This window comes from Apium graveolens, chromosome 8, assembly GCF_009905375.1.
Source record: "Apium graveolens cultivar Ventura chromosome 8, ASM990537v1, whole genome shotgun sequence".
Taxonomy (NCBI): Eukaryota; Viridiplantae; Streptophyta; class Magnoliopsida; order Apiales; family Apiaceae; genus Apium; species Apium graveolens.
The window spans coordinates 17,206,101-17,350,279 of record NC_133654.1 but is presented as its reverse complement, the minus strand read 5'-3'; the positions used below and the strand labels follow the sequence as shown (position 1 = coordinate 17,350,279).

The 144,179-nt window shown below is 34.2% G+C and overlaps 8 protein-coding genes and 1 pseudogene across 8 annotated transcripts; 5 read left to right on the top strand and 4 right to left on the bottom strand.

The window, feature by feature from the left end:
• Positions 1–26,063: 26,063 nt before the first annotated feature.
• Positions 26,064–27,548, top strand: LOC141679341 (uncharacterized). Its single transcript, XM_074485843.1, has 2 exons — positions 26,064–26,633; positions 26,844–27,548. Exons 1-2 carry the CDS (start codon positions 26,064–26,066, stop codon positions 27,546–27,548), a joined length of 1,275 nt encoding a protein of 424 aa, XP_074341944.1.
• Positions 27,549–38,581: 11,033 nt separating this feature from the next.
• LOC141679340 (F-box protein CPR1-like) lies at positions 38,582–39,703 on the top strand. Its single transcript, XM_074485842.1, has one exon. The coding sequence runs from the start codon at positions 38,582–38,584 to the stop codon at positions 39,701–39,703; it is 1,122 nt and encodes a 373-aa protein (XP_074341943.1).
• Positions 39,704–48,722: 9,019 nt separating this feature from the next.
• LOC141678002 (wound-induced protein 1-like) lies at positions 48,723–49,634 on the bottom strand. Its single transcript, XM_074484175.1, has one exon. The coding sequence runs from the start codon at positions 49,353–49,355 to the stop codon at positions 49,017–49,019; it is 339 nt and encodes a 112-aa protein (XP_074340276.1). The 5' UTR covers positions 49,356–49,634; the 3' UTR covers positions 48,723–49,016.
• An 8,558-nt stretch (positions 49,635–58,192) lies between these two features.
• LOC141678482 (putative LRR receptor-like serine/threonine-protein kinase At1g53440) lies at positions 58,193–60,215 on the top strand. Its single transcript, XM_074484816.1, has 7 exons — positions 58,193–58,233; positions 58,305–58,376; positions 58,679–58,750; positions 58,827–58,898; positions 59,413–59,478; positions 59,606–59,665; positions 59,854–60,215. Exons 2-7 carry the CDS (start codon positions 58,366–58,368, stop codon positions 59,936–59,938), a joined length of 366 nt encoding a protein of 121 aa, XP_074340917.1. The 5' UTR covers positions 58,193–58,233; positions 58,305–58,365; the 3' UTR covers positions 59,939–60,215.
• Positions 60,216–75,425: 15,210 nt separating this feature from the next.
• On the bottom strand, positions 75,426–78,271 carry LOC141678232 (uncharacterized). The gene is made up of 2 exons (XM_074484494.1): positions 77,968–78,271; positions 75,426–77,624 (listed from the first exon to the last, which is right to left on the bottom strand). Exon 2 carries the CDS (start codon positions 77,501–77,503, stop codon positions 75,806–75,808), a length of 1,698 nt encoding a protein of 565 aa, XP_074340595.1. The 5' UTR covers positions 77,504–77,624; positions 77,968–78,271; the 3' UTR covers positions 75,426–75,805.
• An 8,413-nt stretch (positions 78,272–86,684) lies between these two features.
• On the bottom strand, positions 86,685–89,600 carry LOC141678138 (alpha-soluble NSF attachment protein-like; annotated as a pseudogene).
• A 1,861-nt stretch (positions 89,601–91,461) lies between these two features.
• Positions 91,462–94,272, top strand: LOC141676649 (amino acid transporter AVT6C-like). The gene is made up of 5 exons (XM_074482341.1): positions 91,462–91,971; positions 92,719–92,871; positions 93,220–93,423; positions 93,501–93,966; positions 94,073–94,272. Exons 1-5 carry the CDS (start codon positions 91,572–91,574, stop codon positions 94,188–94,190), a joined length of 1,341 nt encoding a protein of 446 aa, XP_074338442.1. The 5' UTR covers positions 91,462–91,571; the 3' UTR covers positions 94,191–94,272.
• Positions 94,273–94,646: 374 nt separating this feature from the next.
• On the bottom strand, positions 94,647–96,980 carry LOC141678342 (uncharacterized). The gene is made up of 3 exons (XM_074484632.1): positions 96,906–96,980; positions 95,181–95,687; positions 94,647–95,064 (listed from the first exon to the last, which is right to left on the bottom strand). The coding sequence occupies exons 2-3, from the start codon at positions 95,685–95,687 to the stop codon at positions 95,023–95,025; spliced, it is 549 nt and encodes a 182-aa protein (XP_074340733.1). The 5' UTR covers positions 96,906–96,980; the 3' UTR covers positions 94,647–95,022.
• A 34,278-nt stretch (positions 96,981–131,258) lies between these two features.
• On the top strand, positions 131,259–131,654 carry LOC141679339 (disease resistance protein RPP13-like). Its single transcript, XM_074485841.1, has one exon. The coding sequence runs from the start codon at positions 131,259–131,261 to the stop codon at positions 131,652–131,654; it is 396 nt and encodes a 131-aa protein (XP_074341942.1).
• Positions 131,655–144,179: the final 12,525 nt, after the last annotated feature.

The following is a 144,179-nucleotide window of genomic DNA, read 5'->3' as shown; positions in this document are numbered from 1 at the left end:
TTTGATGGACTCCCACTGAGCCACTTACACTATCATGGACGCCCACTGAGCCCATGTTGCTTATGCCGACTCAATAGATGGACTTACTTCCCGAACGTTGGGTAAGTAATCAATTCATTTACCAAAACTGCAACCGTGTTGCGAATATAAAATACACCACAGAGCCGGATCTCTCAGGTTTTGAGCGAGTATTTATATCCCCTTAAAAAGGAAGATCTTAAATATAAAAATGAGTTTTGGGATCCGCTCTAACTTTTAAAAATCATTTTGAAGACTCGAAAACACTTTAAAGAGTGTTTGGAGTAAAGCTGATTTAATGAAGTAAATCAGTCCCCAGAATATTTAGAAAATGACTGGATATTATTATTTAAATAATATTCCCATAAAGAATAATCTTTATAAAAATAATTGAAGTAGAATTATTAAAACTTATACTTGAAACGAGTATTAAATACCCAAAGATATACTTATATGAAAGTACTATCTTTATTTGAATAATCGAAAATAAGTTTGATTATTGACACCTTATTCTTTAATAAAATAAAGAATATATCTCAGCAAATAATCGGAGTCATAGATCCTCAAATGAATATTCAAATAATATTCATTAAATAATATAAACTGAGTCATAAGCCCTCGAATGAATATTCAAATAATATTCAATAAATAATATAAAAGAGTCATAAGCCCTCGAATGAATATTCATATAATATTCAGATAATAAAATAAAAGGAGTCATAAGTCCTCGAATGAATATTCAAAATAATATTCATTTAATATAAAGGAGTCATACGCCTTCGAATAATATTCGAAATAATATTCAATAATAAAATAGGGTTAAAGTTATCGAATAAACCTTATTCGATTAATAGTTTTGAAAACTATGACCATATATATATATAAGTATATATATATATATTTATATCCATATATACAAAATCTACTCGGGATCCTCGACTCCCGGTTTTAGAAAATATTTTCACCTTTGGGTCCCTATACTAAGGGTATATGCAAATTACCGCTATCCTCTAGCATAGGTATTATCAACTGAATCAACAGATATATATGGAAAGAATACGAAACAGGTATGCATATATATATACCATAGCAGCATGCTTCAAAATATTGCAACATTTGTTAATTAACCAACATGCATCTATCGCAAGATAATGCAAATACATATATTCATCACAACAACAGTTATAACGGGTAGAAAACTTGCCTGAGCGACTTGGGGTGATAAAAGGCTCGGGACGAGTTTGGTAACCTATAAACAACAAGTAAGTTGGAATTAAACCAAAGTCACTTGTAAATCTATACTTTAACTAACTTAGACTCTAACGCTTATTTTGCGCTTACTGATTCACTTAAGTCACTCGAGTACCCTCGGCTCCACCATTTTTAATAATTTAACCTTTACGAATTTTAAGGCGATTCCTTCGCGAGTGTCTTACCAACTGCCTAACACACTTACCATAAATGTTTCATACTTCAATTAGTCCTTTTTGGTCTTTAACCTATGTTTCAAAGTAAGGCGAGGGGAAAAGTTTCGTTCGCGAAACGCCGTTACTTGAAACGGTCGTTTCTCCTAAACCATGCATCGGAATCGAACGAACTACATATCAAAACGAAGCTCGTAACATGAGCTATCTAAACATGGAAATGGTCATTATCTAGCAGGGGGTTCTCGGGTCCTAATGTTATGCACAAAAACAGTCTAAAGAAAATCGGACGTTACGACGGCTATGTTTACGCGATTTCCCAATTTTAAACCATTCAAAACCAACCCAATTCAACCTCAAATCCAACATACAACCAACATCCATCCTTATCACATCATAACAACCCCAACCAATTCAATTTTACCATTCATACTTATGCCTAAGCTTAACTTTAACCATGCTTAAGTTCTTTTAATCAAAACAACAACATTTACCATTCCATTTCAATACCATTTCAAATCCCAAACTCTAAATCACAAACATCAAGCTACAATATCACTCTACTAATCAAAATCATCTTATAATACATAGGAATCTAGGGTTTGGAGATGATATACCTTCCTTGAAGTGGTGGGAGGAGCTAGGAAGCCTTAAGAAGCTTTGAGAAGTCTTAGGAATGCTTGGATCTTCAAGGAAAACAAGAAAAATTTCAAGTTAAAAACTTGAAAACACTATTCATTGTCTTCTTCTTTGATTAAATGAAGAATCTTGAGAAGGAATTGATGGATTAAACTCATGATATAGCCCTAACTAAGCATAAAGATGATTAGGGAATTATCTTACCAATTTAGGAGGCTTGGATCTTGAGTTTTGAATTTTTTGCCCTTTAAAATGATAAAAAACCGAGAGCAAAGATGAACCATGCCTTGGTTTCTTTTTGATTTTGATGAAGAATGAATTTGCTTGGCTTGGTTGACTTGTTTTTGTGTTTGATTTAGTCAATTACCTATTTGCCCTTGATTTTGTGTGGTTAAAAAGCCACCACAAATCCTTCCTTCCCATGTCATGCCTATGTCATGTTGTGATGTCATCCTTCCCTCTTTGTCCTCCTCTCATTGGTTGGGTGACATCACTCACTCTAATCCCTTTGATTAACTTCCTAATTGTTTACCTAATGACCGCTGATCTGTTATACAGTTCGCTTAACTTTCGTTCTCGTTTATCGTTTGAAGGATCATACCCGGGATCTTATTACTTAGGTTCCCTTAACCTTCCTCAATACATTATATTCCCATTTATGATCCTCTATTATAATCCTTTAATTTAAATCCTTTTTATTCTGTTACCTTATTCTCAATTCTTTCTGTATCTGGTGGATTTCCGGAAAAATCAAAGTGTTCGGAAATTGGATTCTGATGATCTTTACATACACTTATATACCACATAGAGTACTAATAATATCCCAGAAGATCAATAACAGAACCCCTACATAGTGTGGCATGAAAATTTTCTCATTCAGCAAAAACACTATTCATAAGGGTTTCAAAAATTTTCCAAAAATTGGGGTTATTACAGTCTCCCCTCCTTAAAAGGATTCCGTCCCGGAATCAGATAGAAAATGAATAGGGATACTTTCTTAGTATTGCACTTTCTAACTCTCAAGTCAATTTTCCCACATTGTGGTTCTACCATCAAACTCTTACTAGTTTGATAACCCTTCTCCTAAGCACTCGTTCCTTCTTAATCTATACCCTTCCTGGTTTCTCCATATAGGTTACGTCTGGTTGCATGTCTATGCGCTCCTATGCCCCTATTTATCAGGCATCCGAATTACACTTCCTTAACATTGATACGTGAAACACGTTATGACTTGCTACATGTTCTGGGGTAAGGCTAGCTCATATGCTAACTTCCCAATACTTCTTAATATATCCAAGGGTCCAACAATTGGTGGACTTAGCTTTCCTTTCTTTCCGAATCTCATTAATTCTTTTCAAAGGAATACTTTTAACAATACAAGGTTGCCTCCTTCCTATTCTTTGTCCTTTCGTGTCAAATCGACATACTTCTTATGTCCTTCCTGGGTTACTACCAGTTGTCCTCTGATTAGATCTATCATATCCTTGGTCCTTTGGGCCACTGCTGGTCCGAGCATCTTGCGCTCTACAACTTCATCCTAACCTAAGGGAAATCGACATTGTCTTCCCTCAAGGATCTCATAAGGCGATATCTCAATACTGACATATGATCTATTGTCATAAGAAAACTCAATCCGTGTTAGGTGATCATTCCAAATTCTTTCAAGTCTATTGCACAGACTCTCATTATAGCTTTTAGCATTAGAGCTTTTGCTTCTCACTACCCATCCTTTTCCAGTTCGTAGTCGCTACTACCTTCCGTTCCTAATATTGTACTAGTTATACTTTTGCTCGTTAGCGTTCTATAACCTTTTAATAACCACGTCAACCTTAGTATCACGAATGTGTTTCCATTCCGCATACTACCACAACTTTATTACTCCTTTTTCAGCTGTTTCTATTTCCCAAAGTTTGATCAATCATATAGAAGTAAAGGAATTTGTTGAGAGATCACTATGATCATGAACACTTGTTATATCGCATAGTTAGTATAGAAGGTGGCCAGCCTTTAGTACTTGAAAAGCAATTAAACAATAGATGGTATCCTACTAGGCTTCTATCACACAGATAGATAGTCATTCGGCAATACCTCCCCTTCTGGAAGGGTTGTTCTTCTCAGCTTACATTAAATGAAAAGAAGAGAAAAGAACGAATTGAAGAGAATTGTATATATGAAAAAAAAATATACTACCACAAAATATCTGGCTTGGAACCTACCTCTGAACTATAGAGGTTTGTCATAGGAGAACAAAACATATGTATTTATATCAACATCAAGTATTATCGCATCGCATTTTGCATGCTTAAACATTTTTTGCTATTCTGTCCATCATTCTATGGACCCATGCTCTTCCTCGAGCTTAAACACAATCACCTTTGAAACTCCCTCGACATCGAAAATCGAATCTGGGTTTTCATTCCAGACATCACCGTTACTAAAATTCTATGCTTGCACTGCAACCTTCCTCGTATCGTAATACGACTCTCTATTGATAAGTAGAATAAATATACAATAGGTAGATACTCTACTTAATTAGTCTATCAATGATAACTTATACACTACCACGACCCGATTAGTGGTACTCAATCTCAACACCCATTCCAATACAACTCTCATGGTTGTAATCAGCTCACTACTCGCAGAATCATTGCTGCCTTACTATGGTCCACCACTGACCTACTGTCATCATTCACTTTTCCATAAAATCTTAATATCTAACCATACGGAGTCCATACATGTCGTATCAAATCATTCTAAGGAGGTAACATAATCACCATTCCTGATTCATGAAGAACACTCTTGATCCTGACATACATACATGACATGAAGCAGATAAAATTACAGAAGAGTTTCAATCAAAGCAACGATAGCAGGTTAATACCATTCTAAATCATTTGCCTTAAATAGAAGACTTACTCAAAGGTTCATCTAGTCCTTTTTGAAACATGGTCCTGGCTTATCTCAAGATAGTATCTTCTGATATAGATAGCCCGCTCATGGCGATTACACGAATTAAACCTTTACCAACTACTATTACGGTTGGGTATTGCACAGTCATCAGAAGAAATGTCAATCTTCCAAACCATAATACAACCTTTACGGCTTCAACCATCATCACTGTATTCCTTTGGCACAAGCGCCTATAATTATCCTCTTACCTTTAAAGTGTCGGCCACCTCTTTGGCCTTTCCTGATAGTAAAATTTCCTTACGGTCAATGTCATTTTAACCACCTTCAAATAAATTTTCTACCTCATTTCAATCACAGCTTATGTGAAGATGTTTTCCTTAAAATCTGATGAGTAAAAAAAATCACCATTTTTTTCATAAGTTATTGCCTCAGTCTTTAGAGGTTAATCACTGTCACGACTGACTCTCAATTATACTTAGAACATCTTTTATCTTAAGTCCTAATTGCCCTGAACAATTTCGACCATTACTGGTTCGATCCATACTTTCTCATGGTTTAACACGTGCCCACCTGGCATTATTATAATTATGCCATATTTCCTTTATCAATATTTCTATTCTCGAGAACTTTGAATATTACCTTTCTCCTTGTAAAACCTCTAAGGTTATCCTTGAATCGTTCCTCCTGTATTCCCTAGATACAGGGCATATCAAAATACCATTTACTAATACTAGAACCATTGTCTATATACTTCTGAAAAATTTCTCCACTGATTCTTAAAGGTTGTTATTACCTTAATCCTTTCCAATTCATACTGTCAAAACTCATACTATCCCTATTAAGGGTGAAATGCCAACCTTTATGCATTCCCCTAGGATTCGTTTTAAGTTACTGATGTTTTATCCTTAATTCCACCTTTAAAAAGGTACTTGCATCCTTCCATGGATAAATCAAGTCTTATATCCTTGATAGATTATCTTAATCAATCATTCCCACCTCGATAGTTTATACCAATTTCACGATAGCATCCTTATTCAAACTGAGGTCAACCCATATGGCCTTCAAAAGATAAAAATGGTTACCCGCTTTTCTTGCCTAATTTGGTAACGATAACAAGGATGTTCTGGAAGATATTGGTCGTATTCAACGTGAACTTCTTCTTAATAATTCCTTATTTACTTTTGTTGTTTATCTCAACAGTCATCTCAATGTTGGGATATCTCTCATACCTGGCGTCTCCCTTTCTGGGTATCGAGCCACCGGTCTTACATTTCACATTATTGAAGGTCACTTCCTTCATCCAATTTTTCCTAATTTCTTACTTCCTTGTCTCCTCAATCTATCCGCGTCTCATTATTTATCCTTCAAATTATCTCAAGGTTTCCTCGAATCCTCCCAACTTACAGGGGATAAAATATATGTATCTCTTATGCCCTCAACCATCAATTTTAACTCATGGTGAATCACCCTCATCTTGACGAATGTATACTTTTCTATTTCTATTGCTACGAGTCTTTAGGGTTTCCTCATACCCAATTCCTTTATCATTCCTCAAACTCTATTGCCTTTATATTCCTTTCCACTTCAGTTTCTTTTTATTTTCCTTTCTCTTATCGTTATTTCATGAACCAACACAATATAAGCATTGATTTCAAACATCCCGTCATTCTGGATTCGTGTCCTCAGAACGAATCTTGACAACTTTTATAACTTAGATTCATAATTTATCATACTTGTCTGCCTTTGTTCTGACTCTAAAGCTTTTACACTATCTCCATAACCTTGGGAATTACTTTCCTGAAAACAATAGACTGAACTTAAATCAGTTTATTATAATCTCTTGCTTCGTGCCTTCCTTGGCCTTTCACCAGCGGGTGGTCTCTCTCTTAGGAGGGTAAGTGACAAAAACACTCTTTTGTGATTCGTCAATCATTTAGAATCTCAAATGATTCCTATATTTCCTTTAGCCAGGCTCTTGTCTCGGCTGGGTCAGCTTGTTCCTTGGAACTCTGAGAGCTTAGCGACTTAAAGGTCCTGAAAGAATTTCCTACCGCATTGTTTCCTCAAGGTGGTGGTTGGGGATAATAGTCTAAGTTCTTTTTAGACAGGTCCATGAATTGCCGTATAGGAGTACCGTCTCGGGTCTCCTTTCCTTACTCGACTTTCTGTTTCCTTAGTATGAAATGTTTCATCCTTCTCCCATACTTGGGGTTATCTTATACGTTAAAATTCTCATTTTCCACTTCATTATGTTATGGGTTCCTTCTATCTTGATGGCGTCCTCCCTGACTATCACATTCAGGGTTTGCCCTTAATCTTATTCCTTGAACTATGACTTTCATCTAAGATCTCATCTTTAAGCTCTTGAACATTTGGAACCCAAATTCTATAGGAATACCTCATTATTCCCTTATCATCTTTCTCGGTATTAATCTCATATCTATTTGTTGGCTCTCTGCCTTCATTCATCACTTTTTCTGGCACAATATGTTCTTTTCCGATAATTCGGTCTGTATTGCAATCTCAAACAGCTTTTCGGTACCGGCTCCGGTTACCTTCACTACTATTTCCATTTTCTCAAAATCTCTTATCAACTCTCCCAAAGACATTATCATCTTGAGTCTCTCCTTTTTACTAAGGGCATCAGCCACCACATTGGCTTTCCCCGAATGATAAAGAATCTCCCAATCATAATTCTTGATTAGCTCTAACCGCCTCCTCTGGCATATGTTGAGCTCTTTCTACGTAAAAATGTACTAGAGCTCCTATGGTTTATGAATCTCACACTTCTCTCCATACAAGTAGTGCCTCAAATCTTTAGGGCAAAACTATTGCCACGATCCCAAGCTCATGGGTGGGGATATCGAATTTTATATTCCCTTAATTGTCTTGATGCGTACGCGATTACCTTGTTGTGCTATATAAGAAGCATCCTAATTCCTTATTCGACGCGTCACTACACATCACAAAATCTCCTTTTCCATCCGGCAACGCCATCATAGGGGCCATCACCAATCTTTGCTCCAGTTCTTGAAAGTTGTTCTCGTATTTCTCTGTCCATTCAAACTTCTCAGTCTTATGTGTAAGCCGCGTTAAAGGGGCTACTATCTTTACAAACTTGAACGAACCTCTGGTAGTGACCGGCCAATCCTACCTCTAGTAGTTGCCCTAACCATGGTCACCAATTTCTCAGTGGTCCTTTATTCATTCTTGTCAGGATCCTTCACAGGATCCTTCTCAGCGATAATCCCTTCTAGGACAACATCCTCAACCGCTACATCCTCAATATGAACATCATCCGGTCCCGCATTAGGACGCTCTATCGGATCCACAATCTGATCTCCAATAACTAATAAAACATCATCGCGTTATTGCTCCTCAACCTCAGGGTTCGGAGTTCCGCTACCATATACGATAACGAACTACGCTCCTATCACGATATTTATAAGGGTTCCCATAAGGGTTTTAACTGTCAGTACTACGTTAGGTAGCCCGACTATGAACTTGGCAAGAGTTCTTATTATCTTGGTTAACTTATTATCTTAACGTCACATCATCTCTGAGGTTTATAACGCTTAGCTCTGATACCACTTCTGTAATACCCCCAGATCCGGGGTCGGGGATCCGGGTCGTCACGGTCTTTCTTTCCACAATATCACTTCACTTAATTAATAATAATAACCTTATGCTGTGACCCCACACTAACACACACCACAACCCGTTATAGTCTCAGAGATGAAATTTAAATAAGTACAAGTCTTTGAATCCACAATTTAAAAGTTATTACAACCCAAAATGATTACTTGATAAATTTACAGTTAATTGCCATTATCTGCCACAAGTTATAATTATACATAATTTGATTCTCAAAAATAGAATGCCTGGTCTACCAATAGATCTACCTCTGCAGCTATAGCAGCCACAACATCATCGGGAAGACGCGGGACGCTTCCCACGCGCTTGCGCTGGGTCTGCTGGAGTATGGCCATCTCTCCTAACTGTTGTTGTGTGATGAAGAAATAAAGCAAGAGTGAGCCTTACAGCTCGCAAGATAATATATAGTGATAAAAATAATATAAGTATCTAAATGGATACTTACTAGAATCTTTTATCATGAGTAAGATAATTACTTACTAGATATAAGTAAAAACAAGGGATGAAGTTACCAAATACTTCACTATACTTATATCATTTATAAAGTTACTTGAACTACCACTGTTCAAAGTATAATGAGCTTTCAACAGTTCATCACATAGATGAGACTACAAGACAAGATTTGAATAGATTAAATCTTTGAAATATTATTAAAGGAAATGAAGTTATGATATACTTCATTTAGTTCTGATATATATATATATATCCACATATACATCTTCTTTATACATTTCCTGAAAACCTCTGTCATGTAAAGTATGAACAGAATTGCAATATCCAATAAATTTGGAAAGGAAAAGAATTTGGCATAAACCAGATATCTTGCTGATCAGGCAAAGATATCCATAAGTAACCTTTTCTACTAGTAGATGGACGAATTCCCCACTGGTCATCACCCTGGTCTCAATAGGACCTTATGCTGGACTGCCACTCAGCCACTTATGCATTTGATGGACTCCCGCTGAGCCACTTACACTATCATGGATGCCCACTGAGCCCATGTTGCTTATGCCGACTCAATAGATGGACTTACTTCCCGAACGTTGGGTAAGTAATCAATTCATTTACCAAAACTGCAACCGTGTTGCGAATATAAAATACACCACAGAGCCGGATCCCTCAGGTTTTGAGCGAGTATTTAAATCCCCTTAAAAAGGAAGATCTTAAATATAAAAATGAGTTTTAGGATCCGCTCTAAATTTTAAAAATCATTTTGAAGACTCGAAAACACTTTAAAGAGTGTTTGGAGTAAAGCTGATTTAATGAAGTAAATCAGTCCCCAAAATATTTAGAAAATGACTGAATATTATTATTTAAATAATATTCCCATAAAGAATAATCTTTATAAAAATAATTGAAGTAGAAGTATTAAAACTTATACTTGAAACGAGTATTAAATACCCAAAGATATACTTATACGAAAGTACTATCTTTATTTGAATAATCGAAAATAAGTTTGATTATTGACACCTTATTCTTTAATAAAATAAAGAATATATCTCAGCAAATAATCGGAGTCATAGATCCTCAAATGAATATTCAAATAATATTCATTAAATAATATAAACTGAGTCATAAGCCCTCGAATGAATATTCAAATAATATTCAATAAATAATATAAAAGAGTCATAAGCCCTCGAATGAATATTCAAATAATATTCAGATAATAAAATAAAAGGAGTCATAAGTCCTCGAATGAATATTCAAAATAATATTCATTTAATATAAAGGAGTCATACGCCTTCGAATAATATTCGAAATAATATTCAATAATAAAATAGGGTTAAAGTTATCGAATAAACCTTATTCGATTAATAGTTTTGAAAACTATGACCATATATATATATATATAAGTATATATATATATATATTTATATCCATATATACAAAATCTACTCGGGATCCTCGACTCCCGGTTTTAGAAAATATTTTCACCTTTGGGTCCCTATACTAAGGGTATATGCAAATTACCGCTATCCTCTAGCATAGGTATTATCAACTGAATCAACATATATATATGGAAAGAATACGAAACAGGCATGCATATATATATACCATAGCAGCATGCTTCAAAATATTGCAACATTTGCTAATTAACCAACATGCATCTATCGCAAGATAATGCAAATACATATATTCATCACAACAACAGTTATAACGGGTAGAAAACTTGCCTGAGCGACTTGGGGTGATAAAAGGCTCAGGACGAGTTTGGTAACCTATAAACAACAAGTAAGTTGGAATTAAACCAAAGTCACTTGTAAATCTATACTTTAACTAACTTAGACTCTAACGCTTATTTTGCGCTTACTGATTCACTTAAGTCACTCGAGTACCCTCGGCTCCACCATTTTTAATAATTTAACCTTTATGAATTTTAAGGCGATTCCTTCGCGAGTGTCTTACCAACTGCCTAACACACTTAACATAAATGTTTCATACTTCAATTAGTCCTTTTTGGTCTTTAACCTATGTTTCAAAGTAAGGCGAGGGGAAAAGTTTCGTTCGCGAAACGCCGTTACTTGAAATGGTCGTTTCTCCTAAACCGTGCATCGGAATCGAACGAACTACATATCAAAACGAAGCTCGTAACATGAGCTATCTAAATATGGCAATGGTCATAATCTAGCAGGGGGTTCTCGGGTCCTAATGTTATGCACAAAAACAGTCTAAAGAAAATCGGACGTTACGACGGCTATGTTTACGCGATTTCCCAATTTTAAACCATTCAAAACCAACCTAATTCAACCTCAAATCCAACATACAACCAACATCCATACTTATCACATCATAACAACCCCAACCAATTCAATTTTACCATTCATACTTATGCCTAAGCTTAACTTTAACCATGCTTAAGTTCTTTTAATCAAAACAACAACATTTACCATTCCATTTCAATACCATTTCAAATCCCAAACTCTAAATCACAAACATCAAGCTACAATATCACCCTACTAATCAAAATCATCTTATAATACATAGGAATCTAGGGTTTGGAGATGATATACCTTCCTTGAAGTGGTGGGAGGAGCTAGGAAGCCTTAAGAAGCTTTGAGAAGTCTTAGGAATGCTTGGATCTTCAAGGAAAACAAGAAAAATTTCAAGTTAAAAACTTGAAAACACTATTCATTGTCTTCTTCTTTGATTAAATGAAGAAGCTTGAGAAGGAATTGATGGCTTAAACTCATGATATAGCCCTAACTAAGCATAAAGATAATTAGGGAATTATCTTACCAATTTAGGAGGCTTGGATCTTGAGTTTTGAATTTTTTGCCCTTTAAAATGATAAAAAGCCGAGAGCAAAGATGAACCATGCCTTGGTTTCTTTTTGATTTTGATGAAGAATGAATTTGCTTGGCTTGGTTGACTTGTTTTTGTGTTTGATTTAGTCAATTACCTATTTGCCCTTGATTTTGTGTGGTTAAAAAGCCACCACACCTCCTTCCTTCCCATGTCATGCCTATGTCATGTTGTGATGTCATCCTTCCCTCTTTGTCCTCCTCTCATTGGTTGGGTGACATCACTCACTCTAATCCCTTTGATTAACTTCCTAATTGTTTGCCTAATGACCGCTGATCTGTTATACGGTTCGCTTAACTTTCGTTCTCGTTTATCGTTTGAAGGATCATACGCGGGATCTTATTACTTAGGTTCCCTTAACCTTCCTCAATACATTATATTCCTTTTTATGATCCTCTATTATAATCCTTTAATTTAAATCCTTTTTATTCTGTTACCTTATACTCAATTCTTTCTGTATCTGGTGGATTTCCGGGGAAAAATCAAAGTGTTCGGAAATTGGATTCTGACGATCTTTACATACACTTATATACCACATAGAGTACTAATAATATCCCAGAAGATCAATAACAGAACCCCTACATAGTGTGGCATGAAAATTTTCTCATTCAGCAAAAATACTATTCATAAGGGTTTCAAAAAATTTCCAAAAATTGGGGTTATTACAGGCTCCCTTTGGCTTCCCACCCTCACCTTCACCTACTAAGGTGGGACTCCACTCACTCACCTTTTTCCAAGCTGAAAGAAATTGCTTGCAGATTTTCACTATTTTCCTCTCCTTTTGCCAGAGAGCAAATCAGCCTCTCACTTAATTCATTCCCTTCCCTTAGTCCCAAGAGTGATTGTACAACTACTAGATCATCTGTACTTGTAACATTTGTTGAAGTTTGAAATGGTGCAGTGATATTCAACTACATCCGTCGAAATAGTAGTTGAGACTTTTAACGGATGACTACTGTTAAGCACATCCGTCGAGATACAATCACTTGTCAACGGATGAACAATATCCGTTGAAATAGTGGAAATGAAAGAGTTTGAAGTAGAGACTACTGTAGAATATGTGGTGATTGATTTGAGATTTTGCACAGATGTTTCAGTAGACTCAGAAAGAAATGGCAAGTGAGCCAACAAATCATCTAAAAGATGATGCTCACTTGCTTGGATTTTTGGATCCTCCGTGAGAGTTAGAGATGGAGAATCAGTAATTGATGTATGAATCATATCTACATCCAGTGAATGTGTGGGTGAGTTTGGTGTTTTTGGTGCTTCTATAGTTAAAGATTTTGGTTGTGACTCCATATTTATTGGAGCCACATCAACATGACTTTGAGAAGGTGCATGTACTGAGTCTTTGACTGCAGTAGGCACAATGTGTGCACCTTGTGTATCCCCAATAGTTTTAGATTTCTTCTTTCTGGCATAATTTTGGGGTGAGCTTTTGTCCCTTACCCTTTTGGCCTGTGCTCTTGGCTGAGAGCTTTGTTTAATAGTTACATCCTTTTGGGAGGATGCAACTAGCAATGAGCTAATGTCCTTATTAAGCACTACAGTTTATTGGGAAACTACAGTGTGGCTAGGCTGGGATTTACTCATCTCTCCAACCTTATTCTTGGGGCTTTTTGATGTTCACCTTGTCCCTCACCAGCCTCACTTCCCTTCACACTCCCCTCTTGGCTTTGTGTGGATTTTACAACTAGTTTCTGTTAAGAGAAACTAGAGCGGGGTTTCTTTGATTTGGATTTTAATCCTTTGGTTTTGTGGCTTGGGTAGGCATCTATTTGGTCACATTCACAGGTGTCATTGCCACAATTGAGGACAAATAAGCAAGTGGTTGAGAAGTAGTAGTAGAGACAGAAATATTTACCTCACTTACCTGAGCCAATTCCATGAGTGGCATGTAAACCAGGGGAACCTCACTGTGATGGTTTGCCATGTTCAAGTCAGCAATAACCCTTCTTTATTGAACCCAACAATCAAGCTTGTTGGTTGAATTCTCAATGATAAGATCTTCAGAAATAAATTTAGCCAGTAACATAAAGAATCTAGCATAATATATGTTCTTAAATCTTTTCTTAATGTCACCTAGCTTAAAACCTAATTCAAACAGAACATACTCACTAAAGTTATGATACTTATCACTAAGCAGCATATATAACATGTTTACAAGTGAATAAGTTACTGCATCAAAATTACTAATTTTCCCAGAAAATACTTTAATAAAAGAGTCACATAGAAAGCTCCACTCCTTTCTGAGGCCTTTTCTTCTGATATCACCTAGCTTAGGTGGGGTCAAAATCATAGCCCATAGAACTGAGCATGGAACATACATCTGTGTCTGTGTGTGGGCTAAGTGTATTATTCTCAGGCAATTGAAAACAAGCACGAATTATATCACTGTTTATGCAGTAGTTTGTACCTTTGAGAGAAAAGGTAATGGTTTTGTCACTTGAGTTATATACAGCAGTGGTCCATATCTCTTCAACCACTTCACAGTAGATAACAGGAGACTCTACCATAGCATACTTCAGTTTGCAACTTCGAATGAAGTCCATCACTTTGTGGTAATCATTGGAAGCAACAATCTCCTTGTTTACTAATGCAACAAAGTTGTTCTTTTCATACACAAATCCAGATTGGGACATGATCTTGACTACTTGTGCCATTGCTGAGAATGAGAATGGTTTGCAGAGAGAAAAAGATTTTTCTTTGGAGAAGAAATATTTAGGGAAATTACTTGAGAGCGATAAAAGTAAAGAATAGAAATGAAATTAGCTTTTGTACTATCTCAGAAATTAACTGTCAAAAGTAAAAAGTAAAATAAAGTGACCAGTCAAATTAACCCAAATAGTCGTTTTAAAATAATAAAGAAAACTGTCAAAATTCTAAGATTATCCGTTGAATTATACATATAGACTGTAAGTAAATTCGACGGATGATGCTTAAAATTAACGGGGCTAAGATTGAGTACAATTTGACGGATGATGAAAAAATTACCCAGAGTAATAATTGATATTTCCACGGATAATAAAATTCAACGGATGTTCATTTTCAACGGATAATGAACATCCGTCGAGATATAAATTTTGACTTAGCCAAAATTTACATTGCTGATAAGAAATATCAGATATTATTATGGCTGCAATTCAATTTGCTTAGACAACAAAATAGATTATGAGTAGTTAAGCATACCTAGCTCAGTTACCAACCTAGTGAAGGTGGATTCATCAAGTGGCTTGCTAAAGATGTCTGCAAGTTGTTTCTCACTTGGAACAAAATGAAGTTCCACAGTACCATTCATAACATGCTCTCTAATGAAGTGGTATTTGATGTCAATGTGCTTGGTTCTTTACTGTTGAACTGGATTTTCAGTGATGGCAATAGCACTTGTGTTATCATAGAAAATAGGAATCTTATTCAACTGAAGACCATAGTCTAACAGTTGATTTTTTATCCATAAAATTTGTGCATAACAACTACCAGCAGCAATATATTCAGCTTCAGTTGTAGAAGTAGAGACTAAATTTTGCTTTTTACTGAACCAGGATACTAGCTTGTTTCCTAGAAATTGACAGGTTCATGTTGTACTTTTTCTATCAATTTCACAACCTGCATAATCTGCATCTGAATAACCAGTTAGATCAAAACCAAAATCTCTAGGATACTAAATGCCAAGTTTTGGTGTTCCTTTGAGATATCTGAAAATTCTCTTAATAGCTACTAAATGAGATTCTCTAGGATCAGCTTGAAATCTAGCACAAAGACATGTAGCAAACATTATATCTGGCCTAATATCTGTTAAATATAAAAGTGAGCCAACCATGCCTCTATAGCTTTAAATATCCACAGACTTTTCAGTTGTGTTTAACTCAAGTTTAGTTGCAGTGGCCATGGGAGTTTTTGCAGATGTGCAATCCATTAGATCAAACTTCTTCAAAAGATCATAAATATATATGGTTTGACTAATAAATATTCCATCACTAACTTGATTAACTTGTACACCAAGAAAGTAAGTTAGTTCTCCCATCATGCTCATTTCATATTTACTTTGCATCAATTTGGCAAACTTTTTGCAAAGTTTTTTATCTGTAGAGCCAAATATAATATCATCTACATAAATTTGAACAAGTATACTAGAGCCATTAACATTTCTAAAGAATAAGGTTTTTTTAATAGTACCTCTAGTGAAGTGATTTTCTAAGAGAAACTTTGATAAAGTATCATACTAGGATCTAGGTGCTTGCTTCAATCCATAAAGTGCTTTCAAAAGATAGTAGACATATTCTGGAAAATTTGGATCTTCAAAACCAGGAGGCTGACTAATATAGACTTCCTCTTCCAAATCTCCATTTAGAAAGGCACTTTTAACATCCATTTGATAGGCTTTAAAATTGGCATGGGTTGCATAGGCTACGAAAATTTTGATGGCTTCAAGTCATGCAACAGGAGCAAAGGTTTCATCAAAATCAATTCCTTATTGTTGACATAAGCCTTTAGCAACCAATCTAGCTTTGTTCCTGACAATTATGTCATTTTCATCCATCTTGTTTCTGAATACCCACTTAGTATCAATAGGATTCTTTCCTTTAGGTTTGGCTACCAGCTTCCATACCTTATTCCTTTCAAATTAGTTTAGCTCCTCCTGCATAGCTAAAACCCAATCAGGATCTAACAGAGCTTCCTCTACCTTTTTAGGCTCTTCCTGAGATAGAAAGCTGTTATCTAGATATTCTTCTTGAGTTGCTTTTCTTGTTTGCACTCTTGAAGATGCATCACCAATGATCAGTTCAAAAGGGTGATCTCTAGTCCATTTTCTCTGTTGAGGTAGGTTAGCTCTAGATGAAGAGGCCTTATTGTTGTCTTAATATGTGACAGAGTTTTGATTAGAAGAAATTCCCCCTGAGTTTGTGGATCTTTGACTTGAAGTTGGGGTCCTTTCTGATTATGATATGTATTGTCCCTCAATTTCTATTGAAGGTTCAACGGATGTTGAGTTTTTCCTTTCAACGGATAATGTAGATTATCTTTCAACGGATGATGCACTTTGTCCCTCGACGGATGTTGAATTATGTGCTTCATTGGTTGTAGACTTTTCTGCATTGTCCTTAGGTTTTTCTTCCTGATCACTATCATCATCACTATCATCACAAATCATCTCAACATTATCAAATTTGAGGCTTTCATGGAAATCTCCATCTTGCAGTCCTTCATTTTTTATCATCAAACACAACATGTACAGATTCCATAACAATGTTGGTTCTAAGATTGTAGACTCTATAAGTTTTTCCAACTACATATCCAACAAAAATGTCTTCATCTGCTTTGGCATCAAACTTCCCATGTTAATCAATTTGATTCCTTAAGATATAGCATTTACAGCCAAAGACATGAAGAAAGTTTAGTGTTGGCTTCCTGTTCTTGAATAATTGGTAGGGTGTCATGCATTTTGCTTGATTAACCAAAGAAATATTTGATTATAGCATGCAGTATTTACACCTTCAGCCCCAAAATATGTAGGTAACTTTGATTCTTCTAGCATTGTCCTTGCAGCTTCAATAACAGATCTGTTCTTCCTTTCCACCACGCCATTTTATTGTGGGGTTCTTGCTCCTGAGAATTCATGCATGATCCCATTCTCTTCACAAAATGATCTCATCATAGAATTCTTGAACACGGTTCCATTATCACTCCTGATTCTTCTTACTTTGAAATCAGGATGATTGTTGACTTGCCTTATGTGATTGATGATGATTTCACTAGCTTCATCTTTGGATTTTAGAAAATATGTCCAAGAGAACTTTGAAAAATCATCCACAATTACTAGGAATTATCTTTTCCTTGAGATAGATAATACATTGACTGGTCCAAATAGATCCATGTGTAGTAGCTATAGAGGTTCTTCAATTGAATCAAGCTTCTTTCTGAATGATGCCTTGATTTGATTTCCTTTCTGACATGCATCATACAGTCCATCCTTTGAGAATTCCATTTAAGGAATACCTCTTATCAAATCTTTCCTGACCAATTCATTCATGGTCTTGAAGTTAAGGTGGGATAGTTTCTTGTGCCACAGCCAACTTTCATCTTGACTTTCCTTGCTAAATAGACAAGTGACAGATTCTGCATTAGATGAGTTGAAGTCAGCTAGGTATGCATTCCCTTTTTTCACTCCAGTGAGAACCATTTTGTTGCTTTTTTGTTAGTCACAACACAGGCTGCAGAATTAAATGTTACTGAGTTGCCCTTGTCACAAAGCTGGATGATACTCAACAAATTATGCTTGAGTCCATCCACTAGGGCAACTTCTTCAATGATGACATTATCCTTTGAAATCAAGCCATATCCCACAGTATAACCCTTGCTATCATCTCCAAAAGTGATACTTGGGCCATCTCTTTTCTTGAACTCAATGAGCAGGGTAGAATCTCCAGTCATGTGCCTTAAGCACCCACTATCCAAATACCAAATATTCTTTATGTTTCCCTGCATACAGCAAAATCAAATCAAGTTGATTTTGGTACCCAAGTTTCCTTGGGTCCTGTTTTGTTAGCCTTTTTCTTGGGTTTCTTAGGTATGTCTTCATTTGACTTGGGTACTTGAAGATCATCCTTAGTCAATTGAGTAGAACTCTTAAAAGCATTTATCATTGCAGAATTATCATGCACGGGCTGATTAACATGGAAAGGCATATTTTGAGAAAATATGGCATTCCAGTATGGCATGCTAAATGGCATTTGTGGAATACTAAATGCAACATAGTAAGGATTTTGTCCAAATGGCATATTAGCAAATTGTGCATTCGAATTATGTGCAGGCATAACATTAACAGGCTTTGTGGGCATGCTGGGAAATGAAAGAGGTGCAGATATGGGAGCAGGCATAGCAAGTTTGCAATTAACAAACAAATGATTAACACTACCACACTTAACACAGACCTTTCTTGGTGCATATTTATCAGATGTGTAGTTGTTATGTTTATTAATTCCTACTTTCCCATTTATATTACTTTTCCTTTTTGACTCTTTTCTCACTTCAATTTTCTCCAATATGTCATTTAATTGCTTAATAGACAGATGCCCTACATTGACTCTTTTATTTTATTTCACTTGACTTGTTTCTCCTGGAACAAAGTTCTTAGAAACTGATCCATATTTATCATTCAATATAGCTAGCTTAGCTTTGCTAACTGGTTTACTTGCACTCAAAGGATCTGGATCATTGTCTTTCGACGGATAATCTTTTTTATTATTTGACGGATAATTTTCATCATCTGTCGAATCCATATTCGTTGAAAGTCCTTCAACCAGATTGGAATCAAGCTTCTCCTTGTTCTTTTTCCAGGCTGCATCATAAAAAACTATTCTATACCTTGAACTTTAGTAATTTGAGCATGGACATCTTTATAGATTTCCATACCTTAATTACTTCATGTTCTCGTTCAAGCTACTTTTTTAAATCTCCTATTTCTTTAGGGATTCAGTCAATTCATCTTTAGCAATCTTGCATTCTATTTTCAATTTTTCAAACTCAACAAATTGAGTTTCTAACACAGTGTTTCTTTAACTTAAAAACAAATTGTTCTCTTTAAGATTAGTGTTTTCTTTAGTGAGAGACTTGAGTGTAACTCGCAGATGATATAATTCAGTAGACATGTCATTTATGGCATCATTACACTCATGTTTAGACAAATGTGATAGATTAGTGGTGATTACCTGATTACTTGATGAACTGACCTCTGTTTCATCTGCTTTGGCCATAACTGCTAGATTGACATAGCTTGTATCTTCATCATCTTCTAATCCATCTGCAGCCCAGTCATTTTCCTGTGTGATGAAAGCCCTTTCTTTTTGTTTGAGTAACTAGAAATATTTTTGTTTGTAATCAACATCCTCAAACTTCTTTTTACCAGAATCAGACTTTCTGCATTCACTAGCATAATGACCAGCCAAGCCACACTTGAAACAATTGAATTTAGACATATCAACCATGTTTCTGTTGGACTTGGTTGCTCCAAAATTCTTTTTGAATTTGAACTTGGAAAACCTCCTAGATAGAAAAGCAAGATGTTCATGTATGTCATCCATGTCATCTTGACTAAGCTAGTCTTCATGTTTAGCTACTAGCCCTTTTCCCTTGCCTTCACAGACTTTAGGGTTTGGTTCAGATTTAACAGCTTCAACCTTTGTCTCCTTCTCATTTTCTTGCTCAGCAACTAATGCAATGGATCCTTCCTTCTTTCTCCCTTTCTCCAGTTTCTCATCTTACTCTATTTCAAGCTCATAGGTTTTTAGAATTCCATACAGTCTATCCAAGGTGAATTCCTTGTAATCTTGAGAGTTTCTTAAAGAGACTGTCATGGGTTTCCAATCCTTTGGTAGAGACCTAAGAAATTTGAGGTTTGAGTCCTTTGTTTGATAGACTCTTCCATGCAATTTCAGAGCATTTAGTAGTTTTTGAAATCTACTAAATATATCAGTGAGTGACTCACTTTCTTCACTGTAAAAATGCTCATATTGCTGAATCAAGAGTTGCATTTTGTTTTCCCTTACCTGCTCAGTTCCATCACATATGACTTGAATAGTTTCCCAAACATCCTTAGCAGTTTTGCAGTTTATGATGTTGTCAAACATGTCACCATCAACACCATTAAACAAAATGTTCATGGTCTTTTTATCTTTTCGAACTTGTTCAATGTCTGGATCAGACCATTCTGCTCTAGGCTTTGGGACAGATGCTTCATTTCCTGTAGCAGCTCTCATAGGGACATGTGGATTTTTCTCCATACAGTCCACATATGCTTCATCTTGAGATAGGAGATGCAGGTGCATCTTCACCTTCCAATGGTGATAGTTGTCTTTGTCCAGAAATAGAATCTTTACTCCAACGTCCTTTTTGCTCATCTTGTTAGTTGTTGTGATCTTTAAACTCTTTGTTCTTCAAGAGCATGCTCTGATACCAATTTTTATTCCCAAACAATCTAAACAATAATTACAAAAGGGATGTGAATGTAATTCTGGTTTTTTTTAATTTCAAGAACTGTTTTTCTATAAATATATAATTGTGTCTGATTTGGCAGAGGTGCAGGAATGAGAGTAATATTGAAATCAAAGCACAAAGTAAATAAATACAAGTATTTAAAAACTTTCTGGTGGATTGAACTTTTTCACTAGAGATATATATTAAGTTGAGAACTCTGTGTAACAAAATTATTCACAGCTGCTTACAAGTTGAAAAACAAGAACAGAGAAATTCTTAACAGATTTTGCCTTATCTATTTCTCTAGTGAAAATGCTTACTAACTTGGATACTATTCAACTTGCTACCCTTGGTTTATATATCACCAAGTAACATGATAAAAAGACAAGATAATAAGACAAAGTGTATCTAGTCTAACTTCATGCTACTACACTTCTCTTTCCATCATCTTTGAATATCATCTGTTTAGCATGGATATGGAAATGCTTATTTGTTCTCTAAAACCTTCAAATAGGCTACCACATTCCATTTGCATACAACCAATGCATGTGACTGTCGAGTCACTATCAACTGCTCTTTTGAATTTGAACATTCGTTGGAACTTAAATTGATCATCTGTTGGAACTTTGTCTGATATTCCGTCGAGACTTATGTTGATCATCCGTTGAAGCTTTGTAAATCATCCGTTGAGACTGTCTTCTTGATAGTTAACTCTACTTCATTTATATAAGATAACAAGGCATCTAATAATTACAATTAACCATCCTATCTTGCATATCAATCTAGTAGTTAACATGACTTGAACAATCTAAAACATCTAGTTCACTAAGCTATCCAAGTATGCAGAAATGTGCTACTAGTCTTATTGTAACATAAGCTACTCTTTCAACGGATGTTGAAAATGATCATCCGTTGAAAGCTACATATTCACTTAAATAAAATTTACTAAGTGTTTTGTTCAAGTTATCATCAAGTACACAATATATTCCTAACACTTACCTACAAGGCCAATTACTATTCTCACACCGGAGGTGTTCCTGAGAAACCGGAAAATGGTATAAATATAAGACAACAACCTCATTTGAGGGGGTTGGCAAATTAAAGTAAATAGATCATCTCCTAAAATTATAGTCTTAATAATATAGTAATATTGTAGGCTTATCATTTGGCGCTAGAAGGAGCTTTGCTTTACAGATCCAACCGGAAAATGATCCTGGAAAAGCTTGATCCGGGAACAGCCGGACCAACTCAAGTGAAGGAGTTGACGGCAGAAATTACCGCCGACCCCTCGACCTTCGATGGCCGTGAGCTTCCCAAGCAATCGGCGTTAAAGCCAAAATGTTTGTTTCCTCCACCTGAAGGCCCTCCTGAGGATCATCCGGAGAGCTTGAAAGATAAATGTCAAAGAGACAAAAAGAGAAAATATGTCTCAGATCAGCGTTTTAGAATACAAACCTCCAGAGGTAAGAAGGTTCTCTCAAGCGACATGCGACTACATTTAGAAAAGAAAGAAAAGCTAAAGGCTCAAAACCAAGAAAATCCGGAAGAACCAGAAGAACCATTTGATTCAGATGAAGAGCTAGAACTTCTAGAACGTGAGACTCGGAGGCTGCAGGCCAAACTCGAGCGAAAGCATGAAATTCACCGTCTCCGTCGAGAGCTCCAACAAACAACAATACAAAACAAAGAGAAAGATGATGAATTTTATGATGAAGACGATGATGCAGAATATGAATATGAGCCATCGGCAGAGTCGACCTATTCACAGCCACGTGAATGTTGACAGCGGACAGTGTCATCCGCCGAGGTTTCGCTGCCAAACTGAGTCCACAGAGTCCATATCATATGAAGAATTTGCCCAAATGCAAGAAGAAACCGCCCAAATGCGTAACATCATGAGGAATCAATCGGCTTTCGAAACTATCTCTGAAAGTACTTTATCCCTCGTCCTCGAGAAAGCGCGCATCGACGGGACATTAAAAACCCCATCCCTCGATCACTTCAACGGATCTTCAGACCCGTTGGCATTTCTCAACACATTCGACGGACGAATGGCTTTCTTCGGCCACTCTGAAATCGCCCGTTGTCAGTTTTTCTCTACATGCGTTCAAGACACAGCACTTCGATGGTATAGCAATTTGCCTCCTTGATCCATCGACTCATGGGCAACCTTAAAAAGCAAATTCCAAGCCCGGTTCTCCAGTAACTACAAAGGCATCAAGGTCACAGCGTCTTTGATGACAATGCATCAACGCTCAGGTGAGAGCCTTCGCAGCTTTTTAACCCGATTTAGGGAAGAGATCGTCGAGATTCCAGATTTAATTGAACAAATGGCCGTCAACTTCTTAACGGCAGGCATCGATAAGTCACGACATGGATTACTCCTAGAAGAAATTTTCAAAAAAAGGCCAAAGACTCTCCAAGCAGCATTCCAAATTATCGAACATCGTATGATGCAACAAGAAGCAGTGAGCTGCATTCAGTCACCCCGACGCTCTTCAAGGCATGAACGCCGTCGTAGCTATAGCCCGCGATCTCTCGCGCGAGAAAGACGCCATGAGCATCGTCGATCACCTCCGCCACGTGTGGATGATCGCTTTTCGAGAGACAGAAGGGAAAGGGACTAGCAGCCCCGCACTCGACCTGAAAAAAGTTCACTAAATTGAACACAGAGAAGACAACAATTCTGGCAGTTCTAAAAATAAAGCCAGACTACAGACCACCAAGGCCCATGAAGGCTGGAAGACCCCCCCAGTTCCAGATATTGCGAGTATCATGAGGATACTGTTCACACTACAGAGCAGTGCTTTCAACTTAGCAACCTTATAGAGGGAAAGATTCGTCGGGGACAGTTAGTACATTACGTACAACAAGAAGACAATCCTAGACGTCACCATCGAGATCAAGAGGATCGGGTCATTGACGTCATATTCGGGGGAGCAGCTTCCGGAGGATTCTCTCACAACTCCAGGAAAACATACGCTCGAGAAATCTTCAACGTCAATCCCTCGACAGTTAAACGCCCTCGTGCGAATCCGACCCCGGTCATTTCCTTCCCAGATGATGATTATCACCTGGGGCTCATCGAGGGTCATCAAGATGCTCTTGTCATCACAACCCGAGTAGGAAATAATATTGTGAAAAAGATGTTGGTCGACAACGGAAGTTCCGTCGATGTCCTCTACCATCACGCCTTTTCGCGAATGGACATCGGAGATCGACGGCTCGAGAACTTTCGAACACCGTTGTACGGATTTACCGGAAATAAAGTCCATGTGGTAGGAACCATTGATATGCCAGTTCTCTTTGGCTCACCACCTTGCCAGGTTTGGAAAGTCGCTAAATTTCATGTGATCAGTGCTTCCTCCAGCTTTAATGCCATCCTAGGCCGCACTACAATCACTGCCCTAAAAGCAATAACTTCAATCTCCCATTTGAAGATGAAATTTCCCATCGACTTCGACGTCGGAGAAATGATTGGAGGTCAGGCGACTGCGAGACAGTGCTACCTGACAACAGTTTCCCTAAAAAAAGAGGGGATGATGATCTAGGAGTCAACCAGATACTCGAGATCGACCCCCGCGACTCAATTGAATCTACAAATCAGAATTCATGTTTCCCTGCAGAAGAGACGGAGGAGATCGAAGTGGTCACCGGCAACCCAACAAAGACAAGCAAGGTGGGAAAAGGACTCCCTGAACATTTGAAGCAAGAGATCATTAACCTTATTAGAGAATTTGTCGATATCTTCGCCTGGGACCCGAAAGACATGCCAGGAATTCCTGAGATCATCACACTCCATTCCCTCCACATCAACAAAAACATTGCTCCAATATGGCAAAAACAGTCGAATATTCTCCGACGAAAAGAGGGCATCTATCGATCAAGAAATTGACCGACTTCTCGAAGCTAAATTCATCGAACCCGTCCAGTTCCCCACATGGATCTCCAATGTCGTTTTGGTCAAGAAACACAACGGAAAATGGCGAATGTGTGTCGACTATTCTGATGTTAACAGAGCATGCCCCAAAGATTTCTACCCACTCCCAAACATCGATTAGATGATCGACTCTACAGCAGGGAATGAACTCCTTTCCTTTATGGATGCATTTTCAGGTTACAATCAGATAAAAATGGATTCTCATGACTGGGAGCAAACGGCATTCATTACTCATAGAGGAGTGTTCGGATATCGGGTCATGCCCTTCGGGTTGATTAATGCTGGCGTAACTTTTCAACAGATGATGGACACAATCTTTGGCTCGCAAATAGGGAAAAACATGTTAATCTATGTCGACGACATGATAACCAAGTCCAAACTCACCGTTAACCACTCACTTGATCTTCGTGAGACCTTTGAAAATGCCCGGAAGCATAACTTGCGCCTCAACCCTAACAAATGCTCATTCGGGCTTACATCCGGCAAGTTTCTGGGATTTCTGGTCACACAGCGAGGCATCGAGGCTGACCCCGCATAGACAAAATCCATCCTTGAAATGGATGATCCAAAATCCATCAAAGACTTGCAAAAGCTAACAGGATGCATAGCAGCCCTGCGAAGATTCATCCCGCAATCGTCCAAAAGGTGCTTCCCGTTCTTCGCCACCATAAAAAAGGCTTCAAGATCAACACCATTCAAATGGAATGATGAGTGCAAATTCAGCTTCACGGAACTCAAAGCGTTTTTAACAAATCCTCCTATCCTTACTAGGCCAATCCCAGGAGAAGCTCTACGCATTTATCTATCGGCGTCCGACAAAACAATTGCAAGTCGTCCTTGTCTGACTCAACGAAGGAACAGAGGTTCCCGTGTACTAAATTAATCACTCACTGCGTGATGCTGAAACTCGGTACCCTCAGGTCAAAAAGCTCGTGTACGCCTTAGTCATTGCAAACAGAAAACTCCGACACTATTTCCAAGCAAGGGAAATTCACGTGTTAACAAATGCGTTGCTTAAAAGAATCTTGCATAAACCCGATATGACAGGAAGGCTCGCCGCATGGACCATCGAATTAAGTTAGTTCTACATCGAGTATAAACCACGAACAACCATAAAGGCTCAGGTCCTCTCAGATTTTGTAGCAGAATGCCAATTCAGGGCCAAAGCGTCGGATCCCGAGGAAGCCCAGCTAAGGCCGTGGATGTTGTTTGTTGATGGATCATCGAACTCGAATTCTGGTGGTGCAGGGATAATTTTTATCAGCCCAGAAGGGTTTGAAGTCCAGCAAGCCCTTAAGTTCGAATTCCAAGCGACAAATAACGTGGCCGAGTACGAGGCATTAATTGCGGGATTAAAATTGGCAACGGACCTCGAGGTAGATATTATCGACATATTTGGCGATTCCCAGTTGGTAGTTAAGCAAATAATCGGAGAGTTTAAGACTCACAATGAAAACATGGCTAAATACCTTGCAATGACACAAGAGCTGCTCAAGAAATTCTCCTCCCGGAAACTCTCAAATGTTGATAGAACAGAAAATCAGTGGGCTGATTCCCTCGCCAAGTTAGCCTCGTCCAATCTAAAAATGAACCTCGACCCAGTATATGTTGACAGCCTGAAATCCCCCGCTATCGACACATTGATGGTCCACAACATTCAGAGTAACCCTGACTGGCGAAGCCCTATCCTCGAGTACATCCTAGGAAACAAACTTCCCATGGAGAAAAGTGAAGCCCGCGCTATCATGTTTAAGGCAAAGAACTATTGCACGGTCAGCTCAGTGTTATATCGACGTGCTTTAACTGAACCACTTCTCTGATGTTTAAGCCCAGAAGAGGCCGATCAAGCAATCCTCGAGGTTCACACGGGAATATGTGGCGAACATCTCGGGGGAAAGAACCTAGCTCTTAAAATCATGAGACAGGGGATGTATTGGCCCACACTCCGAAAAGATTGAGAAAGTTACGTCCGCAAATGCCAGGCATGCCAACGACATGGGAGCGTGAGTCATCGACCCACAACAGAGCTCAACTCGATCCTCACCCCTTGCCCTTTCTATCAATGGGGAATCGATATTGCGGGGCCCTTCCCAAAGTCTAATAGTCATTGCCAATACATCGTGGTTTCCGTCGACTATGCGACAAAGTGGGTCGAGGCAAAACCTCTCTCCAAGATCAGAGAAAAAGAGATGATTGAATTTTTTATGGAATATGTGGTGTTTCGATTTGAAATTCCAAGGATTTTAGTCTCGGATAACGGGACACAATTTATAGGCGCACAATTCGAAAAAGCTTTAAGCGATTTGAAAATCCAACACATCAAAGCATCGGTTGCATACCCACAGGCCAATGGCCTTGCAGAAGTAACGAACAGAACCATCTTCCAAGGATTAAAGAAAAGAATAGAAGAAATTCCCCGATGTTGGGCTGATGAGCTCCCTAATGTGCTGTGGTCCTACAGAATAACTCCTCGAAGTACAACAGGAGAAACTCCTTTCCGTCTCGCGTACGGCGTCGACGCTGTCTTGCCTGTCGAGATTAGTCTGATTTCCCCAAGGATCGAGGTCTTCGATCCTTCTCTCACTGCCGAAGGATTACGCTTTCACAATGACTTACTTGAAGAAACAAGAGAGGAATCTAGACTTTGCATGATCGCACTAGCAGGAGAAGACGGCAAGGTACTTTAACAAGAAAGTCAAAAATAAGCAATTCGAAGTGGGAGACCTCGTCCTTCGAGACTCCGCCGCATCACAGCCAACAATCTCAGGAAAATTTAAACCAAAATGGGAAGGCCCATACAAGGTATCGAAGGTCGTCAGCACAGGAACCTACGAGCTCTCGTACCTCGATGGTCAACCAATTAAGAATGCCTGGAATGGTATCCGCCTCAAGAAATTTTACAAGTGATTAACTCTTTGTGTAATGATTAAAACTTCGAGGCCGCAGGGCCCTACCAAAAACCAACCATCGATGCAATGAGGGTCGTTATGAGATCCCCATTGAGGGAATTTAAGTTATGAAAGCTTTCAAAATTACTTTACGAAAACGTCATAATTCATTCTCTGCTTCCTCAAAAAAAACAACAACATAAGTTGGATGTATCCCATTAGACTCCAAGTACAAATAACATATGTACTCCCGAACGACGAGCAATAATCGATCCCTTCACATGCAAAATATTCTTACACAACAATTAAGCACTACGCAAACAGACTCAAAAATAAACCAAAGACAATACATCCCAGTAAAATCCAAGTTGTACGAAAATCTTACACTTGAAATTCCTAACACGGAAAACATTAGTAGACTAACATTAAAATTACCAAATAGATAATCGAATATCATAAAAACGTCTAAGGCCACCAAAGCCTCATTCAAAGTACGGTAAACAATGCAGCATCAATCAAGCAACATCGTCTTACAACAGCAGAAACTTAAAATTCAAATTCATACATCATCTACGGGGCATTCCCCGCCTTCAATTTTTATCGGTCGAATCATCGGGCTGCGAAGCAGCGAGGTCAGCAATGTAATCCTCAAACGAGTGCCCCATGATGTCCACCCCCGCCCCCTGCATCCTAGAAATACAACGCCCATAACCATCTCCAAGGGCGTTAGCAATGTCCTCGATCCCTTTTTGGACTTCTGCCTTCAAAATAGCATTCTCATCGACAATCAGTTTGTACGATGCATTGATTCCGTCAACATGGCGCTCCTAGCCTTCACACTTACTTCTTAGGTCATCGCGCTCTTTCTCAGCTTCTTAAAGCTTCCGCTCGAGCTCCGACACCTTCGTATCCCTCGACTGCCCCGAAACCTCCATTTCTCCCACCTTCGTGGTCAACACGGTATCCGCAGTAACCAACTCCGTAGATCTCTTCTCCAACTCTGAATAACTCGTCATAAGCTTTTTCCTCTCAACCCTAAGAGCACTCACCTCCGCTTCCAGTCTCTTGCAAGCCTCATCATTACCATCGGCACGAAATTCTTCCACGATATGTATAAAATCTGCGAGGAACTGTCGCAACCCACAAATACAAAGTAAAAAATAAATAAAAAAGAGAGAAGAAGAAAAAATAAGAATAACTCAATGAAAAACAATACATGAAAACAAAATTCACATACCCTCCCGGCTCGACTCTTACACCTGTCAGCAAGGTCATCCCGACGCCGACCATCGAAGGCAATCGCGTCTTAGGGAAGATGAAAAAGATTAAAAGCCCTCAATGACACTGTTGTCCCTCTGGTCCAGCGCTCGGTGGGTTGAATCTCGACCCTCGCAGGCTCCTTCTTGGATCGAGGCTCGCTAGTGTTGGACATAAGAACCCTACTGTTGACCAAGGTGATGGTCTTATTCACGCCGCTACCTGACACAGCTGGCTCAAAAAACTCTCCTCCTCCCAGATTAACATCATCAACCTCACGACGCCCTCTCTTCCGAGGATTCAACTCCCCCAGATCAGCATCAGGCACAGTCTTCTCAGGAGCCTCCACAACTTTGTTTCCCTGATCATCTAACAACTCGATGGACACAGAGTGCCCAGCCCCAGAAGCCCCAACCCTAGAAGGGCCAGCACACGCTCCATCGGCATTCTTCCTCGATGCACGCTGAATGAGCAACATCATAGCCTTATCCATCTCCTTCCTAACTCCGTTGTCCAAAATCTTCTGCAAAGAAGCTCCAGCCACTAAAATAAAACAAAAGAAGGGAAAGAATCAATGCGTAATACAAAAAAGGGGGGAGACAAGCAGTAAATAAAAAAATATGAATGAAAAAGTAATTAATCGATTGGAAATCCCCTCTTACAATCATGCATTTCCAAAAAATCGGGCTCATTTAACTGAAGATGTGTATACATCAACCTCAACCCATGAAACTCATTCAGATACCTCGCGTCGTACTTCTCGAGGTTATTTAAATAATCGATAGTAAGCTGGCTCACTTTACCACATGGTTTCACAAACTCTAAATCAGGCCCCCCAAAATACAACCACCTAGCATGGTACCTAGAATTGGAAGATCGAACACTGACAATTTTAACCCTCTTATAAGGACAGTCAAAATAAACCTGTCTGTCGTGATACCTAACTGCATATATCGAAAAGAAAAGTTTAAAAGAAGGAGTTCTATTCCTATCACAGCAAAGAGCGACGAACCCACTAAGCTGGGCAATGGAGTTGGGCGTCAACTGACTAACCCCACATCCAATAGCCTCGAACATCGCCAAGAAAAATGGATGCATAGGCAACCGAAGTCCGAAGTGGAAAAATATCATCGGTATCTCGTGCATCCCAAATTCCGGCATCATCCACACTCATTCATCAGCTGTTGGCACTCGGTATTGATACCCATTCGACAAATCCACATACGACTTTATCTTGTTCACTGGAGGATCATTTGTAATATAATGACTCAGATAGTTTAAACTTGTTCTTCTCTCGAACTCTTCCCTACCCAACCGAAGACCATCTTCAACAACCTGTCGTCTCCTTTCTAAGGTCCCAGGACTCGAGGGAGGCGAGGGAAGAGGCCCAATAGGTGTAATATTCGGGATATATCGTGTAATTATTTTTGCTTAATATATGTGTTCAGTATCCATTCTGTGAACTAATTGTTAAGTGTTAAATATGTTTGGATGTTTAAAAATATTATTAATTGAGTATTTTAATTTTCATTTGTCCAAAATAAAATATAGATAATTGTCATATCTTCCTAATTATTTTTATGTTGATTTATGGATTTATAAGGATCATAAGAAATTTATAAAATCTTTTTTCGAGTATTTAAAATCTATTTTATAAAAACGGGAACCAACCGACGTCATCCGTTGTTACGTTTTTGGAACCCGAAACTCTTCCGAGAACTTCCTTCCTAACCTAATTGTAATATTCCGAGCATATTCCATGTTTCGACTTTTTCGATCTGGCGTACGGTTTGTCCTACGCGGGTCCCGGCGCAACATTTTCGATACAATATTCGTTTCGGTAAATCAATAAAACTCGTATTTTCGATAAACGGGAGTTTTTATTAAACTATCCCAATTATCACCTCGTAATACGTGTAACCAGGCTGCTGAGACCTAGACCGCAGTACAAATTGTGCTGATCTGGATAACTGTCCCGAAAACCGATACCGTTTGGATCAGTTTTTACAAATAAACATACTGTTTTATATCCGGAATGATCCAACGGGATACTAATTTTCCGTAATTATATATAGCCTTTCCCCGTATTTTATTTCGTATCAAAATCATTTGCAGACAGTTAATTATATAATTTTCCAGAGAAAAACCTCATATTCATATAATCTTCCAAGAATCAAACAGCAAAACGAAGGTGTTATTGATCTCTGTTTTCAAAGCTCGAGTACTCAATCCAAAGGTCTTGAGATGTTCTATCAGATTCTGTGTTCCAAATCACTGCAGAAATCAAGGTTTATTTTCTGAAAAATTAATTATTTTCGAATTAATTTTATTAATAATATGAATTTGTGTTCGGATGATTGTTTGTATGATTTGATGCTTGCATGTTATAGAGCTTGTTTTCCTGATGATTTTCATATGTCATACGTCTAATTTGGAGTTCAATAACATGTTCAAAATTGAGTTTGATTTTCGAATTTTGAAATTAGGGTTTATAACCCATATGAATGTTTTCAATTGAAATTTGGGGGTTTTTGATTTAGGGGTTATTAGCTGTTGATTTATAGTGGATTATGTTCCTTATGAAATTTGCAATCGATTGGTATATAGCTCGTTAACAGAGGATGTCTGAATCGAAGGGAGTTGTGTTTTGAAAATTCCCGATATTCGCCGGAAACCGGCGATGTTCTTGGCCATTTTCCGGCCAGAATAGGGATGATTGTTATGTTTTGATTGCATGAATCAATTCCTGGTTTCCTGAAGATCATATCTGGAGCTTGTGGTGGGGTGAGGATGCCGGGAATGTATTCTCCGGCCATCCCCGAAGTTTTTCCGGCGACCCCTATAAAATTACAGTTTATTGGGGAAGAAACAGTTAGGTCCCTGAACTTTCCAGAATTTGCAAAAATAGGATTCCTGTTTTAAAATTATTCAAAAATCATATTTCCTATTTATTTTAATTATAAAAATTCGATTTTAATTTCTGAAAATTCCAAAAATTATTATTTTAATTCCAAAAATTATATTTAATTCAAAAATAAATCTGAATTAATTAGTTAATTAATTTCAGTTAATTTTTAATTGATTAATTAGTCAATTAATTCGAAAATTAATTGATTAATTGATTTAATTATTTATTAATTGATTTTAATTAATTATTTAATTAGATTTAATTATTTAAAAATGATTTATAAATTCCCAAAAATAGTTTCAACCTTTAAAATATTATTTTAAATTGTTTCCATGGCTCGATAATTATTATAAAATTATTTCAAAGCCAGAATTGGCCAACCGAACCCTGTTTATTATTCCGAAATTGATCCAACGACCCGTTTTAGTTCCGAAAAATGTTTTAAAAATTATTTTAAATACCAGAAAGCTTATTTATGACCCTGAGACTCATTTATAAATGATATATTATTGATTATGTGACGTGCTATATGTTATATGTGACTTGTTGATTGACTGTCGGTCTGTGTATTCGATATTTACTTGTTTGTTGCGTATCTTTCAATCCGTTAAACGGATTTGGGTGAAACGAAGGGTAGATAAAAGTATGTGTCGAATAGAATCGTATGAGTTAAATATTGATAGATGCTTATGATATATGAGCAGAAGACAAGGCGTAGGAAAGGGAAACAGATAGTCAAGGAGTAAGACGGTTGTGATTGGAAGCGAGTGCAGTGTAGTAAGCTAGTACCAGGCAAATGTTCTGAACTTTCTCGAGATATTGTATTGATTGATATTGTTGTTTTACATTGAGAGTGCTTTGAAGCACTGAACCCTAAGTCTTGATTCTAGTTATTGATCTTGAGCCGTAAACCTGATTCTTTCTAGACCATTGATTGTTGTATACCCAAATACGAACCTCAAATTTACGATACTACTCCACAAATACATACAAACAAAATATTAAACATTGAACCAGATTGCTTACACATTCAAACCATTGTATCTTATGCTTTGAAAGACCAAATCCTTGAAACCTGAAATGTTGATTCCTTTGTTACCCAATTTTTTCATTACCTAACAGCCAAGCTTTGGAAATGCCATATGGATCTTTATACAGATTGAAACCATTTTCATTATTGAACGTCCAATGTTGTTAATGATCCTGTTTATTGTTTATTACTGCTTATTCTGTTATTATGGTAGAATTGGATTGTTTTTATAAAATTGTGGACCAGATTCGTGGTCAGACCATATAATGGTCAAGTTAGGCCAATGTGTGCCTTGGATCCAGTAGTTAGAGCAGTGTTGTGTGCTCTGCTCGGGGTTAGTGCGTGACTGATCAGCAGCCTAACCTTGGTTTTTAAAATGAAAATATAATATCCAATTCTAAATCATAATCCATTGTTCACTTGATATCGTATCCATATTTCCCTGATGATCATTATTCTCAGTTTTGTCATTATGACTTGCTGAGCTAGTTAGCTCATTTGTGCGATGTTGTTTATGTTCTTTTCCAGTTAAGAAGGAACCGGTTGGTACCGAGGATCCCCAGTCCAGCGCGAGAGCTAGGGGTTCTGGTTGATCGAGTTGAGCTAGTAGGCTTCTTTTGGAATAATTTTAAGTTTGTAAAAAAAAGTTTGTAATAATGTTTAATACTCAGTTCTGAGTTTGGAATAGTTGGGATTTGAACGTTTGTAATATAAGTAGGTGTGTTTGGCTTGTGTGCATACTTTAACTTGTTGCGGTCCGTGGTAGTTGGTAAGTAGGGTCACTGCATATTATTATTATATTTATCATTGGTATAAGCAGGTTATTAATAAGGTGTGTGTGTGTGGACCCCAAACTTCTAACCCGGGTTTGGAGGGCGCCACAATAGGGACATTCCCCAAGAACTCGTCCTCGTTCATAAAATCGAAGGACCCACACTGCTCTAAGTCAGGAATCTCCAAACTATTCAAATTTAGGAAGGACTCTTGATCACCCTCCTCGAGGGGTCGCTTACCGGGATCTCAATCAGAAACGGTACGGATAGATGACGAACTAGATTGATCCATTAAACGATTGAAATCGAATAAACTTAATTGAGAGAAGCAAGATGTAAAAGAAAAAACAGCAAAAGGTAATATAGTAGGGTGGAAGATGACTTACAGGCGATTACTGCAATAGTCAAGAGTTTGAGGTGGAATAAGAATAATCCGGGCAGCCGCTGCGTTTTTGTTAAGTGAAACGAAAGCCGAACAGTCCAATTCTCCAATGTCCAATCAATAGTCCCCAGAAAATAAAAACCAAAATACTTATACGTTTAAAAAAAGAAGGAAAAAGAAGAAGAAGAAAGGAAGTAAAGTTAAAGTGCAACAATATGCACAACAATTCACTCCTATCACAATACCCTTGTCTTCTTTATTTTTATTTTCTTTTACTAACATTTAATCTTCTCATTATTTTATTCTTTTTACCACGCTTTGCTCATTTTCTCAACTCTCAAGTCCCGAAATAAAAAGCGCAAATCTAAAGATAGTTGCTTGAACTGGGAGGGGGACAAATGTTGAACCAAGACATTACAGTCAAAAGAAGTTATAATTAGGATAATTGTAAAGCATAATGTAAAACCCAAGAAGGCCCATTTTGTAAAAAAAAACCATTTGGGACATGATATAAATATAAGACAACAATCTCATTTGAGGGGTTGACAAATTAAAGTAAAGAGATCATCTTCTAAAATTATAATCTAAATAATATAGTAATATCGTAGGCTTATCAAGTAAATATAGAACTTATTACCTGCAAAGACTGCCAATCGATTGTGAAGATGTCGGTTTTAAGACCACTGGCTGTGATTAACGCTCGGGAAAGGTATTACACATTGTGACAAGGCTATTACCGGTAGGACATATCTCAGGATTATTATCTTAAAAATATTTATCCAATTTTTAAAATCAAAATATTATAATTTATCATATTTCTGATCAAATTAGTTTCGTGAAAAAAATTATGTCAATATATATAAACCCCGGGGCTACTAGGCTCGTTTTATAACCGACTTGTAATAAGCCGCCAAAACACAGACAAATGACAAATCCTGTATTTATAATATATATCATCATCATACTATAATAACCGGAATGTAGTATAATTTGTAATTTGGTTAACCCTCATTTTGTTTATTCTTTCTATCACGACCGTCGAATATTTTTCATCAAATAATCAAAGCCGTTAGATAGAAATATTAAAAAAATACAATTCACAAATTCTCAGGTTCGAATCCCGTCAGCAACAAACATTTATATTATTTTTTAAAAAGATACATATAAATTATCAGGTTCAAATTGTACCAACAATAAATATTTACATTATTATTTATGAATAAGATCTAATCAATCATATATTCCCTCAGTCTCTTCCAATTGTTTCACAATTCTGAAGAAGTGTTCGGCACGCATTTTAAGGTGCATAAAAAGTATAGTGATGTAACTTATTTTTATAATTTTCTTTCTCTGAATAAAAGTTGAATATTTTAATTTTTATTCAGAAAAACAAATTTATAAAAAAAATTATAAAACTATACTTTATATACACCTTAAAATGCGTGTCGGACACTCTCTAAAAAATGTAAACAATTGAAAGTGACGGAGGGAGTACTATTTATACTATTTAAACCTAACTTAAAATTATGCACAATGAAATTATAATTATATAATCATTATTTAGTATTTAATTATTTATATAGAATTTTAATAAAATTATAAAAAATAGAAATGAAAATATATAAATATTAATCAAGGTCCGTGCTGATATATTATAATAACCGGAATGGGGTATAATTTGATTCAGCGGTTATTCTCTAATTTTGGTTATTAAAAATTAAACAAATCTATACTATTATATTAAAAATGAAACAATGAAAGTTTGGTTGGTAGTCGGTCTGGGCATCGTAATCGATATCTACATCTATCTATAATATATTATATTATAATAACCACAATGGGGTATAATTTGATTCAACAGTTATTCTTAATTTTGGTTATTAAGGAAAATAAATAAATAGTGTTATATATCCGCTAAACTACTAAATTGTTAAACTACTGGATATAGTCTACTTATTCTACTAAACTACGACCAAAACATATTCTATTATTAAAAAATAAATAAATAGTGTTATATATCCGCTAAACTATTAAATTGTTAAACCTGAGTTTACTTATTCTAATAAAGTTATCCTATTATTTTTAATATAAATTTATAATTATTTTATATTTACAAAAATATTTTTAAAATTAGAATATAATTGGATAAATAAAATTTTTAAATATTAACGAGAACCTGTGCATTACACGAGATTTAGGCTAGTCTATTACTATTATATAAAAGACAAAATATTAAAAGTTTTGATACGGTACTTGTTTTTTGGTACACATTGATTTTGCTGAATTACCCTTATTGTACTTGAAAGTTTTATTAGCCTTAGTAATCGAATTATAATATAAAAGGAAATAAAAATCGTTTTCAACTATAACACGTTACCTTTTTATTTCTCTCAATTAAAACAACTTCTCTGAATATAACGGACAAGTTTATTTAATAAAGTAAAATAATAATATTATAACCACTAATAACTAATAAATTACCTTTTTCAGCTACTTTATTATTTATTTTATTTATCATTTTACTCAAAGACTTTGTCAAGCTCCTTGATTTTAGCAATTCACAAATTCTAAACTGTTTTACAAGAACAATTTAGCATTATCATCCTTATTCCTCGACAACAACCACAACAATATCATTTCATCGTTTATCACAATACAAAAACCCTCTATTCTTAAAACAATACAAATGTCAAAATCATGTGTAACTCTAACCAGTAACTATCACAGATATGTTTTGTATGGGTCCACAATAAAAAATATTTATTTTATATAATTTTTACTATGTAACGACAAATATATTTAAAATAAGCATTATCTTACCATTCAATTACATAAACAAAATAAAAAAATTATTTGATTTTTGAAGTCGAATTATTTATCTATTAATATTATTATATTAAATACGAAATTTTACGCTCCTTCTTTCAATAACATATTTGTCCTTTCTTAAAAAAAATTAATATTTTACTCAATTGGTCTTACTTAATTAATATCTAACCAATTACCTTTATAAGTAAAATATGTTGCCCTTTTTTATTTTAACCGACTAAAACAACTCTTTCTCTACAAATATTTTAGACAATTCTTTTTAATCTATACCTTTTTAAGTAAAACATGTTATTTTTTTTATTTTCTCCAAATAAAAAAAAACTTTCTCTAAAAAAATTATGGACAATTTTTTAATATATGTTGATTATCTATCTATCTATTATCTCTCTTCTATAATATCTATCTTTCTATCTATACTATTATATTAAAGACGAAACAATGAAAGTTTGGTTGGTAATCGGTATGGTCACCGTAATTATAGTAATATTTAAAATAAAACACTCTCACAGATAGATAAATATTCATAAAAGAATTATAAAATATCTAATGATTTCCGTTAAAACAAAATAATAAATAAAATTCACTCGGCCGGGCTAAACAAAGTTATATTATTGATCCAATTTTAAATAAAGAAATTAAAAAAGCTACATATAGTTAATTGGATTTGAATAATTGGCTTAAAATAAAATAGTAAATATTATTGATCCCGCTAAAAATATTATATTATTGGACCAGACTATAACAAAATAAAAATTTGAAAGAAAATTCGTGGGGTCGATTTAATGTCATCAAACTAAAACAAAATAATACATATTATCCATTCAGTCTAAAATAAAATAATAATCATCCTACGTTAAAATAAAATTAAATAAAATAGTAGGTATAATTAATTGGATTTGGTTTATATAACATGACTCAAGCTAACATATTTTTTTCCGATTGACACATAAAATTTTATTATTGATTCGGGTTTAAATATATTAAACTAACATAAACCTGAATATAGTCCGCTGAATTTGGTCGGTTCACATACTAATGGCAATTCATATACTATTGATTTCAGCTAAAATTACATTTTAATTAAATATAATAATATTTCGTAAACACACCTATAAATATCAATAAAATATAAATTTCAATCATTACATTATTTTTTAAAACTGTAGTATAACTAACTTATACATGTATGTGTATATTAATAAATATTATCAAATCATATTATTAAAATTTTAAATAAATAAGTTTCATAATTTAAAAATTTTACTTCTAATTAAATTCAAAAAAATTATGTAATATTTGTTTTACACTAGCATATAAAGTGTCAAAGCTATCTGCCCGCAAGGGTTGGCTCAGTTGGTTAAAGAGAGGAAAATTGTTCTCTTGGTCACAGGTTCGAATCCCACGGGAGGAGAATTTATGATTATGCCGCCTGAGTCAGAGTCTGTCGCTTAAATGCGGTTTACCTTGGCTCACTTGGTTCACGTGGTTTGCAGGCTATTGTGTGAGCCCGTAGGGTTTACCCAGTGCGCATCCGAACGGTAGCGGCTGCGGGTTACCTATGATAAAAAAACAAAACAAAAACAAAACTATCTTGTCCTGTAAAAAAACTAGGGTTTGGAGAAATATGGAGAGCTGACTAGGGTTTGGAGAAATATGGAGAGCTTAGCAGATGATATCAAGAACAAAATCCTGGTCCGATGTCCGATTAAAACACTGTGCATATTAAATTGTGTATCAAAAGCTTTACAAACCCTGATAAAATCGCCTGATTTCACCAAACACTATGACAAGCTCCACTGCCATCACACCTCAATAAAACTACTTGTTGTAGCCAATTCCGGAGTCCACAGTTTTAATAATATTCATCACAAACTTCCATCTTATTCATTAGCTTTTCAAACGAACACACGATTGGTTGGTTCATCGAATGGCTTAGTATGTTTGTATCACAGTCCAGGCTCACTCTCTCTATTTAATCCAGCTACTCGAGAATTTCGAGATTTACCTGACCCTGGTACCTTCACGATAACTAGTCGAATTCCCATCAGGCTGTTCGGGTTTAGTTACGTTCAAGTGCTGGATGATTTTATGGTGGTTAGTGCTGCCATGCATAAATATGGACTGTTCCCGCCAATAATTAAGGTGTATTCTGCGAGAAGTGATTCTTGGAAGACAATGCCGGCAAGGCCAAGGGGGGTTAAGGTTCCTCTTGATCGTTTTACTTCTGATTTTTCGGTTAATGTGAACGATGTCGCTTACTGGCTAGGTTGGTCTGGTTCGGATGGGAACCATAATCTAAGTGTTCGTAAAATTTTGGGATTTGATTTTGCTCTGGAGGAATTTAAGACATTACTATTACATGATGATATTAATCAAAGTGAAATTATGGCTTTTACTGTGTTGGATGGGTGCATTTGTGTTTTAAGTCCAGATGCCTATTCGTGTTTGGGAATGTGGGTTATGAAGGAGTGCGGTGTTGTAGAGTCTTGGACCAAGACTTATTCGCTCAATGGAATTATTTATATGGAACCCAATACATCCGTTTCCCCAATTTGCAATGCAGGAAATAAAGTTTTGTTTGAGATTGATAATCAGCTTGTTTTGTATGACCCCGTGAAAACTGTTACAACTGAACTTGAGGCTGGATTACCTGTAATTATGGAAAGGGAAGGTAGACTGGACTTTGCCAGGTACGTTGAGAGTCTTGTTTCACCTTCTGGCTACATTTGCCAAGACAAAAGGCAGATCGCAAAGTGGAAGAGAATGAATGAGTGAAACAAGTGGTATGCAATTTCGTGTTGCTTGTAAGTGAGTTGGACAAGCAGCTTGAATTCGTATATATAACATTTTTTCTTACAGAGTATTTCAGAGTATATTTGAACTCGGTTACTTAGCTTCCACTCATTTAGCCATGGCTGGACTGTATTACATTTAGCCATGGCTGGACTGTATTCCACTCATTTAGCCATGGCTGGACTGTATTACAACGCAGGTGCTAACGGGAAGCACAATCAGCAGATGTCCTGTCTACTGGCACTGAAAGTAAAAAGTTAGGCATGTGGACAGTTTAGTGGCCATGGGCAACAACAGAGCACGGTTATTAATAATCTTTTTTTTATATTTCTTTTATTCTTTATATAAAAAAGTAATAATAAAGTAATTGGAAAGTTGGACACCGGAGAGAATGTGTGTTGGAGGATACAATTTTTCCCGGGATAATTTTTGCTTGGTTGGCAACTTGGTGGGGCAGAAAGAAGGAAATTGGCCGTGCACTGCTGCGTCTGCTCTTATCGCCTGTATACTGTAGTCTTTTGCACACTCTGCATGCTTGCACATTGGAAAATTTGTTGTTTGTGAACAAAGACAGTGACACTAAATCTCTTTCTGATTTTTCTGGTGTGTGTCAAAATAATGTCTCAAGGACGTTGTTGAAGCTATGGAACATACGAAACATAGTGGACACCGTGACTACATAGGGTCCCCTAACTCAAGTGCCCCAAAATTTTCAACTTCCTTAGGTAAATATATGCAAAATTGTAACGTATGTACATCCCCATAAACTGATTTCAACTAGGGCCTTGTGCATCTCAGGGTCGGCCCTGCAACGGGTGCCTCTCTCTGATTTTGCTTGTTTTGTATGTCTGGTGTTGTGATCTTAAAGATGTTTCAGTCTTTTGCATGGTGGCCTTTACTCATACTTTTCTTCTCTTGTTCATGGTGTACACTTCAGAGCTTTAATGAAGCACTTCAGAACATTTATGGAGGAATCTAGTGTCCACAAATGCACAAAATGCTACATCGAATGGGTACTCCAGGGATCAATATTTAGTTATCTCTGAACTAGACGAGGTGTTCAAGCTGCTCCAGCGACTAATTTCTATGGTCGGTGTGCTCCAACAGGTAATGTTTGACTGCTGCTCTCTGTTGTGCAAGTTCAACGAATTGTTTTGAAATAGATAGAAAGGCCTCGGAAAAAGAGATTTAGTGTCCGAGATCTCTAAAAAAATATATTCTATTTCCTTGACTCCGTCTGAACCTCCCAAAGCATATCTGAAAGTAAATTTCTGTTATCATCTTTTAAGTTCAGATCATATCTCAATAGCGCTGCAGACATGAATCATCATTCATCACTTTTATCTAGATTAGTCAGGCAGGAAATGAGGATTGAGCACTGCAGCGTTTAGGAGAATCGTCCAGCACAGAAAATAACTAGTAGTACTTGTTCATGGTTTAGGTACTTTTTCGGGGAATATAAATGTTTAATTACTTGTTTTTTCAGAATACTCTGAACCACACACCATATGTATTGGTCTTAGCATCTCTGAAGAACAACTCTGTGATCAACCAGAACTCTGAAATTAAATTAACAAGGAGACAAAACAACGAAACTAGATGATACTGTTACTTTGCTGTTACGAATGCTGAATGCATTGCATCTCCAACGGGCAACAATCCTTAACTAAAAAGGAGTCAAACATACCAAAAATAATTATGATACATATTATGTAAAAAATTGTCATCCCCAATGGTGTTTTCCCATTAGCTATAATTTTAGCCAACCTATCTATGTTGGCTATATTTATCGAATCTTTATTAAAATTACATATCATCTATTATCATAATAAAATAAAATATTCTATTTATAATAACTTGAAATAATAACATACTATTTGTAAAAAATAGTCAATCATTATATGTAACTCCACCTGAGTAAGATTCAACAATTTTTACATAATTATTATTTTGTTTATATTAGCCAACCATTTTAGTTAACACCTGGATACTCTTATATTAAATTTAAATGTAATATTATAAAGCATTTTTTGGGCTTCTACAGCCCAAACATCCCAAAATTAATAATAAAACCAGGTCCGATAGCACAAATCCAAACTACCCAGATCCATTGGCTTTAGAGAAAAAGAAACTGAAATAGGGGCATTGCTGAACTACAAGGGGCCAATTGTAGAAGTTTCCTGTAGGAAGGCCCATAGTATTTTTAAAATTAAAATAAACAATTACATCCTTATTTGCAGGGTCATATAATTACTGTTCGGAGAAAATGTGGGGTCGTCTAACATTTTACTGATGTTTTGTTAGTACTGATGTTTTGTTCCAGTACTTAAATACTCTGTTACAAAAATCAGCCGAATTTTCAAAAATTACTGATAAATTTTGTTAAAAATATTTGTTTGAATTAAACGAATACCAATAAATGATTCGGTTTTTAAAAATTGTACAATAAATTATAAATCGGTACATCAATCGATTAATTCCGATTTTCAAAATTTATAACTAAGCTTTTACAGCATAAAATATAAAATATTCATTTAAAATATAAAAAAATATTAATGTAAGTTATGTTTAGCCCTTGACAAGTCAAACACTTATAATAGTCTCCACTCTACAGTCTACACTACACATGAGAACAATAGATAAGTTAAAATATTAAAATTAGCGGCAGCTTGTCAGGAAATAGATAAGACCAATGAGGTGTCTACTTAGATATTTTTTTATTACAACATAAATAATAGATAATCTATATAATACGTTACATTTCTCGCTTATATATCACTGTTAGTATACTGCATATTCATAACTTGTATCCTCATTCCTCAACAACATCAAGCATCATTTAGCAAACCTTTTGTTTTGTAAAAATGGCTATGAATACTCTTTCGCATAATACGGCGTCGTTCTCTCCGTTGGCATGTCCAATCCTACCCGGGGCAAACTTTGATACAGTTGACGGTGGCGATTTTAAAGCCGTTAAAGGTGAGTGACTTACTATATATATAAATAAATTTTATCGATTAATACGAGATTAATTATTTTTTTGATAATTTTTTTTGCAGAACTAGATGAAAAAGAAGATATTCAAAAGGAGTTGATTGCACTGGGAGCGTTGAAATGGCGTAAGCCTAGTTCGTTGTCGGAGACGGCAAGGACCGGAAATAAAGCGGCGAAGATTGTGAACATGAAAGTGAGTCCAAGGCCGATTCAACAACCGAGATAGACCGAGTTGGAGAATGTGACTCGGTGACAGTGAGCTTCCATATAGAGGAGCTAGATTTATCTAAATCTGTTTTTTAATATGTGCATGTTGCTTTTAACATGATCGGAAAGTTATATAAATAAACATTAAGTCTTTTTATTTTAGTTTCTTTATTGAATATTATAATGGTTTTATTTTGTTTTATTGTAAAATGCAATTTGGGGTTGGATTTTATATTTGCAAAATGTAATCACATATTTACTTGGTTTAGAACATTATAATTGAGTGTCATTATCAATATGTTCTACTTTCGGTGATGAGAAAATGACTTCATGGGAGATTAAAACTTCATCCTAGTACTCATATTGTGTTGCGAAAATGACAATATTGGAAATTATTTAATTAAGGAAACACAATAATATTGACGGATAAACTCAAAGTTGCTCCGAAGTTTTTATCTTTGAACTTAGCATACTGCGGCACTCTTGCCGGGCCGAACTAGAGGACTAGAGTGAGGCATTGGACCTCGGTCCCAACTAATTATTAAAAGAAAATGTTTTTTTGCATAAAATTGACTATAATTTTTTTCATAAAATTACATATGTCAGATTATGATTGTAATTAGTTGTCTATATTCGTATAAATAACATCAATTAAAACAACTCAGCTCATTTATCATGTCATTTTAATTTAATAGTATTTTGTTTCTGAACTAAGTTGAAATTCTCTTAGAGAGCGTTTGAAAACTTACATTTTATTTCAAACGAGGAATTTCAAATGACAGTATTTGAGTTGTCATTTCAAATTCTGATGTTTATACTAATATTTGAATGTACTGGATTTCATTTCCAAATTTCCAAACAGAATCCAGAATTTTAAATGAAATCCAGTTTCCCAAACGGGTTATTAGTGACGTTGAAAACCCCTCTTGTTGGAACTCCCTCTGCTGCTTAGCCGGGCTTCGTTTTTGAAGTTTTTAGCCGAGCCAACCGTCAAGAAAATAACTTGCCAAGTTGGGATTTATTGTGCCTGAGTTTTGTAGCCAATTTTGTGCATATAGCACACTGCTCATATCAAAATACCAAAAAAAAATTAGTGCAAAAATTCTAAAATATACGTGACAAGAAAAATTCAATTATCATGATAGATTCACACTTTTGAATTAATTTTCTTGTGAGAGTTTGAGTGTGATAAAAAATTTAATTATCATGGTAGATCCACACTTTTGAATTAATTTTCTTGTGAGAGTTTGAGTGTGATAGTTGGATAACTTAAAATTCTTTATCTCAATCTATTCTCTCTCCTCTTCCTCAAAAATTACGTAATATGTGTTCGGTTTTTTATTAGTACGTAGTAAGATCTGATCATAAAATATGATGGTAGTCAGTTAGTTAATTTTTGTTGATTTGAAACTAGGGATATAATGTTGTCCTTTGACCTTATACATAACCTTATGATAAATCTTACTACTGCTTAACCAAAAAGAATAATATAAAAATATTGATATTTAAGTAACTAATTATTTAAAATAGTGAAATAGTAACATTAAATATGATATTTAAGTAAAGGTTAAACATGTCATTTAAAAATAATAAAATTAACTACGATTAACTTAAAATAGTCAAAAAATTGAAAATATAACATATTTATAAATAATATTATAAATGAAATATATTTATAAATGAAATTTATAAAAAAACCCATATATAGTTCAACTTCGAAAATCTCCCTACCGCCTACGAACAAATAAAGGAACAGAATCTTTCATTTGGAATCAAAACATACGACAAATCATGTGATATCATATCACATTTACATCATACATGTTAGTAGATTTTAAGCCCACTATGCCTTGTCGAGTGCAAGGTAATACTAGGAGGACTGAGAATGAATTCATGTTGGTCGTGCAAATTTGAGTTGTCGCACTACACTCAACTCAACACTAACGGAACTTGTGTAGCATATTCGCACCAAAGCATCGTATAAGTGCTCCTAAAGTCACTTTAATTCGTTTATTCTTTGCTTATCAGTATATTTGCATTATTGCGGGCTTCTTATCATGGTATGATAAAAGGAATATGTATTAAGGGCCTGTTTGTTTAACGAAGAATAAGTAGTTTATGCACTTATAAGCCTGTAAGCACTTATCGACGAGTGTTTGTCGACCCAACTTATAAGTTGTAAATTTAACTTATAAGCTGATAAGTTGAATGTTAGCAGTGACTTACTTTTTCTCAATTTATTTTCATTTTCACTTTTCTTATTAACTTTAGCTTTAAAAATATATGTTTGTAAATATTATTCAAATTAAAATTCATGAATTAAGATAATTATATTTATTATTTATTTTAATTAATTTAAGTAAAAAAATCTGACTTTTAAGTAAATTATCCAAACACTTACATAACTTATAAATTTCATCTACTTATTACTTATAAATCACATATTCATTTTAAATTACAAATTACTTATTTTTAGTAATAATTAAACAACAATTCATATAGATTTTTATTAGTAGCATTCCCCACTCGGCCCAACGTTCCCCTAGGCCCTAGCTAGCCCACTACTTTGTCATTCTTCTTCTCCTTGTTTTTATGCTACAAAAAATTATTTTTATAGTTAAGGAATTATTGTTCGCATAACACTTTGTTTTTAAAAGAACATAAATTTATTTTACAGTAATTTATATGCAATTAAATTTCTCTATATATTCATGACAAAAAGAAATCTCTATATCATGTTAAGTAAAAAAATTAAAAGTTACTTCAACTAAATCATAAATTACTTCCAACATTAATATCCTTTATTTTAGAAGATGCATTAAAAAAATAACTATTAAAAAAACATAGTCTTAAATTTTTTTTATTTTTAAAATATTATCAAAATATACTAGACCATAGAAATGTGAAACTATATATAATAAATGAATGATATAACAACTGTCAAAAAGATAGAATGAATGATATGACATTGGTGGGCCTGTGGTCCATAGTTGCAAAACCTCAATCTCAACATGGCGAAAAGTAAACCACTATAATGTGCATTTATACAAGTAGGCCTTTGTTTGCTACAAAGAATGTGTGCTTCATAAATCATTTTGTATGGAGCAAATTCCCCAAAAATAGTTACGAGATTGGGATGTATATTGTTATTATTACGTTCTACCTACCATTAATCCATTATTCATGTCTTCATTTTTTGTCCACTTATTGCCCTGTAGTTGTATACGTATATGAATTTGTGTATGTTTTGGATAATAATACTTGCGTGATTAACATTAAGTAGATTTGTACACATCAACAGAACTAGACAGGACTTACTTTCGGTCTAATCCTGATCAAATATTAATTCAGTTCCTAATCACCGAAAGAGGTCATTAGCCCTCTTTTCAGCTCTTTAAAGTATAGAACTAAGCAAGCCATCCACGTATGCCACTAAAATTTTAGACCGCTTAAACTCATTGATGTATATAGTGCAACAAAATCTATTTTTTAAAATATAATATTATGTGATATTATAGTTCTTAAATTTGAAATGAGTTACAATTCTTGGTTTGGTGTATTTTAAATTGAGTAAGAAAATTTCAAATTCCATGATTTTTATAGTTATCACAATAGAGAATAAGTTGGTTAACAAGATCAACCATGATCATCACAAATTACATAACTATTAAATATAAAAATATTAATTACTTAACAAAATTAATTACGTAACCTCTACTTACATATCAATAAATCAAACACATATATTTTAATTATCTTTGAACTTATAGTTGTAACTTAGTTACAAATTCAAATTCTTATGTAATTATATAATTTAACGAAACAAACGAGGTCGTAATATTACACTATCATGATAATATAAGCTTACATAGGAGGAAGTCCAACAATTTCATATTTGATGCATCATTAATATAATAAAATATTATGTTTTAGGGATATAAAACATAATTTTTATACATCAACTCAAACAATATCTCTCATACTTGTGTCTTATTATTAGTATAATATGATATTTGAATTACAATCGGAGAGAGGTAAAAGAGATTAGAGAGAATAAATTTGTTAAAAAAGAGGGAAAGAAATTTTTTATTGCTAAATGATACGGGGGCATGTTTTATTATACTTTAAAATGAGATATTTAATGGATGTCTTAATATTTTAAAATGTCACAAGGATATTGTTTAAATACTTATTTATATAAAATACCCTAATTTTAATTATAGAACACGAATTTAGAATAATGTTGTACTTGTTCTTAGAATTACATGACAATATAAGCGATATAAGGCCATCTTTAACCAAAACTTTAACTTCATTTTAAAATATTGACGACTTTTATTTCATATTACTAATCTCTCCCCAACCAGTTACTCTAAATATTTTTTCAAACATAATATAATAAAGAGCACACGTATAAACATACAAGAGTTTTATACAAATGACATATATAGATGAGATATGTAACATAAAAAATAGAACATGGGTCGTCAATATATTAATTATTTCGTATGAATATTATAACTGTACAATTGAAGATGAAGATGAAATTACTTCAAATATAAAAATAAAGTTACCCTTTATTGAAAATATTTTTATGAAATTTTAACTTCAAATTTGAAGAAAGTGATATTTTTAAAATAACCATCGGAGGAGTCATAAGGGTGTAAGATTATTGGTAAAGAAGAATACATTTGCCAACAGATCGAAACAACTGGAAGTCTGCTTCAGGAGCGGGAGGGCTGCTTCATTGCTAATCATTGTGATTATGATGATTTTCTGGCAGGCAATGTCTGTATCAAACTACACAACGACAAGCTCCCCTAGGCTAGGATAGCTCACATTTTCTCATCGTTAAAGTCTCTAAATTAGCTTTTGCAGATAATCACGTATTTAGCGAAATTTAAACATCTTTTTCACGTAAATCGCACACTTAGCGACATTTATATTTCCTTTCACATGTAATCATGCATTTCGTCAAAATTGATATTCCCTACGTCACTCCCAATTATTATCATTTTTGAGAGAGTATCCGATACGCACTTTAAGATAAACAAAAATTATACTTCAATATCTTTTTTTAAAAAAAGTTCTTTTTTCTCAATAAAAATTTATATATTCTATTTTTATTCAGAATAAAGATTGTTTTTTTTAAAGTTATAAAAATATATTTTTTATTCGCCTTAAAATTCGTGTCGGACATTGGTTTAGAAACGATAAAAATTGGGAGGAACTGAGGGAGTAATTTTTTTGAAGGTTTTTATAACATTTCACATCAATAAAAATAAGAGTATTTGAGACATTTATATTCGAAAACTTAAATGAATAGTCATCGCCGTTAAGAACAACTAAGATCCAGTATAAGTCAATAACTAATATGATCAAATTGCTAATTTTTTTGGACAGATTTGTGATTAATTTTTGGGTCCAATATACATTCGATTATGGGTTTGGTTCCATGAAGATACTACCCAAATTTCATATTTGTATTTGTGAGATCGACGAGGACGTCGATTTTATAAGAGAAGATTTTTGTAACATCCCAAATCGATTAGAATAAGGATATTTTAAAAAAATTTATACAATTTAACAACTAATGTGTATCAAATATTAATTTTTTTTTTACGAATATGTGGAGGGTTTTTTATGGGATTGGTTGTTATACTTTTTGAATTTTCAATTATTTTGTAAAATGTTCCCCCACATTGAACTCATATGGCATTATGGCAACGATATGGTTCGAATTTATAAACAAATAGCATCTTGCGATGAAAAATTTAAGAAAACAACAACTTTGTAAATGTAAATTAAAAAGCAGCAATTTCATTAAACAGCAGGAATCAGAAACATCATAAACTAGAAACCAGTTGGACATTTCCATCTTGGTTTATTTTTACAACCAAACAGCCCCTAGTTAAAACAAAACAAAAACAAAAACAAACCACACTTATAACAATACCAACAATTTTAAGAAAAACAAAACAAACGACCCGAAACTTCCAGAAATCCAAACAAATCCCAACCGTCAATCTCACATCTTATTCGGTTGTACCACAACAATTTATTCTCGCCCACACCGAATCAAACCCTTGTTATTTTATTTTATTATTAAATAGCAAGAACTAGATCCCGGTACAGATTTTCCGACCCGATTCGAAACACTGCTTTCCCAAAGAGAAGGACAATGAAGAGAAGTAATCTTAGAAGAAAAGTCCGACCCGTTTCCAAACCGGGTTACAGTAAGTGACGTATTAAAGTATTCCCTAACTTGAGTAATTATCCCATCCGTGACGGTCCACGCATGCACCCAAGAAATTGAACGGTCCTGATCACACCCTTCAACAAGGACCGTTGATCCAAAGGCTTTGATTGTCTGAGGTTTAAAGTGAAATGTGTCAGATGATGTTTTATCAGTTCCTGTAAGAAGGCGCTTCATAAACTGGTGGGTAGGTGGGCCATGGAACCACCACTCCAGGTCAGAAGCTAGTAATGAATGAACTGTGGTGACGTCACGGACAGTTAAGGCCTCATATAGGGCGAGTACCACCCTTTGGTTTTTCTGTTCCTCCAGAGCTTCTTGAGTTAACGCCAGTTCATGGTAAGAAAATTGTGTTTACACGGTGTGTGTGAGTGTGTATTTTTTTTATGGGGATCCGGGAGAGATATATGGGAGAGAAAGAGAGAGATGAGGAGAGATGCAGATATGGGTTCAGGATTTGTAAGGGAGAATTTATAGAGATGTGGAAGGGTATTTTTGTAATTTGGAGGGGGATTTAGTGGGGGTGACGTGGAAGGCAGTGATTGGGTGAGTGAATTGGTCAAGAGAGGGGAGAAATGTTGACCCGGTTACGTTGGAGTGGGAGTAGGAAATACGTGAGATTATAAATAGGGATTTAATTTGTGTCGTGGTTAATTACTTAATTTGTAGGACTATTTTACAGGGTAGTTCTCGTCTAAACATAGGTATGTTTATTTGTTTAGGAAAAAATTACTTCTACCGTATATCTGAAGAGAAGTTGTTTTGGCTCAAATTAATTTTATGAATTATATGACCTTTTTTAACAAAAGTATTTATTGCAAGAGAATAATATAGGCCAAACGGGATTATTAAATTTCTGGGGAGAGCAACCTCAATAGTTTTATATTTTATATATTTATTAGTCAAATACCTAATAAATTAAAAAAAGACCATCTATACTATTTATGTATTTTTATTATTTATTTATATTGGTATATCTAAAACGGGATTACTTTATTTTTATAGAATAATTATTACAAATATTTCACTATAAAATCATACTTATTGAAAACGTTTATATAGAAATTCTACGTGCCCCAAAATTTATCAATACATACATGTTAATTAATAATATGGAAATTTGCAGTACGCACCTCCAAATTAAAATTACACATGTGTTATGTCCAATATTATAAAAATCGGTACTCGAAAGATATCGATCAAGATGTTGATTTAAGAATAATCGCAAATTCAATCAAGATGTTGTACTATAATTTATATTTAATTTAATATTCTTATTTTATTAATAATTTATAAATTAATTTGCATTTATCATATTATATAATATATAGTTATTTAAATTTAATTAAAATTCAATAGTCATATATAATAGTTATATATAATAGTTTATTTGTAAATACTGATCGATAATTTGGGATATATTAATAAAAAATAGAGATTTTTAGAATTATAATTATATCAATTTATCTGACAAATAGTTGAAGAATTTATTTGGATTATCTAGTATTGCTGGTGTACCAACAAAAAACCAGAAATAATAATACGAGTCCTAAAGTAAAGATTAAAGAAAGAATCTAGGTAGAGAGAGTTTGGGAGATGAAAACAATACAAGCAGGTTGGGTCCAAAATGGAGAAGTTATGTCAATTGTTAAATCATCCATCAAACCAGCACGCGTTCCTGATGTCTCCAAACTACACTCAGCTCCAGCCTGGACGAGTACAATAATGCAAAACAATTTCTTTTCCTTATTAATAGTACACCCAAATATTTATATGTTGATATTAATTTTAATAATTACACTTATATCATATTATTACTATTTTAAAAGAATATATTTTCATACAAAGATTCGGGATCAGCAAGAATCGTAATGACCCATGAGAGACGAGTAAATCGTATACGCATTTACTCAAATATTTTTTACTTTAGTAAAAATGAAAAACTCATACAAACTCGTAATAATATTATTTACTTATTTTTTATCATGTGTATGTGTGCACACAATAATGTATTAGATGCCATTTTTTGATTGATTTTTTTATCATTAATAATGATGAACTACTTTATACAAAAATATTTAGTAATAAAAAATATCAACTCCTAAAAGTTGTCTAGTTTTTAGTGTTTAGAGTCTGACCAGAAGCATCCGTTACAATTAATTAGTACTCTCTCGGTTACTAAAAATGTTTCATATCTGTGTTGTACATATTTGCCAATACATACTTTTAGATGTTAATATTCTTAATTTCGTATTAATATTAAATATAAAAATTTCATTATATTAAAGTACTAATAAATATGAATTCAACGAGATCATTTATGACTATATTTAATTTTATAAATAAGTCATAAATTAATAATCAATCACTTAACATAAATAGTGTTCGAACTCAATATAAAAAATATATTACGGAACGGAGGAAGGGAGTTTACATTTCTTTCTTTGTAACGGGTTAATCGTATTAAGATCTGTCATTTGCCTCGATTGATGTAAAAATTGTGGTGGAACCGGATACAGTGTGCATTTACATGGATGAATAGTCAAGGAAAAGGAACGATCAGACAGTAGACGGTCAAACAAAAATAAAAGTGCAAAATCCAAATTGGCAGGCGTGTTGTATATTCCCTCCTTCTTAAAATACAAGTCCTTTTAATTTTTTACGCGTATTTTTAATTAAATAAAAAGAATAGTTTCATATTTTTTTCAATTTTTTTTTAATAAAAGTATATATATTAAATTTTAATTCAAAAAAGTTTTTTTTAAAAAAATATATGAAATTGTAACTTTTATACACATTAAATTACGTGTAAAAAGTCAATAGAACTCATATTTTGGGAAAGAGAAAGTACGATAAACACAGCCTACATTTATGCACCTTGTACCAGACGGATACTACCTGCGTGCGCAAATAATATGCTCTACACCCTCCCCGGCAACAAGACAAACCCTCTAACTTCCTTTAATCAAACAAATCCATCGTTACGTTGATTTCTGAATTTAACTTGGGATGAATTTAACTGACAAGAGATAATTTTTTAGATAATTGAGCGCATTTTCAAGATTAAGAGAATATCCTAGTGTTTGTTATAATTGGTTGCTTAAATTGAACATGTAAAACAATACATAAAATTTGTTAAATATATAAGACATTATATTTCGATGGTATTAACTATATTAATTAATTATATTTTAAAAATAGTATGTTATTAAAATTTTATGTTGTTATAAATATAATATATTACTTCAATATGGTAATAAATGATTAAAAAAAATTTTACAAATTTTTTAGGCGTATGTAGTGGTTCAACAAATATAGCCAACATCAAGAGGTTGGCTATATTTATAAATAAGGAGAGGTTGGCTATATTTATAAACAAGGAGAATGTATAATTGGAGATGATTTTTTTTACATAATTTCTATATTTTTTATTTATAGCATTTATTAATGATTTTTAGCTAAGGGTATCATATGGTTGGAAATGCTCTAACATCTAAAACTGTTAGCTAAAATTTTATTGAACTGTAAGCATTTTTGTTATAATGGCATTAGCTTTATTCATAATATTTTTTTATAAATTTTAAATATATAAATAAAATAAGTTTAGTTATTTCTTTTTTTGAAAGGGAGTTTAATTATTTATGTTTTATATTAGTGGAAATAAAATAATGTATTTAATAAAAAGATATTTATTTATAATATCATAACATTTTTAGATTTATATCAATATTTTAAAATAAACATATATAAAATAAAATTGAGTAATTATTATGACCATTACTTACATATAAATAAAATATATGACTAAAACATATCTTAATATATTAATTTTTTTATAAATTTAGGTAATAATAAAATAAATTTATTAAACTTAATATTGCATAACATTATTATTTTATAAATAAAAATAGAAGCACTATATCTATATATCTATACATATACATCATTTTTATAATTATAATATTATATGTTGAAACCTTAAACACTTTGTAAAAATATAATAAAATTTACAATAAAATTTAGGCTAGATTAGAGTTAACACAGGTAAGAGACGATGTGGGCTATTATAATAATAACACAACAATCAACAAATATGGCGTGCTTCTTTTTCATCGTCTAAAATTATACATAGGCATTACAATTGAAATATTCCATTTTTTATAGCGACACGTAGATATCATTTGTAGAGCGTTGAAGATGCTCTTATAAACTAGTTTTCTAATGAAATCATTTTATTTTACAAATTTTCACCATAAATGATAACAAATTTAAAAATTGACACCATAGCTAATTTTATTTCGGTTATAGAGCAGAGATTGTTAATGCAGATTAATAAATTAATTTTATTTCACGTTAATAAATATTTTATCACGTTAATAAATTATTACAATGCCACAATTGAAGCTTGACTGACCATGAGTGGACGTTTTCCTCTCGTCATATCATTATCCATATTTTCTTACATCCGCCTCTTTACTTATTTGATATACTCCATATGTAGATAATGTTGGGGATAATTCTTGAAATTATAGTAAAAATCAATTAATATCACGTATTAATACTTATGTATTCCATCACCATTTATTGATAAGATCAACATAGAATATTAATTTTTTTAGTCATGTGAACCGGGAAATATAGAAATGAAAGCATGAATTGCAGCCAATGCCCAATATAATGAAGTACAGTATAGTAAAGAGCTAAATTACCCCAACTCTTCAATTTTACTCTCATACCCGTGTCCATGGGATATGATATGGGTGTGGGTATGAGATCTGAGACGGATCCTTCATATGAAAACCGGACACTTTGACATCAAGAAATTTAGTTTAAAATTATTTAAAGGGTCTCATAACAACTTAATTCTTTTATTTCTCGGGAGAGATTACTATAGATTAGTATTTTCATATTATCTTTTTAATTTACGTTATCTATATGAGATAAACAATTATATATATGTTTACTTTATGTGGTAGAAGATACAAATTTATAAATTTAATGTATAAAAATTAGATATAATTTCACTTATGAGAATGTTATATGCCGAAATTTCATCACCCGTGTCCGATTTTGAATCCATATTCACGAATCCTATTTTTTTTAAAACTAAGAATTTGATACTTGGATTCGCACCCGTACTCGACACCCGTACTCAAGTACAGGTAACTTAGGTAAAGAGAGACAAGGCTGCCGGCGCCGACTAGATTTTGTATATCAGACCCACTTTTTTTTTGGCTAAATATATCAGACCCACTTTAATATTTACAAAATAAATTTGACCTTTAATTTTTACTAAAAGAATTACTTCTACTTAATATTTTTTATGTCAAATTTTCTTTCATCAGGGGGCAAAAAGTATATAATTGTGTTTATATGTTTTCGTAACATATATATTTTTGTGTTCGCGTTCTTAGTGAACCTAGCTCAAACTTGTATGAGAACGATTGCATAGGCCGATGATCTTATATATATTATATTATTATAGTATATGGTTATTCGTTATTTTACTCATATTTGTTGATTTAATTATCAAAAAATACGACTCTCGTTATGTCCGAACCTGAATCCGTCATAGCCTAGGGGAGTTGTGTTTAAGAAGGGACATTTAGGAAGAGATATGGATCACACTTTAATATCGGCTTTTACTTGGGGTAATAACGAATTTTGATTTATGGAATAATTGAAGAATTCAATGGAGGGTGTTTATCAAAATAGCTCAATCTGTGTCATTATACTTATTATTATTTTATTTTATCTTTCTTCCCTTGTATTCTTTTTTATTGTCAAGTCTTCTCTTGTATTTTTAACACCATTCATTAAAATTTACTCCAATAATTAGTAATGTAATAAAATTTTCGGTGCATAATAAGCAGATTCTGTCCTAACTTTTAAGATGGCCTATCCCATATAAAAAAGTGGCCCTCAATTTTTTTGATAAACATGAATTAAAAAGATACTAAACCCTTATTACATAATAATCAGGAAACTCGTTTGAATACCTAACAAAATAAATGTTGAATCACAAGTTAAATAATACTTTCCTCACATTTTTTGTTATTGGTAAACTCTTTAACAAGCTTTTATCATTATAATTTATAACATTTTCTTCTCCGTGAATCACATAACCAACCCATTTAAAATTTAATCATTTTTATACAATTTACAATGCCGGCTCCAAGAAAAAAAATGGCCCACACAACTTATCAAATAGGGCCCCAAAATACCTTTTTTTTAATGTTTCATGGTTTTCATTGCTTAAAATATGTTTCTTTCGAGTACAGAGGAAATAAATTCAGGAGGGGTATAAAACCATTCCGTTCGCCTGACATAAAATAAGTAGCTTGTGACAAAGTATGAGCCACCTTATTCGTAGACCGATAAATAAACTTGACTAGCACTGGATTTACGTGCTTTAACATTTGAATACAATCACCAACTAATGTTCCAAACATATTGTTCATTACATGCATCCACGAGTATCTGAGAGTCTGACTCAATGATGCATAGTTGGATTCCCCTACTGATTAACCATGACAAGGCTTCTTTCAGACTAATGACCTCAGCTTCTCCTGGTGACCATGCCCCTACAATTCTACAATTCTACAATGTCTAGCTCCCAGAAACTGTCCTTGTGAATTACGCAGTACACATCCGACTCCAATGCTTCCGTCTTGGAATACAGCTGCATCAGTATTTAGTTTTACCCATCCATCCATTGATTTCGTCCAAAATTGATCCCCGAATCGTACATGTGCCCCTTGAGCCTGTCTCCAACCTGTAAGAGAATACGCAGCTGCAACCTTTACTCCAACTACAGAACCATTAACACGTTCCCAGAACCATTTGTTCCGTCTGTTCCATATTGCCCAAGCCAACATACTCACGTGCACACACTGGTCTCTACTACTTGTTTCAAAAACTCTACGAAACACATCAAAGGCTGTGTCTTGTGTTGTTGTACATATCTGCTGTTATAATCCTGCAATATGCCAAACCGTACGAGCAAAACCATCACTACAAGAAAACTGTCAATAGACATCACACATTAGACATCGGTTAGGTTTGCCACTGATGTTAAAAGAATTTATAACATCATCCCGTGTTTTTATGATGTTTATGTTATTTTAAAACATCGGTTATTTTAAAACTGGTGTCTAAAGTTCCAAAAAAAAATTCACTCCCCGCCCACTTTATTTTTGTTTCCGCCTTAGCCAAATAAATTTCCCCTCTTAGCAAATATTCTTCCCCCCTTTTTGTTTTTCCCGCACGAGACACATAAGCTCTCTCTCTCATCCGACTCTCTCGCCCCGACTCTCTCACACCACCATCATCATCTCCACCACTCACCACCCCCACACACCAACATCACCGCCGCTCTGCTCACCACCATCATCTCCACCACTCACCACCATCATCTCCACCATCTCTCTCCATTTTTCTATGCTAAGCTCGTAAGAGGATAAGCTTGAATTAGGATCTTCTCTACTTGGTTATCATTTTAGAAACTCGAATTGGTAAGTGAATTTACTATGTTATTTTGAAATAGGGTCTTCTCTGTGAGTAGTTTTCAATTGGGGTTTTTTAAAATCGAAACCCTGAATTTTTAATTTTGGTTTTTTTTTTGAAATTCTAACCCTAATTTACTTATTTGAATATGTTTAATAGAATTGACGTTGTCGGAGATGATATTAGTATTAGTACATCGCTGCCTCTTGTTATTTATCTGTTGCTTCAAATTTTATATCTGATGATGAGCTTTAGATTTACTAGAATAATTTTGATTGGTTGCATAAATAAGGAACAACATATGTATGTGATAGTTAAAGTGCATGTGAAAGAAAACTGATCCAATCTATGATCTTTTTGTTTATTTTGGTTTTATATTATGACCTTTTACTTGCCTTTTAGTTTGGATCTAGAGGAATGAACATCTAAAAGCTTGTTTGTGCTCGTCTGCTGGATCTTTCCTGCAAAAGGTCGTCACTGATTAATGATTTATCACATATTTATGTTCGAAATAGCTCATGTTGCTTTAATTTTGTGGAAAGTTGAAACAGATGTATGTGCTATGCTCTGTAGTTGACAAAACAAAAATTTTGTTGAACACTATGACCTGGTTTAGTTTTGGTTGAGTCTTGTATGTGTCTAAAAATAACATGTTGTTAGTTAAAACTTAAATATGGATACTACTTTCAGTATTCTGATTTCTGTATTATTGTTGCAATGATTCTGTATTGGCTGCTAAGAACTTGATGCTTATTAACATGATTCGCGGGGATGAATGATGTGGGAAACTTCAGATCTTATAATAAGACTAATACATGATTAAGCTCCCCAATGAATAGGTTTGGTGATCATGTGAATTTCTCATCTGGGCCTTCTTCTCACTCGAGGTTCATGCCTCTGAGTCCTCGGAGGAACCATTCCCAGAGCTTTTGGTCAGCTTCGCGTTATCTTTCTGTATGGTTTTGTTGTGATACTTGCTAATTTCTTGTCTGCATTTTTTTGTGCAGTGTAGTGAACTAAACATATCTTTAAATTAAGCTTCCTAGCATGACCTCTTAGAGTTGTAGTAAATTAGAACTCTCCTTTCTGCAGATCCTTTTTGGGGAATCGTATCCAAGGTTCGATTCCTCAGGAACTAGCCAACATCGCTACTCTTCAGGAGCTGTAAGTGAAAATGTGATCTATATGACTTGGATTTCAAGTATAACCTTTGGTTGACTTAATCTGAGCTGAACTTTTCAGGTTTTTGGAAGATAATCTACTTGAAGGGCCTATTCCTCGAAACTTTGGAAGTTTGATTGGCTTGAGGAGATTGTAAGAATTACAATTACATGCCTAAAGGGTTCTTCATGGAGGGCTTTTATCTATTACATAATGTGTTCACATTTTTATCATAATTAAAACATAATTACATAATGCTTTAACACTTCTATCATTATTTATCTATTGATGGAAATCTTGCAAACAATCTTCACAGCGTTGTTTCTGTAAATAAATTAAATGGAACAATACCAGAAACATTTGGTAACCTGAGGAATCTAGAGGATTTGTAAGTACTACTTTATCTATACTGTATATTTCTAAGTTTAACAGAGTCTTAAAATTATCTACTCCTTGCAGTAGGATAGATGGGAATGATTTCTCTGGGAAGATACCCGATTTCATTGGAAACTGGACAAATATGACAAGATTGTGAGTAATTTTGGTCGATTATGCTTCAGTTTGGTTCTACTTGGTTGTTAGTACATATTCTAGAAACTACAATTACATATACCTCTCAATAAACTTCAAATTTTGTGCAGGGACTTGCAGGGAACAGGACTGGAGGGTCCAATTCCATTGAGCATCTCCCGTCTGAGAAATCTAATAGAACTGTAAGAACTGCTCAAATATCTAGCCAATGTTTAATACCTTCATGACTTTCTATCATTGTAGTTGATTTTTGGTTTGGACTTTTGAGATCAGTTGATTACTTCTGTGCTTTCTGTTGATAGGAGGATATCTGATCTGACTGGAAGAAATTCGACTATCCCAGATTTAAAAGATATGCAATCCTTGCATGTGCTGTAAGTCGTACATAAATTTTGTCTGATGCAGATGTGTTTCCATGAAAAAATTAGTTAACATTTCTTTCTTTTGCAGGATATTAAGAAATTGCTTGATCAATGGTGCACTTCCAGAATACTTTGGAGTACTTGGTCAACTAAAAACCCTGTAAGCTAACTTTTATTATTGCTCAATCCGGTACTAATTTCTGGTAATGGAGTTCCTCACAATGTATGTATGTGCATGCGCGTGTGAGGGATTACAATGTACTATATATGTTTTCACAGATGTATTAGTCGATACAAGCACACAACAGAGACCTATATTTTTAAGTATTACTATGTAGAATTCATTAGCACATTCAGAGACTCTCCTTATAATAATTTAGTTACACTGTTCTGTCTACGCATATAAAGAAGAACATTGTAAATTATGAGGGTACTTCTGGATTTTACCAGATTCAATGGCGCTCTTAAACGACCTTAGTATACAATATCTGTATGTGAATTTGTTTCAAATACTTCTTATAAGAAATTATTACCTTCCAGGAACACATGCAACTAACTCGGATAGCTGGACTTGCATAATTTATCTTCTTTCCTATACCTGTTTACTTTAGCCTCTATGTAATTTGCAAAATAATGTACTCAGAAGTGTGACACCAACTTGTAATCGAATGTAGGTATCTCAATCACAATTCATTGACTGGAGAGATACCAAGTTGGATTTCTGGCAGCAAAGAAAATTTGTTAGTTCTTTACACAGCTTTCAGTTCAATATATCATCTAGATTTAGAGAAACCACATGCCAGGATGGATCATTATTAAGTTCCATGTTTATCGTATTCACAAATTTCATAATTGTATTGGCTGCAGTGATGTATCTTACAACAATTTTTCATGGAGAGCTGAATATAACTGCCAGCCATCTAATGTGTAGGTTTCTTCCTGCTCCATATACTCTATAAACTAAATATCAATATTTCTTTAAATTCCTTTTGTATCTTTTATAGGAATCTTGTATCCAGCATGTCATCTTCAAATAACAATTCGTAAGTTTCTATAGACATGATATCTACTAGTTTTTATAAGCACGCCATGAACTAGCTTAGTTTATTTTGTAGAGTCGCTTGGTGCGTAAAGAAAGATCTTCCCTGCTCCCGAAAACCTCAATGTAAGTGCAACAACAATCTTACTCTTCAACTATGATGTCGAGTTGCTTCCAAATCAAGATCACCTCCATATTCTGAGATAAAGAGCTATTGTGAAACCCGCATATTACTCACTTTTATCAACTGTGGAGGGGCTACAACGGAGTGGGAGTCATGGACTTGATATAGCTGCTCTATTACAAAGTCCTCAAGCATCAAAGTAAAGTTGTTGCAAAACCAGCTTACTAGTACGCACAACTTTGTATCATAACAGGGGGAACTAGTGTGACTCTTAATTTGGTTGATCTGATCTTGCTGAAAATCCTGTAAATATTTCATCAAATAATCTTTGTAGTTTGCACTGGAAGTGTAGAATTTCAAATATATATTAATTCTCAGATCTTCCAATTGCAGCATTTAACTTCAAAAATAAAAATAGTGCTGAAATACTGAGATGCAAACACGTATTTTAATGAATTAATACTGATGTCAAAAAATAATTGTACATCATTTTTAATGAATAAATACTGATATCTCAAAAATAATTATACATCATTTTTAAAGAAGAAAAACTGATGTCAAAAAAGTTAATGTACATCATTTTTGATAAAAAAAACTGATGTCAAAGATAGACATATTCAAGTGTAAATTGAACATAGACATCACTTTGTTTGGGATATAATTGATGTGTATGTGCAACTATAGACATCGCATTTTACTGAATAAATCGATGTTTAATATCTGATTTTACATCACCTAAAAGAAAATATATGATGTCTATGTGGTAAAAAACATAGCTCATTATATGTTTAATCTGTTGTAATAAGTGTAATTTATTTATTAAATTATTTATTTCTAACATTTTTTGTAAAAAAACAATGCACGGACATCAGATTTTTTTCCAGAAATGATGTCTAAGCTAGTAAAGACATTGGGTTATGGCCGATGTCTAGAATAGACATCACCGACATCAACATCGGTTGCCAAACAGCATAGACATCGGCCAAAAACCGATGTCTATGGACTTTTTTCTTGTAGTGCATATTCAAATAATACATGAGTAGATGTTTCTGTTGTGCTCCAACACCATAGGCATTGATCATTTTGCACCACTCGTTTAATTGTTAATGCATTTGCCATTGGTAGACATCCCTTGCATACTCGCCATATAAGTGACTCACTTTTCCTGACATTTCTAACGACCACAATTTCTGCTAAAACTCCTTTTCTGTTACCTCCAACTCCCCTTGCAGCCTTCGATATGCACTTTTTACTGTAAACGTTCCATTATCATCTATTATCCAGAACCACGCATATTTTTTATCAACCAATGGTATCGTTATTCTTTTTATTAATGCAACATCTCTTATATTGAACAGGTCATCAAACACCTCAGTATCCCAACATTTTCCTGTCATGTCCATCAGATTTTTAACATTGATATCATGTAGTTGCTCCTGCATTGGTGTTGTTAAATACCCGTTTTCAACATCTGGTAACTATGGTATGTACCAGACTTTCGTGTCCTCACCAGTGCCAATTTGGCGTCGCACTCCCATTTTAAGAACTTCTATAGCTTCCATTAAACTCCGCCAAATGTAGCTCGAATTTTGCCTCATCTGTGCTTCAATGATGGTTGTGGTTGGATAATATCTAGCTTTTATTATCTCAGTGACCAAGCCATTAGTTTGATTTAACAGCCTCCAACTTTGCTTGACTAACATGGCCAAGTTAAACTTTCTTAGCTCCCGTACTCCTAAACCTCCACATCATTTAGGCATACACACATTCGACCAAGCCATCCACTTTATTCCTTTCCCCACATAAAACCATTCATCTTTCGTTTTATTTCTTCACAAATACCAGTCGGAATAAGAAACAAGTTCATCCAGAAACTGGGAATAACTTGCGTTGCAGATGATAACAATGTCAACTTACCTTGTTTAGATATATCTTTATGCATCCAACCGTGTAGTTTGTGTTGTATCTTGTCTACCAGAAATCCAAATGCCTCCATTTTATTTTTACCCATTCGCATAGGCATGCCAAGGTATTTTCCTGGAATTTCAGTTTCTTGAACTTGTAAGCTTGCACAAACCTCGACTCTATCTGTCAGTTTAGTATTCGGACTGAAACAAATATTGGATTTTGTAGTATTAATCATTTATCCTGAGATACGTTGATACTTCTGCAGAATATCGTTCATCATACAAGCTTCAGTCTTTGTTGCTCGAAAAAAGAAATAACAATCATCTGCAAATAGCAAATGAGTCACAGAAGGAGCTCTTCGAGTAATTTTGCATCCATGTATCAGATTATCAGTTCACATCTACGCATTAACCCAGTCAGACCTTCAGCGCACATGATATATATGTATGGGGAAATGGGGTCACCTTGCCCTACTCCACGTTGAGGAATCAGATTACCAAAAAAAATTCCATCATGCAGAAAACTATAGCACACTGATCTTATGCATTTCATAATACGGTCTATCAAACCCGAGGGAAATCAAACTGTTGATGCATAAATTCGATAAAAGACCATTCAAGTCAGTCATATGCTTTTGACACATCAATCTTCAACCCAACAATTCTCACTGCTCCTTGCGTTTTCCGTTAAAGATAGTGATTCACTTCAAAAGCCACCAGCGCATTATCTGTCAGGAGTCTGGTTTCGATAACGCACTTTGTTATTCCGAGATAATATATTGAAGTGTTGGTTTCACCTTATTTGCCATCACCTTCGATAGAATACACATTAGAATATTGCATAAGGAAATTGGTCTTAAATCCGCCACATTCTTGGGGTTCTTTATTTTAGGTATAAGGCATACCAGTGTTGTGTTTAAATTATCAGGCAATTCTCCTGTTTCAAAAAATTTCTGACAGAAAGTACAAACATCTTTTCCAACAATACTCCAATAAGCTTGAAAGAATGAAGGATTTCAAACCATCAATATCTGGAGCTTTATCCGGGTGCATAGCAAACGTAGTCATTTTGACCTCATCATCAGTTACTGGCATCATAAGCATTTGTTTGTGATCCTCCTGTAGGTGCTTGAACATAATTATGTCCGATAACGTCTCCTCCCATCCTGATGTGCAGAATATACTATTAAAATATTCTGTAATGAGCCCTTGAATTTCCTCCTCCGATTCCTTTTATTCATCATTTTCGTCTTTCAATCTTTTAATCTTATTGTGTTCTTTTCGTGTCAAAGCATATTTATGGAAGAACTTGGTATTTTTATCACCATCCCTCAACCAAAATTGTTTTGCCCTTTGTCGCCAAAAGATTTCTTTTTTCTTCTAACAATTTCAAGTACTGCCATCTTGCTTCTCCATATTATCTAACCCCATTCTCATCCCTTCGAGTCCGAAGTCTCTTCATATCAGTCCTATACTTCAGCAATTTTTCCTTCATATCCTTAATTAAACTGCCATCCATTCTTCCAATTTAGCACATCAACGTAGCATTTTACTTAAGATATTTGTAGCCTCTTCTTCATTCCAACTCGCTTCAACAATATTCCTGCACTCACTCTCCTTCACCGACATGTTTTCAAAATGGAACCTTCTTCTTCTCTATACATAGATTTGACGGTTCAGCCGTAAAAACAATGGCATATGGTCAGATGTGGACATCTCAAGTACATGCACCTCTACCGTTGGGAACATATCACACCATTCTTTCATAGCCAACCCTCGATCCAATCGTTCTTGTATCCATCTTTCCGTTCCCCCTGCTCTATCCCATGTATATATATCTCATATGTATCCCAAGTCCTGTAGTCCACACTCTGCTATGGTCTCATAAAATCCCCTTAACAATGCTCGTGGTTGTCGTTGTCCACCCCATTTTTCCTCCATAGAACTCATATCATTGAAGTCTCCAATAACACACCAGGGCAGTGTCGATGCATTTGCTAAACTTCTGATCAAACTCCTGGATTATGTTCTTCCACTTCGCTCTGGGAAACCATAAAAGCCTGTATACCTCCATTTTGCCAGACTTTCATGCACACATTCAAAGTTGATAAAATTTGGACAACTGCCCAGAATATGTACTCCTCCTTCCATTTTCCAGAACAAAGCTAGCCCCCACCATGTCCTTGAGAATCAACAACAAAACACTTGGAAAAACCTATTTTTTTACTAACTTTTGCTACTTTATCTGACTTTATTAACGTTTCACTTAAAAATATTATACTGGGCCGAAGTTGATTATTGATTTCGTATAGAAATCGAACTGTCCGTGGTTTGGCCAGCCCACGGCAGTTCCAAACTAAAAGACTCATAATTCCTGCGGGCCAGGAGTCCAGGACCCGCCAATAGCAAGCTTTTTGGCCCAGTTTCTGATTGCGTAACCATATCTCCTCCCATGTTAGGTCCTTGATTCTCTCCCTGTATAGGCATCATCAATGTGTTTCCTTTTTGTTTCCATCACTATATTTTCGGCTGCAATTTATGCAAGTGTTTCCCCCACCTTCCGTATCTGGTGTTCCTTGATTGCTATAATCTCTCCCCTAACTGGTATGTCCCTATTATCACGGGATAGGATTCTGATCCCTGTCGTCTCCACTGTTGTTTGTCGTATGACACCATTAATTTCCATGAATCTATCGTCTCCTTTCCCTCCACCATGTACAGTGTCTGGTGTGTTTTGATACCTTCCCCAACCACCATCTCCTTCACCCAGATTTCTAAACCAACGAGCTCATGTATTATTCCTCATGTTCTTGTTTGGCGCACATAGCCAAGCCCCATAAGCCTTCTCCATTATTTTCTCCGGATGAGCGTAAACCATATTGCAATCTCTTTCTGCATGTCCTATAATTCCACAGACAAAACAAAATGTTCCCAGTTTTTCGTACTTGAAGTTCAGCTAACTCCACAGATCTCCTTCTCTCTTTATTCTCATTATGCGTTTCAGTGGTTTACCAATATTGAGTGAAACCCTAATACATACCTACGGCTTCCACCCTCCTACAAATGTATTTGGATCGAATTTGATATATGTACCAATGGACGAACCCACGTTCTTAAGTATATTTTCAGACAGAAAACCTCGTGGGATATCATAGATCTGAATCCACATTTCGACTTGTTACAGAGGAACAGTAGTAGGGTCTTCTCCTTCTTTGACTTGGTGATATATAAACATCGCTTGTTCAAAAGACCATGGTCCTCCATCAATAACCTTTTGTATATCCAGTTCATGATAAAACACGAATGAATAACGAAATCCACCCATGTCGTAGACTTCCATTCCTTTTTTTGGTCACCACAGTCCGGCCAAAACATTTTGCATTGCATTATAGTTGATGTGTTTTTCTTTCAAAAATCTTCCCACGAGCATATAGGTTTGTTTTTAAACCACCACTTCCTCATTTGGTACCACAATTCCGTCATCTTCCTCATCAGCAATCACCAGATTAGCATACATTTCCTCCAATGCCACGTCAGATCTCTCCATTGTATAACTTAGAGACAGAAGTTTGATTTACAATGATAGAATATGCATTAGAACATTGCAAAAGGAAATTGGTCTAAATTCGTTACCTTCTTTGGGTTCTTTACTTTAGGTATAAGGCATACCAGTGTCGTGTTTAAATTATCAGGCAATTTTTCCGTTTCGAAAAATTTCTGACAGAAAGTACAAATATCTTTTCCAACAATACTCCAGTAAGTTTGAAATAATGAAGGATTCAAACCATCAATAACTGGAGCTTTATCCAGGTGCATAGCAAACGTAGCCATTTTGACCTCATCATCATTTACTGGAATCATAAGCATTTCTCAATGCAAACCCTAAATTTTTTTACATGCTTTATTAAAAATCGATCTACATGCATTTCTCAATACAAATTACCGTAATCTAATTTTTTTTATTTGATCTCTGCATTTTTGTCCTTGTCTTGAGCCAAGTTATCTTTTTAATTTACATCCTCCTTACTTTCTCCTCATTCGCAATTTCCACAATCTTCCACAACTATGTTTTCTTGTAACTAGATGTGTAATAATATCACGAATAAAAACCAGAACTGAGAGAACAATCATCAAATTATCGTGAGTTGTACTGATGAGTGGTGACTTGGTGTTCCCTTTTACAAATTTTGTTTATAATATATAATTTTTCTCTATATATTAGTTTATGTTTCTTTCTCAAAAAAAGCCCCCTATAAAGCAGGCCATATGTCATTGCATGGGTTGCATAGGGTTAAATCTGGACCGGGACACTTAATCAACTTCAAATTTAAAAGTTTTACTTTTTTTTATATTTAAGTTATTCTCTAATGTTATTCAATTTTCAAAAAAAACCCGGATGATAGGTGGCTTATATGACTTGTTCCTTTTACCCTCATAACTAGCACATAAATGAGGGTGTAATGAGATGCAAGAAAAGCAAATACATTATCACGTTGAGTACTGCATGATCACACCACTGAGGATGCATAATGATATGATCACAGCATTGAATTGCATGATTATACTAAATTGAGATTTTGTGCGGGGATTTTTTCTGGAGGAAAGAAAGAATATGGATTATCATACTTCAAAATTGCATGATCACGCTGCTTTTATTTTTTTTTTAATTTTAGTTATGATTAATTTATTTTGTTTTAGGGTTTTATATCCCCTTATAAATAATATCACAATGTAATTAATTATAATCTTTGACTTAAATAAAAATTCTAATATTTTTTCTCTTATTTTTCTTGTAAATTTAAAAAACCCTTATGAATTCATGATTTAGCTTGTGAATTTAAGATATTATAGAATTCTAATATTTTCACTCTCAGCCATTCAGTCTTAGTTAGTTTATGCATTAACTGTCTTGTGTTTTGTACATGCCTCATGTTCAGTATTTTTTTAGAGAACTCCTAGTTTTTTTACAAAACTCATTCACATAAACTAAAAACATTCACATGTTAACATTTAAATAATTTATTTGTGTTTACCTACTTTTATATTTTATAGAGCATGTGTATTTTCAAAACTCATGTTTTGTATTTTTCATAAAACTCATATTCTCTAATTTTTACTGACTCTCTGTAACTTTTTAAACTTTTTTTACTAATAGAACTTATGTATATTAATTTATATTTTCAAAACAAATATATACTACTTTTTAAATTTAAAAATATACTATTTTTTTAAAATACTATAAATATTTTACATAACACGGCTATTTTGGAAAACACCGTGTACAACTTTTTTTTATTGTAGGTAACCCGCAGCCGCTACCCTTCGGATGCGCACTGGGTAAACCCTACGGGCTCACGTAATAGCCTGCAAACCACACGAACTAAGGTTAACCGCATTTAATCGTCAGGCTCTGGAGGCATTATCATAAATTCCCCTCCCGTGGGATTCGAACATGTGACCAAGAGGATAGTTATCCCCTCTTTAACCAACTGAGTCAACCCTTGCGAGCCCGTGTACATTTTTTATTTAACAATATTTTTTAAAATTGCAATACAGTAACTAAGACACCAAAATAATTAATGTTAAACAAATTATATAATATTTTAAAATACATAAGTTTTAGTGTTCTGGTTTTATTTTTAATTCAAATCACAATTATTTGTTTCAAAAATTATAGAAGGCAATTGTTTTTTTATGACAGTTATTTGAATAAAAAAATAACTATCATTTTTGTTTATAACCGTGTGTAGTATTGGGAAAAGATACGTGTAATACATTTAGTAGAGTTACTAGGTTATTAGGGATGGCAAAATAATCTCGTCCGACGGATACCCGATCCGAAACCCAAAATTTTGGATTTACCGAACCCGAAATTTTTTGGATTTGGATTTGGATATTAGATACACCGATCTGAAACCCGATCCGAAATCCGAAACTCTATCTGAACCCGGTCAGAACCCGAAATTCGAAAAAAACCCTGAATTATTATATATATATATATCTTAATAATATATATAATATTAGAATTTTATATATTACACATTAGAATATTATATATATGTATATATATTTTATGTAATATATATTATACATAATATGATATAATTTTTAGAACATATATTTTTACATTTATATTAAAAATTAACTAATTATAAAATATAATGAAATATAATTATTCAATCATTTAAACGGGTGATAAGATTTATAAGGTTAACAAAACATCTTTTAGTGATAAATCTAAAAAATTGGACATCAATTGAGTTGATTCTTTAAATATTAGGTATACATATAATAACACAATTAATGATGTGGTGAAGTGGTTGAAAATGACACGTTAAAACTCTTTCTATGCAAATCGTGTGTTCGATCCCAAAAACTAGCAATATCAATAATTATACAAATTTTCAGATTTCGGGTTTGGGTATCGGGTATAAATATTCAATTCAAAAAAAATTCGGGTTTCGGGTATACCCGAATCCGATCCGAAATCTGATGGATCGGGTTTGGGTATTCATTTTCGGGTATTTTTGGGTTCGGGTCGGGTTCGGGTATGGATAAAAATTTTGGGGTTTGGATATGGATTCTGCAATACCCGATCTGACCCGATTGCCATCTCTATAGGTTATTAGTATAAAAGGGATTCTCACTGATATATATATATATATATATATATATATATAGAGAGAGAGAGAGAGAGAGAGAGAGAGAGAGAGAGAGAGAGAGAAGTAGAGTTTTATTATAATATGACTTGTTCTTGATTACAATAGAAGAGGAGCTTATATCGCCAACAACCATATATAACAAAGGAAAATATCCTAAAAAGGAAACTATTATAATAATGAAATTATCCAATAATATGCTATCATTATATATGTTAACATCCCCCCTCAAACTCACGATGTTGAATCGGGAGCTTGCCAACCAAGAGACGGAGCCACGTAACCAAACAAATCCAAAACTGCAATACCAGATTCAAGAGCATCCAAACAAATTCAAAAACAGAGTTACGAATCCAAAAAAACCAAAAACTTCCAAACGAATCCAAAGACACAACAACAAAAGAGAACGCAGTAATCCAAGAAAAAACAAAACAATCAAATCACCAAAGTAACAAATCTGCAACCATCGAAAATAATATCAAAACTGCATGCGAAACTAAATCCAGATCCAAAACCAAACTTTATAATCAACCCAATACAAACTCCAAAAACCTGAATCCAGGTCAACAAATTGTATCCAATTATCAACCAAATAAAAATTGTATCCCAATTCAAATTATATCCAAAACTAATCAAATCATGTGAAGGGCCATAGTGCCTAGAGCACCAGATAAACTAAACCAATATGCCTAGAACACCAAATAAACTAAATCAATCCCCGCGAAGGGCCAATGTACCTAGAGCATCAAATAAACTAAACCAATTTCTCAAAGGACCAATGTGTCTAGAGCACCAAATAACATAATATAAAAGGCGGAGAAGTATACAGATGTGCCTAGGGCTACCCCCATCATCAACACGAAAAAAGGAAAGGAAGATGAGAGGGAAATAAAAAAAAACAATATCACAAAGTAGTTAATATCATCAAAGCGAGACCGAGAGTGTGTATTAGAGTCCCAACCAAAACTTGAAGAAAAAATATATGAGAGTTCCAACCAAAACCAGCAGAAAAACAAATTTTAACCAAAATCAATTTTGTTTACCCTAGGAGAAATCCAACTAAATCGAAGAAAAAAAATAATAGTGATGATTAAAACTCAAAATCATCCGAGAAAAGGAAAAAACATAGTCGACTTGAATAAGAAGAAACAATAATCATATCACATGTTTTAAACCCAACATGTGAAACTCAACCCGATATAATTCATCATCAACACCTCCCGGATCGAACCATACCTCTTGATACCATGATAAAGTATAGAGGGGAGAGAGAAAAGTAGGGTTTTATTATAATATGTCTTGTTCTTGATTACAATAGAAGAGGGGATTATATAGCCAACAACCATATATTATAAATGAAAATATCGTAACAAGGAAACTATTATAATAACAAAACTATCCAATAATATAATATCATTATATATGTTAACATATATATGGGTTTGTGCAGTGTATGACATTGGGCACATGAGGGCCTAGTCGGCTTCAACCATCAAAGCAATTTCAACTTCGACTCTATTCTATTAGCCATAGGCATAGGAATGGCGTGCTCAAACTTACTAATTTTTTATGCATGATGCCGGAAGAGCTAACTGCTTTCTTTGGAATCAGCGCCTAAACACTAAAATTTATAATTTTGGTGCATTTTGATTGATGTGGTTGTTGAGAATGTATGAGAGTCCATATAAAGAAGTGTAAGCCAATCAAAACAAGCTAAATTTATATAATTATGTGCTTAGTATGTGCCCATGAGCACAACACAGAAAAACCGTGTATATATATATATGAGGCTACTTCAATAGAAACCAATTTAGAATAGAAACTAGAATCCAAATATTTTTTTTAAAATTAATTCGAAATATAACACATATGGTATGCAAATCGATCGTTGAGAGATGTAGAAAAATACAGTGAAATCGAATTTTATAAAAAACTTACGATTTGACGGAAAAAATCAAATTAAAAATGGAGGGAAAAGGCTGAAATTGGGTGTGTGGATGATTTAGGGGGGCCATTAGATTAGGTAGATCTAATGCTTTAGATTGGTTCCTAATTTCTATTTTAATTTTAGTTTGTATTTGATTATATATTTAGTGTTTCAAAAAAATAATATAATAAGAAAATAACTCCTACTTCATTAATAATAGTCATTATGATAAGTTTTTCTACTAAAAAGTTATAATAATAAATATGCTGTAAATAATATACATTATTTAATAAAATTATGTAATAAATAATTATATTTAAAAATGAAATCAAAAAATCAAAATATTTTGAGTTTTAAAGTCATCGTAATTTTTGAATAAAATATATCATTTTTTAAACATTTATAGAAAAACTATTATCATATCTATTTATTTATTTTAGCAAATTTATTACATCAATTATTAGTTTAGCCACGTTCTATTATATTTTTTATGACGTAAACTTTTTTGCTTATAACTTAGTATCTGTTCTGATAACGCGGTAGAAGATAATCGAACCTTGGTGGTTTGACAAGACATAGTCCTCATTTACCACATTAGCTACACCATCATCCCTAGCCACGTTTTATTATACTTCCTCGTGAATAAATAAAACCGAATAATTTTGTATTTCGACTCAGACACCAGTCAACATGAATAATTTGACAAGTTTCTTAATCTAAAATTATAAAATGCTAATTACTAGAAGAGAAATCATTTTTATAATACTAATAATTCAGGGGGAGGTTACCATCAAACGCTACACCACTTAAACAAATAATCTTTAATTGTCCCCACTTGATCTCGAATCACGTAATGGAATACTAGTACTAAACTATAATTAATATTCACGTATTATGTAACCTAACTCCTCAGGGAACCGAACCAAAACTAAAATTTAGAGAAGCTAGCTCAATAAATTTACATTTTTTCAACTAAAATTTATATGAATTTAGATTGGGAGAGAGCAGGGCTCCGCCCCTGTGCTTAATTAATGAAGAAACTCAGAGCATGCAAAGTTAACGCAATAAACTAATAGGTCGGTTGATAAGCTATAGATGATGTTAATTCTAGATAGGCACGAGAAGGAGTGGCGCTATGGTCTTTTGAGAATCAGAGGTCGGGGCGGGGGTCACAAGTTGAAAATTAATGAACCCACTAATCAATCTTTTAATCTGAATTTAGACTCATAGTTAGGGCTGTCATAGCGCGATAATTCGGATACGGATCGAATACGGATAATATCCGTTTTATTTCAGATACGGATAATATCAGTTTTTTCTCGAATACGGATACGGATATTTCGGACGAATATCGGATTTTTTGAATTTTTTTGTTGCTCCTGCCGTTTTGACGATGATAATAGAATATTTTCTATGATTAAATACAAATAATATATTTATATATGTATAAAGTATGTGTACATTATATAAAATTTATATAAATGTATTATTTAATACATTTACACACACTATAAACTAAAAAAATAAATTTTAAATTATATAATTTAAATATCATATATGTATTTAGTTTCGGATTCAATATACCGAATTCGGATACGGATAATATCCGCTTTTTCTCGGATACAGATAATATCCCTTTTTATTCGAATACGGATGCGGATTTTTCGGTCGAATATCGATTTTTTCGAATTTTTTTAACAGCGCTACTCATAGTCATAGCTCAGATATTTTTTGTTACCATCAATAAAATATACATTAGTACACTCATAGTGTAACTTCCATTATCGATGACAAAGTAATTTAGTTATAATTTATACTTTTTTCAAATCCAAGAGAATGTACTCTATTTTTCTATAAAAGATTTTCTTTACAATTTACTTTCCTAAGAGAGTGGACTTTATGGTATCATGTATGATAGAAGATATCGGCCGATTTTTAAAAATCTCAAAAAATTACTGAAAATTCGTTAAAAAAATATTTGACTAAATTGTTAAATCTCCAACAACCAAATGCATATTTTTTCGATAAAAAAAGGACTAAGGTCATCTCAAATAGTTATGATACAAAAATTCAAATTTGGATCATCAACTAATGCAAATACTGGTTAAAATTTCTGACCAACTCCAAGAGTATTGTCCAAATATATGATCCAAATTATTTTTTTACATATAATAATATATAAATATTATATGAAGCAACTTTATCTTAAATTTATCGTTTAATCATTATTAACAATTTATATAATATTTCATAAATTAATTAAATAAATAAAATTAATACACATAAAAATATTAAAATTGTGCACTTAATTCCTGAAAAACACATTCACTGCAATAATTAACATACAGAATATTATTGATGCACACTAATTTTTCGAATTAGTTTATTCTTCCCACAAATACTCCATTAATGCATCTCTAAGTGTCTCTTTATTTTTTATTTTTCTAAAGCGGTCCAAGAATTCTTGGAATCGAGTATTTTCATCCATCGAAATAGTCTCAACTTCTGGATCCGGCACTTCTGACTCTTCAATGTACTTTATTTAAATTTTAATAAAATTATGTTTTCTCATCGTTTAAGTTTTAGTTTAAAAATAAATTTTGTTAACTATTAATTATATTCTATAATTAATTATATAATTAAAAAATCAAAAATAAATTTAAAATCTAATAAAATACAAATAATAAAATCATTATTTCAGCTAATTGAATAATTCAGCAACTGTTTGGTGGATCAACCTGTCATCTACAACTACTGGCATATATTATCGGGCGTACGTGCACCAACTCCATTCTCCATCTGAATATCTGCATACACACAAACAATTTAGGCTAAGATTTCATGTACATATATCGAAAATTCGAAATTGCAACCAGATCTCGTTCCCGCTTTAATTGATATTCGAACGCGGGTCTGATTGGGCGGTTTAGATATAATAAATCGAACAAATCCTATTAATTCCGTTTTTAAAAAATGAACTCACTTAATCGAAAAATTATTTTCAACACAACCCAAGCCCTTTATATATTGGGTCGGGTTGGGTCGGGTTGGTTTGGGTTAAAACTCGAATAAAACTATTTAAATATTTTTAAGAGTCAAAATTACAAATAATTTTAATCAAAAGTTAAAGTGTACCACATAATTTAACAGAAGATAAAAATTATTGGTACTATATGTACCGCGTACTCTTCTAGTTTAAAGTCAGTAACTTATGGTGTGTTACTCGTAAAATAATTATTTTATTTCAAATATATATTTATTACAATAAATATATAAATTAATTTTTTTAATAATAATACTATAATAATAAAAAATCGGGCTGGGTTGGGTTAATAAGGGTTAAATTTTTTTGAAACTTGACCCGGCCCATTATATTCGGATTGACAAAAAATTAAACCAATTAAAATTCGGGTTTTGGATAATTCGGCTCCGTCAGCCGAAATAAGGGGCGGGTTGGGTCGATTTTACGGTTTGATCGTTTTTTTGTTCACCCCTTCGAACCGTACCTAAGTTTCAAATAATTTTAGCCAAAATAAATACATTTTTATACATCCTAACCGGTACCACACTTTCATTTTTGATAAGTGATTAATCAAATCAGGATTAATTATCAATTAATTATGATTTAAATTTTAATGAAGTTACGTTGTTCCTGTATAATAAATTAAATTAAAAAAAGTTTTATGACTGTCCCATATATACTTGCAAATAATTCTTCCATGCAGTCGTGCATAATGTATAAGTATTTATTGCAAAAGAATTTTTGTCCTTTGAAGTTAATTTAAAATTAGAGGTAACCTAAAAAGTAAAAATAATGTAATTCCCTTCACTAAAATTAGCATTATACTCCGCCACGACCCTAATGATTAAATATCAAGTAAAATGATCTCCACTACTAAAACATACACCTAGCTAACTAGTCACAAAAACACTTGATTAGTCACTTATTTATATAGGAGTGTTATAGTATTATTGTTAATTGAGTTTAGTGGCGTCCTAAGCATTCCATTAATTGTCCTCGTCAAGAACAACAATAATATTTTTTTTGTTGAGTATGGAAAAGTAATTTTCCTTTAAACAGTTATGGATGAAGAAACATATACTAATTTAACACAAATATGTAGTGAACTTGGATTTCATTTAAAATTTAGATTTGACTAGAAACATATTTGAATAAGAAACAAAATTTAGATTTGAAGTTCAAAATAAAATTCAAGATATTCAAATTTTAACAAAAATATGTGAATTTAAAATGATAATTTAAATCATATCATTTAAAATTTATCGTTTAAAATGAAATGCATGCACCCAAAGAGTATTAAATTATAGATTAAACACTTAAGCTCTACTATTTATTGAAAATTTGAATCTAAACTGATTTAGTAAACAAAAACAGAAGACAGTGCAAAACTCTCGATTTAGAAAGAGGAAAAGATATGGATTATTTTGTTGGTTTTTGACAAACTCAAAGTAACAGAACATGCAAATCAAATTACCAAACTGGGCCTGGTACATTTTCATTAGAGGCCTGAGTCACAATTTTGATTTATATTTGGGTCCAACTAACACATATAGGATGTAAACAAATAAACGATTCCATAGCATTATTTCAGCAATGTTTTTGTACAGTAGTAGTACAAAATACAAATGATTTCTTTTGGTCATCTTTCTCTGACGTTATGTAAATTACGTTGTCAGAACAATATTTAGAATTGGTTACTCTGAACTCTGCACTGAGTGTCCATGAATACATGTTTCGGGTATCGCACTCGCCAACGGTTTAAGAGATGAAAAGTCTAAGTAACATATTTTAAGTAAATTTTGTAACACTCTCTTAAATTAAATAAATGGGGTGAGAGTCCTCCCTAAACTGCGTTCCGATACCATGTTACCAGCCCCACTAAAATTTTAAAGTGGTAGAGAAAGATCCGAATATGATCTTATATTTTTTAACAACATAATTTTCGGAAAAATTCTACTAAGATAAATTTTGCAGAGGGGTCATTTAAAGGATGTCTATTCCAGACGAGCTCAAGGGGAATTCTTGCATCAACAAAGCAAATAAATAAGCAAAGTTCAGGATTACATGTAAGTTGGAATGTGGAAGTAAGAAACTACAAAGTATTAATGACATCTAAAGACCGCACCAGCGCCACCAGGGTTACGAGGTTCCTGCATCAGGCTCACTGTAGAAAACTTTTTGCTGCCCGCAAAATAATAATATCAATGTATGAAAACATCGTAAAGTACATAACTTCTAATCCTCGAAAAAGAATTCCATCAACACCTAAAAACGAAAGGAAACTACGAGGAAGGGGATACACTTTGTTCAGCAGGAAAAAAAGGGAACAGGCACTGCACAATGAACTCAAGATATACAAGATTTGCATTACAAACATTATATTAGTCATTTAACTGGCTTCTCTTTGTATTAATGCTGGAGCAGGAGGTTTCATAATTTCATCCCTAATATTTGTATTGGAAAGTTCTACCGCAGGAAGCTGCCTGCCAGGGCTACGGTATTCATTTGAAAATCTGCTTGGACTTGAAGAGTTTGCTTTCAATATGTTTGCTGGAGAAGAACTGTTCACAAAAGGCGAACTTGAGCCCGACTTAACCTGATAACCCTGTTCATCTTCACGGGGTAGAGGAGACATTGGTAATTGAGTATCTTCGTCCCCTTTCTTCCTGTAGAACTTATCCTCTTCAATGTCATAAGCATTGCCAGTTCGCACTTCCTGAGCAAGTGTACACCAACAACAGAAAAGCCACAATGCACAATCGGCAATGGCTGGTTTACCCCAGCAGAAAGTATACGGTGGCAAATTAAATCTCTTCCTCATTTGAATCCTCCAAAAACCACCATAGAGTAAACCAAATATACAAAGGAAAACCCCAGTAAGCCCCAATATCTCCCTCACAACTTCGTCATTAATATTGATGGCAGCCAAGTTGAAGATCCAAAATGGAGCCAGACAGAAAAGAAGAAAAGTCGCAATATGAACATACATGTTACCAAATCCAAGCCTCTCCATATTCCACCCAAAAACACAAAAACTACAGAATAGAGATAGATATGCTAAAGAAATATCTTCCCACATATCAAATATGCTTCCACTCCACTGTGGTCTGTCTTCTTCAGTATTGCCCGCAGATCTATGCGCAAATGAAAATCTCTTTTCCAATGTTTTTAATCTCAGTGGGCTTTTCCTGTTAATATCCGAAGAGATATTCTGAAGTTGTTGAGCTTCTTCATCATGTTCAGAATGGTAGTCCTTTCCAAGGGGGCTAACAATGGCATAAACACCAGCAATTGCAGGGCAACCAATTGCAAAAGAAATAGTTATTCCAACCCCTAAAGCAGGACGATCTGATCTCTTGTATCCCACATTAAGACCACACAAGGCATACTGTGCAAAACAGTTGAGGTTGAGAAGAAGTATGACAACCATCATGTGTGTCCATTCATGAGGTTTATAAGTCCCATTCTTACAGTAAACCTTCCGTAGTCTACAAATATCTTCTGGCTTCCATCTCAAGAGAAGTACAAGGTGGTATAATCGTTGTGGGTGTTGGTACAGACACATAAGGGTGAATAATGCATTGAGGATTTGATTATTAACTTCAAACCAAGCATTCCTCTGGTTTTTCCTAGGCAACGCACTATTTAACATTCCAGTCATGACAAGAAATAGAATTGCACCAGACACAGCAACACAAATTACCCACAATAAAAGGACCATATTCATTGGATTTCTTATCCATTCTTTGCAAATTTTTTTAAGGTTGTTCCAATCAATTTTCCGACTAAAAACTTTACTAATGCGTTCTCGAATACTACCCGAAAAAGGCACAGTACGCGAAAATTCATCTCTCAGAACTGCAATCCTTTGAAATTTAATAGTTGGAGACTCTAAAGCACCAAAATTGAAGAAATTAATTCTGTTGACCACTGAACTTAAGCTACCATCAGACAGAATTTGAGGGTCCTCATTCCCAAGAAGCTCCCTACGAGATGTTCCGATGCGCAGAGGCACAACCCCCTTGACTTTAGCACCACTAGTTTCATCAACTCCCACTGTGACTTCACCGTTATCAGTTGATACCATCCTAATCCTAATATTTCTAATTCCCAACAATAACTAAAAATTCAAACTTTTTTAAAACCCCAAATCAAATTTAGTCACTCTGATTCCTTGCAACTTACCCCGATCCTAATTTTGCTATTACCTATAAAACAAATCACAAAAAGGCAGTGTAGTTAAAATTTGAACAACAACTAGGCAAAAAATCTATCTAAATGCCATTTGTGTACAAGGCAAGTCCAAGAACCACATAAAAAATGGGAAATCTTATTATGCAACTCTTACTCAAACATCATAAACATACATAATCAAGCTGAAACTATAAGCATAAATCTGTTCAAAATCATATCTTTAAAGTAGACTATACTGCAAAAGCTCATAAAGACTTCAAGAAACCATCAAAAAGCAGTTAAACAAGTTCTAAACAGAAACTAACTACATAAACATGGCTAAAAATGAGAACATTAGCTGGATGAAAGAAGAAGTACCTGGGATCTGAAGAAATCATGGGAAATTTTGGAAACAAAATATCTTTCAGCCCACCATCAGTAACAAAGTACAAATGGTCATAATCTGACAAACTGTTGATTAAAGTAATAAAGTAAAGCCAAAGACATTGCATTAACTTAGCAAGTGGAACTAATGTTCATGTTATAATACAAATATTTTAATCAAAATATAAAAAAAATGTATAGAACAAATATTAATGAGCAATTAAAATATTCTTCACTCAAAACTGTGATATATTGATTGGTGTTGTATTTTAAAGTGTTAGATACAGATGGTTATATTAATAATATTGTGGCATGGGCTAATAATAGTAACGAACAGTTGAACACTAACCAGAGTTTAACAGGAAGAAAGTGTTAGAAAATGGAAAGTTTGAGGCATATTTTATATATGTTCATGATATTATTGCCGGAAACTAACACTTGGAGGTTGTTCCTTGACATGAGGACTTAAACTTTCATATTTGGATCTAAGATATTTTCTTAATGGAATCCATGAATATATTGCGACAAAGTTGCTTGTGTGAAATGGGTTTTGGGGATTTTGTCCCACATTGGTATTGTAAAAGAAAGATATTGAGTTTATATAGTATCTTGTGTTAGTGTTGTTTTCAACTACTAGTATAAGTGGAATGCCTGTGTGGCCTAGTGCTAGTGAGAACTCTTATATTTTTCTTTTCTATTACAAGTTTAATTATTTATATTGATTATTTAATTATTAATATAAAATATATTGAGTAAGGATTATTTTAATCATACTCTGAATATATTTTATAATATTAATATTAATTAATCAGGATATAATATAAATAATAAGGAAAACCCATTTTGTTTACTTTTTCTGTTTTGTTACTTGGTGTACCACATCGAGTAAAATAGAACTTGAGATTAAAATGACACAAGTCTCGGTGCCTACCTCGCAGACATATATGAGTTGCATAGATTTTTTGGGCAAACTGAGGTGCGAGTCGCCGTTGATCATTGTTGGTTCTGTGGCCAGATTGATCGGTTGTTGTTTTATCCTGGAAGCGATATTGCTGCATTCCATCACAGCTTAAGTGGGGGGCAATAAGCTCTTGAAGAACAGTCAAGTCCTCTTGAAGGGTTTGGCGACTCAGCTGTTTTGTTCATCTTCTTATCAGAATTTGGAAAGCGATAAGAGATAAGTTTTCTTTACTTTCTTTGTCAATTACAGTCTTTATAGTTTGTTATTGCCTTCGTGTTTTATTTCGTTAGTTGGTTATTTGCCATGTTCTTGTTATTATATATATAACTGCCCATTGTTGCTATGTAGTTAGAATTATACCCAACAATCTTGAAGAGATTATTGTTATATATAGTTAATTAGCAAGATGGTTAACGAAACTGATGTTCCTAAAATTGTTGAGACTGGTTTTGGTTCTGGTGGTACTACTACCATTGACTGGACCACGTATCGTTTTCCCCATCCAATTGATTTATCGGGTATGCCTAATAAATTCAGTGGTGGAGCTTCTTTTTCTCGTTGGCAGAAAAGAATGAAGCTCTGGTTAACGGTTAAGGGTCTATGATTAGTGGTACAGTATGATCCTCCTGGGTTGGATCAAGAGAAAGCTGAATCTGTTAAGGTTTATGCTTTATGGGCTGAGAAGGATGGGGTGGCTAGGGCAGCCATTTTGGCATCCTTGGAGAACACCTTGTTCGATATTTATTCATCAGATGCCTATTCTGCTAAAGTCTTATGGGATAAGCTGGACCAAACCCATAATACTGATTCTCAAGGATTTGAGAAGTATTCCGTGGCTAGATTTCTTGATTTTAAGCGGGTGGATGGAAAATCCATGACTGAACAGGTTCATGAGTTTGAGATGTTAATTCATGAATTGGGTCAGTCCGGTATGGTCTTGCTTGAGAAGTTTCGAGTGATGTATGTGATTGAAAAGCTCCCTAAGTCTTGGGAAGAGTTTGCTCTCTCCCTGAAAAGACAGAAAGGAGAGATCACATGGACTAACTTGATGTTTGACATCTCAGTACGGGAGCAGCACAAGTCCAAATAGGGACATGTGTTGCCTGTGGAACATGGGAGCTCGAAGGTAAATGTAGTGACTGTAGGACAGAAAAGAAAGGTAGTCACTAAGAAGGCTAACACTAAACCTGACAATAACAAGGCTAAGAAACCAAAGGCGAACAAACCATGTTGGTAATGTGGACAGGTTGGTCATTGGAGCAAGGACTGTCCAAGTAAGAAAGCTAAGAAAGCTGGAGTGGTAGCTCAAGCAAATACTGTGCTTGGACTTGGAACCACGAGTGGGCCAGTAGCTAACATGGTCATTGTTGAGGTTGTTGCCTCTGGAACCGATGACGAGTATGTTACTTACAACCCTGTACTACTTTCCACTTATCTGTCACATGAGTGGTTGATTGATACTAGAGCTAATGTATATATTTGTGCTGATATTAGCTTGTTTGTATCTTATCAACAGAGTCATGGAGTGACAGTGACGATCAGGGATGCTAGTGCTGCACAAGTGCTTGGAATAGGAAACGTGGACCTGAAGTTTGCTTCTGGGCGGATTCTATCTCTCACTAGAGTGTTTCATGTTCCCTCTATTCGTAGAAATATTATAAGTGGAAGTTGTTTAGTTAAAAACGGCTTTGAACTTTCTTTGAAGTGTAATAAAGTAATTATTACTCATACTGGTACATTCTTTGGCAAGGGTTACTTGTCTGATGGTTTGTTTTTAATAAATGTTGAACCCGTTTTGGGTGGTTTTATTAATGATAGTGTTACACCTTCTGTTAATTGTGTAGAATCATCTGATTTGTGGCACTTACGACTTGGTCATTTAAATCTTGGTGCTCTAAAGAATATGCTGAATTTAGAGTTGATAAATTTATTATGTATAAAAATGAAGCTGAAACACAAATTGGCAAAGTACTTAAACATTTGAGGTCTGATAGAGGTGGTGAGTATACGAGTACCTTGTTTAATGAATTTTGTGCAAACAATGGTATAGTTCATGAGGTTACTCCATCATACACACCTGAGTCTAATGGGTGGCAGAACGAAAGAACAGAACTTTTAAATACATGACTAACAGTATGCTAATTATTTCTGGGTTGCCTAAGTACATGTGGGGAGAGGCTCTGAATACGGCTTGTCATATTCTGAATAGAGTCCCTCTGAAACATATGGACAAGACACCATATGAATTATGAAGAAAGCGTAGGACAAGTTTGAGTTATCTTCGTGTGTGGGAGTGCCTTGCTAAGGTGCTTGTCCCTGAACACAAGAGAAAGAAACTGGATCCGAAAACTGTTGATTGTATCTTTCTGGGCTATCTTGAAACCACAACTGCTATGAGATTTTTAGTATTAAAATCTAACATAGATGGTATTGTGGCGAATACGATAGTTGAGTTTCGTGATGCAACTTTCTTTGAGGAAGTATTCCTTATGAAGACTGGTATACCTTTGGGTAGTTCTGAGGATGATCCCACTCACACATCGACTTCTATTCCTGATCATGTGGAAAAGATGACAAATGTGGGGTGGATCCTGGTAATAGCTCTACTCCTAACGAAGTAGAGGAACCTAGAAGGAGTAAGCGTGCAAAGGTAGTCAAGGACTTTGGAAGTGACTTTATCACTTACAATGTCGAGGATGAGCCTTTAACTTTCTGTCAAGCCAAGGATTCTTCGGAGTCAAGGCATTGGAAAGGCGCTGTAAAGAGTGAAATTGACTCAATTATTTCAAACGAAACATGGGAGTTAGTTGATCTCCCTCCAGGGTGTTCTACTATTGGATGTAAATGGATCTTCAAGAGGAAGCTAAACCCTGATGGCTCAATAAATAAGTACAAGGCTAGGCTATTTGCTAAGGGCTTTAGGCAAAGGGAAGGCATTGATTATTTTGATACATATTTTCCAGTTGCCCGAATGACAACAATCAGAATGCTTATTGCATTGGCTTCTGTACATGGTCTGATCATCCATCAAATGGATGTAAAGACAGCTTTTCTTCATGGTGACCTTGAAGAAGAGATTTATATGGATCAGTCTGAGGGATTTTTTGCTTCTGGTAATGAGAGGAAAGTATGTAGACTAGTCAAGTCCATCTATGGCCTTAAACAAGCACCTATAGACTGACATAAAAAGTTTGATGAAACTATTTTAGAATTCGAATTTTTTAGTTAATGAAAGTGACAAGTGTGTCTACTATAAGGTTAGAGGTAATGATTGTGTGATCGTGTGCTTGTAGGAACCAATATTGAGATTATTAACGAGACAAAGAGTTTCTTGAAGATGCACTTTGAGATGAAGGATATGGGTGAAGCTAGTGTGATTCTTGGGATCAAGTTGACTCAGTCAACCGATGGAATAACTTTGTCACAGTCTCATTATATAGAGAAATCTATACTTGAGAAGTATGGTTATTCAAATTTTAGAATCGCTAGTACACCATATGATTCAAAAGTTGCCTTAGTCAAGAATAGTTCAGGAGTTCATGTGTCTCAGTTAAGGTATTCTTAGATTATTGGGAGTTTGCAATATCTTGTTAATGTGACTATGCCATATATTTCTTATTCTGTGTCTAAGTTGGCTAGATATACAAGCTGTCCAAACAAGACTCATTGAGAGGCACTGGATAGAGTTCTTAGATATCTGAAGGGAACTATTTCCCTTGGCTTGCATTACCGGAGATTTCCGGGGGTACTCGAGGGGTACAATGATGCAAGTTGGATAGCTAAGAAATCTGGTTCCAATGGAGTGACTGGATATGTGTTTACCCTTGCGGGTGTAGCAGTATCCTAAAAGTCTTCTAGACAGACTTTGATTACTTGGTCTACTTTTGAGGCTGAGTTGTGTGCACTTGATGCCATGGGGACGGAGGCTGAATGGTTACATGGACTCATGAGTATGTTACCTGTAGTAAGCAAGCCGCTTCCTGCCAATTCTGTTCATTGCGATAGCCGTACAACTATCGACAAAGTCAGAAGTGTAAAGTATAATGCTAAAATAAAGAGACACATCCAAGTTAGACTAAAGTCTATAAGGGGTCTTGTGTCTGATAGGATTATTGCTATAGAGTTCATAGGAACTCAGGATAATATAGCTGATCCGCTGACTAAAGGGATTGAGCATGCTATAGTCCTTAAGTCGAGGTTGGGAATGGGACTGGTAACCCATCATAATTCATCAACAGCGGGAACCCAATACACCTGAGAGGAGATCCTTCGAAGTGTATTCAATGTGGTAATAACAAGTTGTAAGGATGAATTGGTAGTACCTCTACCATATACATTTAGATACTTATGTATCTGAGTCTATTCCCTATAAACCTTAAGAGGTACTTGAACTGCTAGTTAGCAAGAGTTATTTGAACTCTGAATGGGGTCAAGTCGTTTGACGAGATGATAGCAGTACATCTCTGGAGATGCCCAGCTAAGCGAATGTAATTGTGTGGTCGCAATTAGAGGAAAGGGTTATTCCTCGAAACATTCGACGAACAAGATCGAGACATGACCATTAACGTCTCAAAGCCGTAGATTGGCACCATAGCCTTTGACTTGTCATCGTCTATGGAGTGTGGTTACACCCAACGGATAAAGATTCAAGGTGAAACATTCCATCTGTATCCGGTAGCCATCGAAGTAGAGGACTTAGGAGGGTTCAAACTCGAGAGGGTACCGACTCTGAAAAGCAAGTCATGATAAAATCTGGTATGCAATTTAATTATGGATTTGTGGGGGATTGTTAGAAAATGAAAGGTTTGAGGCATATTTTATATATGTTCTTGATATGATTTCCGGAAACTAACACTTGGAGGTTGTTCCTTGACATGAGGACTTAAACTTTCATATTTGGATCTAAGACATTTTCTTAGTGGAATCCATGAATATATTGCGACAAAGTTGCTTGTTTGAAATGAGTTTTGGGGATTTTGTCCCACATTGGTATTGTAAAAGAAAGATATTGAGTTTATATAGCATCTTGTGTTAGTGTTGTTTTCAACTACTAGCATAAGTAGAATGTTTGTGTGGCCTAGTGCTAGTGAGAATTCTTATATTTTTCTTTTCTATTACAAGTTTAATTATTTATATTGATTATTTAATTATTAGTATAAAATATATTGAGTAAGGATTATTTTAATCATACTCTGAATATATTTTGTAATATTAATATTAATTAATCAGGATATAATATAAATAATAAGGAAAACCCATTTTGTTTACTTTTTCTGTTTTGTTACTTGGTGTACCACATCGAGTAAAATAGAAGAAGAGCAACTTGAGATGCCTATATATTGAGAGGTATATACTTGAGATTAAAATGACACAAGTCTCGGTGCCTACCTCGCAAACATATATGAGTTGCATAGGTTTTTTGGGCAAACTGAGGTGCGAGTCGCCGTTGATCATTGTTGGTTCTGTGGCCAGATTGATCGGTTGTTGTTTTATCCTGGAAGCGATATTTCTGCATTCCATCACAGCTTAAGTGGGGGGCAATAAGATCTTCAAGAACAGTCAAGTCCTCTTGAAGGGTTTGGCGACTCAGCTGTTTTGTTCTTCTTCTTATCAGAATTTGGAAAGCGATAAGAGATAAGTTTTCTTTACTTTGTTTGTCAATTACAGTCTTTATAGTTTGTTATTGTCTTCGTGTTTTATTTCGTTAGTTGGTTATTTGCCATGTTCTTGTTATTATATATATAACTGTCCATTGTTGCTGTGTAGTTAGAATTATACTCAACAGAAAGCATGTATTATTCTTCTTCAGCCTGTCACAGAAATGGTAAGAAGGTCAACGGAGAACAGTTTAAGGTAGAAGACAGGCGGTCTGGTTATTATTTTTCAAATTATCTTTGTTTATTACTACCCTCCGTCCCATGTTTGTATACGTTTACTATTTGAACGTATTTCGAGACTTGTATAAAATATAGTTTTATAATATTATTTTTTTTAAAAAAAATTAAATAAAATTTTAAACATTAAACTTTTATTCAGAAAAAAAAATTAAAAAAATATTATAGAGTTATGCTTTAAAGGAGCATTGAAAAGCGTGCCAAACAGTAATGTATAGAATTCAATGGGACAAAGGGAGTATACACTTTTCTCTTTAAGATGTACCATTAAATTCTGTACATTTCAAAAAAATACTCAAAATAATAAAAGTTTAATAATATAAAATTCAACTACATCCACTAATTTCTCTCACTGTACTCACTTTATTTATTAAATATTGATTGATCCCACCACTTTATCCAACATTATACATTTTCTCACAAAATTACATTTTTTCTTTCTCTCTCATTCCACTACCTTACCAAAGTAATGTTATTTTAACATGTTTCTACCAAACCATTTGTATACAAATGGCCGGGAGGAAGTATATTTTTGTGGTAGGTAGGGGTGTAAGAGCAAGTCTAACAATGTTCTACTAGATGCCTTATAAATATAATAAAATATAATGTATTAATGATTTAAGACATGATTTTTGCATATTAACTCAAACAATATGCCTTATAATGGTGCCCTATTATTAGAATAATATTATATTTGAATTATAATTGGAGGGAAAGAAAAGATGATAGCGAGAAAAAATGTGTAAAAAGAGAGGGAATTTTTTTTATTGATATAAATTAAATAGGACATGCCTAGTGATGTCTTAAAAATGAGACATTTAATAAATGTCCTAACTGTTTTAAGTCACCACTAAGACATCGTTGGAGCACTCATTTGAACAAAATGTCTTAAATTCTAGTTTAGGACAAAAGTTTAGGGCACTCTTGGACTTGCTCTAAACGAGTCAAATCCTTCGCGAGCTACTTGAACTCGGCTTGTAAAATATTTGAATTCGGCTCAGTAACAATCAACCCGAGATCGAGATCAAGTTTTTCAAATTATTTACCGACCCGAGCTCGAGCTTCAAATTACTCATTTCGTAAGATTCGCGAGCCTTATCGAACCTTTGCTACGTTTAACTTTTTGTTATAAAATATTTTATATAAATATTAAGTATTTATTTATATTTTATATATTTAGCAAATCGAACTCGAGCCAAAACTATCATATTTGGAGCATTTGTTCATAGTTGGTGAGATCTATTCAACTTTAGCGCCGAACTCGAGACTATCGAATTTTTTACGAGCCAAGTTTTGAGTTTGAAATTAAAGGTTAAGTCGAATTCGAGCCCGAACTCCTTTAATTGAGTTCGAGCCGAGTCTAGCCGGATAGTTTTCGCCTTGCTCGATTACACCCCTAACCCCTAACGTTAGGGTTAGGTGTGTTGTGAATTGATCCTTTAAATTATCTATGTTTTTTTTTTAAAATTTCTAACACTCCTTTTATTTTGATTTATAGCGGGAAATTTTATAAGTTCTCTTAAAAAATTAATCGTCAGAGACAATTAAATGATGAGATTGTAATTCTTTCTATTACTCCAACAAAACTTTAACGAATTATATAAAATTCTTAATCTTAAACTTATTTCAAAAAGAAAACACAAGCAAAGCAAACGACCCCCAAGTCATTTCATTCGTGCCTGGGACTGGGACTAGTCTCCTATAAAGAAGTTTACTGCTTAAATGTTGGAGTCCTGTTCATTTCCAAGTTCATCTTCTGTATTGGTTCCATCAACTCTACAACCTTCATAAAAACCGGGCACCCAACAACTGTGCACTTTTATTTATGTGCAATATTAAAACTCGAGACAATGCAATAACAATCAACAAAACTCACTGGTTAACACCGGAGTGGACGTAACTGCGTGATGTACATCAATAACCACAAAAATGTGAAGATGTCGATAGTTATCACTAAACATTGCAGTATCATACATTATCAAACGCACACAGAAACATATTCAAGTAAGATCCCCATCTTCATCCTCAATCTCCTTGGCCTTTAGCAATTCCTTCACTCTCAATAGGAGGGTTGTCTTCCAAACATCCTGCAGAAGTAAAATCAGTTTTTTTTATGCCCGTAATGGACAAGTTGAAAATTATTGATCAAACATGACGAAAAATGTAAGGTATATTAATTAGCCACAAAAAAATTCTAAGAAGTACAGTTTATTCTAGAAACAACAATGAAGGTAACCTACATATAAAGTTTCTAAACAAAATCTTTTATAACACTCGATATACATATTATGCACCCTGCCTTTATCAGGGCCAATTATACATTGGTATTTGGTATAAAAGATATCATACTTGGTTTCTCATAACGTAGACCTCTCACTCAGAACTCAGAAGTCACCCATCACTCTAAAGCAGTATTACAAATGACATATTTACAGTTACAGGTAAGGCCTCTAAGGCTCTAACAACTCGAGGCTGCATCAATTATTCCATTTCATTACAAGCTGAGTATTATTTGTATCATCTATCCCAACTCATCCCTGCAACCCAAATCTCAGCCTTGGAAATCTTTCAAGCGGTTCTACCCTCTTCTTTTCTCACCTTTCTCGTCTCCATTCAAAGGTATCCCAACTCATCTTATTTCTGATGCTTATATTGAAGCCCTATCATGTTTAATGCCCTAGTTTAATACTCATCTTTAGGAACTTACAAAATTACAATATAGAGCTGTTTTCTAACACAATGCAACCTAGAGCCTCCCGACGAGTAGATGTCTGAAAAATCCCACAAGGGAGGTGCATCATGCAATAAAACAGTCTCTTTAATATCATAAACAACTAATCTCTGCACATGATAACCTGAGATGAGCATAGAATACAAAGCTCAAAATACCAGTTTAGTCATGCTATCGAATTCCTTGATTGCATCAGTAAACTTCATGACATCTTCATCATCAACTGCAGCCGCCAAGTCCTGTCCAATAAAGCGATTCAACATATTAAGAAGAAGCTTACTTAGCCCACTGTAACAAGATGCATAACAATTAGAGAAGACATTAAGATTTGCCTCTTGAACAAAATATATGCAAATACAAAGAAGACCATCAGATTGAACTGGTGATGCTAGATATGTAAATTAAATGTTTTATAATTTTCAAGTGGGCACACAGTGCTCGCTGGTCGGGTTGAAGGATAAACAGGCAAATAATAAGATACGTTGTGACATCCTAACATACCGCCAGAAATTTATATTCTCGTGTTTCTCAAAAAGTAGGATCCAGTTTCTGCGAAAAACACACAATCAAACTCAATATCTGGACCTGCTACGTATACAAGCCAATTTCATGCCAACGTGGAGACTGAACCTCATATTTCTCCAAAGCATTGGTGATTGCAACGACATCGTTTTTACAAAGCTGGCAAATTCCAGCATTTAGAAGATGACCTCTAACTCCATACTTCAATGTACTCGTAGGTAACTGGATATTTTAAGAAAAGAAAACTTGATAGATGCCCATAAATGATCTTTTACCAACTTCAGCACTGTCAACAAAACATTATTCCTTCCCAAACAATATAATAAAGAAGAAACACAGAGCAAAAGTTCTTTTATCATTAGAAAGAATGCAACAGGAAAGGATATCCACAGATTGCAGTTGTTAAAGGAAATCTATGACCCGTAAATCCTAACAAACTTACTTCTCAAGCTGAGCAGCAAACTGAGCAATCTTCTGTTTGCACTGGTTTGCAGAAGATGATACATCTTCACTTTGAAAACGATCAGCTGCTTTATCTAAAAAATTCATAGCCTGCTCCAAATTTTGCTCCTGCTCACATAATTCAGCAATTTCCTGCAGGTACTGCAGGCATCATGTCACTATGTAATATTAATTAATTAGTGGGATCTTCCGGAAAGGATGCAAGTACATCAAAAAATTTAAACATCAGTATACAACTCTCACATTTTACAGAAATGACTTGATAAGAAAAACATATACAAGCCCATAAACTAAAAAGTATTATCAAAAGCAAACCTTAATAAAAGTTAAAGCAGTCCCAAAACCTTGTGGTGTTAGGAGAAGATTTAATTGGGTCGTAATATATTCAACACTTCATACCATTGGTTTTAAAATATGACCCCTGCGCTTTTATTAAACAAACATCACATACTTTGAATTAAAAGTATCGCACAGTGAAAACTCAAGTACAAGACAACATGCAACTCAAAAAAAGAATTATGTTTATTATGACAAGAAGTGCACACACATTAATGGTCTTTCCATTATGAAGGAATAAAATTGTAATTACAGCTAAGATGATACCTTATAGTATATTGCAGACAAATTGAGCCTCCCGATCTCCATAAACAAAATTACTGCTTGTTCTAGACAAGTTAACCTCCCCTCCTTGCGGTTAAGGTAACGACTTCCGCTTCTGCAGTGCCTTTAAAATGTTAAAAGAAACCACACCTATCGAGAGATACATAGATGAAGAGAGAACACTAAGGCATTCTGAATTTCAACAGTCTACTTTCAAGACTTCCTAAACTGGCTTTTACCCATACTCTTTATTACCAGCAACAACCTAAGGCATTGTAGACACCAAAGGCTAGTTGATGTCACACACTCTGAAAGCCAGCGACTGATCGATAATCAAAAAGTTGTAGAAAATCAAGGACAGGAACTCTGGATTACATATTAACTAAAGGAAAAAAAATTACACGTTCTAATTGAGATTTACATCTTTATAACATAATTTACAAAGAATTGAGATTGAGAAGCCCAATAGAATACATAAGGGGTTTCAGTTGGAGAATCAGTTGGGCCTGGAGTTTATGTTGGACCATCGGATCCCCTTTTCCCATTAGCTGTTAGTGATGCACAAAAAACCCGGGCCCGAAAATCTGGCCCGGCCCGATCCGATCAAAGCCCGGTAAAGCTCGGCCCGGTCCCGGTCAGGGCTTCGGGTCTCGACGGACCCTATATTTTTAGGCAAAGCCCGGCCCGGCTCGGTTAAAAGCCCGGGTTTCGGCCCGGCCTGATTAAAAGTCCGGTTATAATCTGATTATTCTGATATATTTTCTTATATATTTATAAATTCACATTTCCTATAAATATAAATAATACTTTAAAGTCATTTATATTTACGTATTTGTGATTAATAATATTATTTATATACTTTGTTGTATAAATAATGAAAGAAGATATAATAAGTACACTATATATATTTTAATATCATTGTTATCATAACAATGATAAAACATATTATTCTATAAACATGTTTATTTTTTACCGAACTTAAATGTTTTCAATAATGTTTTCATAAAATATTTTAGGTAAACTAATACATTTTTACGATGATCTAGTTGCTAACATATATATTCTTCGGAATCTCTAATAATACTCGATCCGATTTAAATTAGAAAAAAGCCTGGTCGGATCCGATCCGGCCCGAAAAAAGTCCGATTAGGCCCGCCTCGAGGGCTCAAACGGACTCTGACATTTTTGAAAAGCCCGGCCCGGCCCGATTAAAGTCAAAGCCCGAAAAGTCCGGTCCGGTCAAAACCCGGTCCGGTGGACCTTTTGTGCATCTTTAATTACATATGTCATAAATCGAAATTAATTAGTTGAGATCGTTATTTGGAATAATTTTGAAACAATTTATTTATGATTTATCAATACCTTATCTATCGGTCAAAAATATTTAATAATTTATTTACAATTTATCATCACTTTTTTAGAACTCAACTGTTTTGTATATCCATGTACGTGATGAAAGAAGAAAGTGAAATATTATCATCCGATGTGAAATATTGATTGAACATAATATTAATAATAATTTCCTTTTGCATAATCCTACTCATTCCAATCGAGATTTTTAAAGAATATACTCGTGAAATTTTAAAAAAGTGGGTAACAGGCGACAGCACTAATTATTTGACGCAAAGATTTTTAGTTTGGCATGGCATATCATAATGTCTATCTGGAGATCTTATCAATTTCTAACAAATAATATATACTAATTGATTTATAGATTATAAAATTATTTTCCACTGTCCTCTGAGTTTTCTTCCTATTGTTAAATGTTAATGCAGCCGTATGGGCCCAAAATCCAGAGATAGGATGGGCCTAGGATCTCAAAGTAATGTCAAATTTAAAGCCATGCCCCATTTTTTATTTTACATAATATTTCCTTTATTCTTTTTTAGTTATCATGTTTGTGAAAAAAATATTGTATCAAGATAGTAATTTTTTTAGTTGTTACATTTATAAAAAAATTTATCACAAAATAATTATTCAAAACTCAGATATTATCCGTCTAAAATAAAGCGAATATTATTCATATCTGAATCCAACAATTACGGGTAGATATACTAATATAGAAAAATTCGTATCCGAATTATCCGTTTGACAACTTTACTAAAAAAGGATGGGGAAGTATATAATTAGCACAAAAATTTGAATAATTACATAAAATAAAAAAAATCATGATAAAAATAGTATATTTTTAAATTTATTACATAAAGAATCTAGTTAACTAAATAAAATGTTCACTTACCCGGTAAAAAAAAGAAAAGAAAGGAAGGACAAAAAGAAGATATATCCAGCACATTCACCATTCACACGTTCATATTCGGACAAAAAAAGGAAACTAAAAATCTTATTGATCTTTACATCTCTGAGAGTCTGACCATGACTTGCAAACCAAATTGGGTTGTCTAAGAACAGCTTAAAAAGGCAAAATCTTATGCACCCTATCAAATCAACAGAAACCAACAAGTCAATGAAGTTAGAAACAACATCAGTAGCTCCTCTACTACCAAAGATCATACAAGCTTCAGATGAAGGTGCATCAATATCATCTGCAGTTTTCAATATATCAACCTGCATGATTGGTGCTGGGATCATGTCAATTCCAGCAACTCTTAAAGTCCTTGGTATCATTCCAGGGTTTTTGTTGATTGTGCTGATGGCTCTTTTGGTGGATGTCACTGTGGAGTTTTTGCTCAGGTACACTCGTTCTGGCAACTCAAATTCTTATGCTGGTGTTATGGCTGAGTCTTTTGGGAAGACTGGATCATTTGCACTGCAGTTCTGTATCATTTTATCGAATCTCGGTGGGCTTATCATTTACTTGATTATTATTGGTAAGATCAAGATTCTTTGCTAGAACATATATTTACAATATTTTGAAATGTTGTGTGTTCATTTACTTGATTATTATTGGTAATATCAAGATTCGGTGGTAGAACATATATTTACAATATTTTGGAATGTTATGTGTTGTAATGTATTGGTTTTTAAGTAGAAAGTGAGAGTTTTGATAAACAAGGTCATGGAGGGTGAGTGAGATTTGTCACTATTCTATTAGGAATCCTATGCATTTCTTTACATACAATGTTAGCTTGGTTGTCAATTACTAGTTCCAGAGATGATGGGAAATTCGGTACTATTAGTGGTTGTATCATGATGGTAGTTAAATAAACCGCAGCATAACATGTGAACATGTGATTGCTTAATCAAGATAATTTTAAGAATTTTATTGCGGAAAGGGCACAAATGCAAACATTTTGCTTATAAGTTGAAAAGAGGGTAAGGTTTGTGTTACCTTGCCAGCTCTCCTAAAACCATAAGGTGTTGGAAGGGCTTACTTTGTATGTTATACTTTTGTGTCAATACTCCCCTTTTATGAGAACTCATGTAGGGGATTAAAGAGTAGTATACAAGAAACCCATCAAGATAGCTCTGATTCCATGCCAAGTTACCAACCTCGAAGGGATTAATATGTATATCATTCTTATAGTTAACAATTTTAATTTACTGAATACACCTGAATTGACTGAAGGCAGTAGTAGTTGTTAGCTTGTTTGCTAATCCTTGTTAATTGTTCTCAGGGGATGTGCTCACAGGTAGCCAGTCCAGTGAAACGATACATTTGGGTATTCTACAAGAATGGTTTGGCATCCACTGGTGGAACTCTCGCCCATTCGCTCTACTTTTCATGGTGCTTTTCGTTTTGCTTCCTCTGCTCTTGCAGCCACGTATAGGTCAGAGTTTAGAAGAACTGTTCATGGCACTAATTATTTGATTTTTATAAATTTCAGAGCAGTACTCCCTTCAACATGTTTCGCGAACATACTTGTGCCTGACAGATCTGTTATCCAAATTAAACAACTGTTAGATTATAAATTTGAATGTTGAAATCTTTTTGCCAAGGCTTGGTAGAATGAGCAGTGGATCGTAGTTCCACTAGTAGCTCTCAGGCTTGCTATAGGATGGGGGTTTAAGAGTTAGTGGAGACAGTGGAGTCATTGACCATTTTTTTAAATATTAAAATGGCTTGCAGCATGTATTAGGTATAATATACTGACCTTGGTGCTGCTTGTTGGTTGCAGAATCACTAGGACATGCTTCAGCAGTGTCTATTCTCTTGGCATTGGTATTTGTTGCTATAAGTTTCTCTATGGCCATTTATGCTATTTGGGCAGGACAAACCATGAAACTGAGACTGTTTCCAGATATTTCTAGCACAGATTCCTTCCTTAAACTATTCACCACCATCCCGGTCTTAGCCACAGGCCTCGTCTGCCATATTATTAGTATGTGTGTGTGTGTGTGTATGTTTCGCTTATAAGCTGTGTTGTTGAGAACTTAATGTAATCTACTTCTGCTGCAGTTCATCCAGTCAAAGCAGAGCTGAGTAAAACTTCGGATATGACCTCAGCTGTCCGGATGTCTCTGTTACTCACTGTTTCCATTTACTTTGCTGTTGGATTTATTGGATACTTGCTATTTGGTGACACAATCATGTCTGACATGCTTGTAAACTTTGATAAAAACTCTGATTCTCCACTTGGTTTGTTAGTAAACGATGTAGTTCGAATAAGCTACTCAATCCACCTGCTCTTAGTATTTCCAGTAATCAACTTCTCATTAAGGGCTAATGTCGATGAACTCCTCTTCCCAAAGAAAATTTCGTTGGAATCGGATACCCCAAGATTTGTGTGCCTTACATGTGCTATACTTGCGATTGCTTACTTGGCAGCAATAGTCGTTCCCGACATATGGTATTTTTTCCAGTTTGTCGGATCAACCACGATTGCTTGCCTTGCATTTGTATTCCCAGGTGCAATTGTTTTGAGGTAAAAACTTCTGGCCTCTTTCTATTTTTTTCTGAATTACCTTCTGATTATAATTATTTAGCCCAGTATTTTGATATATATCTTCTTGTGTATAATTGAATGGCAGAGATGCTCATGGTATATCAACAAGAAAGGACAGGATTATGGCTGTGGTGGTGATTGTTCTAGCAATAATAACAAGTTCAGTTGCCATTTTCAACAATTTGTACAGTTCAGTTCAGTAAAAGTACATGTATAATTTTTTCTTCACTCCTCAGATTCAAACTGGAAAGCCCACAATCTATAGAACCAAAAGTACTTAAATGACCTGATCAATATACCAACGTACTTGAATGATTTGAACAATAATCATGCTTCCAACTATGTATGTACTATAATTTGAACAAATTCAGCATTCTGTTAATTTTTTTTTGAATATTAACCATTGAACTAATATAAATTTAGTAGCTAGAACTATCAAGTGTCGTATTAGAAATATCAAGTAGGCAACCAAAAGTTAAACAGGTTCAGTGTAGCATATTCAAACTGAACACAAATGAATGAACGCTACATAGTGTATTTGCTCTAGGGGAAGGAATGCTTAGGTATGGCATGATGATGTAGTGCGATAGGGAGAAGGAATGCTTAGAGAACATTAATATAAACCACTCCCATATCATCTCAAATAACACTACTTGATCAGCAAAAAGCAAGAAATTCAGTAGTAAGAATAAATTGTAGCTAATAAGATGTTTGACTCACAGTACATATATGCAATCTCCAACATAAATTTTGTTTCTCCAGCATAAGAGTGAACACAGACTATCGGCCAAAGTAAGAAGGGCAGAAACAAAGTACCACTACAGCCATTTAAACATTGGCACATACTTGTACACAGTGAGGCACAAACCTGTACACAGGGACCAAGACTTAGAACCAGTAGTTAAAAGAACAAGATTCATACTACAAGTGCTTAACCGAGAGACACAATACTTCGACGGTAGTTTCTTAAACAAGATTATACTATGAATGCTCAACCAAAAGAACAATACTCCAACAGCAACAACCCCCAGCTTGCTATTCGATATGATGACTCCTTAGCTCGGCCAGACCATAACCCTTGTTTAAAAGAAAATACATTGTGACACACAAGAAATAAACATTATATATATATTGAGTTCAAAAAATATTATAATGAAGTTATAAGCAGAGTATTTGTTTGTGCATGAACATACCATGAGTATCCAACAAACACAAGAGGCAAAGCCGCAAACTATGGCAGTTGGATAATCACCCTTTGTTAATGAGATGACTGAGAAACCACTTGATTGCTTTGAAAGAATGCGCAACACATCAAAGAATACTTCTTCAGTAGCATACAAAGCAATGAACAAAATTTCAGATATCACAAAAAAGGCGGAAAACCATGTTACAATTCCTCCCGCTCCGCTCTTCGTCAGGTTAGGGAGTACCATCACGCCCACCGCTGGCAGGGCACCAAGCAGAAACTCTGTCATCCAATTGTAATCCTTATGAGCTCTGGACAAAAACCTTGTGATAGCCCCTTTTTGAGGCAGCAGTTCTGTTAAGACGATCACGATAGCAGTAAAAATTACTGTACAGACCACTGTGGTAGGATCCGACAATGCGAATTTCCTGTGACCCCACTCAAACAACAGAGCAATGCAGCCTCCTACTGCCAGGTAAAACATCCACAATACCATTGTTCCAGTCCTAGACATCTAGCAAAGAGCAGAAATTAGATAATAGCAAAATTAAGGAAACATGAGACAAACAATTTCTAACCTGGCCCAAGAGACCTACCTGGCTAATTGCATATTCAGGGTCTCTTACATCTCATAAATTAAACTAACAAGTAAATAGTACTAATTATAAAGAAGAGCAGCATGTACATTATACAGCATATACATTATACTGACATTACACCAACCTAGCGATTTCTAACAAATATGTGAATGATACATAAACATGTATAAACACATTAAGATAAAACAAGTACCTCGTTGCCTTACAATTTGATAAACATATATATACACATTATGATGAAACAAGTACCTTGTTGCCTTGCAATTTGAGGAATTCAAAACTGCAGCTCAGGTCAGGTGGAAAAATTGTAGCAAAGGCGAAAATCACTATTATTAAAAAATGAATCAAAAGCCTTACTAGTAAAATGCAAACTACAGATATTCCAAACCAGCTTATAAACAAAAACAATTTGTTCTATACCTAATTATGCAAATACATTCACATCTCCAAACATAAAGAAGAACACTCTACAGATCAACGTGATCCTCTCAAAAACAATTTCGTTATGTAAACCCTAGCAAACATTAATATTGTACCGAAGATTAAAAAAACAGAAAATACCATAGTTAAATCTCAAACAAAATCTACAAAAACTAATTTGTCACCAAAAGGCACCAATGCTAAATAATTAATCGAAAGCTTCGATATACTAGTAACAATGTTAACCACGGATATTCCACAACAAACTAAACAAGTTTATAACCAAAATTACTTTGTTCTCTGCTTTCATTTATATCTATAAAATAGAGAACAGCTAGCTAGCGATCAACATGCTCCTCGTGAAAACAATTCTGGTTCCTAACAAATTGTTAAATATTGAACGGAAACAAAATGTGAATCAATATCAACAAATACATGTTCAAAATTATCTAAACACGCAATTTAAACACGTAATACGAAAAGAAAAGGCAATACATACATAATCTACTCATATTTTATAGAAAAACAGAATATCAAGTTGTTCTGTTTTTGAGAGAAAAATTGAAGCAAGTGCACATTACACATAAAAGAGCAAGAGCAAGTGCACATTACACATAAAAATCAACATCGTGTGTGTGAATTATGAAGCAACAAGAGAGAGAGACAGGGAGAGAGTAATGAAGCAACGAGAGAGAGAGAGAGAGAGAGAGAACCTGTAATTTGCGGTTAGAAGTTGAAGAATGAGAGGGAACAAACCGTGCTGAAAAAGAAAGAGACTTAAAAGGGAAGGATTGTTGATTATGTTCAGGTGCGACGCGGGTGTAAATTAGAGCACCTTCCATGGGGCTAAACCCAAGTCATTAGTAATATTAATATATTATTCTCTTTTTGTTTAATTGTATTTTTAGCAAATTTTTTTTAATCAAAATTAGGGATTTTTGCCCACGCTACGCGTTCTAAATATATTCAATTTTTTAAAAAATATTAAATAATATAAGATAAATGTTTACGTAACTTTTCAGTTAATGAAAAAAATGTACGCGGATATATTTTTTCACGTATGTTAGAAAAATATATGTTGTGTTGTCATTATTTTTGTTTTAAAACATAATTAACTAATTTTAAATTTTATTTGTAATAAAATCAGCACATGTTTCACGTTTTTTCATATGATATAGATTACTTTTAAGGTATATTACAATTTTATTAAGGAAATGATTTAAGAATAATTTATTTAATTAATAAAAAAATAAAATAATCTCAACATGTGTTTATTAATTGGTGTTGATTAATTTATAAAATGTGATAATTATTAATTTATAAGCATATAAGGATTCAAATTAAAATATATTTTGTTCTAATATTATTTTAATGATAAAACGTAAAATTTAATTTAATAATCTTTACAAAGTTTCAATAGCATGTATGTTGTAATATTTAATTTAAAAGAATTTAAATTTATATTTTAAGATTAGATAATTCATACCCAACATATCTTTAACAAAGTGTTTGATTTAGGCACAATACCGTTAACGACAAACAAAACATAGAACATGATAATTATAAATTTATAAAATGTGATAATTATTAATTTATAAGCATATAAGGATTAAAATTAAAATATGTTTTGTTATGATATTATTTTAATGATAAAACGTTAAATTTAATTTAATAATCTTTACAAAATTTCAATAGTATATATATTGTAATATTTAATTTAAAAGAATTTAAATTTATATTTTAAGATTAGGTAATTCATACCCAACATATCTTTAACAAAGTATTGGATTTAGGCACAATACTGTTAACGACAAACAAAATATAGAACAGAGCTCTGCCGAGGGAGAATCGATAGCTACTACTTCAAATCATGGAAACCAACTCTCTCAGTCAGAAGATTATGAACATTTTTTGGAGGTTAGAAACCCCATCTATCCATGTTTTAGTTGTTGTCAATTGGTTGTAAATTCATGGCTAATAGTTTGTTTAAGACTTTAATTTTCATTCAAATATCAATTTTCAGTATATGTAATTCTCCATTTGCAAGTATAAGAGTATTCCATGTATTGATGTTGATTGCATGTTTTAGTTCAGAGTTATATAGACAATGATTTGATTTCAAATTGATATAATTAGTTCACCGCTGGATGCCTATACTTTTGTATAGCAAATTGATAAGATTTCCAACAGTAGATTATTCACGAATTTTCGAAGATTTCTTCATGAACCGTTTTGGATTGAGTTTTAAATTTGAATGTTCAGGAACTTAAGAGAAAGCACGACTCATGGAATGTTGACTGGGATATGAGTAAATATGTCAGATAATGTTTTTCATTGCTTGTTGGATGCTTATTAAAAAAATTAGGTATACATGATTGATAAATGTTAAATGTTGGTAGAGGACGAAAACCGTTAGGCAACTTTATTTCTGCAAATGTGGAGAAAGATGAGGATGGAGCATTTGTAAATTTTTAACTGATTGTATTTGAACTTTATTAAGAAGTTGAATTTATATTGTACCTCACTGCATTATCTATCCAAAATTGTAGAGGGTTCCGTCTAGTTTTATTGATAAATTCAGGAGTAAACTTCATTCCCAATTACACCTAAAGTGCAAGACAATTGTCTGGAATGCGGAATATGATAAGTATCGAAAAAAAATCTGCGGTCTTTAAGAATTTATGAGGTTTTATGATTTAAAGATGTATTTTGTTGTTGTTTTTGATTATTTTGGGTATGGAAACTTTACTGTCCAGTATTTCAACCATATGGTTTTTTCGATTACACATCCATCAGTTGAGCCAATATTTTTCTTCAATAAAGAGAACTATAACAATTGGATTATGGATGAATTTATATATTGTCGTAATCATGATGTTACTGAGAGTTACTCTGCTTGTATTCACTACAATGCTGTAAGACTTGATTGTGAACAATCCTTGATGGTGCAATACTCAAATATGGAGGACTTGGATAATATGGTAACAACTCTCTCTATCTATACATTTATTATTTCCCTCATATGTATAAACATTTGGTTTACTTATCTTAAATCTAATATTCAATGTGCTCAATTGAACAGGAACTTCCTACTCATTTGGAAAATTTGTATAAGCGATGGAAAAGATTGTCAAAGATCTGTTTGAAGCATGACTGCAGAAAATGGGATGTACTCATCCATTGGGTTGAAGAAAAGTGTTGGTTTGGGAAAGGATGGTCTGAGTTCTGAAGGAGTTGGATATCTGCGCAGGTGATGTAATAACTATGAATACGGCTCATGAGCTACCAAAGATTGTTGTACTTTTTATTTTTAAAAAGAAAGAAGTGGAAGTTGAGAAAAAAGAAGGTATCTCACAATTCTTTTGATTTTACAATGAGGGTGCAACACTTTATTTGAAACATCAGTTTTTTAATATCTAGAAGATTCAAATATATTTAGTAATAAATTTAAATATGATAATTAACGAACAGGGGATATAATTGGAAGAAGATCGTTTTATAAGATTTTTTTAGGCTCCTTTGAAACTTGGATATATTGTGAGTCACCTATTGTTTTTACCCGTATTCTTGTATGTTTTTAGTAAATGATCAATAATATTTTATGTTTTAACATTGTAACAGACAATCCCAAGATTTTTAGGTCAGGAGACTGAAAAACAGCTCCTTGGTGTTGAACATATTATAATCAATGGGATTATGTGGGATGTGAGATACGATGCTAAATTAAGAATACTTTATGGGCTAAAACAACTGATTAAGTATTTTGGTCTTGTGGAGAATGATATGATATTATTTAGTTTCAGTGGGAATGGTGAATTTTGTGGAAGGATTTTTATGTGTGAAGAAAATGAAATTATACGTTCCACAACAGAAAGTAATCGGAGGAGAAGGCCTAGTGGAATTTTTTTTCTTTTTGAACTTAATGTTACAGATTCACCTCCTGGAATTGGTATGCCATATGTTTTGTTTCCTTATTACTTTGCAGGCTCCTTTTACATAGGCAGTGGTCTTGAATTTAACATTGTCTTATATCCGTACTTAGAACAAATTGTTGAAATTGTGGATGTGTCAACTGAGATGGAGGTGGAAGGATATGATAACCCTGCACAGGACAATGCTAGAATACAGAATATGGAGTTGATGGAAAACAACAATCCACATGATGCGCAAGTTGGAATGAATCTCCAGTTTTCTAAATTATTGGCTGGAAGTCTCTTGAACTCTAAATATCATGGAGCGGTAAATAATAATATATAAGAGTTTAATATAACTATTTCGAATACCTTGTTGTATTATATTTAGGAATAGACTGATCAAATTATGCTAACATGTTCAACTATTGTGCAACACATTCCTAGAACTATAAGATTCCGAGATCAAATGTGGAAAAGCGGAGACATGGTGAAGTTCAGAACTGGCCAAGGAGTTTGGGATATAAAAATAGTGCTAAACGGGACAGTTGCCAGATTTTCGCGTGGATGGAGAAAATTTGTCAAAGATCTTGACTTAAAGGAAGATGACAATCTGTGCTTCACATTACAGCAAGACAATGTTGTTCCAACTTTTAACATTGAAGTCAATCCTCCCAATTAGTAATTATCCTCCATATATTTCTTAGAATCTGAACCTGCTACTTAACAGTATCAATGTAGTTTGGAGACTAAATTTTGATATTATGATGCTGTTGGAATACTCTTTATATCAATTTGAAAGTGTTCCATGTGCGTATGCTTTAAATTACATTGAATTATATTATAATTTTGTATTTTTATATGCAACTTAAGTTTTCAGGCTGGTGATGAAACCTTGAACCGAATCCTTAATATTAAAACGGGAGTGCCATTTTATTGTCAATAGCAGACTAATAAATAGTTTTTATATATTTTCAAGTTGATGACTCATATGCACATGGTAAACTCTACCTTTTTCGTTTTGATACTTATCTATAAATTTGGTTTGCTCTCATAAACCTTTGTATGTTTGTAATGATTTGCATATTGTAATGTACAAACTTTTTTTTGAAAATCATTTCCGGTTGAAATTCGATCTCAAGAGATTGCTACATCTTTTTTTATTTTTTTTTTAGTTGGCACATATATTTTTTAGGTAAATCATAGTAGCTATAAAGTTAGAAAATTGAATTTAACGTTAAGTACATCACATACATTGTCAAACTACAACATATGGATATTCTTTTTGCAAATGCATCACATTTTTCTGTGAGAATATATAATTACTACATATAAAGTGAAAATCCATCCCTCTTAATGTTCTATCTAATTTGAAAAATATATTGACAGACATGTTTAAGAAGTACAAAAATATGATTAATGTTAAAATATCCACTCCAATTCACGATGTCATGCTACTAAAGATTAAAGCGAATAGTATTTAAATTTAATTTCCAAGATAAAATAGATCCAACCATATTAGATAATTGTCAAAAATAGTAGGATGTATATAATAGGATGCACATTCACATGCTAATTAGATTCCTAACGTTGAGAAACTCTGATGCATACACTTAGCCGCATTCATAGGCTGATGCATGAGTAATCCAAAATAATGTAATGTTCCTGATTCATATCCTCTTGCAGTAGAAGTGATGATCTCCAAACATGAGGAAAAGAATGAGTATGTGAATATGCACAATAAGCACCCACACATGTAAAATGATTTTTTTGTAAACCTTTTAAAAGTATCTTCTCATAATGAGGACCTAATTAGCATATTCCTTAAGGACACATCACAAAATCAGAGTAACATGACAATTGAAAACAAGAAAAAAATATTCAAATTGTTAACTATCATTCAGTTATTATAGATCATGATAATTGTTAAATTTAGCAGAAAAGAACTGCCAAAAACTACCAGCCATTCTCACATGTATATATACCTTTGGGTGTTTTTAAAATTTAGATGTATATTACAGATTACAAAATGACTTCAAGAAGTGAAAAGAGAAATAGATGGTCAGGCATAAAGAATGTAACGGAACAAGAGTTGCAAAATTTGGCTGTAGCGTGCGCATAATTCAATAATGACATGGAAGAAACACAGATTTTCTACTCAGAGATGTATGCTATAATGGAAAATAGGCAATCTGAATTGTTTGCTCGTTCTATTGGCCTTGAGGAATAATTCAAGTAATACTCAATTTTTTATATGTTTTTATGATTTATATTGCTTTATATTACAAATTTAATGGACTCAGTTTCAATATTTCACAGCGAAATAGAAAGTACTCTGAAGAATGGATCAAGGAAAAAACGTGGAGAGTCATCACAGAGTAGTACTGAAATTCCACATTCTTATACAGGGAATTCACGCAGATTCCTAGGTGATAGGTCCACATCTCTACATGGTCATGAGAACAAATTCAAACAGAACACAGAAGAAATGGTAAGTGCATTTGAAAAGTTTGGTGATGGATGGAAAGAACATCTGAATAATTTGAATGCTCGTGCTGATATGTTGATTGAAGAAAGTGGAAAGCTTCGCATATTATTAGATGATTATGCTCGAAATATATAAATTATGTTGTAGTTGATATACTGTGATGATGTATTGTACTTCCCTTACTTGGAGGATAGTAATAAACATTTTTATGCAATAATTGCATATATGATTGATTGTTTATATTGGATTACTGTCATGTTGTGTTTACCAGTGGATGATTAAAAAGATATATATACATTGAACAACAATTACAAATGCAATTTATTCTATATACAAATTTGTCTTCCTTACATGATAGACATATATCACATTCACATACATTGAAAGAATTTTAAACCTGCACAACCTGACCATCAATTGCTGGTTCGGGATCATTAACTTCAAAGTCTTGAAATATTGCTTGCTCTGGCCCAATACCTAAATCCATGTTTAGGAAATTCTGTATATCTGCAACATGCCTATCAAATGTTCGAAGGTCATGCGTATCTTGTCTTCCAAGTATTGCCAAACGACGTGCAACTGCATTTCTATTAGGATAACCAAATTAAGTTCATAACGGATATTCTTATCACTAAGCCTTGAAAGAATAAGTCTAAAAGTATGTCTGGAATGTGGTGTAATCTCTTCTTCTTTATAATATTTGTATTCTCGGTATGCTTGTATATTGTCGGTTTCAATGATAACCCGTACGTAAGAATCCTGGAATGCACGGCGCATGCCTAATAAAAATAGCCCATAGTGCACTATTCAAATTTGTAAGTCCTGGAATTGTGCCATAAGTAAGTCTGAGAAGATGACCTCCTGCATCTCTTATAACAACACCAATACCATTTCTATTATCGCCTTCAGGAGGATTCTGGATAAACTCACTATGGACATTGATCTTGACCCAACCATTAGGAGGAAATTGCCATACACGCTCAACATGTTCCATTTTCCCTAAATGTATAAGACAAAAGTTAACTGTTTCTGGGTTTAATTTGATTATATGAGATATTATTAAATGATTGTTGCCAATATATAAAGAAAATAATTGAATAGATGTGTCTGCTCCAAATAGTTGAAGAGTTTTACAAAAATAAAAAAAAGATAGAAGAGTTGAGGAGATGTGTCTATTCCAAAAAGTTGTTGGATTTAAAATAACTAAATTTATTTGAACAGTTTAGTTTGTAATATTAATCATAATTATGTGTCCTAAAAAAATTATTATTTTGAAAAAATTATGAAAATAATTGTATTTTCTTCACACATGATTTAATCAATTGAACGTTTAGTATTACATTAGAAACACAATTTTAAAATTACATTGTTCATGGGCTATGTAAATTTATATATTGTAGAAGATTATATTATGTAAAATTCAACTACATATGATGAAAGATAAGGTAAATGCAGATACATATAAACTTTTCTACTAAATGCTTAATAGAATAATATCTATTATTAGTACTACTAACAGTTTATCAATCAGCTCTCTTTATTAGAAATCAAACAATGTCTGTTATAATAGTTTATGAATTAGTAATTATGATTTAATTTCTTTTTCGGGAATTAAATAACTTTCTTCAATACCAAGTAAATAATTAGTTTAACACAAACTTTATTTATCAAAATTTCGAACATGAAATCGTTTATGTGATTGGAAATTGTGATCACAAAATATGTAAATTCAGACAACTATATATAAATATCAAAGTAATGAATCCCAACAAAATAATGGCAAGGTTCAAAACAAACTTACATTATAACTGATGTCGCGGCTTATAGTTCAGATCTGTGGTTTCAAAAGAAATGCAACATGTTACAACAACATTGTAATGTTGTTAGATTAGCATGTGCACCAACAACATACTGCTTCAACATGTCAATTGAGGCAAGTTAATTAGAAGCAGATAGTAAACCTCTTCATGAGCCGAACAAATTCACTTACAAGACATGAAAAAAAAATAGTCATGCGACTGAATACCATTATTGGAAAAAATTAAAACCAAATGAAACTCTTACATTCGGTTAATCTAAACATGTGTTTGACAGAAGGTATGGCATAGGTCTAATTCCATGGAAAATGAATACAAATATGAATTTGTTTCTTCACCTTTTACAACCTAAATTAAGTAGGACAAATGTAAATTAAGTACCTTTTTAAGAGAGCTTTCAGGAAGAACCAAATCAGGCTTTGTAACCTATAATTTTAAACAAATAGGCATTGATAGCATTGTCACAATTTGACAAATTTGTGAAAGATCTATTAACTCCAAAACTCAACTCTAAGCTATGAATGCACAACACATCAAGAATCTTGTAATCAAAATAAGGTTATAGAAATATGTCATATAGATTCATGGATTTAAATTCTAGATACATAAGAACAATTGAAGTATACTCAAATACATTACTTAAATTTAATAATTCATAGCATAAAGTAGAATCTTGAAATGAATCAGTTGAAGAGTGCATCTGTGATATTTTGAGTTCCAAATATGCGCCATCTTCAAACCCTCTGGCCATAAGTCACCTTCTTCCTGAAAGTTTCCTTGGACAGCTCTAGTGCAAAGTGAATTCCACAAGTCTATCTCAAACGGAGGTCCATCTTCCAGGTGGAACGGTTTAGTACTCCTTGCATTTGGACATAATTTGTTTGATGGTAGCAGGAGATCATTTCCAGCAATATTACCGTACATGTCTGAGAGCAGAGTAATAATCTCTTTCACTCTGCCTCTCATGTCAGTATTAGTGACTATCATATACATTTCAGTAGAAGTACTATCTAATTCAGCTGGTCTAAATAATGCCTTAATGAAAATGTAAGCAAATCTGGATGATAAATATTTAGAAGATAGTACTGATAAAACCTGAAGATTAAAATCAACATTATTCCTCTGCAACAGTCTGAGAGATGAGTTTAAAAAGCTTACCTGATGAACATCGTGTCTAACACAATAAGAAACGAAGCCGTAGAACTGGTCACGTGTAACTTCCATCAGATGCTGATGAAAGTCATATAGCTTATCCCAGTCAAGAGCTATAAGAACATACTTGATATGTTTCTTTGGTTGTTTACGCTCCCATACTAACAAAAGCTTCACGAACAAACTGAAGCTTTATGTTTGAAAAATGAGATGAGAAAAAATAAGAGTGATCAACTCTAGTGAAACATTGAATATAGTTTGATCAGCCATTTGAGAAAGTTTTGCTGGACAATGTACTTAACCTCTTACTTTTGAGTTTAAGAGAAAGGGAATGCATAAGGACTTAATGGACACTGATGCTCTTCAGTTGTTTTGGACAAAAGATTGTTAACTTTTCATCTTCATCTGTGTTTAATATATTTTATTTGTCCGGAGGAATAAACTATAAATATATTGATTTTATGTACTTATTCCCAAAAATATATTTTGCTTACAAAAGATCTATAAATCATATAAGAAAATAAACTAAAAATAATCATATAATAAAATAATCTAAAGATGAAAGAAATTAATTACATAAAAAAGACATTACTAATGTATAAGAAAAACAATTATGTAAAGATAAAATTACATAATTATATTATAAATTATTCTCATATATGTGTATATATATTTAAAATGTATATACATAGTATATTATTAAATATGTTATTAATTTATCACTTATGTATTAAAATTAATAGTCGACCTTTATATTGTCATAAGTCCATATTACGTCATTGTAAAAATATTTGTTGATATTATAATTAAAAAAACTCTTAATTTAGAGAAATACGTTTATCAAGTATTAGTTGAAAAGATTAATGTAAATATCCTAATCAATATTTTTTCTAAAAATTACTTATCCCCGTAATATTAATATTAATCAATATTTTCGTACCCAAAATAAAATAGAATAAAACTAATTCTTGGCATCATTACATTTCAATTTCCATATTTAAATTTCACAGAACAAAAAATCTGAACTTATTCTTCTGAACTTCACACTAATTAAATAACATAGTAATCTCAATTTATTGGTAAAAAAAATCATCTTGAAGATACTAATTATTTGTATCTTCTCTGGGAATTACATTTTTTTTGCAACAAAGATTTTGATTTAATCTAACTTTACCAAAAATCTTTTTTAAATATTTGTGAAAAAAGATAAAATCTATGACTGCTGCAGTTTATCATGACAATATCTCCAAAAGCAGTTCTCCTTACACCTATTGCTGAAAATGTATTGGAAGACTAGTTATAGTTTGTAGAGCATTCATTACATCCATCATACTTTTTTATTGTATCTAGACATATAACCAATAACAAAAAGTGATACAACCAAGACATAACTGATTGTTTTTGTACTACCCTAGGTAGTTAGAAAACTTTTATCTTTTAAGTTTACTGAATATTTTTAGATTTCGTTTATGTTTGAAAATCAAAATATACATTATATTTAATCGTCAATTACTGACATTTAATTTTGTTTTTTTCGTTCTCAAGATTTAACCAATTTGGAAAGAGTCTCTTATTTCTTGTGTCGTAACATATTTTTTTCTCAAGTTTTGAGAAGACAATATGATTAAAGATAGTGCAGTAAAACCGACTAATAGTATAATTTAATTGATAATTTTAAAAGACATAAAGTAAATACTATATATAGTTCAATATTTTGCATGAATTGTTTTAAAAATAAAAAAAATACAAAATCATCCTTATATAGAAATATAATATATTAATGTAATTTACAGAATGGGCCTTTTAATATAAGGAGAAAAAGAGAAGAAAAACAAAAGCAAACAAAAAAGCCCAAACAACACAAATAACGTTGACTTTAAGATTTTATAAACCCAAAAAAATACAACATATATGTCTTAAAAAAACCCAGATAAAGCAAACTACCGTTACTTTGGGATTCTCAACTTCCATTAAGCAAGAAGTCTAACTTCCTTTCACAAAGAAGGCAATAGCATTCTCGGTACAATCAACTCGTTGTCTACAATGGAGGTATGAATCAATTTTGATTTTATAGTTATATTGCTTACATACAGTATATATATATATCTATACATGGAATGGAGCTATGAATCAGTTGTTGGTATACAGTTATATTGCTTGATTCATAGAGTTTTATGTATATATATCTTAACTTAATCTATTAATGCTCTATAGAATTTAAGAACATGTTTTGTTCCGATTCATGTAATATAATATTTTTGTATCTTATGCATGTAGTGTTCTTGTGAAATTTCTGCTCTGTATCTCATCCATCTTGGTTTTAAGTATATTTCATGATTTATATTTATTGGAATAAAATTATTATGTAATTACAGATGAAGAGATCATCAGATTCTAGAACGAAGAATGTAGCAGATTTAGGTAAGAATTTAATCTTTAGTCAGTATACTGTTTTATTTAGGTACATTAACATAATACTAATTGTACAGACAATGAATATAGTATATGTAGCTTTCTGGCAGCAAATGTGGAAGTTTCTGATTTCGGGCAAATTGTAAGTGTAGATTTTACAGCGTTCATTTATATAGTTTTAATCTTTTTATAATCTTCAGAAATTTTGATTTAATGGTACTTCATCAGAGAGTGTCACCGAATTTTAAAGGTTTTTGTGGTAGAAGATTTCTAGATCACTTGAAGATATACTGTAAAACACATATATGGCGTGCTCGATATGATTCAGAAGTCGGTAAAATATGTGGTATTGCTCATTTCATGGAGTACTATGGCATTAAGATATATAACTTTGTTCTCTTTGATTATTATGGGGACAGAGTTTTTAATGTGAAGATATATAAGGAAGTCGCAGTTGAAATAAACTACCCGACAATACATCCAAATGAGTGGAAGAAGAATAAACCTGAATGGGAACATGATGAATTTGTTGTCCTGTATGGAAACATTGAGTTTCAGAAATATATTGCTCGGTTAGTTTACGATGCAGTTCTGAACAAAAGTGAATCTTACCTTATCTGCATAAATAGCACAGACTTGCAAGAAAATGCGATTGATCTGGTATGATAGATTTTGGAATTATTTTCATATCAGCTGAAATTCATACTTTCATATCAGTTGGTATAAGGTGTATAATTGTCCAATTATTTGTATATATGTCAGACACTGAAGCCAGGAACGGAGAATTTCTACAAAAACTTGAAAAATGGGAACTCGGTCAGTCTGAGGTTTACTACTAAAGAATGGAAATGTGAGGTGGAGAGGATTGGAGGACATTGCAAATTTGGGAAATGATGGACTGATTTTGTATCAGACACAGGACTTGGAGTTGGAGATTATATTGTCTTATATAGAATGCATAATGATATTTATAATGTGAACAACGTGAATGTTTGCATCTATAAACATGAAGTTTATGCTAAAGATCTTGATAGTGGTACTGTCATAAGTTAAATATTTTGAATTCTACATATAAATTATTTATGAATTAAGGAAATTGTACATCTGTAGAAACTTATCAAATATTTTTTTTGGGGCAGGAAACTTGTTGGCGGAAACATCATTCTTGAAAATTGTGTATAAAGATACTCTGGCATGTGGAGGATTTGTGAGTAATTTCCGTTGTGATCAAATTGAAGAGCATATATAATTATATGTTTGTGCATTCGTACATGTTTGTGCTTTTATGTGTAATTCGTAAAAATAACATTATTTATTGTTTCTTTCCAAGGTTGTACCAAGTTTGGTGCGGTACAAATACAGTCAAAAGCTCCAGACGATAGAGAAAATCCGGGTTAGAGGGCATGAATCTTTCGTTTCATACAACTCGTCAAATGGATATTTTACTGCCTTGGATATGTGCTAGTGATATTTTATTTGCGGGAAAGAGATACACTTGTATTTACTATGGATGATAACAATATCATTTCAGCTAGGATTTTTCAGGATGATGGATTTGAGGTTGATTACTTAAAAAGGCGTATTAGAGGAAAATAGATGATAGGAAGAGATTGGTTTCTACAGATTCATTTAGATTCTGATAAAGGTTTGATACATATCAATGTGGCAAAATCTGATGAAGGTTAAAGTTATAATTATTGTACTGATGTTTCTATATTATAATTTTATAGATATGGAGGTGGAACATGAATTTGTTGGTGGCGAAAGAGGAGAAAGTCTGTTAATGGAAGAAGACAATGACATCGATCCATTGCAAGAATTTTGTAATTCATTGCTAGTAAGAAAGGATGGAAATATTACAAAAAAAAATCAGAGATTGAAGCAGAAACATAAGATGGTATGTGATCATATCGATTCAGTTTTATAGAATAGAGTTATTTGTTCTTTTAAAATATGTATGTAAAAGTATTATGCTACTGTAATTATTAGGTGGATATTAATCAAACCAAGCTTCCAGGATTTATCGTCATTCTTAAATCAGATAATTATGCACAAAATGTAGTGGTACGTTTTTCATTTAATGTTATACACATTACATATCTTAACTTTGGGTGCAATTTTTAGTTTGCTGCGAATATGGATCAAAATAATTGGTGTTTAAAATTTAATTGATTTATACAGAAACTGTTAGTGTAGGTGCCCTAGAGGCAATACATTATTCTTTTATAATATTTATGTCAGTTGATCATTCAATAAATGTATTTATTATGACCTTAATTACTGCGATATTTTGTTAGCATAATAAATGACCTTAAAATCATGATACAAATTGTATAGTTTAAGTACATGACTTGAACTTGAGATTATATAATATATCATATTCTTAAAGGTCCCTAGTCGAGTATTATTATATAGGACAATAATAATACATAGATAGACTAGTATGTTGTTTGACAAGATAACCACATCTCATTGGTTATAAGTATGGGGATACTAAAGTCAATACATAGGCACATGTGAGAGTACATGATACTGGACAGACCCACAGTGAGATTCTTCATGTTTAATAAAGTCATAAGAAAGACTCACAGTGATAATGGTGTAACGATCCTTTGACTTGAAATCATTATATTTCTATACGAGGATTAATATACTTTGACTACATTAAAAGTTACTTTTGATCGGGTGATGATAAAAGTGGACATCGGGTATATCATGAGTCGTATGAGAAATATGAATGATAGATAAAAGATTTAACCCTCATATAATTAGGAGAGATATTATTGGCCTCTTGATTGAGTGAGATTATAAAAGCATGGCCATGTTCAAATAATGATTTATCTCGATAATCTACTCATGGATCAAGTAAACCCGAATTAAATGTTGAAGAGGATGACTAAATACATGCCTCGAGTTTAATCTATAATATGTATGGTTAAAGGGATTATATTACACGAAAAATATTAATCACGAAAGGTTTTATCTAATCACGATTTAATTATTGTTTAATTGGGTAACAATGATGTATTACTAGATACCGCTCATTATTTATATTTTTATTAGAGAATAAAATTATTGTCAATTAAATAATAGCCTATAGGATCGCACAAATAGAGCACTTGATGGAATAGTTAATTTAAATTATAGATTTAAATTAATTGATGATTATTTGAATTTTATTATAATTAAGTAAGACTTAGTTGAGATAATATAAATTCGAATTAAAAGGAATGTTTTTGCCCATAATAATTAAGTATGACTTAGTTATTAATTAAATAATAGAAATTCGTTTTTATTATTTAATCCAATACCTACTAGGGTCGGGCTTTGCTATTATGGGCCTTTTTAATCAGCAATTATAAATAGATAATGATAGGTTAAAGAGGCTTGTACGTTTTTAAGAAAAAAACCCTAGCAGCAAAGAGAGGCAGAGACAATTCAGATTGTCAAGAAGGAGGCTAGTACATCCATTCCGTAGTCAAGTTCGTGAGACGTTCTTGAAGGTGCTCGTGTGGATACCATAGAGGTGTTTCTCCGAGAGGTAGACACAAAGCGTGATAGCTAGGATCTCCGTTGAGTTCGTGAAAGTTAAGCTCTTGAAAGGTATGATTCGTTATCTCCATAATCTGTCCATATTATACATGGATCCTGTTTTGGGTTTCGAAATTTTTGTTTTATTTACGTTTATCCGCTACGTTTTATGCCTTCGGAACCCAACAATGGCATCAGAGCTACGTGTATAAGGGGCTGATTTGGTTACGTGTTTACTGTATTTTTACAAGTATGCATGTGTGATGAGTCTGCCATGATAACAGTTATGTTATATGAGTCTGCCATGATAACAGTTATGTTATATGAATGATATGATGAATCTGTTAATGATCTATATGATGATACTAGTATGTTTAAGATCTGCCATAACTCATATGTATGCGATCTCTTAAAATATGTATACTGATACATGTTTTTGGTAACTGGGATATGGATCGTGTGTATACTGATACATGCTTCTGGAATAGTATTCTGATACATGTTTTGCTAGTATTCTGATACTTGATTTTGCTAGTAACTCGACTTGCATGTCGTTTTCTATTTGTAGTTGTTTTATCTCGAATGTAACTCGAGTTCTTTTGTAAGTTCATTAGTATAATTTGTGCTTATGACATATGCTTTACTTATTTATTATTCTTGATTGGATCATGATAAGTGATAAATAGTATGTCATCTTTATATGATCTATCATGTTCTTTAATGGTTACTTGAGCATGGTGCATAGTTATGGCCTTAAGACCTTAGTTGTAATGGTTTATTCTTTTGCAAATAAATACGACTTGCATGTCGTTTTCTATTTGTAGTTGTTTTATCTCGAATGTAACTCGAGTTCTTTTGTAAGTTCATTAGTATAATTCTTAATGTAACATCCAAGAAGGACAAGGGAAAGAGGAGGCATCCTATGGAGGCCAATGAGACAATGGAAGCAATAGAGAAGACATATGTAATAGTTATTTTTTACACCATAGACTGACCTTGATCTTTTCATTAGCCTGAAAAGATCACATAGGATTGGGCCATAACTATTGCACGTTTACTTTACGCACTTTTCATATGATGTATAAATAGTACGTGTAGAGTAGAAAATGCATGTTTTAATTAGATTAATGATGCATGTATGTATTAGATACATCACCCATGCCATGCCTTTAAACAAGATAAAATCTGTAACGACTCAAGATTTAAAATTAACAAACGATCATGAGATTCTCGTGTTTATGAAACACGGAATAAAATACGAATTTTCTTTATTTCTGACATGGGGCGATTTTGTCAACAACGGGTTCATAGAACTTGTAAGGCTGTGGGTTTTAAGCGAGACCGATGTGACTCCTCCACTACCTGGAAATCAAACCATTGACGAGTATTGATTTGAAGTATTTTATTCAAGGAAAAATTGGGAATCTCTTTATGATGGGATCATGATCGTTCTAAATTAAAAATCCCTAAGTAAAAATATTAAGTTTTAATCAGATGCTTTCCAATGAATGAACACTCATTAAATCCTAGATCGATAAGGGGAAGGGCTGTCAGTGGCAGGGGACTCCTATCTATCATGGTGAAATGCGACGAATATAAACGGTTATATTCGGACATTGTATCATTGGGTCTAACTTAACTGAGTCATCATAATAAGGTGAATATAAACGGTTATATTCAACTATTATGAACTTAGAAGCATAGAGTTTGGTTAAAAATCTATTAGATAGATAAGATCAATTGTTGTTCACCAAATTATCCAAGAATTATATATGATATAATTGACAACTGTTGTCTACCTAAATAATCATGTTCTAAGGATACCAGTGGTTGACTTAGAACATGACGAAATATGGATCTTGGCTCACTAGAAAGATTTATGGGATATACTTTCCGAATAAATAGTTGGGGCTATTAATTTGATAAAAAATAGTGGGAGATATATTATGAATATATCATAATCATATGAACATAAAATTTTAACTCAGACAATCTAATGTTTATTTTGCGCTTTTATTATTGTAGATACTGAGTAATGGCAAACAACACAAACACACTGTCCGTACGTTCAGTCCTTGAGAAGGACAAGCTGACAGGAGGAAACAACTTCCTAGACTGGCAGAGGAATTTGAGGATTGTCCTCAGGCAGGAGCGCAAGCTTCATATCATTGATATTCCTCCTCCAGGCCCCCTTCCTGAGGGTGCTACTGCTGATGAACGAGCAGCACACACAAGGGATGAGAATGATGCAAATGATGTTGCATGTCTTATATTGGCAACTATGAGTGCTGAGCTTCAAAGACAACATGTGCATATGGATGCATATACTATCAATGAGCACTTGCAAAACATGTTTGCAAGCCAAACTCGTCAAGAAAGGTTCAACACGAGTAAGTCACTTTTTAATTGCAAACAAGGGGCGAGTGAACCAGTTGGCCCACATGTTCTGAAGATGATTGGTTACATTGAGTACCTTGAAACTTTGGGTTTCCCGATTGGTCCGGAAACTGGTATTGACCTAATCATGAATTCTTTGAACAACAAATTCACTCAGTTTGTTGTGAACTACAATATGAATGAATTTGACAAAACACCTACTGAATTGTTGCATATGTTGAGAACATATGAGACCAACATGAAGACAGCTGAACCTGCTCCCATACTGATGGTGGGAAATAAAGGCAAGGCCAAAGGGAAGGGCAAATGGAAGGGTAAGAAGAAGATTGGATCTGATTCTACACCCAAGCCAAAGTCAGGTCCCAAACAGGCTTTAAAGCCTAAAGGTGGTGTGGCCAAGGGTGAATGTCACTACTGTAAGAAAGATGGTCACTGGAAGAGAAACTGTCCAATTTACTTGGAGGATCTGAAGAAAAAGAAAGCAGTTCAGATTTCTGGATCAGGGCCTGCAGAGAAGTAGAACTTTGGCTAAGGGAGAAGTGGACCTAAGAGTAGGCAATGGAGCAAAAGTTGCTGCTTTAGCTGTAGGGACTTATTATTTATCTATGCCCTCTGGGCTTGTTTTAGAACTAGAAGACTATTTTTACGTGCCTGCGATTCGCAGAAACATTATTTCTGTTTCTTGTTTGGACAAGAAAGGTTTTTCGTTTACAATAAAGAACAACAATTGCTCTTTTGCTTTGAATGATTTAACCTATGGTGTTGCTCGTTTATTTAATGGTTTATATGTTCTTGATTTAGATAACCCTGTCTGTAATATAGAAAACAAACGACTTAAAATGAATGACTCAAATCAAACATACCTCTGGCATTGTCGTCTAGGCCACATAAATGAGAAACGCATATCCAAATTACATAAGGATGGATACTTGGATAAGTTTGATTTTGAATCATACCAAGAATGCGAATCTTGTTTGCTTGGTAAGATGACTAAAGCCCCTTTCACTGGTAAGGGTCAAAGGGCCACTAAACGTCTGGAGATAATACATAGTGATGTATGTGGCCCAATGCGTGTAATGGCTAGAGGAGGCTACTACTACTTCATAACATTTACTGATGATTTCAGTAGATATGGATATGTATATCTTATGAAGAACAAATCCGATTCTTTTGAAAAATTTAAAGAATACAAGGTTGAAGTAGAGAAGCAAATTGGCGGAGATGCAAGTATTAAGATCTTACGATCCGATCGTGGGGGTGAATACTTAAGCACCGAATTTAGAGAGTATTTGAAAGAGTGTGGTATTGTATCACAACTCACTCCGCCAGGAACACCTCAATGGAATGGAGTTTCAGAGAGGAGAAATCGCACCTTGTTGGACATGGTGCGATCGATGATGAGTCATGCAGATCTTCCAATTAGTTTCTGGGGTTACGCTCTAGAAAGAGCAGCTTTCACACTTAACCGTGTTCCTACTAAGAAGGTTCAAAAGACTCCATATGAGATATGGAAGGAGAAACGGTCAGGCATGAACTTTATGAAAGTTTGGGGATGTAAGGCGTTTGTGAAACGTCAAGAATCTGACAAGCTTGGACCTAAATCCGAAGAGTGCATTTTTGTAGGATACCCTAATGAAACAAAGGCGTATTATTTTTATAGTCCTTCTGAGCATAAAGTGTTTATTGCTCGAGATGCTGTCTTCATGGAAAGAGATTTTGTTTCCAAAAGAAACAGTTGGAGAACTATAGATCTCGATGAAGATCGAGAACCGCAAAATAGCATTGAACCTGAAGTGGAACAAGAGCAGAATAATGATAATGCTCAACAAACACAAGTTGTTCATAGGTCTGGTAGATTTCGCCATGAGCCAGAGAGATATGGATTTCTCATAACTCAGTGTGGTGATTTGATGCTCATAGATGAAGATGAGCCTCTCATATACCAAGATGCTATGAACAGTCCAGACTCTAAGAGATGGCTTGAAGCCATGAAATCCGAGATAGATTCCATGTACGAAAACCAAGTATGGACTTTGGTTGATCCACCTGAAGGGGTAAAACCCATAGGGTGCAAATGGGTTTTTAAGAAGAAAAAGGGCATGGGTGGAAATGTTCAGACCTATAAAGCTAGGTTGGTTGCAAAAGGTTTCAAACAAATTCATGGTATTGACTATGATGAAACTTTCTCACCAGTGGCTATGGTCAAGTCTATAAGGATTTTACTTGCCATTGCAGCATTCCATGATTATGAAATCTGGTAAATGGATGTCAAAACAGCCTTCCTTAATGGAAGCCTTGAAGAGGATGTCTACATGACACAACCTGAGGGTTTTGTCGATCCAATGAATGCTGGCAAGGTATGTAAATTGCGTCGATCCATTTATGGATTGAAGCAATCCTCTAGGAGATGGAATATCCGTTTTGATGAAATAGTCACAGAGTATGGCTTTGTTCAAAACGAAGATGAACCGTGTGTTTACAAGAAGGTTAGTGGGAGCTAAGTGGCATTCATAGTACTATATGTTGATGATATACTACTAATGGGGAATGACATACCTTCTCTAAAGGCTGTTAAGACTTGGTTAGGGAGTAATTTCTCCATTAAAGACTTAGGAGAGGCATCCTACATTCTAGGAATGAGGATCTATAGAGAAAGATCTAGAAGGATGATCGGTCTAAGTCAGAGCACATACATTGATAAGGTTTTGCATCGTTTTGGAATGCAAAATACAAAAAGGGGATATGTCCCCGTGTCTCAAGGGATAACGATCTCTAAGGACCAGTGTCCGAAATCATTGGATGAGAAGGACCACATGAATAAATTTCCATATGCTTCAGCAATTGGATCTATCATGTATGCAATGGTATGTACTCGCCCAGATGTCTCGTATGCTTTGAGCATGACGAGCAGATACCAGTCTAATCCGGGTGAAGGTCATTGGACGGCAGTTAAGAATATTCTTAAGTACCTGAAAAGAACTAAAGATTCATTCTTGGTGTATGGAGGAGAAGAGAAACTCGTTGTAAAAGGTTACACCGATGCAAGTTTCCAAACAGACAGAGATGATACTGTATCACAGTCTGGTTTTGTGTTTTGTCTAAACGGAGGTGTTGTAAGCTGGAAGAGTTCAAAGCAAGAAACAGTAGCTATTCTACAATGGAGGCTGAGTACATTGCAGCTTGTGAAGCAGCTAAGGAGGCCGTTTGGATTCGAAAGTTCATTTCTGATTTGGGAGTGGTTCCATCGATCGCAGATCCCATTGATCTATACTGCGATAATAATGGAGCCATTGCACAGGCTAAAGAACCTAGATCACACTCCCGGGCTAAACATATACTCAGGAGATTTCACCTTATTCGAGAGATTAATGAAAGGGGTGATATACACATATGTAAAGTGCACATAAATGATAACATTGCAGACCCACTGACCAAAGGCTTGTCACAGCAGAAGCACGATGGTCACACTAGTTCCATGGGTATTAGATATATGGGTGATTGGCTCTAGTGCAAGTGGGAGATTGTTAGTGTAGGTGCCCTAGAGGCAATACATTATTCTTTTATAATATTTATGTCAGTTGATCATTCAATAAATGTATTTATTATGACCTTAATTACTGCGATATTTTGTTAGCATAATAAATGTCCTTAGAATCATGATACAAATTGTATAGTTTAAGTACATGACTTGAACTTGAGATTATATAATATATCATATTCTTAAAGGTCCCTAGTCGAGTATTATTATATAGGACAATAATAATACATAGATAGACTAGTATGTTGTTTGACAAGATAACCACATCTCATTGGTTATAAGTATGGGGATACTAAAGTCAATACATAGGTACATGTGAGAGTACATGGTACTGGACAGACCCACAGTGAGATTCTTCATGTTTAATAAAGTCATAAGAAAGACTCACAGTGATAATGGTGTAACGATCCTTTGACTTGAAATCATTATATTTCTATACGAGGATTAATATATTTTGACTACATTAAAAGTTACTTTTGATCTGGTGATGATAAAAGTGGACATCGGGTATATCATGAGTTGTATGAGAAATATGAATGATAGATAAAGGATTTAACCCTCCTATAATTAGGAGAGATATTATTGGCCTCTTGATTGAGTGAGATTATAAAAGCATGGCCATGCTCAAATAATGATTTGTCTCGATAATCTACTCATGGATCAAGTAAACCCGAATTAAATGTTGAAGAGGATGACTAAATACATGCCTCGAGTTTAATCTATAATATGTATGGTTAAAGGGATTATATTACACGAAAAATATTAATCACGAAAGGTTTTATCTAATCACGATTTAATTATTGTTTAATTGGGTAACAATGATGTATTACTAGATACCGCTCATTGTTTATAATTTTATTAGAGAATAAAATTATTGTCAATTAAATAATAGCCTATAGGGTCGCACAAAGAGAGCACTTAATGGAATAGTTAATTTAAATTATAGATTTAAATTAATTGATGATTATTTGAATTTTATTATAATTAAGTAAGACTTAATTGAGATAATATAAATTCAAATTAAAAGGAATGTTTTTGCCCATAATAATTAAGTATGACTTAGTTATTAATTAAATAATAGAAATTCGTTTTTATTATTTAATCCAATACCTACTAGGGTTGGGCTTTGCTATTATGAGCCTTTTTAATCAGCCATTATAAATAGATAATGATAGGTTAAAGAGGCTTGTACGTTTTTAAGAAAAAAACCCTAGCAGCAAAGAGAGGCAGAGACAATTCAGATCGTCAAGAAGGAGGCTAGTACATCCATTCCGTAGTCAAGTTCGTGAGACGTTCTTGAAGGTGCTCGTGTGGATACCATAGAGGTGTTTCTCCGAGAGGTAGACACAAAGCGTGATAGCTAGGATATCCGTTGAGTTCGTGAAAGTTAAGCTCTTGAAAGGTATGATTCGTTATCTCCATAATCTGCCCATAATTATACATGGATCCTGTTTTGGGTTTCGAAATTTTTATTTTATTTACGTTTATCCGCTGCGTTTTATGCCTTCGGAACCCAACAGAAACTACCAGAGAAGTTGGCCGCAACATTTGCAAGTGTGATACCAAAAAATGTCTGGCTTCGGTTCCCAAGTGGTCGTGAAATTCATGTCAAGTATTCAGTGGAGGAAAACAGTTTTGTTAACCTTACATGGTTCCTGAAAGAAGTTAGGCGGTATTCGGCTACAATTCTGATTTTCACGCATGAGGGCCTCGGACAATTTATGGTATGTGCACTAAATCCTGATGCAATTGAAGTGGATTATAATTCCGCAAGAGTTGTTTCCCAATCGCATTCAACTTGTAGAGGTAATTGCACATTTTTACAAAGCTTTTACGTATTTGTTTTAGGATACATAAATTTAAATTTCATTATTCATTATGACTGAACTTGGATACCAATAATTAATTTGCAGATATAATAATTGGGATTGGTTGCAAATTCATGATATTCGATATTAGCGATGCAATAGACTCTGGAGTAATAGTAAGCTTTTAATTAAGCAATTCTTACTTTCCCACACTATGATCTGTATCTCTTTCTCTATTAATAGTAATTTTGTCATTTATCGATACTTATTATGTTTGTGGCAGGCCATACCAGAAAAATTTTACAACTCTTTTGGAAAGTTGATTCCTGCAAAAGTATAATTGATCTTGCAGAATGGAAAGATATACAATTGTCAGTACTCTGAATCCACAGGGAAGATTTCTGATATACTGGATCTAGTAAATGACAAAATGTATGAGAGGAAGGATTTCATGTTGTTTACCTACAGAGGATCTGAGAAGTTTGACACTATCATTTTTGATAGTTCAAAAAATGAAAAACTTCTGGTCAGCTGTTCTTCAAGAAATGGTACTACTTTAAATATTACATACCATTTTATTTGTCTGGTGATTAGGATCCCAATTTTTTAGACATATAATTTTTTTAAAAAATTTATAGTAGTTAATGAAGCTATGCAGTCACACGATAATAATGGAAATGCGAGTGACCACGATAATAATATTAATACCTTTTGCTACTTCTATGTAGATATTAATGAACAATTTCCAGGTGGAATTGAGGAAGTAGAAGAAATTGTTCATATGAATATTACAGTTGACACTGATCATGCTGTAGAAGTTCCTGAAGAAGGAATTCAGCAAGTAGAAGACAACTTGGACATGGATGTTGAAGACGTAACTGATGATGTTGCAGAAAATAATATAAGTGATCAGGAAAATGATCAACTCCCGGGAATGGAGTTCACCACAATAATGACTGCTTCAAATGTGAACAACACATGTCACAGAGCGGTATTGTTACATTACTCGATCAATTTATATAGACTTTTTTTGCAAATACAATATAATTTTTACTCATTTTGTAATTAATTGATATAACAAAGACATATCATCTTTTAGTATATCCCGGCAGCTGTACAACCGAATGGTAGGACATGGATAAGTGGCGAAACTGTAACTTTTAGGATGGGGCTTTTAACTTGGAATGTTAAGGTAGTGTTTTTTACTGGATTACCTCGATTCTTTGCTGGATGGAACCAATTTGTGACTGATAATGAGCTACAAATAGACGATAACTTGGTTTTTACTTTTCAGCAAGAAGATTTAATATTCGATATAGTTATCGAATAGTTTGTTTAATCTACACTACATTTCATATTGGATCAATGTGATCAATATATTTATGTCTGGTACATGATGTATTAATATTATGGTTTATTGTGCTTGAAATTTGGTTTTGTAGCTATTTATATTATTGGATTTGATCTGATTTTAAAACACTTTCTAAATTTAATATGATGTATTTATATTATGGATCTTATTGGCTGAACAATGGAAAAGCACTCTTGTTGCAATGACATCATTCTTAAGGTTGATTGAGCACTTAGTAATTATATATTTGCAATTAATATTGTATATCTTAAGTTTAATAACTTGTACAATTTCTACAACTACAGAAAAGTAAAAACAGTAATCTAAGTACTGGATTACTTAGAAAAAGTGTGATAGTATTTAGAATATGGTAAATATTTCGTGCTTATATTAAATATAATAATATCATAGTCCAAACAAAGAAGTATTATGTTAAAGATTGCGCAAGATAACTGCGACGTAATTCAACCAAAAGATTTAAATAGATAATTTAAAAATCCGAAAACATGAGAAACATACACGTTGAATAAAATATTATAATATTTGTGGTAGAACAGTTTGCACGCTTATTCCGAATATCGATAAAAATTTATTTAATTAAATATCATAAACTAATAAATATAATAAAATGATCCAGCTGCAATGTTAGGTCACACAACACTATAGAAGGGGGTTGAATATAGTGTTTATACAATCAAATCGATTTATCAACACAAGTATGTAACAGTAATCAAATATATTCAATATAATAAACTCTGTTACAATAGAACAATTGTTCTCTCTCAATGATGAACAATATCACTAAGAGTTGTTAGGTTACAATGTATAATCTTTCTTGTGAATTATAATACATATAGTGTAAACCTTAAGCTGTGTTTATATAGTACACAGTTACAAGATATCTTCTAATTGATATTGAATATAATTCTGTCTCCTAAAATATATCAATCAGATATTATCTTCTACAAGTCTTCTAGTCTTCTAACTCTTCATGCATATCTTCTATTTTTATAGTCACGATCCTTTCCTATAAATCAGCTGCATTCCTTATCTGAAGTATCTGCACTTAAGTCCTGATATAAATCCTGACGACCTTAAGTTCTGATATAAGCTCTGACTTCAGTAAGTTCTGATTTCCAGTAAGTCCTGATATTAAGTTCTGAAACTAAACACAACAGATTAGACATGACATCACAAATATATCTAACAATCTCCCCCAACTTGTAAATTATGAAAAATATACAAGTTAATAGATTTGATGATGTCAAAAACATTTAAGTACAAATGTAATAAGATTTTATTTAGACAACTAACTACAACTTACAATCCTTGTAGCTTTTACCAATTTTACTGAGTTAATCTGAATCCAAAGTGATTCTTGACAAAGTTTGATATCAGATTCTCTTCTGCATTCCTCAGGACTTGAACTAGTGTAGCTTTGACTTGCTTTAATTCTTCACCCTGACTTCCAATCTGGTAGATTGCAATCCTAAGTGCTGAGATATGATTTCTTTCCAATCCATCACCAAGTCTGATTACTCTTGGATGAGATGAGTCTTCATTATAGCACAGACATTTCTCTTTCAAAATAACTTCAAGTTTAGTAGAATCCTTCTTCATTGGAATTTCACTTCCATCATCTTCAACTATATTTGGAATGAATTATGTAACCCTTGATCCAGAAATTCTTGCTTTATCCCTTATGGTCTTCATTATGAAATTTGACCATCTCCTAGTAATCTCAGACTTTATCTCCAAAAGATAACGAAAGAATTGAAGTTCTTTCAGAGATTTGTTCAACACAACTGATTCTGACATTCTGTATATTCTTTCATCTTCAAGAAACAGAATCATCTTTTCTTTGACATTACTTTTATCATGAGCATCCAGTACCACTTGAACAAATATAACTTTATCAAGGTGTTTCTGTGTAACTTCTTCAAGAGGTTTTTCAGTCAATAAAAATGGATCTCTTGTAAGTACTTCAACTCCTGTCTTGATCTTGGCTTCTTCAGAACCTAATCCAACTCTGTCTCTTGTCTCTGGCTTTCAATCCAACAGTCATGAAATCATATAACAGTTGACTTTTCTTAGGATCTGATGGATTAACATTCTTCCATAGGAGTTTTCTCTTATCAATAACTGTCAATTTGTTCAAATCAACTTGAGCATTGTCAGAGGTTGATGTCTTGATGACTTGATCAGAATTTGCTGTTTCTTCTGTAGCCTGCTGTTCTTCACTCTGAGCAACTTGAGATATGTCAGAGATTGTCTTAGATTCTTCAGTTATCTTCTTTCTTTTCAGAGTTTCAACAGTTTCATCTTCAACAGCTGTATCATCAAAAACTTGAACCATTTTGCACACTGGTTTCATCAGGATTTGAGGAATCTTCATCTCCTGTGGCTTTGTTGGTTCATCAATCTTTCCTTTCCCTTTATCCTTGGGATCAATTTCAACTTGTGATCTTGTCTTGGGCTTTGAAGCCTCAGAGCTTTCCTTGATCACAATGCCTTTTTCCTTAGGCCTTGGAGGTTTTTTTGCATTAGAAGCTTTAGACTTAAGATTTGTCTTCTCAGATGCAAATCTAGCTTCTTCCTCCTTTAAAGTCTCTAAATCCATTTCAGGATTATGCTTGAGAAATAATCTTCTGGCAATTTCTTCATCAAGTGTCTGAATCTTGGGATCCTTATAATAGACTGTAGTCTCCCTTCCCTTGAGCTTCAGAGTTTGCAAAAACTTTTGAGAGTCTTGAATATCACCTTGAATAAGAAGATCAGAACTTGATATCAGATTTTGATTATCAGAACTTGCTATCAGAGCTTGAGCATCTACAACTTCAGAACTTGTCTTCTTCTGTGTAGAAGATTTGCTAGAAACAGAATTTAGTTTCCTTGAAGAAACTTTGCTGCTTTTCCCTTGACCTTGACCCTTGCTTGGGTTTCCCTGGTCATCTTCCTTATCATCCTTCTTCTTCAGTACTTGACTAATTGAGCATTTGGACTTCATTACCTTCTCCCCCTTTTTGGCATCATCTGGTAGGAGTAAAGATAGAAGAAGTTCTACTGAAGATTGAATTTCATTCAGTTGAGCTTTTTGAGAGGCTTGATTCTGCAGGACCTCAGTCAGTTGGGCCTGTTGCTTTTCTTGAACCTTCTCAATAGCCTCTACTTTCTCATGAATAGGTCTGATAAACCTGTTCTTATCTAGCTTGATCATCAGGTGCAGCTTATCAGTATTTTCCTGTAGCTTATTAACCTTGGCATGAGTAATGGAGTGTTGACCTTGAAGGCTTTTAGTACTGAGAGCCGTGACTTTAAGTTGAGCTTTAAAGTCAGAGTTTGTCATCAACTCATCAGCTTTAACAATATGTTCTGATAGAACTTTGGAGCTTGGAACAAAATCAGATTCATTCCACTTCTTGGTCCATTCAACTCCTCTATGAATTTCTTCCCATGGAACAGGAGCATCTTGTTTAACAAACTTTTTAATCAGTGCCTCCTTTCCAAGAGTTTGAGCTGGTGTGTTTAATGGAGCTGACTTTCCAGAACTTATAAGAAACTCTTCATCTTCTGACAACACAAGTGTATGTATGGCAGTTGGAGATTCTGGTACAACTTTACCTGTTTCCACATCCAGAATGGGAGTATTTGGAACTTCAGCATGTAGTGGAGAAACAGGTGGAGTTGTCACTTGTCCTTGTGGAGCTTCCAGAAATAGGACAGAAGGAATGATCAGCCGATGAAGGTCAATTTCAGGACTTAATCCTGAATCTTCAACTGGAATATTTTCTTTGATAGGAGAGACAGGAGGTGTGATCACTGTGTCTGGAACAGTGTTTTTAGATTGAGGTGGAGGTGGCAAGGCTTCAATCACTATTGGTCATGTTGAGATCAGAGATTCCTGATCCCCTTCCTCAGCTTCTTGAGCATCCTCAGATAGAGGTTTTTCCATATGCCTTCCTGCTCTCATTTTCTTAGATCTCCTGGATGGTGGAGGAGTTTCTTGAACAATATCGGAACTTGAAGTTCTTTTCCTCTTTAAAATACCAGAATTCTCAGCTTCAGTTTCCTTATGAGAAATATCTTTTTCAGCTGCTACCTCCTTCTGAATTTTTTTTCAGCTTCTACTGTCACAGGTTCTGATGCATGAACCTGGACTTGCTCCTCTTCTTCATTAGATTCATCCCTTAGAATCATCCTTCTTCTCCTTGGTGGAGATTTAGGAACATATTTTGCCCTTGTAGGTTTGGGTCTTGATGTTGTAGCAGATGGTTGTGGGTGAGAGGATTGAGCAGGTTGGAAATAAGTTCTGATGGTAGGTTGTGGTTGAGGTTGAGAGGATTGAGCTGGTTGTGTATTGGTTATAGGTGCTGATGGAGGTTGAGATGGTGCTACATCAGGATATATGGTACTGTATGTGTGAGGATCAACATTTACTAAGAATTTTTTAACTGATTGAGGAATTTGAAGGGGTCTTAGTATAGTCTTTTTATTATCAGTTGATAATAAGTCAATGAAAGCCCTTTTGTGAAGTTTAAAGGGTTCAATTGTCTCACTAAAGTTTTATGGTGAATCAAGACAACAGAAATTATAAATAAGTTGACAAAATCTAGCAAAATAGACTATATTGCTATCTTCTTTCATCCTATCACCAATAAACCCTAAAACAACACTTGCATAATCAGAATGTGTTTGATTCAAAAGGGCATACCCGATTTGCTGACTCATTATTGGTATAACATCAAAGTTTGAGCACTTGTTGGAAAAAGCTTTTATAATACAGTCAAAGAAAAAAATCCACTCCCTCCTGATGTGGGGTCTCTTCAATTTTCCCAGCTTTGCCAAAGACTTTTCATAGCCCAGATTTGCCATCATTTGTTGAAGAGCTCACTCCTCAGCTGTTGAATTGAAAGTGTAATCTTCTGGCAAATATAGTGCTTGTCGAACAGTTGACAAGGTCACCACATGCTCATCCTCCCCTGTTATAAAGATAATACTTGGGGACCCAGCTTTTCCACCATCATCATAAACACCAGTCCTCCAAAACTCCAATATTTGCTTGCTTGAGAGAACCTGGGGTTGGGTCAGTGCATAGCCTATTTCACTTCGAGCAAGAAAGTCCTGAACGAAATGAAGTTCTGAAGGAGCCTCGTCCTTAGAAAGAATAGCCATGTAGTTATTAGGAACAAACTTGGCTCCATCATAGATTAAATCTTTGGGTGCCATTTCTGTAAAGAAATAAGTGAGAAAATATGTGTTCACAAGGTGTTTGTTAAAATGCCTGTAAGAAAAAGCTTCAGAGAATATTAGAGAGTGAGAGAGAGAATAAGAGAGTTTAGAAAATAAATAAATAGTAGGTAAAAGATTGTAAAATCTTTTAACTCTCTTATTTATACACTCCTCGTGACAGTGGTCAATTTTGTGAAGCAGATAAGTCTTTTTACACCTGGCAGCATGGAAACAGTCAAAAAGTAATGAGTGGGCACGGTAAACGTGCAGTAATTATTGCTCACATGCTGTTACCAAAACACACACCCAACCCATAAACCAAATGATTATCACTGTTTTTATCTCACTTAATTATTTTCTGACAAAATATAACTGTTACAGTAAATACTAAAAATAAGCCAAGTAATTAAATAATTTCCACGTAAGCATCAGAGTTTCCATCAGGATTTGCATCAGAACTTGACTATTATCAGAATTTAATGGTCATCAGAACATGGCTTCTGTACTCAAAAAGTGAATGACTGTATCTGTGATTCTTCACACAAATACTGACTGGTTTCTTCAGAGTTTAATCATCAGAACTTTCATCAGAACTTATCCTCAAAATTTATGCAAATAATACTTAAATGTTTGTCAAAAACAACTTAATCACCATAGTAATTTTCATCATTCATATGGAGTGAGAGTGTGTGCATTTGCAAATGATCAGATAATGATTAAAGTATGATAAACTTCACTATATCTTAGAAATAAGGCATAACTAAGAAAAGTGCTTAAAATCTGTCTTTAAATTTGAAGTCTACTATAGAATAAATTTATGCAAGAGTCCACCTCAACTGTTTGTGCTCATTTTATGCATCTTTTGACATTCTTTTTACAGTGGCTTCTCAGTGTAAATGAGTCACGACTGCTATCAGAATTTATGCTATTATCAAAGTATTTCTCCAGTAATCAGAGAATGTGAAAAGTCACCAAGAAAAATTTATTTGCTTTTCTGATGCATATAACTTAATACCAGCAATGCACTTGGGTCTTCCCTTTCACATATTTACTCTAGATCTCAAAGGAGTACCTGACTTCAATTTTCTTTTCTTTTGTTTTCTTCAGATAAGTGAGGCTTATCAAGCATGTAGTTCATCCTTAAGATTTACTGACATCAGAATTTGACATATAAGAAGCAAAAATCTAGTTTGAGACTTAGTAATAAGATACACAAAGTAAATTTGACTAAGATCAAAATCAGAGTTTGCCTGTGTTATAGATTTCCACATAAACAACTAATTCAAACATGGGATACACATTTTGTTAAAGACTACTAAGTCAACATCTAACAAATAATCCTCATTGGAGTGAATAGTCACAGAACATTCAAAACACTATCAGAGTATATAGAATCACATCAGATAACAATCAGTATTTAATATATTATAATTTAAGCACATGTAACATTTAGATAATACAATCTGTAAACACTGATCATAAAGTCTGATGCATGAGAACAAAAACTAAACGGATTTTGAGAAAGAACCTGAAACCATTCCAAGTTCATTTACCAGTCTTGTAAAAGTAGCTTCACATAATGGTTTTGTGAAGATATCTGCTAGTTATTGATCTGTTGGGGCAAAATGTAATTCCACTGTACCTTCCATCACATGTTCCCTTATGAAATGGTACCTAATCCTGATGTGCTTTGTCATTGAGTGTTGAACTGGATTACCTGTCATAGCAATAGCACTTTGATTATCACAGTAAATGGGTATTTTAGAAAATTCTAACCCATAGTCCAGTAGCTGATTCTTCATTCAAAGAATCTGTGCACAACAGCTTCCTACAACAATATATTCTGCTTCTGCAGTTGATGTGGAAGTTGATTTATGTTTCTTGCTAAACCAAGAAACCAATTTGCCTCCAAGAAACTGGCAGCTTCCACTAGTGCTTTTCCTGTCTATTTTGCATCCTGCAAAACCTGTATCTTAGTAACCTATTAGCTTAAAATTTGATTCTCTAGGATACCACTATCCTAGATCAGTTGTACCCTTGAGGTACTTGAAAATTCTTTTCATAGCTATTAGATGAGGTTCTCTTGGATCAGCCTGAAATCTTGCACAAAGACAGGTAGCATACATAATATCAGGTCTACTTACAGTTTAATAGAGTAAAGAGCTAATCATATCTCTGTAGTTAGTAATATCTACTGATGCTCCAGACTCTTTATCTAACTTGGTTGCAGTGGCCATGGGAGTGGATATAGTTGAACAGTCTTGCATTCCAAATTTCTTGAGTAAATTTCTGGTGTACTTGGATTGATTTATGAAAGTACCTTCTTCATTTTGCTTGACTTGAAGTCCCAGAAAATAGCTAAGTTCTTCCATCATACTCATTTGATATCTTGACTGCATTAGCTTTGCAAACCTTTCACAGAGTTTAGCATTTGTAGAACCAAAGATGATATCATTAACATATATCTGTACCAAAAGTAAGTCCTTTCCATGGTTGAGGTAGAACAGTGTTTTATCAATTATGCCTATGTTAAATCTACTTTCCAGAAGGAATTGAGCTAAAGTCTCATACCATGCTCTTGGAGCTTGCTTAAGGCCATAAAGTGCTTTGTCAAGCCTGTAGACATGATTTGGAAATTTTGGATCTACAAATCCTGGAGGTTGTTTAACATATACCTCTTCTTCTAATTCTCCATTGAGAAAAGCACTTTTCACATCCATTTGAAAGACTTTGAACTTCTTGTGAGCAACATAAGCCAAAAAGATTCTTATGGCTTCCAATCTAGCAACTGGAGCAAATGTTTCATCATAATCAATACCCTCCTGTTGAGAGTAACCTTTAGCAACCAGTCTTGCTTTGTTTTTTATAATTTTGCCATCACTGTAAGTTTTGTTTCTGAACACCCATTTTGTGCCAACAATGGATCTATTCTTTGGTCTTGGCACTAGGGTCCATACTTTATTTCTTTCAAATTCATTTAACTCTTCCTGCATTGCTTGCACCCAATCAGCATCTTGAAGAGCTTCTTTCACTTTCTTTGGTTCATACTGAGATAAAAAGGAATGATAGAGATATTCATTTTAAGTTGTTGTTCTAGTTCTACACCTGCTTCATGATCTCCAATTATTAAGTCAGGTGTATGTGCCTTAGTCCACTTCCTTGCAGATGGAAGTTGATTTCTAGAACTGGATTCTTCCTCATGATCTATGCTGTCTCCATCAGCATTTTCTGATGCTCCCCCTGAAGTTATGCTCTCTAAAATTTCAGAATTTGAGTTGGATCCTTCATGAATTGAAGAATCAGAGTTTCCAGTATTATCAGAATTTGGCTCATCAGAAGTTGATGAATCCGAACTTGAAGAACCAGTGACAGGTTCTGATGCTTCTTGAGAGTCTTGAGATGTGGTATGTTCGTCAGCTTGCTCCCCCTGAACAGGTGCATTTTCCCTTGGAGTAGTTACCACAATATCAATGACATCAGAGTTTCACCTGTCAGATTTTACAAGATCAGGATTTAGTTCATCAGAATATACAGAATCAGAATTTAAATTTTCATTTTCAAATCTCAGCTGATCATGATCATTGAACTCTTCAAGTCCAGTTATCTTTTTATCATCAAAAGATACATTAATAAATTCCATGACAACCCTTGTTCTTAAATTGTAGACTCTGAAGGCTTTTGTGGAAAGTGGATATCCAGTAAAAATTCCTTCATCAGCTTTTAGATCAAATTTTGACAGCTGTTCAGGATGATTCTTAAGAACAAAACACTTGCATCCAAATACATGAAAGTATTTCAGATTTGACTTCTTTTTCTTCACCATATGGTGTTTTTCCATGCTTGTTTATGAGTGTAGCATTCTGTGTAAAACAAGCAGTGTGCACAGCTTCAACCCAAAAGTAGGTTGGTAGCTTTGCTTCATCAAGCATAGTTCTTGCAGCTTCAATGAGAGTCCTGTTCTTTCTTTCTACAACTCCATTCTGCTGTGGAGTTCCAGGGTGATAAGGCTCAAGAATTGAGGATTCAGTTTTGCTCTTAAATGATGATTTTCTTTGATTTACCTTTTGACATGAATCACAAAGGCCATCAGGAGCAAATACTGATTTTGGAAGTCCTCTCACAAGATCTTTCTTTACTAACTCATTTCTATTGTTGAAATTAAAATGAGAGAGTCTCTTGTGCCAATTCCAGCTTTCTTCAATTGATGCTCTGCTTAACAGACAGATTGCAGACCCATCAGAGTTTGTTGAAAGTCTGGCTTCATATATGTTACCATGTCTGTAACCTTTCAGAACTACTTTACATGTAGAATTACTTACAACTTCACAGTGTTCTTCAAAGAAATCTATATGATAACCTCTGTCACATATTTGACTCACACTTAGCAGATTGTGTTTAAGTCCTGAGACAAGAGCTACTGATTCAATTATGACATTCCCAAGATTGATATTGCCATATCCCAGAGTCTTTCCCATGTTGCCATCTCCATAAGAAACTCCTGGGCCAGCTTTCTCCACAAAGTCTGATAACAGGGCTTTATTTCCAGTCATATGTCCAGAACATCCACTGTCCAGAATTAGGATGTTTTTCCTGTTGCCCTGCAATCACAAAGACCACTACTGGTTAGTTTTAAGGACCCAGACTTGCTTGGATCCTTTGGCCTTTTTAAGTTTGTTAGCATTTACAGCGGATTTAATTTCAGAGTTTATGCTAACTTGCTTCTTATCAGACTTTATATTAGACTTTGCATCAGAATTTACACTAGAAGGAATTACACTAACTTTCTTCAAAGAAGGTTTTATTTGATAATAATCATAGTACAAACTATGATATTTCTTACAAGTATAAATAGAATGCCATAAACTACCACAATGAAAACAAGAATTTTGTGGTTTAAACCTAACGGACTGACTCTTTACTCATGATCTAGGTGGTAAAGAGTTTATATCTTTATTTTTCCTGCAAAAAGAAGCAAGATGGTTAGAGTTTTAACAGTTATAGCATTTCTTTCTAGGAGCATTAGGAACAGGCATATAATTATTGCTTTTATTCACACCTTCCTTTACATTCCTATTTTTCCTAGCTTCCTTTACCTTGTTCACATTTCTAATCTCTTTCAGCTTATGCTTAAGCTGCTTCTTAGTCATTAAGCCTATGTTTACTTCAGATGGTTTATCATGTTTCAATTTGTCATAAGTTGACTTTTCTTTGACTTCTGTTTTAGAATCATTCATCTTTTCAGATTTTGACACATCAATTTTTGCTACAAATTTGACACTTCACTTGCCACCAAGTTGTACAACTCTAGCGAGTTGAGACAGTTTGACACTCGTGCTAAGGTTTGTGTTTCCAACGATTATAACATAAAAGATGTTCTAAAGAGAATAATAAAGTCTTTTATGGGACTTGAGCACGAACAAAAGTTGTCAACCATGGATGAGCATGATTTGCTGCAGTACCTGAAAAAGCTACTTCAAGATCGAGGTTGCTACTTGGCGTTGATTGATGATATATGGGACATCAAGGCATGGATCCAGATAAAAGATGCGTTTCCAGACCAGAAGAACGGTAGTAGAATCATCATAACCACCCGCAACAAAAAAGTTGCAGAGATGGCAGATGACAAATGTTTTGTCCATCAACTCCGTTTTCTAACAGAAAATGAGAGCTGGGAATTATTCTGTAAGAGAGCAAAACCAACAACTCAAAATATGGAGAAATTAGGAAAGGAGATGGTTGGTAAATGTCGAGGTTTACCGCTTGCAATTGTGATACTTAACAGCCTATTATTGCACAACATGACCAACGTTTTTTGGTCATCCATTTGAAAGACTTTGAACTTCTTGTGAGCAACATAAGCCAAAAAGATTCTTATGGCTTCCAATCTAGCAACTGGAGCAAATGTTTCATCATAATCAATACCCTCCTGTTGAGAGTAACCTTTAGCAACCAGTCTTGCTTTGTTTCTTGTAATTTTGCCATCATTGTAAGTTTTGTTTCTGAACACCCATTTTGTGCCAACAATGGACCTGTTCTTTGGTCTTGGTACTAGGGTCCAGACTTTATTTATTTCAAATTCATTTAACTCTTCCTGCATTGCTTGCACCCAATCAGCATCTTGAAGAGCTTCTTTCACTTTCTTTGGTTCAGACTGAGATAGAAAGGAATGATAGAGATATTCATTTGAAGTTTTTGTTCTAGTTCTGACACCTGCTTCATGATCTCCAATTATTAAGTCAGGTGTATGTGCCTTAGTCCACTTCCTTGCAGATGGAAGTTGATTTCTAGAACTGGATTCTCCCTCATGATCTATGCTGTCTCCATCAGCATTTTCTGATGCTCCCCCTGAAGTTATGCTCTCTGAAATTTCAGAATTTGAGTTGGATCCTTCAGGAATTGAAGAATCAGAGTTTCCAGTATTATCAGAATTTGGCTCATCAGAAGTTGATGAATCCGAACTTGAAGAACCAGTGACAGGTTCTGATGCTTCTTGAGAGTCTTGAGATGTGGTATGTTCATCAGCTTGCTCCCCCTGAACAGGTGCATTTTCCCTTGGAGTAGTTACCACAGTATCAATGACATCAGAGTTTCACCCGTCAGATTTTACAAGATCAGGATTTAGGTCATCAGAATATACAGAATCAGAATTTAAATTTTCATTTTCAAATCTCAGCTGATCATGATCATTGAAATCTTCAAGTCCAGTTATCTTTTTATCATCAAAAGATACATTGATAAATTCCATGACAACCCTTGTTCTTAAATTGTAGACTCTGAAGGCTTTTGTGGAAAGTGGATATCCAGTAAAAATTCCTTCATCAGCTTTTAGATCAAATTTTGACAGCTGTTCAGGATGATTCTTAAGAACAAAACACTTGCATCCAAATACATGAAAGTATTTCAGATTTGACTTCTTTTTCTTCACCATATGGTGTTTTTCCATGCTTGTTTATGAGTGTAGCATTCTGTGTAAAACAAGCAGTCTGCACAGCTTCAACCCAAGAGTAGGTTGGTAGCTTTGCTTCATCAAGCATAGTTCTTGCAGCTTCAATGAGAGTCCTGTTCTTTCTTTCTACAACTCCATTCTGCTGTGGAGTTCCAGGTGCAGAAAATTCCTGCTTTATTCCATGCTCTTTGCAAAACTCTTCCATGATTGAATTCTTGAACTCAGTGCCATTATCACTTCTTATGATTTTAACAGAATCTTTAACCAACTTATCCAGTCGTCTGACATGATCAGTTAGAGTAGATGCAGTTTCATTCTTCTTGTGCAAGAAATACACCCAAGTGTATTTTGTGAACTCATCCACTATAACCATAGCATATTTCTTCTTTGCAATAGACATGACATTGACTGGACCAAATAGATCAACATGCAGTAAGTGATAAGGCTCAAGAATTGAGGATTCAGTTTTGCTCTTGAATGATGATTTTCTTTGATTTGCCTTTTGACATGAATCACAAAGGCCATCAGGAGCAAATACTGATTTTGGAAGTCCTTTCACAAGATCTTTCTTTACTAACTCATTTATGTTGTTGAAATTAAAATGAGAGAGTCTCTTGTGCCAATTCCAGCTTTCTTCAATTGATGCTCTGCTTAACAGACAGATTGCAGACCCATCAGAGTTTGTTGAAAGTCTGGCTTCATATATGTTACCATGTCTGTAACCTTTCAGAACTACTTTACATATAGAATTACTTACAACTTCACAGTGTTCTTCAAAGAAATTGTTAGGTCCCAATGTGTTTGTAGAAGGAGGGGTTGAATACAAACAGTACCGAATAATCGAATTAAATGCGGAATAAAAAATGTGAAACAAAATTCAAGTTAAATAAAAATATTATTAAACTTTAAAGGTGTTACAACAACTGTATCGATTACAAGGAATTAATCTCAAATTAATTATCATAAATCTAGAATAAATTTGACATGAACTTTTTCTATTTTTGTATTAAAAAGATTCAAATGCTAAACGCAATTTGAGATTAAGTTCTAGGGATTTTGATCCGCTAGATTGTTACACAAGAACAAGAGAATGATTTCTAGTTGATTGGATTTAACATTACAAACTAGAAATTGTGATCTTGAATTAGCAGATAAGATGAAATATTTGGCTGCTTTTTCTCTCTGTATGTTCTTGACTTCTTTTCTGTTTAATTGTTAATTCTTGAATGGCTGCTTCTGTCTTTTTAATCAATCAACAGAATGGAATGAACTAGAATGACAATCCCATAGCTGGTAGGACTTTCGGTGAGACTATCCTTTGAACTAGCAAGACAATCTCAACTACTAGCAAGACTTTCGGTATGACAATCAAATGAACTAGCAAGACTATCAGAATGAACTAGCAAGACAATCTCCTCCCAGTGTAACTTTCGGTGAGACTATTGAAAATGGCCTGACATGACAATCGGTATGACAATCCTGATTGTCATGCTAGTTCATTTTCAATTGTCTTGCTGATTTAATGCAGATTTTAATCCAATTAAAATTCTGAAAAACCTTAATATTAATTCAGAATTAATTAATCAATTAATTCAATTAATCAATAAATTAATCTTTGCAAATATAATTTATTTTCTTAATTAAATTATATGACTTAATTAATTAATAGAGAATTAATACTAATCTTGAGCAGCAACCATTCTTCTGAAAATCTTCTGAAAATCACTGTTAATTATGAATCAATTCGACCACTTCAATGTTGATACCTGATGTACTGTCTGGTTCATGAGTGACTAACTTCCGTGACGTTTCTTCATGTCTTGACTTTGACACTTTGATTTTCTTCAGATTAAATCCTTGTAATTAATGATAATCTGACGAGATCTCTGTCACTTGATTAAATCCACAATCTTGATTTGCATCACTGAGGCTTGATCAATTTCTTGAGCTTCTTCCAGTGAATTAACTCCTCAAGTCTGTAGATAAACCTTGTTTCTTAATCCTCTGACAGATGTTACTTTGCGAGATCTCTCTGACGGTAGATCCACTATTTACTTATTACATTCTTATTTGAGTTGAGTTGAATCCTCGAATATACAAATAGGCTATGACATATGACTTACAATCTCCCCCTATTTTTTTTTTAGACAATAACACATAAATACCTAGAGGATAACTCAACTAACAAATAAGAAAAAGATATAAAAAGAAATGCAAAGTAAATAGTAGAAAAGTTCTGGACTAGATTTAACATTTTCCAGATTCCAAGTAGATGTTCCTCTAGACTGAACATATCTTCAAGTAGTTCCATCTTCATTTGTACAACCACATTTCCTGTTGAGAAGCCCATATCTCTCTTGCTTCTCCCCCTATGAGAATCAACTGATTAAAGAAGATCACCTTCATTTACCACCTCTCCCGTACAATAGGATCCGCATATAAAAGCCAATGGTACTCCCCTTTTGAAAATAGCTTCTTCCCTTACTAGAAAATCACCTTGTGTTTACCACCTCTCCCGTACAATAGAATCCGTAGTTACAAACAACATGGTGTGGTATAGTGTACATATGTATGATCTTTTTCTTCCTCCCTGCTACTTCTCCCCCTTAGTTGAGGAATCCTCCAAACTATTACTTAAGCTTTTATCTCCCCCTTAAAGAAGGAATGTATGCCGTCGTCTGAAGGAGTTCTCATATTTCACTTGGTTGGAAAAGAAATAACAAGAAGTTTCTCTTTCTTCCTCACTGTGAGTGTGTGATTCTGTTTAGTGTACCTCACATGTGTTTCACTCTTCTCTCCACTCGTGTTTACACTCATTCTCACAAGTGTATCACTCTTCTCTCATAGCTCCATAATCCAGCTGTACCTGCAAGGAAAATCACCTTAGCCATCCTTAAGAAAGTCACAGGTGGTGCAATGGGAGTTCGCAAATCCCCATCCTTGTTAAACTCGTCAGATAAATCTGAGTCATAATCTACAAGTTGATAGTTTCCCTTTTAGGGTTCCAGATTTGAATTCTGGGAAGGTAAACAATGATCCAAAGAATTTAGCATAAAGATCAAAGTTCCCTTCTAATGTCTGTGAAGACATTTCCTTGTGACTCATCAGGTGATATCTGAATCATTGTCAACAAGTTGCCGATCTGCACCTATGTCAGATCCACTATCCGCAGATGCATCCAGGGGATTTAAGCCTGGGGAGGTAGACACTGACCACTGACATATGGCTTTTGGATCAGTATCCTCTCCTAACACCTGTAAAGGCAATTGGTCCATTAACGAACCTTGAACAATCGAATCTGACCTTAAAATGGTCGAAACTCTTGTTTTCATCAACTCATCCTTTGTGTGTGTAAACTTTCCTTGTGCATCAAGAGTTGTTTATGTTTGAAGTGGTGACACTACATCGGATGCCTTGGCCGACAGACAAATTTCAATAGACGCACCCTATTGAGAGAATGAATCTAGTAACTGTTTTTGTGCCTTTTCAGCCATTACATCTTTTTGAGAAGATGTATGGGGGCTAGCAGTTGTCTCGGTTTAAATACTACTCATCTATGTAGGAGACAGAGCTACTGGGTTGATTACAGAACCTTCCTTATGTGGTGCACTAAGGCACTATCTCCCTCACGCTCATTCATACTATATTTAGTGGTAAGAGAGTGTTGGTTGGTTCTGTTTCTGTGTTTGTCTTTACAGTCTGGGATAGACGTTGTGGGTTTTCAACCTCATGACTGTCAATGAAAGAAAGTCATTGGAGACTGAACCTGTAACACAGAACATATGGCACTATAGAGAGATAAAATGTATTTAAGATCTATAATGAATGAAAATTATACATTTAATCTTTTGAGAGTAATGATGTACAATAGTGATTTCAAAGGATTTTACATGAAATAAGAAGTCACTAATGTAGAAAGAAGTTTGATTTTGTTTTTCAATATGAGTGAGTTTTTGGTAAAACATTAATCACTTAGGGTAAAGTCTAAGTAATTCTCATTCATGTCAAAAGCTTACAAATATCTGCAACATAATGTTAACAACATATCATTGACCGATACTTGTCAAGTACTTTAGATACTAATTGTTATGTTGCATAAACAATATATCATTGCACATATAAAACAATATGATTGTGCCTAATGATAAGAGAGTTAAAAATATGACGACTCTACTAGTTCATAATAAACAATAACTTCAGTTAGAGTGCCTTACCATGTTCTTGACGATTGCTTGAGTAGTACACTAGTTCATACCAACCTGAAGTGAGATTGTGAAGAAGAGATTGCATAGTCCAATAGATCTGCAGCTGCAAAGTCCATGAACTGTGGTGCATTGACTTCCTCTTTTGACTCACCAACCAGGAGTACACTTGTACACATCTTACTTGAGTCCAATTCCAAGTGTAATATGCAGCAGGTGCCTGATATGTCGTAATATTCTCAAGTCTCGTCACTGGTGCTATATGTTAGATGATGCTTCCTGATAATAACCTAGCACACTATACAAAATTTTCACTGATAACATATCCAGCTTGCAAACAGCCATATCCCTCAGATAAACCTTTGCTGTTATCTCCAAAGGTAACCATGGGGCCAGCTTTCTCAACCACATTTGATAGCAGGGCTCTATCTTCGGTCATATATCTTGATGATCCACTGTCAAGAATCCACACTACCGGTTATACCTGTTTAATGCCCTGCACTACAAATGGATTAGACCTTCTTCGGAACCCAAACTTGGTTGGGCCCGACATACTTGTAGAATTGTCCTTTGTCAGGCAAAACAACATTTTTAATTTCAATTGTCTCAACTTTCTCAATGACTGAACATTTGACCTTGTAAACAGCCTTAACAAATTTCTGTTTAAGCTTAGGCACAAATGTCTCCTTTCTAACCTTAGAAGGACTGGCAGTCTTAGACCTATCATGCTTCTTATTATTCACATGCTGACGAGGAGTAGTCTTATCATTAGAAACATGCTTACCATTAAAATAAGCATACATCATATTAAAAGCACAAGACATACAATTAGAAACACCACATGCTTTATGAGAGTGATTAACAGCAGGCAATTTATGCATGGTAGACATGGCATTTTTGTTATCCAACTCATGTGTGTCTGAGTTAGTCTCAGTTGCTTTCACAACTTTGACTGGAACTTTCGACACACTTGACTTGGAAATAACCTTCTCATTAGCAAGATCTTCAGCATGTATTTCTTCTTGAATAACAGAAGAGGTCACATCAAATGGTTCAACAATTGATGGTTTATAGAGGGGTTCATCAACACCCTTAAGCACATATGGTACTTCCCTCCCTTTAGCACAGACACGAGGAGGGGAGTTTATGCCTAATTCTCCAATAGCAACATTGTAATCATAACCTATTCCAGATGTTTGATTAACAGATTGCTTACTGTAGAACTCTTTAGCCTTCGAACAAGAATTGAAGTAGGCTCTAACCTTAGTCTCAAGACCGGTAATCTTGTCTTTGAGAATAGTTTCGAGTTTTCTATAACAGTCAACTCTATTCTCTAGAAAAGATACTTGTTCTTTTAATTTGTCTTGATTAATGTGCACAAGTCTTAATTCATTGACCTCTTTCTCAAGGTCTGTGATCTGTAAACTTAACAGTTCACTATCACGACGTGCACAATCTAAGTTACCTCTTAGATGATAAACCATTTCAGCATCAGAAAGTTTTACCTCTATTCTTGACGATGAAGCTTTTCCATCAATAGCCATAAGATCAAGATTTCCTTCATCTTCATCTTCACTGTCAGTATCATCCCAGCTTCTTCCCTTTGCCAGATAAGCCCTTTCAGAGTTCTTTCTTACTTGCTTTGGCTTCCTATATTCTGTGGCAAAGTGTCCCAACTCATTGCAGTTATAGCATCTAATGGTGCTCCGATCAACCATCCCTATTTTATATCCACCACTGCTGGTGTTAGAGGATGAAGATCCACCTTTCTGGAATTTGTTGTAGTTGGACTTGTACTTAAGCTTGGGATTCCTCTTGAATCTGACATGGGAGAATCTCTTGACAATTTGGGCCATTGACTCGTCTTCCAATTGCTCCAGCTCTTCCAAGAAATAAAAATCATCACTTGATTGATTTGTAGTAGGAGGATCATATTCTGCTACTAACATATTTTCCTCAGCCTTGGAACACTGTACCATTCTCTCCAATTATTGAGATTGCTGTTGTTGTTGACCTTCAGCTACAAGTGCAGTAGATGTGCTGACCATTCTATCTTTCCCGTAGACTTCCTTCTGTTGAATCTGCTCCAACTCATAGGTTTTTAACACTCCATAGAGCCTGTCCAAAGAAATCTCACTCAGATCTCTAGCTTCTCTAATGGCAGTGATTCTATGTTCAAGATGAGTTGGCAGTGTTAAAAGGAACTTTTTGTTGACCTCCCTGATTGAATAATATTTCCCATTTATGTTCAGGTTGTTGATCAACGCATTGTACCTCTCAAACACTTCAGTAATTCCTTCTCCTGGATTTGATTTAAAATATTCATACTCAGAGGTTAGGATCTCCAACTTGTTCTCCCTAACTTCCTCTGTGCCTTCATTGATCACCTCAATAGTTTCCCACATGTGTTTGGAATTTTTACAGTTCATCACGTGTCTGTTCATCAAGGGATCAAGGGAATCAATTAAAATTAACTGAAGGCTGGCATCCAAGGAGGCTTCATCTTTTTCAGCAGGAGAAAAATCCTCAGGATCTTTTGCATAGGTTCTGGCTTTGGTGATCACAACATCATCTACTATCACCTCCGGTTCAATAACCATCGGAGTTCTTATCCCCTTCTTTAACAAGTTTGAATATTTAGGATTTGCAACTTGTAAAAATAAGAGCATCTTCTTCTTCCACATAATATAATTCTCTTTATCAAATTGTGGAATTTTAACGGTTCCAACTTTTTGTGAAGTCATTATGAATTTTTGAATGAATAAAAATTTAAGGAGTTGAAAAATCACAAAAGTCTAGGATCTTGATTTGTTCGTTAATCAGAAGGCTCTGATACCAATTGTTAGGTCCCAATGTGTTTGTAGAAGGGGGGGTTGAATACAAACAATACCGAATAATCGAATTAAATGTGGAATAAAAAATGTGAAACAAAATTCAAGTTAAATAAAAATATTATTAAACTTGAAAGGTGTTACAACAACTGTATCGATTACAAGGAATTAATCTCAAATTAATTATCACAAATCTAGAATAAATTCGACATAAACTTTTTCTATTTTTGTAATAAAAAGATTCAAATGCTAAACGCAATTTGAGATTAAGTTCTAGGGATTTTGATCCGCTAGATTGTTACACAAGAACAAGAGAATGATTTCTAGTTGATTGGATTTAACATTACAAACTAGAAATTGTGATCTTGAATTAGCAGATAAGATGAAATATTTGGCTGCTTTTTCTCTCTGTATGTTCTTGACTTCTTTTCTGTTTAATTGTTAATTCTTGAATGGCTGCTTCTGTCTTTTTAATCAATCAACAGAATGGAATGAACTGGAATGACAATCCCATAGCTGGTAGGACTTTCGGTGAGACTATCCTTTGAACTAGCAAGACAATCTCAACTACTAGCAAGACTTTCGGTATGACAATCAAATGAACTAGCAAGACTATCAGAATGAACTAGCAAGACAATCTCCTCCCAGTGTAACTTTCGGTGAGACTATTGAAAATGGCCTGGCATGATAATCGGTATGACAATCCTGATTGTCATGCTAGTTCATTTTCAATTGTCTTGCTGATTTAATGCAGATTTTAATCCAATTAAAATTCTGAAAAACCTTAATATTAATTCAGAATTAATTAATCAATTAATTCAATTAATCAATAAATTAATCTTTGCAGATATAATTTATTTTCTTAATTAAATTATATGACTTAATTAATTAATAGAGAATTAATTAATAGAGAATTATATGTCTTGACTTTGACACTTTGATTTTCTTCAGATTAAATCCTTGTAATTAATGATAATCTGACGAGATCTCTGTCACTTGATTAAATCCACAATCTTGATTTGCATCACTGAGGCTTGATCAATTTCTTGAGCTTCTTCCAGTGAATTAACTCCTCAAGTCTGTAGATGAACCTTGTTTCTGAATCCTCTGACAGATGTTACTTTGCGAGATCTCTCTGACGGTAGATCCACTATTTACTTATTACATTCTTATTTGAGTTGAGTTAAATCCTCGAATATACAAATAGGCTATGACATATGACTTACAGAAATCTACATGATAACCTCTGTCACATATTTGACTCACACTTAGCAGATTGTGTTTAAGTCCTGAGACAAGAGCTACTGATTCAATTATGACATTCCCAAGATTGATATTGCCATATCCCAGAGTCTTTCCCATGTTGCCATCTCCATAAGAAACTCCTGGGCCAGCTTTCTCCACAAAGTCTGATAACAGGGCTTTATTTCCAGTCATATGTCCAGAACATCCACTGTCCAGAACTAGGATGTTTTTCCTGTTGCCCTGTAATCACAAAGACCACTATTGGTTAGTTTTAAGGACCCAGACTTGCTTGGATCCTTTGGCCTTTTTAAGTTTGTTAGCATTTGCAACGGATTTAATTTCAGAGTTTATGCTAACTTGCTTCTTATCAGACTTTATATTAGACTTTGCATCAGAATTTACACTAGAAGGAATTACACTAACTTTCTTCAAAGAAGGTTTTATTTGATAATAATCATAGTACAAACTATGATATTCCTTACAAGTATAAATAGAATGCCATAAACTACCACAATGAAAATAAGGATTTTGTGGTTTAAACGTAACAGACTGATTCTTAACTCATGATCTAGGTGGTAAAGAGTTTATATCTTTATTTTTCCTGCAAAAAGAAGCAAGATGGTTAGAGTTTCCACAGTTATAGCATTTCTTTCTAGGAGCATTAGGAACAGGCATATAATTATTGCTTTTATTCACACCTTCCTTTCCATTCCTATTTTTCCTAGCTTCCTTTACCTTGTTCACATTTCTAATCTCTTTCAGCTTATGCTTAACCTGCTTCTTAGTCATTAAGCCTATGTTTATTTCAGATGGTTTATCATGTTTCAATTTGTCATAAGTTGACTTTTCTTTGACTTCTGTTTTAGAATCATTCATCTTTTCAGATTTTGACACATCAATTTTTGCTACAAATTTAACAGAATTAACTTTAGGCTTTTCAGCTTTCTTGGTAAAGTTTGGTTTAGATGACAGTTTCCTTTTCTACTTTATCATTTAGATAACCTAGTCCTTCTTTCCAATTTCCATTTTCTAAGATTTTCTGAGTTGTTCTTCCAGAGTTAGTCCAAGTTTTGATTATCTCCTTTTCCTTTTCAAGTTCAGATTTAAGAGATTTATTCAATTTTAGCACTTCATCTCTAACATACAAAGCCTCATCTATTTCTTTCTGAGTTTGATGAAGTATAAATAACTCTTTTTCTAAATAGTCATTTCTATTTCTAAGAGCAAGACTTTCAGATGTTAATCTTTCATTTGTTAAAGTCTGATCTCTAAAACTAATGAACATGGTTTTCAGATATAATCTTAGCTCAAAAATATCATCAGTATGAAAAGCAAGAGTTGATTGAGGTACCTTTAATTCAACAGCATCAGAACTGCTATTAGCATTTGCCTTCAATGCATAGTTCACCTCATCTTCAGAATCTAAAGTGTCTGCCCAGTTTTTCTTCTTTGTGATAAGTGCCTGGCCTTTATCACTTTTTCCTTTCTTGCAGTCAGGAGAGATGTGGCCTCTTTCACCATAATTATAGCACTTGACATTTGAGTTGTCTCCTCTGTCAGACTTTCCTCCTTTGCCATCAGACTTTCTGAACCCTTTCTTTTCAGAACTTCCACCTTTCCTGGAAAACTTCTTGCCCTTTCTGAATTTCTTGTAGGCTATCTTTGTGATACCCTTCACCATAAGAGCACACAGTTGCATCATCTCTGCATCAACATCCATTTCAGATAAATTTTCAGATTCTGAATCATCATAATCAGAATATGATGACTCTGAATCAGACTGTATGATGAGAGCCTTTCCTTTTCCCCTCTTTGAGAAAATAACTTTAGGAGATTCCTCCTCATCTTTAAGAGCAACTGTCTTATACTGTCTTCCATTCCTTTTGCTCCTTTGATCCATCTCAAGTTCATGAGTCTTGAGCATACCATAAATTTCATCAAGAGTAGTTTCAGTAAGGTCATGGTTATCTCTTATGGTAGTAGACTTCAAATCCCAATTTTTAGGAAGAGCTAAAAGGAATTTTAGATTTGAATCTTCAAGATCATATTCCTTGTCCATCAGTGATAGATCATTCAAGAGTTTGGCAAACCTGTCATATAAATCAGTTAATGACTCATCAGGCTTTTGAGTCAAAGTGCTCATACTCTTGTGTGAGTATAGTCTTCTTGTTCTTTGATGCTTTCTAGTATGTTAAAGACTACTAGGTCAGCATCTAGCACAATAATCCTCATTGGATTGAATAGTCACAGAACATTCAAAACACTATCAGAGTATATAGATCCACATCAGATAACAACCAGTATTTGATATATTTTAATTTAAGCACAGATTACATAGAGATAAGATAATCTGTAAACACTGATTATAAAGTCTGATGCATGATGTTAGGAATATGTGTATTAGTTTGATGATAAGTTCAGCAAAACACTTAAGTAGAAATCTAGTATTTGTAGCCTCAACGGATAAGACCATCTTGTCTATCCGTTGAAGGAGTAGCCTTACTTAGCAATAAGTTTGGTATTGTAGCACATCTCACTTTCTGATTTCAAGCTGTAATTCTTAGATGTTGTTAGGAGATAATCAGTCATGTTGACTGCTAATGGATGTACAAATAGGAGGGCTAATTGTAAATATTTCATGCCTTGTAATTTTGTATAAGTGAAGAAGTGTCAACGGATGTTGAAGACCTTCAACGGATAAGAAACTAAGCTTCAACGGATGTCTCTAATACTTCAACGGATAATATCCATCAACGGATAAGTGCTTCAACGGATAAAGCTTCAACTGCTAGAGCATCAACGGATAAAGCCATCAACGGATGAAAGCTTCAACGAATGCACTGCTAGAGCATCAACGGATAAAGTCATCAATGGATGAAAGCTTCAACGGATGCTCAGTCTCATAGCAGTTGATAGTGACAGTTAACAAAGCTGACAGAGGCACATGGATTGACAGAGATGTGGTAGCCTATTTCAGGAACAGCAGAAAAAGCAGCCGTTTTTAGTCTGGTTCATAATGGAAAGTCAACAGATAATTCCATATTACACTGGATAAAAATGGAACAGAAACAAGTGGAGAACTATTGTCTTATTGTACTTTATCTTTGTCTTCACTTGTAAACTTGGTGT

Bases quoted from the DNA above. Each gene is read 5' to 3' on its own strand.
- LOC141679341 (XM_074485843.1), top strand. From the start codon at position 26,064: ATGTTGTTTGTTGATGGATCATCGAACTCGAATTCTGGTGGTGCAGGG. The intron at 26,634-26,843 runs GTCAGCTCAGTG...CGCAAATGCCAG, and splicing joins AGGCAAAGAACTATTGCACG to GCATGCCAACGACATGGGAG.
- LOC141679340 (XM_074485842.1), top strand. From the start codon at position 38,582: ATGGAGAGCTTAGCAGATGATATCAAGAACAAAATCCTGGTCCGATGT.
- LOC141679339 (XM_074485841.1), top strand. From the start codon at position 131,259: ATGGATGAGCATGATTTGCTGCAGTACCTGAAAAAGCTACTTCAAGAT.
- LOC141678002 (XM_074484175.1), bottom strand. From the start codon at position 49,355: ATGAAGCGCCTTCTTACAGGAACTGATAAAACATCATCTGACACATTT.
- LOC141676649 (XM_074482341.1), top strand. From the start codon at position 91,572: ATGCACCCTATCAAATCAACAGAAACCAACAAGTCAATGAAGTTAGAA. The intron at 91,972-92,718 runs GTAAGATCAAGA...AATTGTTCTCAG, and splicing joins CATTTACTTGATTATTATTG to GGGATGTGCTCACAGGTAGC. The intron at 92,872-93,219 runs GTCAGAGTTTAG...TGTTGGTTGCAG, and splicing joins GCTCTTGCAGCCACGTATAG to AATCACTAGGACATGCTTCA.
- LOC141678342 (XM_074484632.1), bottom strand. From the start codon at position 95,687: ATGTCTAGGACTGGAACAATGGTATTGTGGATGTTTTACCTGGCAGTA. The intron at 95,065-95,180 runs GTATGTTCATGC...CTTTTAAACAAG, and splicing joins GTGTTTGTTGGATACTCATG to GGTTATGGTCTGGCCGAGCT.
- LOC141678232 (XM_074484494.1), bottom strand. From the start codon at position 77,503: ATGGTATCAACTGATAACGGTGAAGTCACAGTGGGAGTTGATGAAACT.
- LOC141678482 (XM_074484816.1), top strand. The intron at 58,751-58,826 runs GTAAGTCGTACA...TTTCTTTTGCAG, and splicing joins ATGCAATCCTTGCATGTGCT to GATATTAAGAAATTGCTTGA. The intron at 58,899-59,412 runs GTAAGCTAACTT...AATCGAATGTAG, and splicing joins CTTGGTCAACTAAAAACCCT to GTATCTCAATCACAATTCAT.